At 28.3% G+C, this 126,036-nt stretch overlaps 14 protein-coding genes, 2 long non-coding RNA genes and 3 other non-coding genes across 23 annotated transcripts; 10 read left to right on the top strand and 9 right to left on the bottom strand.

Moving 5' to 3' along the window:
- Positions 1-1,285: 1,285 nt before the first annotated feature.
- On the bottom strand, positions 1,286-6,591 carry LOC130671794 (uncharacterized). Its single transcript, XM_057475872.1, has 5 exons — positions 5,993-6,591; positions 5,815-5,914; positions 5,080-5,277; positions 4,771-4,977; positions 1,286-2,053 (listed from the first exon to the last, which is right to left on the bottom strand). Exons 1-5 carry the CDS (start codon positions 6,142-6,144, stop codon positions 1,997-1,999), a joined length of 714 nt encoding a protein of 237 aa, XP_057331855.1. The 5' UTR covers positions 6,145-6,591; the 3' UTR covers positions 1,286-1,996.
- Positions 6,592-8,579: 1,988 nt separating this feature from the next.
- Positions 8,580-22,557, top strand: LOC130671452 (uncharacterized). The gene is made up of 9 exons (XM_057475348.1): positions 8,580-8,780; positions 12,133-12,381; positions 12,488-12,645; positions 17,557-17,704; positions 18,066-18,492; positions 19,915-20,069; positions 20,129-20,368; positions 20,661-20,893; positions 21,849-22,557. Exons 1-9 carry the CDS (start codon positions 8,726-8,728, stop codon positions 22,023-22,025), a joined length of 1,842 nt encoding a protein of 613 aa, XP_057331331.1. The 5' UTR covers positions 8,580-8,725; the 3' UTR covers positions 22,026-22,557.
- Positions 22,558-22,811: 254 nt separating this feature from the next.
- LOC130671453 (protein FAM32A-like) lies at positions 22,812-27,588 on the bottom strand. Of its 2 annotated transcripts, XM_057475351.1 has the most exons (3): positions 27,234-27,588; positions 23,167-23,296; positions 22,812-23,094 (listed from the first exon to the last, which is right to left on the bottom strand). In XM_057475351.1, exons 1-3 carry the CDS (start codon positions 27,314-27,316, stop codon positions 22,972-22,974), a joined length of 336 nt encoding a protein of 111 aa, XP_057331334.1. In that variant the 5' UTR covers positions 27,317-27,588; the 3' UTR covers positions 22,812-22,971. The 2 variants fall into 2 exon arrangements, with proteins under 2 accessions (XP_057331334.1, XP_057331332.1); XM_057475349.1 differs by lacking the exons at positions 22,812-23,094; positions 27,234-27,588 and adding an exon at positions 24,919-25,470.
- On the bottom strand, positions 23,945-24,065 carry LOC130672547 (5S ribosomal RNA). The gene has a single exon (XR_008990728.1). It is a non-coding gene; the product is annotated as a 5S ribosomal RNA (ribosomal RNA).
- A 4,059-nt stretch (positions 27,589-31,647) lies between the features above and the next one.
- Positions 31,648-32,310, top strand: LOC130672067 (uncharacterized). Its single transcript, XR_008990619.1, has 3 exons — positions 31,648-31,870; positions 31,985-32,122; positions 32,230-32,310. It is a non-coding gene; the product is annotated as an uncharacterized LOC130672067 (long non-coding RNA).
- Positions 32,311-33,721: 1,411 nt separating this feature from the next.
- On the top strand, positions 33,722-38,083 carry LOC130671193 (transmembrane protein 26). Of its 2 annotated transcripts, none has more exons than XM_057474926.1 (4): positions 33,722-33,966; positions 34,604-34,781; positions 35,723-36,498; positions 37,680-38,083. In XM_057474926.1, exons 1-4 carry the CDS (start codon positions 33,773-33,775, stop codon positions 38,050-38,052), a joined length of 1,521 nt encoding a protein of 506 aa, XP_057330909.1. In that variant the 5' UTR covers positions 33,722-33,772; the 3' UTR covers positions 38,053-38,083. The 2 variants fall into 2 exon arrangements, with proteins under 2 accessions (XP_057330909.1, XP_057330910.1); XM_057474927.1 differs by having other exon boundaries at positions 37,716-38,083.
- A 217-nt stretch (positions 38,084-38,300) lies between these two features.
- On the bottom strand, positions 38,301-43,029 carry LOC130671177 (uncharacterized). Its single transcript, XM_057474906.1, has 3 exons — positions 42,413-43,029; positions 42,056-42,344; positions 38,301-40,823 (listed from the first exon to the last, which is right to left on the bottom strand). Exons 1-3 carry the CDS (start codon positions 42,805-42,807, stop codon positions 39,939-39,941), a joined length of 1,569 nt encoding a protein of 522 aa, XP_057330889.1. The 5' UTR covers positions 42,808-43,029; the 3' UTR covers positions 38,301-39,938.
- A 660-nt stretch (positions 43,030-43,689) lies between these two features.
- Positions 43,690-48,572, bottom strand: LOC130671191 (myogenic factor 6). Of its 2 annotated transcripts, none has more exons than XM_057474924.1 (5): positions 48,273-48,572; positions 47,347-47,525; positions 46,068-46,179; positions 44,143-44,354; positions 43,690-44,063 (listed from the first exon to the last, which is right to left on the bottom strand). In XM_057474924.1, the coding sequence occupies exons 1-5, from the start codon at positions 48,377-48,379 to the stop codon at positions 43,957-43,959; spliced, it is 717 nt and encodes a 238-aa protein (XP_057330907.1). In that variant the 5' UTR covers positions 48,380-48,572; the 3' UTR covers positions 43,690-43,956. The 2 variants fall into 2 exon arrangements, with proteins under 2 accessions (XP_057330907.1, XP_057330906.1); XM_057474923.1 differs by having other exon boundaries at positions 44,143-44,357.
- A 15,072-nt stretch (positions 48,573-63,644) lies between these two features.
- Positions 63,645-63,765, top strand: LOC130672557 (5S ribosomal RNA). The gene has a single exon (XR_008990738.1). It is a non-coding gene; the product is annotated as a 5S ribosomal RNA (ribosomal RNA).
- Positions 63,766-64,837: 1,072 nt separating this feature from the next.
- LOC130670949 (TD and POZ domain-containing protein 3-like) lies at positions 64,838-69,178 on the bottom strand. Of its 2 annotated transcripts, none has more exons than XM_057474592.1 (2): positions 69,109-69,178; positions 64,838-67,898 (listed from the first exon to the last, which is right to left on the bottom strand). In XM_057474592.1, exon 2 carries the CDS (start codon positions 67,876-67,878, stop codon positions 66,892-66,894), a length of 987 nt encoding a protein of 328 aa, XP_057330575.1. In that variant the 5' UTR covers positions 67,879-67,898; positions 69,109-69,178; the 3' UTR covers positions 64,838-66,891. The 2 variants fall into 2 exon arrangements, with proteins under 2 accessions (XP_057330575.1, XP_057330574.1); XM_057474591.1 differs by lacking the exon at positions 69,109-69,178 and adding an exon at positions 68,868-69,026.
- A 3,031-nt stretch (positions 69,179-72,209) lies between these two features.
- On the bottom strand, positions 72,210-73,350 carry LOC130671560 (uncharacterized). The gene is made up of 4 exons (XR_008990535.1): positions 73,067-73,350; positions 72,929-72,992; positions 72,421-72,847; positions 72,210-72,337 (listed from the first exon to the last, which is right to left on the bottom strand). It is a non-coding gene; the product is annotated as an uncharacterized LOC130671560 (long non-coding RNA).
- Positions 72,848-74,844, top strand: LOC130671559 (uncharacterized). The gene is made up of 2 exons (XM_057475520.1): positions 72,848-73,274; positions 74,374-74,844. Exons 1-2 carry the CDS (start codon positions 73,200-73,202, stop codon positions 74,650-74,652), a joined length of 354 nt encoding a protein of 117 aa, XP_057331503.1. The 5' UTR covers positions 72,848-73,199; the 3' UTR covers positions 74,653-74,844.
- A 2,561-nt stretch (positions 74,845-77,405) lies between these two features.
- LOC130671075 (neprilysin-2-like) lies at positions 77,406-86,795 on the top strand. The gene is made up of 10 exons (XM_057474766.1): positions 77,406-77,422; positions 77,560-77,660; positions 77,739-77,783; positions 80,413-80,658; positions 80,757-80,968; positions 81,088-81,264; positions 83,112-83,600; positions 83,682-83,976; positions 84,605-84,855; positions 84,940-86,795. Exons 1-10 carry the CDS (start codon positions 77,406-77,408, stop codon positions 85,279-85,281), a joined length of 2,175 nt encoding a protein of 724 aa, XP_057330749.1. The 3' UTR covers positions 85,282-86,795.
- Positions 86,796-90,415: 3,620 nt separating this feature from the next.
- Positions 90,416-98,859, top strand: LOC130671270 (neprilysin-2-like). The gene is made up of 10 exons (XM_057475053.1): positions 90,416-90,584; positions 90,724-90,812; positions 90,912-90,947; positions 91,691-91,936; positions 92,009-92,220; positions 92,781-92,957; positions 93,720-94,214; positions 94,303-94,597; positions 98,149-98,399; positions 98,490-98,859. The coding sequence occupies exons 1-10, from the start codon at positions 90,565-90,567 to the stop codon at positions 98,829-98,831; spliced, it is 2,163 nt and encodes a 720-aa protein (XP_057331036.1). The 5' UTR covers positions 90,416-90,564; the 3' UTR covers positions 98,832-98,859.
- A 1,710-nt stretch (positions 98,860-100,569) lies between these two features.
- Positions 100,570-105,406, top strand: LOC130671055 (neprilysin-2-like). The gene is made up of 10 exons (XM_057474741.1): positions 100,570-100,759; positions 100,901-100,989; positions 101,088-101,123; positions 101,888-102,133; positions 102,207-102,418; positions 102,494-102,670; positions 103,382-103,876; positions 104,260-104,554; positions 104,644-104,894; positions 104,968-105,406. The coding sequence occupies exons 1-10, from the start codon at positions 100,740-100,742 to the stop codon at positions 105,307-105,309; spliced, it is 2,163 nt and encodes a 720-aa protein (XP_057330724.1). The 5' UTR covers positions 100,570-100,739; the 3' UTR covers positions 105,310-105,406.
- Positions 105,407-107,217: 1,811 nt separating this feature from the next.
- Positions 107,218-108,926, top strand: LOC130672375 (ribosomal RNA small subunit methyltransferase NEP1-like). Its single transcript, XM_057476924.1, has 3 exons — positions 107,218-107,515; positions 107,795-108,038; positions 108,530-108,926. Exons 1-3 carry the CDS (start codon positions 107,372-107,374, stop codon positions 108,844-108,846), a joined length of 705 nt encoding a protein of 234 aa, XP_057332907.1. The 5' UTR covers positions 107,218-107,371; the 3' UTR covers positions 108,847-108,926.
- Positions 108,927-109,002: 76 nt separating this feature from the next.
- On the bottom strand, positions 109,003-114,384 carry LOC130672372 (vanin-like protein 2). The gene is made up of 5 exons (XM_057476921.1): positions 113,740-114,384; positions 113,392-113,529; positions 112,414-112,572; positions 111,104-111,933; positions 109,003-111,033 (listed from the first exon to the last, which is right to left on the bottom strand). Exons 1-5 carry the CDS (start codon positions 113,803-113,805, stop codon positions 110,649-110,651), a joined length of 1,578 nt encoding a protein of 525 aa, XP_057332904.1. The 5' UTR covers positions 113,806-114,384; the 3' UTR covers positions 109,003-110,648.
- LOC130672540 (5S ribosomal RNA) lies at positions 112,071-112,191 on the top strand. Its single transcript, XR_008990721.1, has one exon. It is a non-coding gene; the product is annotated as a 5S ribosomal RNA (ribosomal RNA).
- Positions 114,385-115,534: 1,150 nt separating the features above from the next.
- Positions 115,535-118,347, bottom strand: LOC130672376 (defensin-like). Its single transcript, XM_057476925.1, has 3 exons — positions 118,231-118,347; positions 116,237-116,408; positions 115,535-116,159 (listed from the first exon to the last, which is right to left on the bottom strand). Exons 1-3 carry the CDS (start codon positions 118,301-118,303, stop codon positions 116,102-116,104), a joined length of 303 nt encoding a protein of 100 aa, XP_057332908.1. The 5' UTR covers positions 118,304-118,347; the 3' UTR covers positions 115,535-116,101.
- Positions 118,348-126,036: the final 7,689 nt, after the last annotated feature.

Consider the following 126,036-nt stretch of genomic DNA (forward strand, 5'->3'; position numbering starts at 1 on the left):
TAATATTATGGGAATGATTCCCATAATGCAATTGGAATGGTTCCCATATTATCATGAAAAAATTAATTTAAAGAAAAGTGTGGTAATCACTTCTACAATACACAGAAATATTATTAAACACAAAAACAAAAATTCAAACATTGAAAAAAAAATCGTATCTGGCAAAAAACATTAAAATTTTTAACAAGAATTTTTTGTCAGCACAAAACATTCAAGAAAATTCAAATTTTGGGAAATTTCTACACTATTGTGCAAAAAAAAAATTTAATGATATTATAGGGATGGTTCCCATAACATTATGGGAATAGTTCCCATAATATTATAGGAATAGTTCCTATACCAATATGGGAACCATTCCCATAATAGTATGGGAACCATTCCCATAATGGTATGGGAATCATTCCCATACTATTATGGGAATCATTCCCATACTATTATGGGAATCATTCCCATACTATTATGGGAATGGTTCCTATAATATATGGGAACCATCCCTATAGTAGTATAGGTACTGTTCCCATACCATTATGGGAACCATTCCCATAATGCATAGGAAAAGTTCCCATAATTTTCTTTCCGTGTACCGCACGATGAACGGTGTGGCTCAATGGATGTAGATAAATTAAACAGAATATGGTATCGGCTCGGATAGCTCATCTGGAAGAGAGCTCAACTCGGCGCGTAATAGACATGGTCTGGGTTCAAATCCCAGTTTGGACAATCCATATTTTTCCCAATTATTCTATAGACTTTTCTTGAGAAGGTTCCTTCCTTATCCTGCCCAATCCTTTCTTATCCTATAATAATCCTTCCTTACATTACGAAAGTGTGAAACGCTTGACGTATATATTCCGTATGCGTGTGTACATGAACACATACTTTCCTACTTAACATCATTATTTAATTTATTTAATAAATTAGTAAAATGACAAATAATGAAATTAATTTATTTTTATTCTTTGGAAAAAAATTTATCAGTATATTGTATTTGTAAAACTTAATAAACATATATACTAAGTATTCATTGATAATTTTTTCGAGATAATGAAATGTAACTCAACTCGATTAATTAAAAAAATACAATTTTTATAGATACTAAATAATAACTTATTGGTATTTTTAAATTTTACTGAGTTAACATACAAATGTTATAAAATTATCATTAAATTATTAAAGATTATTATCAAATCATCATAATTATTATTATTATCATCTTGTACTAATTCAGACGACACTAATAATTAAATATAAAAACATTAATTATAATTAGAATGTTAATTCGTTAATGATTACGTTTATATTTATAAAGTTTACTGTATATTATACAGCGTAGAGAAATGGATATTTTAAAAAAATATATTTTTAATACTTCTAATAAATTATATGATCTTCAATAATTCCAACATTTGATAAAATCTAAATTTGTAAAATCACATTTTAATTTTAATGAATTTTTCATAAAAATATTTTCAAATTTATACCCATTATTTTGTTTTGAAAGATTAATAATTATTTGTAACAATTTACTACACTCTGTATAACGATAAAAAAATAAACACAACGTCGTGTGATTAATCCTCTCAAGACGACGCTACACATAACTGACCAAAAAAATATTATATCGCTCGTAAATCAAATACCTCTATCTAATGAATAGTATCCATCATTGTTAAGAACACAAAAAATTTTTTGTTAGCTTCTTATACATTTGTAACACGCAAAATAAATCAATGAATTCGCGACAGTATGAAATATTATGGATATTGTTGATTTTTAAAAAGTTATTGTCACTCTGAATAAGTTATTTACATAATACAAAAAACTTAACTAACTTTTCTTGTAAAGATATTTTTTCAGAACTTGGAGAAAAATAAATAATAATGAAAAAAAAAAAACAATAAATACCTAAAGTTTTTGAATAGCTCTCAATTTTTAACTTATAATTCAATTTTTTAAAGTGTCACTGCGTAAACAAAAATTATATCCATCATAAAATTTATATTCTTTCGTAACTTACTGCTGAACAGCCACTAAGTGTAAATGTCACTCCATCCTAAACAGAAAACAAAGAAAAAACGATACATTTATCATAAAATTACAATTTTTTAAAAAACTTTTAACAGAAAAAAAAAATTTCATAAATATTCAAGTGACTAAATTTATTTTTTATTTTGCAAGTAAAAATTGACTATGATTATGATACTGAGGTTTAAAATTCAAAAAGTTTGATAACTTTTTACTTAAAATTTATTTTGAAACTTATTCATTTAATTATTTAAAAATGAAAAAATTTTTTATTGTTTAAAAAATTTAATTTAATCAAAAGAAGACAATCAATACCCGATGACTTTGACTTTTTCTTGGAGTTTAGTTTAAAAAAATAATAAATAAATTGCAAGTCAAATTTTTTGTTTTCATGCAACTTTCAAAAAAATCCATGGATTGCCTGGGAACCCATAGGAATCCATATAGGAAGTATGGAATTATGTAAGAATCCATAAGAATTGATGTAGGAGTGTATGGATTTATATAAGAATCTATGTAGAAAACCATAAGTATCTGGATTCTTATAGAAAATTGTGGGATTCCCCTATATAAACTTCACATAGGAAACTGAGTACCTGGATTCTCATATAGGAACTTGAATATATGGATTTCTTTATAGGAAATTCATATAGAAATCTGGGTTTCTATAGAATCCGAGATATTTGGAATTCTATGTCTGTCTATTGATACGCGTATACAAATAAAAGAACAGATTAATATTCCTACAGGAAACCATATAGGAATCAATCCGAAACCGTCATGTGAGAATCCACATAGAAATCTAGGCTGTATTTCCATATGAATTTTTTTGATAGGGAAGTATTTAAGGTAAGAAACCCAGAACCCGATCAGGAAACTAGTACCCGATCACTCATATATTTGTATATCTATATTTACTAAATTTTACTAAATATAAATGTACAAATACATGGAGTGATAAAATACTAGTTGCTCGATCGGGTACTAGGTCGACCTTATCGAGGTTTAAAGTAAATATTTAATTATTATTAATGTTTTGAATGAATAAATTCAATGTACTAGTGGTCGATCACGAAAAAATGCTTCATTTTATAGTAGTAATTTATCAACACGTACTGTAGTACTCGATCAAGGAAAATATATATTTGAATTATGATACGCATCATAATATAACAAATAAATAATGCACTTATTGATAATATTTTAAATTTTTTATTGTTCCATTTTTATTTACCTGTCAATTTTTATTATCGAACTTTGTATCAACTTCAAATATAATCAATTTTTATTATATTTATTATTTATGTAATAATGAAAACTAATAGTACAGATATTTAGTGTTTGAAAATAAATTTTTAGCAAAGATAAAAAATGTGTACAGATCATTACACTGTATGTTATGTGTATTGACACGATGATCGAGTACTAGATAAACACGCCCAACAAATTTGATGTACACTAAATTAAGTAATTTTTGTAAGTAAAAAGTATAGTAAGACATTGTATCTCTTAGATAAATCAACAGATAATATTATTATTTTATTTGCAGTTCACGAGAACTAAAATTCAACTGGGAAATGTTAAAATTCTTGAGGCTTGTACTGCCTCTAAAAAAATTACGTTACATAAAAAATGGAAAAAGATCCTCGGGGACCATTTTTACACCAGAAATTTTTTATAGTGCAGTTGCTTTGAGTATTATTCGTAAAATACATCTACATTTTACTCAACCTCTGAAAAATTAAGTCACTTTTTGCAGTAGTGCACTGTAAAAAATTTTGAGCCCGCGGTTTGGTGTGAATGATTCGGTGTAAAAATTTTCAACACTGCCGGTGTGAAAGTTACACGACGTACGGTGTTAAATTTTGGACGGTGTGAATTAGAACGTTCACACGACCAATGGTGTAAATTTATAAGTTATTTATTTTAAATTCTCGATCACTTCAACACTAGATATTTAATTTTTATTTAAAAATAAACTGCATCAATAATAATAACCGATTAATAGTTATCAGGTGGAGAAGCTAGAAAGGGTTCAAGAAAAGTTTGTCAGTCACATAAGGTTCAGAAATAACGTAAGGAATATTTTTATGAGTCGGCAGCAGGCCTATGAATATATAGGCTGTAGGCCTCTTGCTTTTGGAAGAAAATATCTGACACTATGTTGTGGTGCTGATATTATTAATAACCGATTGGATGTCCCTGAATTAGTTAGTCAGTTCAAGTTCGTGGTGTCTAACATTAGTGTGAGAACATCAAGAGTACTCGTTGTCCCGAAAGTTAAAACTCGCTACTCCACGCAAGCTCCGCTGTATAGAATATCGAAGTTAGTCAACGAATTTGCATCTGAGATTGACATTTTTGGTGTTTCAGCTAATAAATTTAAAAGTGTCGCTAGAAATTTAATAATGTAATTAATAAAACTGTCACTTCCTTGGTCGCTAAGCGGCTGGATATTATTTATATATAAGTGATACTTGTTATTTTTTTGCTGTTACTTTTATTTTATATTTTTCTCTTATGTAACTTACATGTTATTTATTAATTTTTAACTACTGATTATATTGTCGAACAATATTTGATCTAATAACACCACACGGTGTGAAAAAAAAAACCTATAAGGTGTCAAGAGCACACCACTTCATATTTCATACCGAGGCGACAGTGTAAAGTTCTCGGGGATCATTTTCACACCAAAAATATTCTAGTGTATTGATAAGAAATAAAAAATAAAACAATACTTACTCTAACTAATCCAGGAAGATCAGACCAAAACTCGTAATTAGGAATTAATTCCAAACCAACAGCTCCTCGGAAATATTTTAACGCAAGAGCTCCACTAGCAAAATAAATTCCAGTAAAAACAAGCAGCAAAATAACTAAAACAGATCCAGTTGAAAGTCCTTGTCTCATATATATCAGACAATTACTCTCTGATATGAATATCAAATTCTGAAACGAAAAATTATTACACATTAGAAAATAAATTACAAAAGTCATAATTCCCTATACATTATTAATTGCATTTATGAATATATTGAATAATTAACTTACATGTTCTGAGTTAGTAGAATTGTGATAAACTAATTCTGTTGGACAATTATGACAACACTCTAATTTAATATTTGTAACATACTTAGAATGATGAAATATCAATTGCACATCACTTTTATTTGTCACAGAATATTTCCACGCTGATTCTTCAACTTTACCTAAGTTTACTGATTTGTTAAATCCATCTAGCAAACAAACCTATAAGTCAAATGATACTTCGTAAGTAAAATAATACTTCTGCGAGATGAAACTCTTATTCTTATAATTAAAATTAAATTTATTCTGAGTATGAGTGTAACTGACAAGTGTCAATTTTTCAAATTTTTGAATGAATAAAAAAATATTAAAAAGTGCGTATTTAGATCAATGAAAATTCAGTACGCGCTTTTTTTTAAATTTCATTATTTTAATTGATTAATAAATTTAGTTGTTTAAAATTTATAAATTGTCTCATGTCTGCTATATTGACATTCATTTTATTTTTAATGATCCTGAAGTTAGCAGACATTTAGTAATTTTCGGATTTTTTTTTTCACCAAATCAATTGCAAAAAAAAACAAAAACTAAAAATTGCACACGTAGAAAATTTTAAAAACTACAGGTGAAATTTTTTCAAATATTTATTTTTTTATAATTTATCGTCTCAAAAAAAATCCAAAAATTATTAGACGTCCGCAAACTTCAGTATCATTTATTTTTAAAGTAAAAATAATAATAATGAAATAAAATAATCACCGATGATAGATGACAGTCGCTATCATTGGAGACTTTAAAAGTCAAATCAACGTTTTTGCATGGTTGGAAAGTTATGTTATTATATTTATTATGGAATGGCCTGTAAAAAATATGTAGATATAAATTATCATTAATCTAATAATAAAAATTAAATATTTACAAGTAATTAAATACGAACCCTTGATGCGCTAATGGCCTCAAATCATAACCTCTTTTGTCATAACGCAGACAAGTACACGCTGTCGTTTCAAGACATTGTGATTCAATATAATTAATCATTAATGTTATAATTATGCATATAATAAATAGATTTTTTTCGTGTAATGTCATTATCACATGTAAAATATTATTGTTTTGATGTATATAAATATAAACTAACGAAAGAAAATTTAAAACAAAATATTTTCTACTTTTATCACAACATGATCAATCAAGATCAAGACTATCAAATAAATCAGAGTCAACTGTTAAGTCGATGTATATTTTTATACTCGTAAATATATATATGACATATGTCACTACTCTTAATAAATCTTAGTTAATCTATTTTTAAAATACTTAACTAAATAAGTATCATTTCAAGTATAAAAAGTATTCCCACTTGAACAAAAAAAAAAAAAAACAAACAAACAAACTACAGTAGTGTGAGTGTATGAAAGATAAAGAAAAATGATTTTATCAACAGTTTTTGAATGTGTCATACATATAAATATGTATATATAGGGTAAAAATAACGGTTTTGGTCACTTTAGGGCCAGTTTTGGACACTGGAAAAATTAATCCGGAAGTTAGTAATGAGTGTGAATATAGCTGAGAGTTGTCAATTTAAAAAAATTTTGAATATGCGAAATAAATGTAAATCGAATAAAACTACAAAAATGCGCATTTATAGAATTTTAATTCAGTATGTGCATTTTTTTTATGTATATATTTTTAATTGGTTAATTCGTTTATTCGTAATTTCAAATTTCGCCTCATATCTGCTACATCCACACTCAAAAGTTATGATTCTGAAGTTAGCCGTCAAATAATTTTTGGATTTTTTTTCAAAACGATAAATTATAAAAAAAAAATCTCACTTATAGATTTTTTAATTTTCTACATGTGCATATTTTTAGTTTTTTTTTATCGCAATTGATTTGCTGAAAAAAAAAAATCGAAAATTTCAAATTGTCTGCTAACTTCAGGATCATCAAAAGTTAGTAGACGATTAACAATTTTTGAATTTTTATTTCGACTAATTGATTATTATAAAATAAAATCTAAAAATATGCACAGGTATAAAATTAAAAAAACTATAAGTGCAATTTTTTAAAATATTTTTTTTTTTAAATTTATCGGTCTGAAAATAAATCCAAAAATTATTAGACGGTTAACTTTAGTATCATGAAAAATTTAAATAAAATAATTTGTAAAAGACGCAATGACGTTATTAATTTTGAAAATGTGTAAAAAGATACTTTTATCCCACTGTTACAATAAAAATTTTATTTTATACTTTTTCATTAATTAAAATAAAGTATCAAATGTCAAAAAATGGAGTATGGCCACAAATGTTACTTCTACCCTAAATAATATAAAATTTTAACGACTGTTACATCACAATTTTGGTAAGTAACAGTCGAATATAAATACAATAGTAAAAAAAAAAAAATAAAGCTTAAATCAACAAATAATATAATAAAATTTTTGTTCACTGGAAAGGAAGAATGCAAATAAAAACAAAACCTGTAATATTTTCAGGGAAATCGAACTTCAATTTAACAGAGAATTCAATAAAACGAATTGTAGATTTCACTTTTTTTTTTAAATATTTACTATTTATTGGAAGTATTGGTGATATTTTATTGACATTATAAACTACGTTACAAATAACTTTATTTAATTTTTCATTTTATAATTCAAAATTTGAGCAACCAAATTAAATTAGTGTGACCTTTTTTCCTTATCAATCATAGCATTGACATTTTATTTTCAAGAATTTAATTTAAAAAAAAAAAATATGTACGTAGAAAATTGAAAAAACTATGTATAGGTACAATCATTTGAAATGCATCTGATGTTCATCATATAGGGTAGTGGTACCATTTATAGTCACTGCTCCATTTTCAGACATTTGATACTTTATCTGAATTAACGAAAAAGTGTAAAATAAAATTACTATTTTAATAGCGGGTTAAAAGAGTTTGTACACATTTTAAAAATTTATTTTGTCATTGCGTTTCTATAAATTGTTTTATTAAAATTTTTTATGAGTGTGAATGTAGCAGACATCAGAGAAATTTAAAATTATTAATAAATAAAGTAAACACTTAATAAAATACATTTTTTAAAAAATGCGCATTTAAATTATTTTCAAACTAATAAGTCCATTCTTTATAAATATTATTTTTTAAATTATTTACTCTATTTATTTATAATTTAAAATTTCTCTGATGTCTGCTACATTCACACTCATAAATTTTTCAAATATCCAAAACTGGTCCTAAAGTGGCCTAAAACGGTACCTCTACCATAATTATTTTCAAATTGTTTTTTACATTTCAAATCATAGATATGCGTATTAAATAAATAAAATAATAACAAATACGCAGCTTAGAATGAATGAATACAATTCAATATTTATATGAGTTTCCATCAAGCTAAAGACTTATTCTCACTCAATATGTGATGCTGATCCCTTCACAAATCATCCAGTAAAATTCTTTCGCTGATTTAACTGTAGCTGATTCATATATCTAAAGCATATACATAACATATAGCATTTATAGTTAGGGCGTGTGTACATATTCACATATATCAAATTATATATTTATATAAAAAAACCAGTCATGATAGAATTCCATTGTTGATGAGTATTTGTTATGTTTAATTTAGTAAAGGTGTAATATTGCAATTAAAATTTTAAAAAATGGATCATATCAGTATGCGTTTTTTGTTAGTTTCAATTTTATTATTAAATTGCGGTAAGTTTTATATTTTTATGTTATACTTTTTATAAGGTTATACATATATTTTATATTACAAGATATTAATTAGCTATCGAGCTTTTCAAATCCTAATTAAATATTAAAATTTAATTATTTTGTCATCCAATAACCAAATAATTATGAGTCTGAACGTAGCAGATGTCAAACAATTTATAAATTTAAAATTAATTAATTAAATTAATGAAATTTAAAAAAATGCGCGCACTGATTAATTAGAAATTATCTAAGTACGCATTTTTGAATTTTTAGTCTGTTTAAATTTTATTTATCAATTCAAAAATTTAAAAATTGCTAATTGTCGACTGTATTCACTCCATGAATAATTAATTAATTATTATAATTTTCATCTAGTATAATTTAATGAAATTACTTAAATTATATATTTATGATTTAATTAGTAGTTGTTTGTGTACTTAATTAAATTTGGCTCAATATTCTATTATATAATATTGCTAATTAAGTTCAATTTATTTATATTTAATTACTTATACGTCATCACGATTAATCAAATATATTTATATTCGTAAGAAAAAAAATGGATATAATTTAGATATAAATAGTAGAGGTACAGTAGAAAATTTAAATTACTGTAATTTATTGTTATTTAATATACACGGGTTCAGTTTATTGTAAAATACAAACATTTTTGCACAATAATTTTAGTAATATACAAAAAAGAAATGAACTTTTTCATTTAGAGTTTGAAAGGCCACACCCCAGAGCGTTACTTATTGCAATAAAAATTTTTGTTTAAATTTATGACATTACGTATGTATGTAAATGTGAATCATTCTGTGTGATGAGAAAATGGTAATAAAATAGTCAAAAAATAAATTCAAAAATTTAGAGAATTCATGATTTCTTACTGCGAAACAAAAATTAGATCATTTCTGTCGCATATTTGTTATGAAAAAATTTAAATAGCGAAATTCATAACTTTTTATATCAAATAAATATATATAATGCTAAATATCTCGGATTCATTTACGGTCCAAAAGAAATGATAAAAGATAAAATAATGATGCTAGGTTACATTATATTTATTATTGCAGAGAAAATAGAGCAAAACCTCTCCCGCTATCGCGTCCGAGGCGTGCAAAAATTAATTTTTTAAAAGCAGTATTTTCTATGACAGTAAAGTTGGCAGACACCTGACAATTTATAAAATTTTTAAATAATAAAGTAAAATTTTTTATCATAAAAATTTTTAAATGGACTTTAAAAAATTCTAAAATCAGTTGATGCATTTTTTTTATTTTATCAATTTAATTGTTTTGTTTTTTTATATGTAATTTAAAAATTTTCTTATGCCTGCTACATCTACACTCATATATTTTCTTGGGTGTACATCAGTAAAAATTATTATTTTATTAATCATAGGGTGAAGGTATCGTTTTTTGGCCACTTTAGGACCAGTTTTGGACACTTTAAAAATTTAAATAAAATAATTTGTAAAATACGTAATGACATAATCAATTATTTAAGTGGGTCTAAAGATACTTTTATATCTTATTTGAAGTATAGTCAACAAATACTGTTCGGATATTAACTTTTTCGATGATTCCTTATTATCTTTCATATCAAGGGTCAAACACACCGTACTAATTAACTAAAATAAAATATAATATCACCATTATCTATCTGTTATTTATTTTTACTTATTATTCATTACTTTTTACGGTGCAATTTTTAATTTTTTAGTCATTAATTATGAATTATATCTATACTCAAAATATATTATTATTCTAAATGAATATAGCCGATTTATTTACGTAATTAAAAAAAAAAATAGGGGTACTTTAAATTAAATCCAAATTTTTTCTTGGTAAAGAAAATTATTTTAAATTAAATTTTTAAACTCTTGAACCAAAAATATATTAAATTTAAAATTTTCAATAAAATAATTTTTTGTAGGAAGAAAATACAATGATTTTAAATGTTACTTCTTCTATCAGTGTATAGGCGTTTTAATTAAACTTTTGCTCAACCAAATTCTTGAGAGAATATAAATCTTCTAACCCATTAGATTTACTAATTAATTGGTACAATATTGTAATTAAAACTTATATTGCTTGTTATAATGGTTTATTGTGACTTCGAATTTTACTTCAAAGAGCTCAATTTAATGAATATACCCTAAAGCGTAAACGTGCTTGATTATGTTCTGTCTATTAACACGTACTAAGAATGTGACAGTAACTGATATATCAATTAATCAAGACCAATATACAAATAACTCGTATACGCTTGTTTGTATTAAGCATAATAAGATTTATTATTGTAATTTTTGGCAGTCTTTATACAAGAATTAGCTAATTTAAATACCGTTATTTAATTTGATAGTAATTAAAAGGCACATCCGATTTTATTCGATGTAAAATTATTTATTGGTAATATTTCGCTGGTTCCATGCACCAGCATCTTCAGACCAAATCTATAATGATTTATTTATTTATATTTTACACTGAAATTTTAAATTGTTGCCTCTGTTTAGAGGAAAAAAGCATTCTTCCCACAAACAGAAGCAAAAATTTAAGCTTTTAGATGTAGATTCAGTGAAAAAGAGTATACACACCACGGAGGAAGGTAAATGTGTCAATCCATGTGTTTGTTTAAATTGTAACACTCTAATAAAATTGTGTACACTGTTAAAAATAATTTGAAAATTACAATACAAAAGGAATTGAATTTTCATAACTAGATATTTGAATTGTATTTTCAATGAAAAAAGTTTAAATTTAATATACGTTATTTAATAATCAAGCTGGTACTCAAAATTAAGAAAAAAAATATGAATTTTAATAAACGTACTTAAAATTTATACTTGATTTTAAAATTTTCAAAGCAAGTATTGAAAATTCTAAAACATATATTGAATTTTAAAAATTCTATTTGAAATTTCATAATACTTATTTTTAAATTAAAAAAAAAAGTATTTGAAAATCCAAAGTGTTAATTTGAAAATTCAAAAACGTGTATTTTAAATTCTATATGAAATTAGTAATGAAATTTCAAGCACAAATGTATGTGTTTATTGCGTTATATACAATCTTTGAAAATTCACACAATTTTTTTTACAGTGTAATAAAGTTATCACATTTGCCATGTAATATTAAAACACACCGTAAAATATGTTTTGTGACTACAAAAAACTACCAGTTTTGATTATGGCCTTAAACATGTAACATATTTAATGTGTGTTAAAGTAATACACTTGTAACACATTTCGTTTCAGAGTGAACACGTGGGTTGGAATGTCTTACTTTTCTCCCTTGGTGTGTAATAGACTATTATTTTAAATATATTTAATTATCAATTGGAATTACAGTTTATCTATCTACCCAAAATGAAAATGCTTGTCGAATACCAGAAGTGGTCAGAGGCGCGTGGTTTTCTTGGGAAAATGGTAGAAATACTCGGACAGAAATAAATGCTGATAGTATGACAGAAAGAGGACAATGTATTTTTATGCATGAAAATCAAAGATTGAATTATACATTTATATTTCAAAAAGATACATGTTATCACTGTGTAAAACTTATTGTCAGGACAATTAATGTCTTAGAGAAATTAGAATGTGAGTACATCTTTTTTTTTTCTTTTCATGACAACTCGAAGATATTACTAATTTCGGTTGATTAATTAATTATTGTTACTAAATAAATATAAAATTTTTATTAAAGTGAACTGCGTTAATTTACCTGCTGGCGTAGAGCCGTCTGTAGAAAATGTATGCCGAGGATTAAGAGGCGACCAGCAACTAATTACATTATTTTCTGAAAACTACAAACCTGTTAATTGTAGATCATCGCTTGAAGGTGTATGGCAGTTTGCTTATCAGGTAATTATTTATATAATACTACACAGTTTGAAATTTTCTGTTAAATTCAACACAAATCGTGGGGCAAACGGTCTACACAAATTTGGTGTTAATTCAACACATGAAGTTTGTGTTGATCTTTAACACAAATTTTATGTTAAATATTTGACCACAAAATCTGTTATTTTGACAGATTTTTCGTGTTAAAATTAACTAATAATTATGAGCACATGACCTAACCAACTCATGTATACTGATCTACCCTTAGTTCAACTTATGTCAATTTAGCAAACAATTAGTTCGGTTTTCTGTGATTTTTCTAGAAAACGGAACTATGAATTATCCTCCCGTAAAACGAGAATAAAAAATCATTGAACCTGATCATAAAAATATGAAAGTTATCTATGATTAAGGTACCGACGGGTAATAAGGCCTTGCTAAGGGAGATTTTGAGTAAAATCGAAACTATTGCATTTAATTATCGAAGTGTATCATTAATCTTTATTTCAATACATTAGCCATAAAATATAATAAAGTAATGGTCATTTATACCACAAAAAAACAAAAAATTAAACTTTTACAAAAACCATACGAATAGGCCTTATTTTACTACGATAGAGTAATAAAGCCTATGGGTTAAACAAACTGTAATAATTAAACTATACTTGATAAAATTGGTATTAGAGATGAATCATCACTTAAATTTAGCAACAATACTTTTTTAAAAACAGAAGACTAGATTGCTTTGCTCAACAGCATTTAAAACTATCAGTATCCTTTTTAAGAGTCAAAAGACTAGATTGTTTTTTATAATTTCTTCTGCGCTACGACAGCATATGACGGATGATGAAATATAGAAGACAGGGAACGTGGTATCGAGACTTTATAAACTTGTCGTAACATCTCTATGCAAGACCCTTCTACTAGAGTAGCCTTTAGCGGAGGCGGTTATTTTAAATATCGTTTCTGTCACTTAGGCCTTATTGCCCGCGAGTACCTTATATTTAATTGTAAATCACTTATAATCCAAGTTCCCTTGCAAACAATGCTGCCAAAATGTTTTGCTTGGTTATAGTAATGAAAAAACGCGCGGGAGTGTTTAGCTAAACAACGAAAATTTTGTGTCAATTTTCGAATAAGACAAGAAATTTGTTACATTACAGATTTTCTAATCATTTAACATAAAAATCAGCTAAAGTAAAATAACAAAAACGGTTTGTGTTGAATTAACAAACTTCTGTGTGAAAACCAACACAAAAAATTTAACCAAATAATATTTTAACACTAATACACAAAGTTTTTAATTGTGTACTTATCGATCTAGTATTTTTAACAAATTATGCATTTCGCGCTAAAGCTTTCGTTAGTCGGCTTATAGTTATAAACAGCCCACACTTTGGTTTGGAAAGTTAAGCCGATAAAATTACGTGATAACTATGTATTACATATATGTGTTTGCTATTGATTTTTCTGGATTATTAACTTAAATAATTCTGGTAATCTACATGGTATTGTAAATTTTCAATTTTACATCCGTGCTGTGGAATATATAACGAGGAAAAATTAAATTTACATATCGCGTACTTATTAACAGGGGTTCGCACTTTTCTCTCTATTACACTTAAGTCCATGAACGGTACTATCTTTGTTGCACTTGCACAGTAAATGGAAACTTTGGCCGAGTTTTTCTCTTAAACAAACGAATTTTATCAATCAATCAAAGCGCACTTCGTTAGATTAGACAGTAATGCATCAAAGTGCGGTCAGTATTTTGTATTGAGAGATTTTGTTTCCGAAAAAAACCCAGTCGAAAATATCTGATAACCCCTGTTAAGTAAATTATATAAATATTACCGAATAACTTAGCAAAGTTATCAAAATAAACTATCGAAAAAATTTGAATACTATCTTTAAAAAAGTAACATCAAGATAAAATTATTTATTTATTTAACACGAATTTCTGCAATCACACACTTACTATTTAAGATTTAATTTTTTTTTTTTTGGGTATTCTACTTCACTTTAAAAATATAGTAACGTACAATAAACTACCACTGACGTGATAGAGATATCAGTCATAACTGACGTTAAGTGATAACTTGATAATTATTATATCTAATAGATAAGACAATAATACTACTTAAGTATAGTGTAATTAAATATGATTAGATTATTAACTTTATGTACATCTGTGTTACTCAAAGTGTGATAAATTTCGTTATCATTTTTTCTTTTTTCGGAGTTTACACAGCAAACTTTCCTTAATTCCATATTTGCTTTTTTCATGTACCTGAAGATCAGAACGTTTTTTGTATAACGAAAATGAAAAGTAAAAAATTTACTGGATTCAGATTTCTGAAATGTTTCGCATAGACGCTAGTATTTCAACCGAAAATTGCAGGCCACCTCCAGCTACCCCTCAAGCAATTGAATGACAAATTCTTTTCATTTTCACTGCGCGAAAAACGTTACGATTTTCTGGTACATCTTTTTTCATTGATAAAATCTAATCAAAGCCATAGTAGTATATTACGTTTATTGAAAGTAATGTTATTCTATATGTAGTTAAACGGCTTAATACGCAAAACATAAAACTATAATTTAATATAAAAATTTTTTTTAACGAAAAATGAGTGATGCTTATAATAACGAGTGTCAAGGCATGAAATTTGAATGTCCCAAAATGTGGGGGACCTCCAAAGTCGTGACGAAAAGCGTACACTAAAAAATTTTCGGAGTGAACGTAGATTAAATCCAGAGTGAATGCGGAGCGGACGACTGTTTATTTATTTAATCTTCTCCGGGTAAATTTCACTCCGAAAGGGAGTTTATTTTAATATTCAAACTCCGAATCGGAGTGAATGCGGATTTAAATGAAATCCATAATTACTCCGCATTCACTCCCGATTTTTTAGGGTGTAATAAGGGAAGTTGTTTATAACGGGAATATTTATCTAAGATTCACTGAAGATAAATAAAAATAAATACAACTTACTTGTTTAATCAGATGCTTTTTAAAAACTAATTATTCTTTTTTTTTTTTTTTATAATGAAATTCGTTAAGAACAAGAAGTACTTCGTTTTTATGTACATAGCTCTAGTGTAATATCGTACACGAAAGCAACCAAGTTTGGTTTTTCTGTACCTTATCTACAAGTCGACCTATAAGTGCAAGTAATATTCACTCACTTGCAAAAGTAGGTGGGAAGGGTAGTCTGCAAAGTTTAATCTAGTGGAAACGAGGACAAATACCCGGTTGATCACCTGTAGAATTATCTTACGAAATGTTATAAAAAACAGACAATTTGAATTTTTATATTAAACTGTAGATACTTTTTTATAGTTATATTTTTTTTGTTTTCAGAGTAGCTTTTTTCTTAAAATTCTTAAAATTTGTGACATTATTAAGCATCATTTCAAGAATATTCTGCTAAATTTTCATTAAAAAATATTTAAAAATAAGCCAGTGGTAGTGGGGAGAGACACCTTAAAAAAAAAGTCTTCATGCGGTAGTCAGGATAACTCATGACTGCTTCATCTGAAATCAAAAAACCAAAAAGATTTCTTTAATATGTAAGTTTATCTTGGATTTGAACAAAATAATGAACAAAATATTTTATCTTTGATTTTTTGGTAAAAGTGCAATCAAAACACTCTAATTTTTACGGAAAATTTCTCCTTTTCTTGTATTAAAAAATAAGTAGTAATTGAAAGAAAAAAAAATATTCTTCGTTCAAATCCAAGATAAACTTATGAAGCAGTCATGAGTTATCCTGACTCCCGCATGGAGACTTTTTTTTTATTAAAAAAAAATTTTTGATCAACAAATAAACTTTTTTTTCATTTGTACAAAAGTAATTACGAGTTTTAATTTTTTACAAAAATAAAACCAGTAAAATTTTTAGGAAAACTAAGTACCAATTTGATAAAAAATTCAATAAAACAGAATTTCGTCCTCATTCTTTTATTTCAAATATTTACTATTCATTAAAAAGTATTGATTGATTTTTGTTTACAATAAATATTAACTACATATTGTTTCGTATATAGCAAATTTTTTTTTTTATGTTAAATGCAAAACTACAATCTGTTCACCGACAATAAATAATCGCGACTGGTAAAATACTCTAGTGCGAACAAAATAATGTATTTACGTTATATATATAATATATAAATATTAATGTAATAATGAGCAACCTGCAGTCACTACGTGACTGCCCAAATATCACTACTCAATTTATAAAATACGCAGAAAAAAAGGATTTCTTGCCGCAACAAAATTTTAATTTGCACCAAGAAATTTTATGCATTATCAATTAAATACAAAAATTGTTTTGGGGCGAGAAAAAGATTTTTTTGGTCAAGAAATAATTCCTTGCACCAAGTAGTTTTTTCTAGTTCTAAATAAATTTTTGTTTTCAATTCACAATGCAAAAAATTTATTGGGGTAAGTAAAAATTTTCTTTAGGCGAGTAAAGATTTTTTGTGTCAATGAATCCTTTTTTTTTCTTTGCACACTTTTTTGGCTTTGAGAAGCTTCTTAAAACCAAAAGGGAGTAAAAAAATCTGTCATTTTGGAATAAGTAACGTGATATAAATAATATAGCTATATATTCAGTGACATTCAGTCATATTTAGTGACAGAATAATTAAAGTATTAATTTATTTATTTAAAGAAAATAAATACGATCTTCTTTTTTCTTGCGTAATTTAAATGTAATTCGAATGATATAGGTAAATCTATTTATCTCAATACTTGGCAATTAAAAAGAGTTTAATGAAAAGGCACAAATTCAAGTCAAGACCTATCTAATGATACCCATTTCTATAAAATTAACTAATTCTATCATATAGATATGGCGGGAATAAAATTTTCCTTATTCTCTTAATAATATAGATAACAAGTTATTTAAATTTCTTATTATTTTTTAGAACCGATTCAGATTTACTGGAGAATGTGATCATCCAGACGCCCAAATAAAATCATGTCAAACAGCTGGATCACAATTTTTAATAACAAATCAAAAATTTAATATTACATATAAAAAATGTAGCAACATGAAAGGAACCTTTGATGGAGGTAATACATTTATTTTTTGTCTAATTACTAACTTAATAAATAATTATAACTTTTAAAAACGACTTTTTAAAGTTGACATAAAAATAAAGTTAAAAAAATTATAATTAAAACTTCATTTAAATTAAAACAAAGTATAGAAAAATTCATAAGTTTTTTTTCCATCACCTCCAGCTATAAAGTAACTTGAAAAGAAAACAAAAAATAACAAGATAAAAGAAAAAACTAGACATATATTTGTATATAAATATATATACACATATATATTTGTTAATTTTTTATGCAAAGAAAATAAATAAATGGAATTGTTTTAATTAATAAAAAAAATATGATGGCGATTATTAAATTGATAATATTTTTTTAGTGGTCGAATACAGTTGTCTGGGTGATTGGTTTGTTGGAAAAAATCATTTTTTCGCAGTTGCTAATACAAAGGAGTCACGTAAAGATGAAAAGTATCGTTGTTTCTTGAAAAATCGTGAAGACGATTTGTATATAGGAGTATCAATTACCGCTGAGTGCAATACACTGAACACTGTCGAAAAAAGTCCTGAAAGATTACATATTACTCCGGTGAAAGCTGAAGTTGTGATGCCAGGCTGTCATTTACCACAGAATATGTCGGGAGATTGGATAAATACTGCCAATAATGACGCCGATGTATTCATTAATGAAACTCATATAATTGAAGAATGGCATCCTGATGAAGGACGTTACAGAAGAACGATTTACGTTTGTCAAGAACAACGTGATTCAAGAATAATGATGGCTCGTCTCACTGTTGACGGATGGTATTATTACTTATATTAATTATTTATATCTACAGTAATAATTTTAATCCTGTCTCTTCCAAAATTAGAATTATTTACATGAATATTACAGTCTACCCGTCATAAGCCTGGTCTAGGGGACGTGGGAAATTTTTCTTTGAATTTCATTCTTCCCACTACCGTGCGTTTAGTTTTGTTCTCGACTATTCGTTATAAGCCTGTTTTATTTTATATAATTTAAAACATCAAATTAACATTTTGTTACATACGCGACTGTCCCGATTTTCCTGGTGCTTTTGGCGCTAAAATAAATACTTATCTTTTTACACTAATAATAATTTAAATGCAAAAATTATAATGATAGCGGTATTGATTACATTAATAATAAAAATAATAATTTTATTGATCAATTTAATGCTCAATAAACTTTTTAAATTGTAACAGAAGCTTTGAATGTAATTCGTTATTACAATTATCAATAATTAATTATATTTTACTTAATCTATATTATTAAGAGAATAAGGAAAATTTTGTTCCTGCCATATCTATATGATAGAATTAGTTAATGTTATTGAAATTGGTATCATTAGATAGGTCTTGACTTGAATTTGTGCTTTTTCATACTTTAAACTCTTTGTAATTGCCAAGTATTGAGATAAATAGATTTATCTATATTATTCGAATTACATTTAAATTACGCGAGGAAAAAGACGATCGTATTTATTTTCTTTAAATAAATTAATACTTTAATTATTCTGTCACTAAATATGACTGAATGTCACTGAATTTATAGCTATATTATTTATATCACGTTACTTATTCCAAAATGACAGATTTTTATACTCCCTTTTGGTTTTAGGAAGCTTCTCAAAGCCAAAAAAGTGTGCATAGAAAAAAAAAGGATTCATTGACATAGAAAATCTTTACTCGCCTAAAGAAAATTTTTACTTACCCCAATAAATTTTTTGCATTGTGAATTGAAAACAAAAATTTATTTAGAACTAGAAAAAATTACTTGATGCAAGGAATTATTTCTTGACCAAAAAAATCTTTTCTCGCCCCAAGACAATTTTTGTATTTAATTGATAATGCATAAAATTTCTTGGTGCAAATTAAAATTTTGTCGCGGCAAGAAATCCTTTTTTTCTGCGTATTTTATAAACTTAGTAATGATATTTGGGCAGTCACGTAGTGATTAAATTATTATCCGCGAAACATAGATAGTAAATTTTCATTATTAATTTGTCTAGTATTTCCTATTGTTAGTTTATAATTTAGACAATTTTAACAGAGGCTTATAATGGGTTCTCTAGTACGAACTCTTGAGTGATTAAGTGGGGGAAGCTGTTAGGACTCACCAACTCCCGATTGAGGAGAAAAGGCTTATGACGGGTAGTCGACTGTATTTAAAATATAGTAAAACTCGAAATTTTTTTTTTACAGTCAAAAAGATTACGTATGCTTTGATTTCATACCACGACATCAAAATATTATAAGATTCAGAAAAGGATTAGCAGTTATTAAAAGTAACTTTCATACTGTTTGTTCATGGGTACAATTTCCAAACAGAGTAAAGTGGAAGTATGATTTACTCTTAGGTATGTATCAATAAAAAAATTTAAAGAATTTATTTATAGAAAAATTAAATTTATTTCAGCTAAAAATCCTACTGCTGTAAGATGTCCAGTAGCTGGAAAGTTTCAGTTCAATCAGTTCGGAGACATTCCATTTGAAACGCGAATTCTGGGCGGTGTCACGCTTGCACCTCGACCTAATACTTATTGTAAACAAAATATATCTGATTTTTCAGTGTGCGATACAGATCAAAAGGAAATCGCAATAGATGAAAATTATTGTCTATCTGTAGATCATTTAGGACGTCCGGTTGATATTTACAGTAAGTTATTTTGACAAAATAAAAAAATAGTATATTACACAGCTAGGGCAGTAAAGTAAGAAATGTCTCAGATCACATGTAATTAATCGGCTTCGCCTCGGCTAATAAACATGTGATCTGAGGCTTTCTTATTTACTTCCCGAGGTGTGTATACTATTTTTTTCTTTGACGGAGGCAGAAAGCGACAACTTCGTTTTGCACAGTGGGACGAAAGTTGACGCTTTCTGCCCGGAGGCTAGAAAAATAATCATTTTTAAATTTAATTATCAATTATAAACAATTTAATCAATAGGTGATCCCGATTATAAAATGAAATGTATTGGTTACTATAAAGAAAATTTAAAATCATATCTTATTACATTTGATGAATTGGATCCCTACAGCAAATATCGCTGCTGGGTTTATCAAAGAGCTGAACTTAATAGAATTTTGATGTCCCAAGCGGTCGGTCCGTATTGCTCAGTAAATCAAACTGTTAAAAGTTATAATTGGACTGAAGGAGCTGCTGTTGCGATAGACATGACGGTAATTATTAAATGTTAATTAATCATGATACTGAAGTTAGCCGACGTCTAATCATTTTTGGATTTTTCTCAAAACTATAATTTATAAAAAAAAAATATTTAAAAAAATTGCACTTAAGGCCCCTATACCCGCTCACTTTTCATTGGAGTGAGATTTAATCACTCAATATAAATTAATAAATAAAATGAAAAACCACATTTTTTTTTATAGTTATTTTTTGAAGTTTCGAGAATTAGAATAAAATTTAAGTTTAAAGAATAATCTTCATAATTAATTATTATTAATTTTTTAAATAAGGTCCTTGAGTGTACCCATAGTCGCTCACTAAAAGTTGTGATGTACCATTACTCGATCAACACATGGCCCTGTAGTCGCTCAAAGGCAATATCAATTAAATTACGATAAGTTTATTGATTTGCACAAATAATTTATAAATTATACTACTTTATTCTTTCATAATATAAAAGTTCATGAATTTTAAAAATGTATTGAATAAGATATAGTTATAACAATTCTTAAAAAATTTGACGTAGCCTAAATTTAATCTAACGAATGAACGTCTAAGAAAAAAATGCCCGGCTGAGCGCGATTTTGAAAACAGTCACTTAATTTAAATTTATAATCTATTATAAAATAATTTGATACATTATATTTTAATATATTTAGATTCACAAATGATTATTTATCAATAATAATGAAATTTTTCTTTATAAAAATTATAAAAAAAGCATTAAACAGTTAAAGTGAGCAACTAATGGTACTGAGCGGGTATAGGGGCTTTTACCTTATAGTTTTTTAAATTTTCTACACGTGCATATTTTTAGTTTTTTTTTTTTTGCAAGTAATTGATTGGTAGAAAAAAATCGGAAATTTTTTATTGTCTATTAGCTTCAGGATAATAATAAATTATACTATATATTTATGTAATAATTTTTGATGTCTGTATTTAATGCAGGAATATGAACGTGAACGTGATCAATGTCCGATGTTGTTTGATGATGGTACAAATCCTTGGTTGTTCAGTGAAAGTCATATAAGAATTTTCCGATTTGGAAGTTCCGCTGGTTCTAATAGTCCACCTATGCTGTCTTTTTTCACTTTACTACTCATAAGTTATATTTTTAAACAATAATTTAGTAGATATTAACTATCACTAAGTACTTAGTTAAAATTTACCAATAGTAAAAATTGTAATAGATATTAATTTATCTAATGATTTTTTTTAAATTCAAAAAGTGATTCGAGCAGCTGAACAACGGACATATTACTTTCATATAAATTTAAATTTTATGCACAGAAAAAAAAGTTGTCTTCAGTGGAGAAAATATTTTAGGAGACAAATGTTTTTGCGAATCAAGTTAAGGTTTTCTTGAGCTAACTCTGATTAAGAAAAATTACTTGAAAAGATTCAAAACAATTCGAATTGACTAATATACACATCGGCTGCCCAATTTCAAAACACAGTAACTGAAAAAAATAAAGTTTTTGAAACATGTATTGAATCATGTTCACAAGACTCCACTGGAACTAAAAATACTAAAATATTTATTTTTAAAAATTTGTCCCTTACTGTTTTTTGAAATTGGGCAGCTGAGATATACTCTTAGCATGGAGTAGATCATTTTGCTTAATGTTTTTTTTTCTCTTTTCTTTATCCAAGAAAATTGAGGTTTTCAAAAAAATTTTTTTGAATCAAGAATATTTACTTGAACTCGAGAATTTTTTTTTCTGTGTCCGAATTATTTTATTAACGAGTTATGAAAAACTTAACTGTGCCTTAGATTAAAATTTAAAAACCGTCCATTATTAAATATATACTTCATATAGATATATATCAAGATTGAAGACACTAAAATTATAATTAAAACCGTCCATTAATTAACATCTATTTTATATAAAAATTTATATTAAGATTTGAGAAACTAAAATTATAATTAGTTTTATTTTTTTACAAATGATTTTAAAATTAATACAATTATTAATGCAAAATTAAATTAAATTTATTTTAATATTTGTTTTTATACGTATTATATCTTAAAAAATAAATGATTAATTACAATGATAACAATAGAAATAATCTATTTAGTCCAACTGACTTTAGGTATATCGAAATGTTCTGTCAAACTATCTAAGTGTCTGTTGAATTCTTCCACTCGCTGTTTATGGGTCTTCGAAGCCTTCTGTTTTATTCTTTCAGTTTGCTGTAATGAAAAAATTAATTATTAGTACAATGAAAAAATGAGTATTTTTTTAATTTAAATTTAAAAACTTACCATTTTTTCTTGCATTTTCAAAAATGCCAATTCTGCTTTAGTCCTTTTTATTTCAACGGGTTTGGTTTGCCCTTCGTCTGTTATTTTAGCGACTTCGACTAATTTTTTGTTTTCTTGTTTTCGGGATTTTCTGTAATCAAAAATCAAACATGGATATTGAGGTAGTCCAAAAATACAAATCTTATTTTATCTCAAAAGTTTCTTTTAGAAAAAAAAAAAAATTTTCCTAAAAGCGCAGCTTGATATCTCGTCTACGAAACACTCAACGGTTTTCCGTTTTCCCATGTAAATTTTTCTTTTTTCGTTTTTTCCGCATAATTAATTTTTATTTTAATTTTGATAAAAAGTTATCAACCTTTAAAACCTTGCAATTAATTGAAATTTATGTACCCGAAGATCGTAACGTTTTTCGCGGGACGGAAATGAAGAAATTTATGTAATTTGATTGTAAAGGTGACTTAAGGAGTAGTTGAGGATGGCCTGCAATTTTCAGCTGACGTGCGAAACATTTCAGAATTCTTGATCCAGTAGATTTTTAATTTTTAATTTTCTTTATTTTCTTTTTATTTTTGAAAAATGTTCATTTGTTTAAGAGAAACACGTGACCAAGTTTCCATTTACTGCGCAAGTGCATAAAGATAGTACCGTTTGTCGACTTGAGTGTTAAAATTAGTCAAAAATTTAGTGGAATTTAAATTTTTATGACTCGAAATTTTCGAAGTATTTTGTTTGATTACAAAGATATAATTATTGAAAATAATAAAAAAAAAAAAAGAGAAGACAACAGCACATGGTGTTCCCAAGCGGTCACCCATCCAAGTACTGACCATGCTCAATGCTGCTTAACTTCAGTGATCGGACGAGAACTGGTGCCTGATCAGCATGATATGGCCGTTGTCGAAACTAGTCATTTTCAATAACGTATTTAGCCAAGAGTTGGATAAAAAAAAATGAACCATAACTTCTTTTTTACTACTTTTATGAATAGCAAAACAAATTGAAAATTTTAAGGAGGGTCTATAGTAATATTTGTCTGTTTTTTTCTCAAACGAAAGCTCTAAACGCAAAATTAAGAACGAAGCTCGATGCATTACTTTATACAATAACAATATTTTCGTCATCTCTTCCCAATCCGCAATTTTTTTTTATCATTTTTCTTTTCACTCACTCACTCACTCATGGGATTATCTGCCGAAAATAAAATTATCACATCCAACTGTCACTCGTAGACGTCGTCTAGTCGTCTCTGGGATTTCTACTGCCTTATAATCTAGCGATCTACGTTTTCATTTTTAAAAAATGTTTATTCTTAAACCCTATTATTTTTATTCTTAAATGGTTAGTCATTGTTCTCTTTCTTATCATTAGTATTCTACAGAGTTTATATCTATATTTTTTAATCATTTCTAATTATAATGTTTATTAAACTTGATACACGTGTACTTTATTATAAATACTTATGTATACTTTTGCCATTCGGCTTATTTTGCCTTGGCATTCAAATTAAATAAATAGATAAATAAATAAAATTTTTAGAAGAGAAAAGCGTGACAAAGTTTCCATTCACTGCGCAAGTGCAACAAGGATACTACCGTTAGTCAACGAATGTGCCCTGATTAAGAAAAATGATTTACTCCATGCTAAGTGTATGTTTATATATTAGTCGATTCAAATTGTTTTAAATCATTTCAAATACTTTTTCTTAATCTGGGTGATAGAGAAAAAAGAGCAGATCCTTTTTAAATCGAATACCTTCTTCGTTACTTGCTTGTGGATCTGAATGAACCAAAATAGAACTTAGACGATGTTCACTGCGTTGATTCAATAAAAACTCTTTCTGCGTTTCCGTGAGCTGGTCAAAGTTTTTTTTAAGAGCTATATCGAAAATTTTGTCTAGTTTTTGAGAATATAGTATTTCCCTTAATTTTTGGGTTTGTGTGTTACGAGATTTACTTTTTTTTATTGAAGCCAATTCATCATAAAGTTTTTTTATTTTCAAAACAGCATTTTGTCTTTTAACCGTTGGTATACCAGTAAGACTCCAAATTTCATACACATCATTCAATACATCGCGAGTACTTTCCCGAGCAGATTTTTTTAGAGAATGTAAATGATAGAAAAAAACACTCAATACTTGGCGTTGGGATGGTAATTTTCGTGTACTAAATGCACTACTTTGGAGGCCAACTAGATATATATGTCGATTTTTAGACACTTTGCTCATCTTAAAGATCTTTTTAAAACAACAATACGCATAAAAATGGAGAAGAGAATTCTACTGTTTTCGTGTCATATTAATTCGCTGTTAAAATTTCTTATAATTTCAGGATATTGCCACCAGATGGCGTAATAAGTCTTGACAAGTGACGTTATCGAGTGAAAGTATGAAAAGAATTTTTTTGAAATGGAAGTAAAATTAGATTTTACCTTTTATTTTTTAATTAAGGAAAATCCGACTAGAGTGTTATCTAATATTTACATATATACATATATGTATTTATTTTAACCCTCATGTCATTACTGGTAGTTCAACACAGTATAATTACATAATTAGATCGATTGTAATACAATTTGTGATCTAAAATCATACTTTGTTAGATTTTATTTGATTGCGAGCGTTCAAGGTCTGATAACTTTTTGTCTGTTAAGATTATGAGAAAAATATATTAGAGCTTTTTTGTAGAGAATTAAATTTCCTATGACAATGTGAGCATCAAAATTAAAATAAAAATTTTTTTCAGAGTTTGCGGATAAAACTTTTCGAATTTTTTTTATGATACTGAAATTAGCCGACGTCTAATAATTTTTGGATTTTTGAAAAACGATAAATTATGAAAAAAAAATATTTTAAAAAATTGCACTTGTAGTCTTTTAAATTTTCTACATGTGCATATTTTTAGTTTTTTTTTTTGTTCAAATTTAATTGTTCAAAATAAAATCCAAAAATTTTTAATTGTCTGCTAACTTCAGGATCGTATTTTTTTTTTTTTTATATCTAGAAGAAACTTGAAATGATAAAAAAAAAATTTTTTTTTTTTAACATTCTCATAAATATATATATTTATACAATGGAATGTGATAATTTAATAAATTTTTGATAAATTATATTTATTAATAAACTCGAATGTCTCATTATCGTTATCGTGCATCTGACATTTAACAATTCGTGATTTTATTTTATTTATATTCATTTCAACATTTTTAAATCAAATAAAAAAAACAAACAAACGTTAAAATAATAATATGTGAGCGTAAGAAACTGAAATAAATGTAATTACTTTTTAAATTTTAAATTAAATAAAAATGTCCATACATGAATATTTATTTCAGCTTATTCTAACTTTCATTGCCGAAATGTGGTATTTTCTTTTTTTAATTAAAATATTTCATTATCATTCGATTAATATCAGATTGTAAATTATTTATGTAAAAAATCTTACATAATCATATAAGTCTTGTTATTTTTGGTAGTTACAGTTTTGTTATTATTTATGTGTGTAAATGTAACAGATGTGAATTTATAAATTTTAAATAGATAAATAAATCAATTATAATAATTAAATATAAAAAAAAAATAAACGAGTACTGATTTTGTAATTATTTGAATTCGCACCTTCAATTTTTATTCTACTTACATTTTATTTATTTATTCAAAAATTCAAAAAATTGCTAATTGTCAGCTACATTTACACTCATTATAATTTTTTATATTTCAGATAAATTTATCAATGACAAAATTAAGGACAAATGATTAGATTTATAATTCTAAATATGTAGAGGAATAATCATCCTGAAGTTAGCAGACATTTAAAAATGTTTGAATTTTCGTATTTCAACAAATCAATTGCAAAAAATCAAATAAAAATATACACATGTAGAAAATTTAAAAAACTACAGGTGCAATTTTTCAAATATTTTTTTTTTTATGTTTTATCGTCTAAAAAAAATCCAAAAATTATTAGACGTCTGCTAACTTCAGTATCATAGAGGAATACAAACATGAACAAATATACGTAAAAAATTCTTTATTGTTAAAAACAAAACAATTTTGATTTTTTTTTACTTACTTTTTACTGATGGCTTCGGTATTTTTCAATTTTAATGCACCTTTAGCAACATGTGCGTAAGGATCATCTGCTGGTGATGACATATTTGATCAATAATAAAAATTCACAACAAACTACAATGCAATTACAAATTTTTTAGGTTAATTTTGAGTGAATAAACGTTGGACACACACGATTCACAAAGTAATTTAAATTTTCGGTTAACTTCTAGAAAGTTTCTTTTCATATACTTTTAATATTAATAAATATTTTACTGATAGATAATTAATTAAAATTATTTTTTTGTTGAAAAAAAACCAATACGTAACAGAACGTGATACCTCGATGTTTGTTTTGTGTTGGTTCATAAGTCGAAATAAGGAATGTAATTCGAGATCGATTATTCCTTGAATCGATTATTTAGTTTCTGGAATTCTGGAATCTGGAATTCGATTATTTCAGTCAATTCGATTTATTAAAGCAATTCGAGAGATCGATTACTTGAACCTAAATTCAAGTTACAACAGCGCACGCGCTCTGGTTCAAATATTAACGAACGATGGGTGCGTTTTATACCAAGTGTTCAACTGCTTGCTTTGAGCTACTCAGTGAAAGCCGGATAAATTTTTTAAATAAACGAGATTTTGAAGACTATTTATTTATTTTTTATTATCATACTTTATATATTAATATATTGTCTAATTTAAATAGTTGCTGCTAGAATAAAAAGCTGATTGACAATTTATTCATCAATATCACAAATTGTCAGGTAAAACAAAGGATATTTTTTTATGATACTGAAGTTAACTGACGTTTAGTAATTTTTTGAATTTTTTCAAAACGATAAATTATTTAAAAAATTGATCCTGAAGTTGTCAGATACTCAACAATTTTCCGATTTTTTTTTCTCATAAAAATATGCACGTATAGAAAAATAGAAAAACTGTGGGTGTAATTTTAAAACATATTTTTCAAAATTTCCCCAATAGTTTTATTTAATTTTCTACATGAGATGAAAATGAATGACCAGGATGGCTGAGAAAAATTTTCTGGCAAAAAAATCATGAGTTTGAATGTAGCAGACATCAGAAAAATTTGAAACTATACATAAATAGAGTAAATAATTTTAAAAAAATATTTATAAACAATGCACTTATTAATTTCAAAATTTTTTAATTACGCATTTTTTTAAAATTTAATTGTATTTATTATTTATTCTATTTATTAATTATTTTAAATTTTTCTGATGTCTGGTACATTCACACTCATAAAAAATCGCCGTTAAGAAAAAAAAAATTTCAAACTTTTAATTTTGGAACTTACACGCAGTGCCGTAGTTTCATCAGTTGACGTCAATGTGCGCCTGCGTGTGTTCAAACAGACTGGAACCCGCCAATGTTCCGTAACTGTCATGGCTGCCGCGTCGCAAACATCTCTCGGGTAAGCTCCGTTAGTTTATACATTTTATTTTATTTATTCATGATATCTAGTAATGATTAATAGTTTGATAGTTTTCTAAAGTAACAATGATCAATTTGAAATAATAGTTTTTATTGAATATCGCTGGTTTTTGAAAATTCAGCATAAATGATTACATTTTAATTTTTTTTTTCAAGAAAAAAAATTTAACTTATTAAAAAGAGACATCAATAAATGTTAATCTGGAGGTTTTTGAAATATTACTCTTATTGAATGAGTGCGAATGTAGCCAACAGTTGGCAATTTTTTAAATTTAGGAATAAATAAATAAAATGATGAGTTAAATACAGCAGACATGATACATTTTATGAATTTTAAATAATTAAAATAATTAAATTTAAAAAAATCCGCGTAAGAATTTTGAATTGATCTAAATACGCATTTTTTAATTTTTACTCTGCTTACATGTCATTTCTTTATTCTAAAATTTAAAAAATTCTCACTTGTCAGTTTCATTCACACTCATGTAAAATGTAATGATCCTGAAGTTAGCAGACAATTAACAATTTTCGAATTTTTTTTGAACTAATTAATTACAAAAGAAAAAATGCATTTGTAGAAAATTAAAACAACTATAGGTGCAATGACTTGGAATATTTTTTTCATAATTTATCGTTTTGAAAAAAATTCAAAAATTATCAGACGTTGGATAAATTCAGTGTCATTAAATGTAGTAGAATAAAAATTTAAAAAATAGATAATATTATTTAGATAACTGAAAAATCAGTACGCGCATTTACTTCAATTTTATTGTTTTAATTAATTATTTCATTTACTTAAAATTTAGAAAATGTCTCACATCTGCTTCGGTCAGACACATTCAATTGATCAGAAAATTTTAATCATTTTATAGGTTTTGAATTTATAAAATGATTTTGATGACGGTGTTACAAATGTTGGAAGCAAAAATTGTGGCGAAGAAAAAATTTCATACTTTTAAATTTTACGTTGTCTCAATTTATAAAAGTCGCCGTCATTGTGTGACTGCAAGCAGACGACAGCGAAGAAAGTGACGACAAATGTTTCAATCAACATGACCTGGTAAGCTTTCGTATTTAATTATTTCTAAATATTTTATTCTGGGGTACAAAATATTATTTATTATCTACTTGTAATTTTGTATGAAATGTTTCAGTTGGTTTCAAAATTTGGATGAGAACTCAGCAATTTCAAAATGACAAAGAAGGCAGTGACGTTATTACTGTGATCCTGATTGTCATGCATCTCTTTTTGCTGGTTTTGGCTGCTGACAGCAGAGAATTACGTCCGCCGAGGTAAATTTTATTTTCCAAACGAAATAATTTAGACAAAAACAATTTTTCATTTTTTACCAAGCTATTGATTGTATTTTCTTTTCTTTTTTTTTACAGAAATTGAAAGAATTGTCTGCTGGTCTGGATATTTCTCGGTGTGGTAAGTGACTTTCTGCATGATATATTTTTTAGTATATTAATAATTATTTTTATTGATTGTCTTTTGACTCGAGTCGAATTTATGGGCTGACATTTTTTCCAAAACAAATTTGATTGCGAATTACTTTTATCAAAACTTGACCTCCAAATATAATAATTCACTATGACACAATTTAATTACCTTCAGAACTTGGAAATATTTCATAGACAGGAGTAATTCGATACTTATTTATCCTAAAGAACTTATAACCAAACATTGATATGGAAACAAACGTTTGTAGCAAACAGCCAGATAATTTTCCCGGCTGTCTCAGCAATTTTTCCTTGTCAGATAATTTTCAAGTTCTCCAATTTTGTATCACAAATTCCAGTTTCAATTTAGGTACCTTTTGCTACGAATTCCTACACGGAAAAAAATTAATCGTGAATGCAACATGATGCAGTCTTGGTAAATGAACATGATGAAATCATGTTGCATTCACATGATTTGTCATGTTTCGGCTACATGATAATCATGTTGCGGTAACATGAGAAAATCATGTGGCATTCACATGATAATCATGTTTCGGCTACATGATAGTCATGTTGCGGTAACATGAGAAAATCATGTGGCATTCACATGATAATCATGTTTCGGCTACATGATAATCATGTTGCGGTAACATGAGAAAATCATGTGAATGCAACATGATTTGTCATGTTTCGGCTACATGACAATATGTGGCAGCAACATGATTATCATGTGAATGCCACATGATTTTCTCATGTTACCGCAACATGACTATCATGTAGCCGAAACATGATTATCATGTTACCGCAACATGACTATCATGTAGCTGAAACATGATTATCATGTGAATGCCACATGATTTTCTCATGTTACCGCAACATGATTATCATGTAGCCGAAACATGATTATCATGTGAATGCCACATGATTTTCTCATGTTACCGCAACATGACTATCATGTAGCCGAAACATGATTATCATGTTACCGCAACATGACTATCATGTAGCTGAAACATGATTATCATGTGAATGCCACATGATTATCATGTGAATGCCACATGATTTTCTCATGTTACCGCAACATGATTATCATGTAGCCGAAACATGACAAATCATCTGAATGCAACATGATTTTATCATGTTTATTTACCAAGACTGCATCATGTTGCATTCACGATTAATTTTTTTCCGTGTATTAATTCAAAGAGTAGATATTTATCTACAACACCAACAAGAGTTCAAAAAGATTAAAACCATCAGTTTCATCGCCTCCGTTTGTCCTCAGGTCATTGAAAAAATTTCTGGTGTGCATTTTTTTCTTCCTAAATTAAAAAAAAAATAATTTGCTGAATTAAGATCTGTGATGAATTTTTTAAATTTATATTTTGTAGGTTCTTATTGAATATAAATCGAAGGAAATTATCGAACACCATTCGTTGAATAAAAATATCATGGATTGTATCAATACCATGACATCCAGTATCAGAACATAACGATCCCATTGAGGTTTTTCTGAATGAAAGTGAGGTGAGTAATTAATATTTTATGTTTCTTAAAAAAAAAATGTTTTTTTAAACATAATAATTTTCATTGATTAAATATTTTTGCCGAAAAATATATATTTCCTTGATATATTAATATAAATAAATAAATGATTATATTACAGACCTTGACAGCCTTATTCACAAACATCAATAGAGAATGAAGACAGAAATCTGAATGAAAAGTCATTCATTGTCGGAGAAAAAGAATTTTTAGGTGAGATATGTTTAGTTTTTAAAATCCAAACGCAAAAACAGTATAAATTTTCTTCGCTACTCAAATATCCCAGAACTACTTTCTATTTTTGAATTTTTATGTTGACTTTTTTAGTTGTGCGAAAAAATTAAATCAAGTGGCTGTAAAACTACGAGTCGAGTATTGAATAATAAATAAAACCAGGGATTTTATTCAATGTACTTTTCATGCACCGAGTGTCGCTGGTTTGAGCAGAGAAATACGTCCGCTGAGGTAAGTTATTTTTATTATTAACTAAACTAAGTAATTTATAATAGATGTATTTTCTCATTGATTAAAAAATTTATTAATCGCGGGTTAATTTAATTGTTTGTTTATAGAAATTGAAAGAATTGTCTGCTGCTCTGGATATTTCTTGGCGTGGTGAGTGGCTTTTTGCATGCAATATATTTATTTCTTTATTTATCAAATATTATTATCATTGGCTGCTTTCGGACTCGAGTCAAAAGATTTTACTATCTTTATATATAGAAATCAATAAAAATCTGGTCTTTTGAGCTTCGATAATTTAAAAAAAATATTTGTAAAGAGTGACAATGTTATGATACAGAAGTTTTAAAAATGATTTTGAACAAAGTACCCTAGGACATTTTCTAAATTGAATGATGATTGATTTTGAATAAGAAAATTAAATATTGATTAGATTACTTCGCCAAAAAATCCAATAATTTACGTGGAGGTTCTAGTACAGCGCGCGGATAGTGCGGAGACGACGGTTGTGGGATCAAAGCATCTGGTTAATTTTTTTCAAACCCACCGCTATTTTTTCTCTATCGCCTATACTCTGTCATTTGTTATACAAAATCGAAACTTTTCTACTATTCTCTTGTAGTGGTAAAAAGTTCATTTGGTTTGAATTTTGTCCAGAAAATCAGAGATTTAGCTCAGAAATTGAAATGATACTTTTGACATCGCGATGACGTACAGTATATATAAAAAACTACAGTCCACCTCTTCAGCTCTCTTATGCGTAAAATAACAAATAAATTTGACGTCAAATTAAAGCCGCCATTTTACATCAGGTTTATATGCAATTTTACGTGTGGGAGAGCAAAAAGTTTAAATGAAATTTTTTATGTGTACTAGATTTCGAGATGTCAAATATTTCCTTCCAAATTTTGAGTTAAAATATTGATCATCTTGATAGTTTTCATCGAAGTCAATTTTTGATACATTAATTTTTGCTTTTACGAATGAGTGAAATATTTGCTTGTCTTCGGCAAATCCAAGCCCCCACTACTACCGCAATTCGAATGCAAGTCGGTACAAAAAGTTGCCATCACGTTGCTTGCAAAAAATATTTTCAAATTGATAGCAAAGTCGCGTTATCTTTACGTTAACTTATTGTAGATATTTTGACGTCAAATTGCGCCAGTAGATTGACGTCAACTTAAAGATCTAAGTAAAAGACGCCATTGCTGAATACTTTTTCAGACACTACACATTTTTTATAAATTTTCTAAACTCACCTACACAGGAGTTTAAAATACTGCGCTTTATATATTTGAAAATGGCGGTTGTTTCTTAGACTGCGATTGGTTTAAGAAGCGCGCGTTTTATTTGAATTATTTCGATGAGTGACCTCGATTTATTGATGCCCTCTTTGGTATTTTTTTACCTCGGCCACAGTACGTTACAACTCAGCAACACCCACAGTTATCCTCTAATTATTACCCTCTATATAATTTTCCAATAAATAAAAATTGTTTACATCAATTTACGTTTGAGTAAATTAATAAACAAATTTAAGTTCAGCGCTCGAAAAATAATTAATTAAAATAAACAAAAACACGTTTATAAAAATTTAAAAAACATATTTTTGTTAAATGTATTTACAATTTATTTTTATTGTGAAATATAAATATGGTTAAATTTATTTCGACAATAAAAGCAGTGATCACACGGCTGCTATTTGCATCCCATGGATTTATTGCTATTTGGCAAGTTACGACATTTAAAAAAAATCCTGTTTATTGGTACCTCAGTTCTCCTATTGTTTTATTGTTCTTCGAGGGAATATTTACTATTGCTATTAAAACTCATCAGGAATGGAAATGGTAAGTAAAATATATATCTATTTAAAAATTAATTATTTTATAAATTCAAAGCTAAAAATAAAATTTTTATTTTTTTAATTGAATTGATTAAATTTTTTTTTTAACTAACAAAAATAGGTCAAAAAAGACATTATTTTTTGTAAAGATAACTTTGATCGATGGACGGAAATTGAGTTTCGTTGAACAAACAAGTCAATTTGGACATTTTGTCATATCACTTCCGGATAAAGTATTAAGACTTTTATTAGTCCTTAGTAAAATATTTTTATAATAAACTTTTTTTAAATCCAATATTTTGACAGTTTCTCAAATATAGGGTAGAGGTGCCGTTTTTGGCCACAGGGCCAGTTTTGGACAATTCAAAAATTTAAATAAAATAATTTGTAGAAGGCGCAATGACAATTAAATTTTTAATTGTATACAAAAGATACTTTTGTCACACTGATACATTAGAATTTATTTTATACTTTTTCATTAATGAAAATAAAGTATTAAATGTCCAAAAATGGAGCAGTGGCCATAAATGATACTTCTACCCTATTCGGTTGATTTATATTATATATTTTTCATAATTAATGAAATTTAAATACATTAGATAAATATTTATAATTATTAAAGTTAATTTTTAATATTTTAGGTTTTGTCCATCAGTATTCCTTTATCTAGCAAGTGTTGTACCAGCAATTTGGCTTTTGGAGCTGGATAAATTAGAGTCTAGATTCAAACCACGCACCACAAATATAAATATTTCAGAGACAATAGATATAAGCAATTTAGCGGCTGAAGATTTAAAAAATTTAGAAAAAATATTTGGGGTTTGTTAAAAATATTGATTAGAACTCTCTAAAGCCAAAAGAGCTTATAGTTTTTTTTTCCATTGTTAATCTTTTTGTAGACTTATTTTATAGCTAAAAATTTTAAAAAAATTTTGAAAGACAAAAGGGTATAGTTTGAATTACTCGCTCTTTTGGTTTTCAAAATTTCTTTTCTAATATTCGGTTTTAGAATTAGTCTACAATATGATTAGCAATTAAAAAAAAAAATTATACGTCCTTTTGATTTTAAACTCAGTGACTAAAGCTAAAAGGACCTATAAAAATATTATTCCTTATGGAATTAGTGACGTGATGTTATTTTGGTAGATCGTGTGAAAAATTTTATATTACAAATTTAAAAATTATCAAGAAAAAAAGTGTAATTGATTTTTTGCAAATATTTCTTTAAATATTGAGTTGTTTAAAAAATTGAAAGAAACCTTTTTGGTAGCTATTTAAATTTGCTACAAAAAAGTTTTCTTGTATTTTTTGAAAAAACTTAATATCTATTGAGATATTTTGAGTTTAATATTTTGAGAGATAAGTGTATACATGGAGAAAAATATTGGCTAGAAACCTAGAAATTTTTATTATGCTGTCGACCAAACTTGAAACAGGAAGTGAAGCATCCAAAAAATCTTTATGCTCTTATGAAAAATTATTATGCCGCATCACAATTATTATAATGTATGAAAGTAATTGTTATTAAAGTTTATCGATAAGTCTCTCGTGCGTAGTAAGTATTGTGATACAGCATAATAATTTTTTTGATGCTTCACTTCCTGTTTCAAGTTTGGTCGACAGCATAATAAAAATTGCTAGGTCTTGAGCCAACATTTTTCTCCGTGTAGAAATTTTAATTTAAAAGTTGCTAAGACTCTTCTCGACCATGTGACCATTTAGTTAGACATAAATAAACAACTAAACTAAATTTTTTTCAGTCAATCAACTTCAAATTACCTGAAATTCAAATATCAACCGAAACATGGGTAACTCTTATAGAGCAATTTTTGATGCTCGTATTAATTGTTGGTCGTTGGATGCTGCCCAAAGGCGATTTAACCCGCGATCAATTGAGCCAACTTTTACTTGTTTATATCGGAACAGCCGCAGATATAATTGAATTTTTTGATTCATTCAAAGAAGATAAAATTGGCCAGGAATATGTTCTTGTTTATTTGACTCTGGGTATTTGGTCATGGTCATTAATGCAATTCACTGTCGTACTCACGGCAACAAAATCTCGTAAATCGAGATTGTCATCGGGTACAACAATAAAAAGAAAAGTTCCAACAAAAACAAGTTGTTGTAGTATCGATACTTGGGCCATTACTCTTAATATTATACTCCAAGATGCGCCATTTCTTGCTTTTCGTTTAATTATTATAATACATTACCACATTGTCAGTTACATGAATATTTTTTTTACATGTAAAAATACTCTTGTAATATTATTACAACTGTACAGACTTTGTGTCGTACAAAGTGAAAATAGAACTAAACGAAAACGTAAAAAAATAAGACAGAGACAGAGATATGAAGTACCAAATATTAGTATAATATCGCGTGATGATGCCTACAAATATGAAAATTCAAATTCAAAAAAACGACGGAGAAATTATGATTATGATGATTCATCCGAATCTGATGATTGTTCAATACAAGATAATGATATTCATGAATTATCAGTGAGAGATTTACCAACACGAAATAAACGGTATGTATTATATATATTTTTCAAATAATTTATTGCTAATATAATTAAGGTGGTTAATAAGTCGAAGTTTTTACGTTTGACCCCCCCCCCCCCCCTCCTCTTTTTAAAATAAAAAAATAATAATTTCATGACCAATTAAAAAAAAAACTGGACAATTTTTTTTTAAATTCTATAAGAATTACAGTTTTTAATAATAAGTTTATTAAATGTAAATATCAATATTTTATTTAAACTTTTAGTGAAATCCTAAAATTTGAAACTTTAATTTTACGTTTTTTTTTTTTTGTGTGCGAACAATTAAATTTTTTTTGAAATTTTCTATACTAAATGCTCTATAGTACATAAATAAAATTGACTATTATTGTTTCAACTACTGATAGTTTTCCTATCAAAAAAATTAATGGAGGATTGCATAGGGACCCATAGAAATCCATCTAGAAAAGTATAGATTTATGTAAGAATCCATAGAAATTAATATCGGAGGGTATGGAATTATACAAGAATCCATGTAGAAAACCATAAATATCTGGATTCCCATATGGGAAATCCATGTAGAAAACTTTGGGTACCTGGATTCCCATGTAGGAACTTCATATATAGGAAATCGTACCAGGATCCCCATGTTTCGGCCTTTTAAAATTCCTACTAAAAAAATCCATGTGGGATTACATGTAAACTCATACACTGAGAGAACAATTTATTTGAGCCAAATAAATAGATTTATTTGACTGAACAAAATCATTTATTTCATTCAAATATATATTTGTTTGTAGCTAACAAATGGCGCTACAATGCCACCATTCAAATACAGATTTGTTAACTATAAACAAATCATTATTGCATTCAAATGAACCATATCTTTGTTCCAAAAAAGTATTGATTGGGTCCATTCAAATATGGGATTTATTTGCCTGAAAAAAATCTTATTTAGCTCAAATAAATTGTTCTCTCAGTGTAGGAATCCATAGAAGAAAGTATGGATTTATGTACGAATCCATAGGAATTAATATAGGAGTGTATGAATTTATATAAGAATCTAGGCGGAATTCCCATGTGGATTTTTTTGATAGGGTTTGAATTTAAAAATTTTGACCTCGAATTGCGGCTTATGAACCACTTTAATTAATTAAATTTTTTATTAACTATTTAAAGTTAATTAATGTTATTAAACAATTAATCAGGAATATAAGACAAGATACTGGATATTCTACTTCTAGCTCGCGTACTTCGCCAAAAATAAATAAAACCCAGAAGAATGATAAAAGACGTGTTTTAACGCGTCATCGAGAGGTGATTGATAGCGATGAATTTAATGACATTGATGACAATGATGTTAATATTAAACGGAGCAAGAATAAGAGATTAAAAAAAGATGATTATAAAAGTACTGGGAATGATAAGGAAAGAGGTAAAACAGGAAAAAGTAAAAAAAAAATTATTAATTTAACTTCAGAAGAATGTGAGGAAAAAAATATCAGTGTCAGTAAAAGTAACAGTGAAACAGATACTGAATCAGACTATAGGTATATTAATTATATATTTTTTTATATTTAATTTAGTTTATTAATTCAATTTTATTTTTGTAGGTATCAACGTCGCAAACATCGAAACAAAGATTAATCTTTAAATATTTTAAATTTAAATTTTCATCTTAATTATTATAAAGTATTATCTTATAATTAATTTATAATTATTATTAAAAAATGAATTATACTTAATATAAATAAAATAATTAAAGAACTAAAGCTCAGTGATTACAATTAATTAATGAGGAATTGTTTTAATTATTTTGATGTTACTTCAAAATAATTAATCATCAAAAAATTATATTTTATTATTGTATACTTACTGATTCAAAAATTTAATCAAGTGAACGTACAATATATTATATATTTTATGACAAAAATATAATGACAATTACTATAAATTCTACTCGCTATATACTACAAAGAATTAATTAACATTTAAAATACGTATCCGTGAAAAAATGTATTAGATCTACAGAGATCTAATTTGTTCTATTTTGGAGATCTAAGCATTTTTATACAGACGCCAGTAGATTTATATAGGTCTATGTATATCGACGTAGATATTCACATGTCCACGTAGACATACTTTTTTTATGCATCATTGGATCTATGTAGATCTATGTAGATCTACATACATCTATATAGTTACGTAGATCTACCTCGACCTACACAGATGTATGTAGATCGACGCATACTTTCCTACAGCAGTTTCATTAAATCTACGTACGTCTACATAGATCTATGTAGATCTAATAATGCATAAAAAAGTGTGTCTACGTAGACCTGGATAGATCTACGTAGATCTCGGAAACAGAATAAATTAAATCTACGTAAATATATGTAGACCTACTCCATTTTTTTCACGGGTATAAAGAATTCTTAATTAAGAAAAAATTCAACTTTTAATTCCAAGTATAGTCAATCTGAGTAACTTCGACCCCCCTTAATAATATGTTTAGATTTTTTTTACTATTGAAGGCGACCTTAGACGTACCCTCCCCCTTCTCCCGTACTTTATAAATGTACCCAATAACTTTCAACTGTCATAACCGTATTTAAATTTTATAAATTAATTACAAGAGATATTAATCATTAGTTAAAAAAAAAACAACGAAGTTGTATTTTCACCAGGATCTATATCTATACTCGAAAAAAAGTATTTACGTGAAGATCGGAACGTTTTTCACGCAACGAAAATGAAAAAAATTTATGTTATTCGACTGCTTAAAGTGACTTGAAGGGTAGTTGGGGGTGGCTGCAATTCTATATATATACCGGCATACCAGCATCTGTATGCGAAATATTTCAGAAATCTAGTCATCCACTAGATTTTTTACTTTCTAGTTTTTTTTTTTTCGTTGTCCGAAAATCTTTCCGATCTTCAGGTACATAAAAAAATTACTTACAGTTGTTTTAAATCACCTGTTTAACAAAATTTCTTTAAAATATTTTAATCTTAAGAATTTAAAATTAAAAATTATCATCTTGACATAAAGATTTTTCTGAAATTTATTTTAAAAATTTTGTTAAACCGGTGATATAACAAGAACTGTAAGTAATTTTCTACATATCTTTATCCTGACAAAATTTGTTGTCACATAACGTTTCTTTTTTTCAACTTATACTTCATATTATTTTTAAACTAATCAATAAAACGTAAATACAGTTATGATAGTTAAGCCATTGGACATATTTAAAAAGTGTTGTGACGTTCGTTGAAGTACCCCCTGGATATATTTTGATTCTAATCCGCCTGTATAGTAATTATGTGTGTGAAAATAATTTGTCATCTATAAATTATTAGGTAACTTAAGAGATCAGTCACTCAGATGAACTGCATTGTTCGTCAACTGATGAGTATTTTAATAAACAAAATCATAATTAAAATAAATCCTAATTACTCTGATAAACTTATAATTGGGACATGAGCCAATTGATTGATTGATTGGCATCCAGAGTATTTATGTAATTTATTACATCATCTTGATGCACACCCGTAGCAAAACAGTAAATCATTGCAGTGTTTTGAATTAATTCATTAATCCAGTTTCCGTTTAGTAATTCATCGTTCACTAATTTGGCTTCTGTGGGATTCGGATCTCGGTATTTTTTATGTGATTGCAAAGCACAGCATTTAACTTGATTTAAATTTAAATAAGTGTCATATCCGTCATTTTTTGGGTAATGTTCAATTTTTGCTACTGCGTTAGTTAAAGTATCAGGCTTAACTACTCTGCAATTATTGATGTCTTTTTTTGATGAAGGAATTGTAGTTTTCAATAATATAAAAGTATTTTTAGACCCACTCTCTAAAGCTTGTTGAAGTTTTTCATGATTTTTAATATTTTTAAAATTAATCAACAATTTATTTGATGATACTTTTGAAGTTTCTCCAGAACTTGAATTTATTTCTTGTAAATAAAACGAATTTCCTTTTAAATTATCAAGTGATATTTTAACATTCGTTGGATTGTCAGTTTTGTTAATTATTTTTTCCATACTCTCAGATTTTTTAATTTCTACATGTTCAGTAATTAATTTTCTGTATTGTGGTGTCATAATTTGAGCGCAGTAAGCCAACACGTAATGCAAACTGTCATGCATATAGTCAGCAAATGTTTTATCTTCTTTAATTTTATTTTTTTTCTCATATGAATAAGTTCTTCGTTTATTGTGTCGAGTGTTCTCATTATTCATTACGTTCAACCCAATTTTCGATGAATGTAAAACTTGTTTATAGCATCTATTGTCTACGTTAACAAAACAACGGCCAATAAATTCTGTCCCCAGTCCTATCTAAAAAAAAAAAAAATAATAATAATAATAATAATAATAATAGTAGTAATAAATAAAAGTACTAGTAATATGCAGTCACCACTAGATTACCCAATTGTAGATATTAAATTTATTACATAATTCTATGAATACTTAATTTATCAAATACTCGGATAATTAAATCAATTACTCATTGATTATTAGATATAAGAGCTGTCAAAAAATAATCGATTACATTATGAGAAATTTCAAATATTTTTAAAGTATCGTTGATTTTAAAATATTTCTTTCTTCATTTTTTAAATATTTTGATAAAAGTGAAAAAATATAACAATTGGATAAAAATTTTGATGTTTATAAAACAAAAAAAAAAAAAAAATGATACGCGATTTATATAAATAACAACAGTCTTACATAAATTCAAATTTATTTAGAATTGTAAAAGAAAATTTATTTCTCCTATAATTTATGTTTGAAAATACAGTAGACTCTGGTTATAAGTTATATTGGAAGCTCTACTCACTCTTATGACAATTTCATTTTTTCCTGTAAGTAAAAATATAGACAGAAACATTGCTTATAAGTAGAGTGTACTGTATCTCAAAAATTTTGAAGTATAAAAAATTCAAGTGTTTTTGAAATGATACTAAATTTAAATAATTAAATTTAGTTTATCATAAGAATGTGACTAACAAATTTTTTTTTATGCTACTAATAATATAAATTATTTATTTATAATATATCGCGTTACTAATTTCAAAAAGACATATTTTTATAAGCGCTTTTAGCTACAAGGAGATTCCTAGAGCCAAACGGGCGTACAATTTTTTCTTTTTTTACTGCAAATCGTCTTGGAGACTTATTTTAAAACTCAAAATCGAAAAAAAAATTATGAGTGTGTGTAGCAGACATTAGATAAATTTTAAATTATTAATAGAGTAAATAATTAATGAAATAAAATTTTTAAAAAATGCGCATTTAAAAAATTTTCAAATTAATAAGTGAATTTTTTATGAATATGATTTTAAATTATTTACTCTATTTATCTATATTTTTAGATTTGTTTGTCTGCTACATTCTCACTCATAAAAAAATTTTTGAAAGCCAAAAGGGCACATACTTTAAGTCATGCGCTCTTTAGGCTTAAAAAAAATTTTTTTTTTTCAATTATTCTCTTTAAAATAAGCGATTGGCAATGAAAAAAAAAATCATACTCCCTTTTGGAATTGATAATGCGACATATTGATAATTACTTGAGGATGATAAATTGGTCTATCGTGCATTCCATGCACTGGCCATTCTTTCCACTCCATTTCATCATAAACCGTTGGCGCTTGAAAAGTCGCTCCAATATTATATAACTTTTTAGTTATTGATCTGGTATTCATGTAAGGTATATCAGTGCGTTTTAATTGTTTCTTATTGACTCCCCCATCATTATGGCGGCCACTACGTTTTGTCGATAAAAGTCTCAGCCGAGTAAAAGTATCGTCACTTTTTTTTTTCGCGCTCCGTAATGGAGTTCGCTGAATTTGCGCAGTCCTAAAAATATTTATTTCATTATTATGAAATTCAAAAAAATTATAATTATAAAAAAACATATATATTACTTAGTTTTATCATTTTTTTTCATTGATTTTATTTTTCCAATAATTGATTCAATTTTGCCAGTATTTCTTGATGGTATTTTATTTTTTGAAAATTTATTCTTATCGTCTTGTTTGATAATTATCGTACCAGCAGGTAATTTTGGTAAGATGACATTATTACTCATATTAAATATTGTTTTTGTAGGATTATTATTTATTTTGTTGTACGAAAATTCTAAAGGTCTATTTTCAATCTCATAACTGTCTAAATTAAACTCACGTCGAAGTTCTAATTTTGTTTTATAATCACTCAATTCAATTATTCGTGTTGGTACAGACTCATTAAAAATGTTATTGTAATTTAATTTAGCAGCAGGTGGTTCATTTAAAATTATTAATTCCACGTTAGGATCCATTTTTTTGTCACCCGCGTCGACCGCAGATATTACGTGATTGTTTTTTTTTGTACACTCCGTAGTCGTCTTTATTTTTTACTCCAAATAAATATGAAGCTTTTGGAGTTGACAAATTAAATATTAACGAACTTAAAAAACTTTGCGAATAACTTAACTTTTTAATATTTATTATTAAAAAAAAATTTATTAAAATTTTTTCGTTGTTAAAATATTTGCTGTCAAACTATGGTAGCTCCAAGCAACGCGAGCTCTAAGCTTTTGTTTATAATGTCACTCAAATGTTTTTTAGTAGAGCTCGAGACTCTACCGTATAATGGGAGAGGGAAATAAAATGAGTTTTAATTTTTGCATCTGAATTCTCTAAAACTTTAAATCGGGAATAAGAAAAAAAAACAAAATTTTTTTAATCGCAATCCGATTGGTTTTTTGTTTTTACTGACATATTATTTGTTGTTATGCAAAAGTAGTTTCATACATTTGTAGTTGCAATAAATCTAAAAATCTGTTTTTTTTAATTTGTTATTTTTTGCGGGTCAGTAGAAAAAATTGCGGACATCAATACAAATATTTCATCAGTTTAGAGGTTTTAGAAAATATTGTTTTTTTTTTTTTTTGGAAATGGTTGCGAAAAAATTTGTAAGACAAAATATTTTTATTAATAAAGTTCACAAAAAATAGAACTAATGGAATATCAATTTTTAATGAAATATTTTTTTTTTCATTTATTTGCCGCGAAATAAAATATTTAAAAAAAAAATTGATGATCTCAATTTTCCCTTTTTTGACGAAATTTGTACTTTTACTTATCGACGAATATCTTAAATAAAAAAAAGTAATCAAAGGGTTAATTTAAAATAAATTACTAATATTTAATATGGCGTGTAGAAAATTTTATTAATATTTCATCTATTAAAATGTTATTGAAAAAAAAAATCTACTTACACTAATTAATATTAAACGCCTTTTTATACAGGTACACAAATATGAAAGTTATTGTTTTTTAAATTTGCTTATATTGCACGTTAACTATTTTATATATATATTTATATAGTTCACAATTAATCTTTGGGCACCGAGATATTATTTACAATGCAAATCATAAACGAAAAAAATAATATGTTTAGCTTTTTTTTTTTTTTTCATTAATACTCAATTTAAATTATCGGCAGTGAAAGTAAGTGTGGTAAGAGAGGATCGTCGGTTGGGATTAACGCCGAGATTTTCCCAATTTATCCATGCCAGACGAGCCATAAGATCTGAAATAAATTATTTATTATTTTATTTTAAATCATTGAATTTAAAAAAAATGTTATAAAGATTTTCGAGCATATTTACCACTTGTATTCCATTCCGCGCGTTCGCTGCTCATCTCACCTCTGAGACACATCTCGATGTACGTCAGAGGATCGACATTTTTTACTTTAAGAACTTCCGTCAGTAACGCAATGTAAGCTATTGCCAATCGTAATGTATCAATTTTTGATAATCTCTTCTCGTATGGAAATGTCGGCACGTGGCCCCTTAACGCGTCGAAAGCCGAGTTTATGCTGCTAAAAATTTCAATTAAACTTAAAAATCAATCTTCAATTAACAATAATCAATTAGCTTAAATTAAATATAATTTATTTTTAATAAATTAATTAATAATATATCAAAAAATGCAATAAACTATTTAAAATTTATACACTGTAAAAATTGGGAGTGAATTCGGAGTGAGTATAGATTTTATTTAAATTCGAATTTACTCCGTCACGGAGTTCCGGAGTTTGAGAAAAAATTATTCTGCATACGGAGTAAATGGGGAAATTGTTTTTTCAGCAGAGTGATTTCGGAGTGATCTGGATTTTATTTCAACATGGTGGCCACAGATTTTTGAGGTTGAAATTCGCTGACTTTTCCAGGTATTCCCATGTAGGAAAAACATTATTTACAACGGGGTCAATCTTGGCACAATATTGGGCTGCCCAGTCTCGTCCTATCAACTTTGGCCCAAGATCTAGCCAGTATTCAACTACCAAGTCTTGGTTTGTGAGCCTTGGCCCAAGGTCTAGCTAATACTGGAATTTCAGTCAAATAATTCAAAAATTCCCTGGCTATGTGTAGCTATATTAAATCATTGGAAATATTTATTTAATTTAAAATACAATAGTATAAGTCAGTCAATCAATAATTAATCATTGTCGTTAAATGAAAGTTTATTTTATTATTTGTCAATGTTCATTGTTTTTTTTTTTTATTTATTAAATGAATAATTTTTTATTTTTGATTTGAAATCCATGTTATTATATAACTTACTCTATAATGAAATATAAATAAATTTTGCATTTTCACTAGAATAAACTTAATAAATAAGAATATTTCATATAATATTAATAAAGTATTAATGAAGTACGCGAATAATAAATATAATGAAACTTATTAATTCATTACTTATGTATACATGTAATGTTTTTAGTTTTTTAACTTTTCAATATGGATGTTAATAGCTTGAAGATCCTGGCGATTGGTTTCTACTAAGACTTTTTTTTTCTAACAGCCTTGATAATTCTAACTGCTTCATTTTTTCGCTATTGGAAACAATTTCTACTAATTTTTTTTCAAGATGGTTTTACAACCGCATTCGCGCTGCGTCACTTTTTGAATAGTTTTGATTGAAAAAAAATTTGTCGGATTTTTTGAGTCAAAAAAAAGAAAGTGAAAATTTTTCCAGCTTTGTGACGGAATTCCCTGACTTTTCCATTATATTTATAATTCCCTGACATTTCCAAGTTTTCCAGGTTTTCCAGAAATGTGGCCACCATGTTTAATCTGTATTAACTATTAACTTCGATTCGGAGTTTAAATATTAAAATAAATTCACCTTCGGAGTGAATTTCAAGGGGATTTAATAAATAAACAATTATCAGCTCCGCATTCACTCCGCATGCATTCCGGATTTACTCATTTTTTACAGTGTAGTAAATATATCAACATAAATTTTCATAGATATAATCAAGTACTTTTCAAATGGCTATAGATTTGAATAGATATATTTTTTTTCTACATTTTTAGTCTACAGAATACGGCATCAAAATTTGTGAGGATTTAAATAATTTTTTAAAAAGTACTGAAGATATTCACTGATTGAAGTACTTTTTGTTGATTTATTTCAAGAAAGTAAAATTTTATCTCATTTGTCACCACTATTTCAAAAGTAATAATATCGTACATAATAAAAAAACTCGAATTTCGAATGAAATTAAACAACTAGTGGTTCTTACCTTAGCATCCGCCGACGTTCGCGAATGTTTGCCGCATTCCTTTGGATTCTATAAGGGCTACCGTTTGGATAATATCCCTCTTCAAACCCATTTAACTCATTGTCATTATGATCTATAAATAAAAAAAAATGACGATTCATTTATTAATGACGTCTACAGAGATATTTTTATAAAATACACTTTTAAAAATTTTTTTGATGATTTTTCGAGTTTATTAAAATCTTGCTATGAAATTTATGGTTTTTCAAATAACTATCAGCTTTAAAATAAATACATTGTGATTTTAATTTTTATGACATTTATGACTTGGAAATGTAAAGTAATGTAAAAATAAAGTGTATAATTTATCATGAATATAATGAACATAAAGTCATGATTATGATTTTAACTGTTGAATAAATAATTTGCTTTAAATTCAAAGAAAAAATTTTTAATAGTGTACAAATAAAAATATAACATAGTTGGGTTTTTTTAAATATAAGTATTAGTATGAAATATAAATTTATCTTCAGCGACTTAAGATTCATTAATATTTAATTCATTAATATATTCATTATTTTATCCTAGGAAACAAATTCATTAATTCATTAATAAACATACACAGAAAAAAAAATTTCTCGGCGCAAAAAAATTTAATTGGCTCCAATAAAATTTTTACTTACCCCAAAAAATCATTTCATTATATATAATGAAAAATATTTATAAATTAAAAACAAAAATTCTCTTGGGGCAAGAAACAGTTTTTTAAGGCGAAAAAAAATTTCTTGCATCGAGAAATTTTTTCTAATCCTAAAAAAATTTTTTTTCTTCAATTCATAATGCGAAAAATTTCTTGCGCTATGAAATCATTTTTTTCTGTGTACTTTTGTGGCCAATTATTTAAATTAAATATATTCTAGACTAAATATATTGTATATAAATATACTGGTTTATTAAATATTAACAAAATTTAACGGAGCATAATCAAGGCAAGTGTTCATTGAGAGTTGAAATAAATTCTAAATAATTTAATATATTTCTCTTAGTAATATAAAATTAAAATACTAATTACAGTTAATAAGTTAGTAGCTAGTAGTTTTTTTTTATAATTTAACTATTTGCTTGAACTTGCACTGTAGTAAAATTGATAGTGAATTTTTAATCCGAATTCACTTCGTCACTGGAAGTTCTCGAGTTTAAAAAAAATTCACTCCGTGTACTTGAACGATTTGCGTCAATTTGTATATACAAAGTTTTTAAATGTATAAGAACATGAGAATTAGTATATGTGTCAATTTACCTTGTGTTGACAGCGGTATATTATATTGTAAGGGCAAGTGTGTATGGCTATGGGGTGAAGTATGAGCCGCCACGTGTTGCGTCGCTCGGCCTGCATAGGCACAAGATGGTAAATCTGTAAGATCTTCTTCACTAATATCACTACCTCCTCCACCTCCATTTCCTACGTAATATCTTGTGCTGAAAAAATATTTTTATAACTATTATCTATTTCATCTAGAAGTTAAATTTTACTTATTGTCCATGGAAATTTTTTTTTTAATTGTAAAATTCAATTTTTAATTTTCGATTCTCTGTAACCGAGAAATAGACTAATTTCGATACTGTAAGTAATCAGTAAAATGAATTATTAAAAAATTTTTTTAATTTACTTCATGACTCATGAAAAAAGTAATACGAGATAGAAAACTCGTTAAAAATAAATTAATATGTGATATTCAATATAATAAAGACTAATTTTGAACGTCTCTTTTTTCAAAATTAGGATTTCGAGGTCAATTAAATTCAAAAAAATATTTTTTTTTGAATCATTATAAAAAATCTTATGAAAATGAAAGTAGAAATTTTGAGTCCTCAAATTTTTATGAAAAAATCAAAAATCGTTCTTCTTTATTTTAGAATTGTATATATACGGAAAAAAAAAATTCTTGAGTGAAACTAAATATTCTTGATTCAAGAAAATTTTTTTGAAAACCTCAATTTTCTCGGATAAAGTAGAAATTTCCTCTGACTAATTCAAATTCTCTTGGCTCAAGAAAACCTTGACTTGGTTACCGAAAACGTTTTCCAAAATATGTTCTTGACTCAAGACTTTTTTTTCTATAATAATTTTTTTTATCTTAAAATTTTTATGTTCTGACAAATAATCCTCGAAAAAAATAATTCCGCATTAGTAAAAAAAAAATTTGTTTACTGAATTATAATTACTTTGCACAAATAGAATCAGCGGGTTTGTGTGAAGCCGGAATAACTCGATGCCTTGAGCTAATGCGATGTCCACGTTCTTCATAATTGTAAGCCAAATGAGACGCCATATTTAGATAAATCACAGCCTATTTATTCACAATTATTTATAATTCACGGTTTTCAAATACTCATAGTTCACTATTTAAAATATTTAAAAATAATCTATACACACAAAAAATTCAACTATTTAAATATTGTTATTTTTTTATACAAAAAATTTTTTTAAATAAACGAAAGATAGAGCACAGAATTACAACTCGTTTAAAAGTGCAACTACCGAATTTGTCCCAAAGGACTTTGCTTTATATACCTATCCCCGATTGCACATTAGAGGGGATTCTCAGGATCGATACCAACCCCTGGGCGGAGCAAGTCGACCAATGGGCTTACAATGATGATAAAATTATTATCAAGAGAGTTACGGATTGGTTGAAATTTAATAACGCAATTTACTTTAACTATAAAGTTGGGGTGGTAGAGCCACTGCGGTTTATCGTTACTGCCAAACTAAATTATTTTATACTCACTCGAGTGTATAATGTTCCATACTATGAACGAATAATATTAAAATGAACGGAAATAAAAAAAATAAAATATTTATAATAATAATAGTAAACCCAAAAAAATAAAAAATTAAAATGGCCGGGAGTCATTGCAGTTTTAACCACATTAAAGTGGATTCTTTTAATTACCAATTCACTCAATTCGACTCACTAATTTTACTTATGGTAAAAAAAACAAAATTCATAAATTATTAATTTAAAATTTTAGTTATTGATAATGATATTTGAAATATTTTATCTACTTACTGTCAAATTAACTTCATTTGAATGAGGAGTTATTTCAAATTATAGATAAAAAAAAATGTGAGGTTTATTATTAATATTTATTATTTTATAAAGAGGCATTAAATATAAAATTAGATATTTATCGATGTGACAGCCTGAGAAAAGGAAGATTCAATTGACAATTCAAATATTAGCCTTCCCATCGTTTTCAATTGAATGGCTTACAAATATTCAAATGAGCTATGTTTTCGCGGTATACAATACACCAGTAAGGCGCAATTATACGAGGTGTTAATACGACCACAATAGTATTTGTACGTAGGGTTGTAGGTACAATCTAAGGGGATAATTGTATTGTCGTAATATATATGAATCAAAATATGTACATACGCATGTATATATATATATATTGTGTAAGTTTCTCGAGTAAACTCAAACTTTAAATGTACTAGATATTTCCTCTGCTTCAAATTTAAATTAGTTTTAATGATTTCTGTACCTCATTGTATTAATTGGATCTAACTCAAGTTTGAAATGATACTGAAGTTAGCCGACGTCTAATAATTTTTGAATTTTTTTTCAAAACGATAAATTATAAAAAAAAAAATGTTTGAAAAAATTGCATTTATAGTTTCTTTAATTTTCTACAAGCGCATATTTTTTTTCTTTTTTTTTTTGTAATTGATTTGTTGAAAAAAAAATTTGAAAATTTATATCTGTCTGCTAACTTCAGGTTCATAGTTTTAATGCGCATACACAGAAAAAAAAAATTTTCTTGGCACGAAAAATTCTTAGTCGAACCATGAAAAAAATTATTCGAGTGAATGAAAATTGTTTGTTTTCATTTTATAACGAAAAAATTTTCTTTCGCCAAAAAATCCTTTTTTTCTATGTAATTAACATTTTTTATTTAAATTTATATGTCATATTGATTAAAACAGAATACACTCAAAATTGAAAGTAAATTCGGAGTGAGTATAGATTTTATTTAAAAATTCAAATTCACTCCGTGACTTAAAGTTCTGGAGTTTTTAAAAAAATCACCCCGCATATGGAATGAATAGAGAACTTTTTTTCAGCAGAATGATTTCGTAGTGACTTAGATTTTATTTCAATCCGCATTAACTCCGATCGGAGTTTAAATATTAAAATCAAATCCCCTCTGGAGTGAATTTCATTTCGAGGGAAGTGAATAAATAAAAAATCATCCACTCCGAATTTAATTTGCAGTCTTTTCGGAAATTTTTTACAGGGAAATAAGACATATTTAAAAAATTAATAAAATTGTAAGATATTTGTAGATGCATTAATTCAATTCTAAAGTGTGTCAACATTTTGAGTATATATGTACCTATATAAATCAACCGCAACTGCTCTCGAGAGCTCTAACACTGTTTCTGTCCCTGACATAAACGATTATTTATCTCAATTTGTTACGATAGGGTACTCAATCCCAAGGAACCGTGAATTTAATACTACAAATATTTTTATTTGTTTTATACGGCATATTAATATTATGAATTTTCATTAATTTAATTTTTATGATGAGAGAATTAATACATTTTTTATATTATGATAATTATTTTTTACTATAAATAAAATTGATCGTTTAGTTAAATTATAAAAAAGAGTGATTTGCTTGACTTTGATAAATTCTAATCGGCAGAAAAATAAATGAGAAATCTGAAAATTTTTAAAATACGAAAATTAGTGATGATGAACAAAAGATATTAAAATTTGGGCAAAAATTAAGAATTTAGTAGATGGAATTTTAGAAAATAATTTTCACATAAATATTAGTATAAATATTGTGCAGAAAAAAAAAATTTATAATGTCACTCCAGATTTTTTTTTCGATTTAAAAAAAATCTTGAGAATATTTTCCATTAAAATTAATAATAACAATAATTATGACTTTTGAATTCAAATTAATTTTTAATGATTGATTTTAATTACTTTGTAATTTATATGTGTATCATAGAATATTTAATGAGAATTTCGTGATAAAAAGTGTACGTTCATAATATTATGTAATAGTGATAATTTATAAAGAAATGATAATTGAAAGTGATTGGATACGGAATCGGTGGAGTGGTCGGATTTCCGTTCAAACATTTAATTCGCGATTACACACTAGCCACCCGTCTATTCCTTTCAGGGTAACACAGAGAACCCCCTGTCAGCACCAGCGACAAGAGGGTAGCCAGTGAGCTTTATAATAGAGATTTCACGCCGCGGGCCCTTCCTGAACTAGTTCTCACAGTAGGGGTCTTTATCGATGTAAATAAATTGTCCAAAGTATCATCCTCTATTATACTTTCAACTGCTGGACTAAAATTTTACAATCCTTCAAAAGAGCCTTTGGACGCGTGCCTCTAAGTATCTGTTTATAGTCCGTGGGGATCAATTTATTTGCTAAATTATTTATTGCTCAAATATGCTTACGAGGTTATACGAGTGGTTGAACATGGTTTACCAAAATCCGTTTGATTGTTGAATTTAGGATCGTTGGGAAAAACAAACTATTTGTGGTTTTTTAGATTCATTACATTCAATTAAAGGAAGGGTGGGCAAAACGGAATCACTGACAAAATAATAGATTTTTGTGGACTCAAATTCTCTGGATCTCCTTCTCTTGACTTCAATTTAGAGTAATTAAACCAAATTTACAGTTGCTATGAAATATTTTTTTACTTGGCAGACAAAATGGACCACCCCCTAAAAAAAGAAAAAAAAATTTTTCCTTAAAAAAAAATGAGTATGATAAAATTATTGTTCACTGATTATTACTATATTTAATTTTGTTTTTTAGTTTTAAAGCATAACATTCTTTGAAGTTTATTCTATCAAAAGTATAAGTTTCAATGATAAATCAAATTTTCTGAAAAAAAATGGGTTTCAATTTGAACCCTAATCCCATGTCGCTGTTTTTAACACTCGTAAAACTTGAACATAAGTCATTAGCGCCCGCTATTAATTTAAATATGTTATTCTGTAAGGAAAAATCTAAAAAAATTCGTAGATCTTCTTCGGACTTCTTACTATGCGATAGAGTTGATGCCAGTCCCGAAAATCCCTTTTTCAATAAACATTTTCATCAAAATTCGGAAGCATGTAAGCTGCTTATAAGCAAAATATTTGAAAATTCATGGACACAAACGAGCTATGTTCAAGGGATTAGGGTTAAACAAAATTTTGGAACAAATTTTTTACCAAATTTTTAGTGCCCCGCTGTTTTGACCACCAGTTGGTTATACACTTTCTCTTCCTCACTTCTCGGATTGTAATTTTTTTTTTCAAATTTAGTAAAAATTACTTAATTTTTTTCTCCGTGTATCAAATAATTATTATTATTAATTAAGATCTAATGAGATCTGACTAGATCAACTGGCATTTGATTTTAGATCTACATGAAAACGTAAATAAAATCGATTTGAATTCTCTCAAATTTATGTAGATCTCAAATCTAAATTTTTTCTACGATTTGATAATTAGCTTTGATCAATAAAAATCTATACAAATTTACAAGTCTAAGTATACTCCGGAATTTAAGTCCCAGTGTATATTTTTTTTCTTAGGCATTTATTTTTTTCGTCTGCTTGATATTTATATTAATTAGTAAACTTAAATAAAATATCAAATTTTTTTTCAACATGTATGGATAAATAAAAATATATATGTATCATAATTCTATATATAGAAACAATTTTTACACACAAAGAGTTAATAAATCACTTGTGTAATGAGGCGACATTGAATCGCAACCAATTCCAAACGAATATGTATCGATAATAATGTATAGAGAAACGTCAATAAAAGAATACAGAAAATGTGGAAACACTTAAATGATTTTGGATACATGCTTTCTGGCACTTACACTTAAACTTACAAATAGATCGGTTAGGTATAGATTTGCGTATGCCCCCGAAGAAGTCGGCTAGTGACGTGGTTCAGTTCACGTGTCTCGGCGTGTGTCCTTTTGTATTTAACTGGCTCATCGCGAGAAGGGCAGATTGAGACCAATTGAACGTGCTACGACACGTGTGCCAAATAGGCTTGGTGGTCTGCTCTGTGTTTGTATTCTACCATATATAGCTTTATACTTGATCGAATGCATTTTTTTTATTGTCAATTTTTAAATAGTATTACTTATTTAAAATGTTTATTTTTTTTTATTCTAAATAGGATTTGGAAACATATGTATACGATTTGCTCGCGTTATTTGAAATAATTTTAGTTTCAAAAAATTTGGACAGAAAATATTTTAAAGTGAAATTATTATGGTGGTAAAATATTTAATTGGTTGATAAATAAATTGAATTTTTAGTTAAAAATATAAAAAATTTACACTGAAAAATTTGGAGTGAATTCGGAGTAATTATGGATTTTACTTAAATCCGAATTCACGTCGTCATTCAGAGTTCCGGAGTTTTAAAAAAATTCACTCCCCATATGGAGTAAACTTGGAGTTTGTTTTTCAGCGGAATGATTTTGGAGTGATCTGGATTTTATTTAAATCCTTATTCACTCCGATTCAGAGTTTTGATATTAAAATTATCACCTTTTACACAGTTAGAAATTTTGTGTATTTGTGTTAAAAAATTCTTTGGTTAAATTTTTTTTGTTGATTTTTAACACAGAAATCTGTCAATTCAACACAAACCGTTTGTGTTATTTACTTTAACAGATTTTTTATGTTAAATGATTAGAAAATCTATAATGTAACACATTTCTTGTGTTATTCGAAAATTAACACAAAATTTGTGTTGTTTTGACTAAACGTTTCCGGGCGATTCTTCATTACTATAACCAAGCAAAGCATTGTCTGCAGGGAAATTTGGATTATAATTTATTTACATTTAAATATATACATTTTACAATTAAATTTAGATAACTTTCATACCTTTTTGACCTGGTTCAATTATTCGCTAAATTGACATAAGTTCTACTAAGGGTAGATCAGTATACTTGAGTTGATTAGGTTATGTGCTTATGTTTATTAGCTGATTTTAACACGAAAAATGTGTTAAATTTACACAAATGTTCTGTTAAAAGAACAGATTTTATGTGTTTAATTTTATTTAACATAAACTTTGTGTTAAAGATCAACACAAACGCAATGTCTTGAATTAACACAAAAATTTGTGTAGACCGTTTGCAACAGACGATTTGTGTTGAATTTAACACAAACTTTCTGCCTGTGTAGGAATAAATTTCACGCCGAAGGGATTAAATAAATAAACAGTCATCTGCTTCATGTTCACTCCGAATTTAATCCGCGATCACTCCGCAAATTTTTTACACCGTAATATATGTCAATGATAGTATGCGCAATAATTTAAATTGATTGATATTGATTGCCAATATTGTTATTGTTATTTTTTTTACTTGACAAAATTTTATCTTTTCAACTATTATCATAAATAATTATTTTAATCAATCAAATATTTATTAACTTGAAAAAATTGATTTCCTAAATTTTGACGAGAAGAAAAAAAATTGCGGCCCCTGTAATTTGTTACAGTAAAATAAATTCTGAATTCATTTTATTCATCTTTATTTTTTTTTTTTACCAAAAAAAAATTATTGTAGTTTACGTTTCCGAATATTTATTTGAACTGATAAGTGTGAGAAAACTAGAAAGATAAAAAATCAAAGCCCGACAATAATACATTTGAAATCAGTAATATCAATTTTATAAAATTGACCTTACCATGACTGCACAGTAAACCTAACACACGTTTTACTCTTATAACCATGACGATATAAACATACACGTTAGAATTAATGATACACTATTTAGTTACGCGTCAGTTAATTTTCCCAGGGTTAGTCTGAATGAAAGGGGGTATTTCGAGATGTGGTCTGCAGTGAAGGGCTCCGGGGGTGGTTTCTGTACTGCACTACTTTTCGACTCTTCAATATGTCATTGTAGCTTATTTTAGGGATGAATTACTTCGTTCATACTAAACGCACACGCTAAGTACTTAGCTCAAGTACACAAGTTTATTTATTGTTTCAATAAATTACACATCATTTTAAAAAAGCCTGTAACTTTTTTCCTGTTGGGAATAACTCCACACAATATAAACGTTATATTAATAAAAACCTCAAAAAGTCCTGAGAAAAATTGTATTTTTGACTCATGACCCACATGAGGATAAATGAGGATGCTGTTTTCTGTTCAATTTTGTGAATAGAAGCCCGTAACTTCTTTCCTGTTGAGAATAACTCCAAACAATATCAACGTTTTTTGTTTCTTATGGTGTTCTTCAGTAGAAAAAATGCGGAACCTCTAGAAAAAAATTTTAAAGTAGTTTTCAAATAATTCAAAAAATTAAAATTAAAAAAAAATATATTTTTGTGGTTTTTATTGCATAACTCAAAAATCGCGCGATCGATTTGTTTCTACGCGCTAAAAAAATGCTAACTATAACCATCTTATAATAGGGAATGATTACCATCTTTATGTGATAATCATGATCATGCTTTTACGTTAACTATTTGTTTCTCATACACTCAGAAAGTTAAGTAATTGTGTTTATTATCCTAAATTTTTAATTCCAATCATCTAGAATGATTCGAAAGTTTTTAAATGCAAAGATAGTTAGTGTTATCATTTTTTTTAATAGAGATGATAATATCAGAATGGTAACGGTTATTATCAGGATGGTAAAAATTACCATCAGAATGATAACAGTTACTATCAAGAATTGTAATTAATATTATTACGATCTAGATTATGCGATCTAGATTTATACAATCATCTAGACAATATTCACTACTATCGGATTGATAGTAAAATTTTTACCATCACGAGATGATAATTCCTATCATTTAATTTTCTGAGTGTAGAGAAATGTTCTTCCTTAACTTTTATGTGCTAGCGTTTTTCCTATAGAGACTTCTTTGAATCCTAGAGAAACCGGAAAGAATGCGGAGTGAATTCGGATTTAAATTAAATCCGGATTCACTCCCGATTTTTTACAGTGTAACTATTATACTTTCTGATGGTAACTGTTACCATCAGAAATTATAAATATAACTATTTAGAATGATAATAGTAATTAACTCTAGTTAACATACATGATCGTAACAATTATCATCCACATGGTAAACATTACGATCTAGATGTTTTTTACAATCATCTAGATAATATTCACTACTATCGGATTGATAGTAAAAATTTTACCATCACTAGATGATAATTCCTATCATTTGATTTTCTGAGTGTATAGTAAAAATTACTATTGCCGATAGTAATAGTTACCACCTCGATAGTAATATTTCTTATGTCTGAAAAATTTTTTAATTTTGCCTTCTAAGATAGTAATGATTATCATCACGGATAAGAATGGTTACCATCTAAATAAGAATGCTTACACAGAAAAAAAAGCAGTTGAAAAATTATAGTTTGTGGTAATAGTAACTACACGATTGTGGCCTATGCGCATACGTTTACTATGGGACACTTGTAAATTTTGTACCAGTTTCCTTATAGTCCAATGTTACTATGCACCCATAGTAAAATTTGTTGGGAATTTTTCACAATGTACGAAACTGTAATAAATACTCAGACATGAGCAATTTTTCAACTGCTCTTTTTCTGTGTACCATCTCCAATGGTACTAGTTAACATAAAAGCATGACAATGACTATCACATACAGATGGTAATCATTCCCTATTACAAGATGGTGATAGTTAGCATTCTTTTTTCAGCGTGTAAGTGATCAAATCTATATCTCAGGAAGCCTTATCGATAACCGCAACACGACGTGAAAATCGATTAATTCATTCAGAAGATATCGTCGGACAAAAATTACTTTTTTTCAGTGAAATGTACTTTCTTTCAGTCTAATCGTATTTTGAGCTCTTTGAGCTCTAAAACAGCGGGAAGTTTTGGGATTGGTCACTAAAGTCAACCACTTATCACATTTTTTTATTAGAAATCCTACGATAAAAATGTTTTTTCTGTGTTTTATACAATATTTGGTAAATAAAAATCGATTTCAAACTCGACGAATCTGCAGACTGTGGGAAGGCCAATAAAAAGGATCGTCCACAGGATAAATTCTTTTTCACATTTTTTTTATCTATATTCAATCCCTCGCAGATTTGAATCACGGTGGAAACACGGTGGGTTTGTTCCATTTTACCACTGTGATTACGCGGTGTATCCACCATAATTCCACGGTGGCTTTACCACCGTATATACACGGTGTTTTCACTGTGATTACGCGGTGGATACAGCGTGGAACCACGGTGGTGAAATAGCACGGTGGATCCACGGTGTTTACACTTCCACGGTGTTTCCACCGTGATTCAAATCTGCGAGGGATAGTATAGATGATAATAAATTTGTTATAGTTAACATTTAGATTAAGGGTATAAAAATGATTAACAATAAAATTACGTAAGAGAATAGATCGATAAACCTGTAAACTTTATCTACATATACATATATGAATAGATCGATCTCATATATTATACAATATAACATATATACCACTTGTATAAACGTTGCGAGAGAGGTAGATATTAGTGAAATACAGAATAGCCTCTGCCGTTGTCGACTCTTTATGGTGGAGTGTGCTCGTGACGTGAATTATTAGCCCTCAAGTACACACACAGCGAGGGTTACAGGGGGGTGCAGCGGGCGTGGTTTGCGGAGCTCCCAGTCTGTACAAGGGTGACAACAGGCGTGGCACTTCCGGTCCACAAAAGCCAGAGTCAGTCTTTACTTTGTACCGGGTTACGATACTAAGATAAAGTTATATTACAAAATTTTACTTTTTTATTTTCTTAATGCTCGATTTAATTCATCTCATATTTTTTACTCAATTACTTAACTCTTGAGATTAAATCAACTTCATTTTCATTCAGACTCTTTTGAATGCTTTATTTTGTTATTAAATAAAGTATTTGAATTATTTATCCAAAGCGACGTAAAATTCATTTATTTAATTTTGAGTTTAACTTCGAACGATAAATTTAAATTAATTATGAAATGACAGCCAATGGATTTAAATTATTAAGTTGATAAGGGCAATTAAACGATTTATATGAATCTATAATTTATATTTAATGAATATTAATTCTTCAAATGTATATGTTTACTTTTTGGATGAAAAATAAATTATTTCAGCCCGATTTTCGAAATTCAAATTTTTAAAAAATTTCGACGTTTCAAAGTTTGAGGAATAATTTTACTAAGTCGAAATTTCCCGACTTTAATTTTCTCCTGATTTGCCTGAAGTACCATAAGGACCTTGTTAGGTTAATATACACTGTGAAAAATTCCCAACAAATTTTACTATGGGTGCATAGTAACACCAGACTATAAGAAAACTGATTCAAAATTTACAAGTGTCCCATAGTAAGCGTATGCGCATAGGCCACAATTGTGTAGTCTGCGCATACGTTTACTATGGGACACTTGTAAATTTTGAATCAGTTTTTTATAGTCCGGTGTTACTATGCACCCATAGTAAAATTCATTGGGAATTTTTTACAGTGTAAAGTTTGCCTTATTAGGCAAACCTGACGAGTTCCTTATCAGGACCTAATCAGGCTATCCTTATTAATAAAAAAGTTATCCAATCCCTTTAAATATTTTATTTACATCAGGCTAAAAATTAAACAAAGTACAAAACAATATTACATAAAAATCACGTCAATCATTGCAGTACGGATTTTTTACTTCTTCATCAGTTATTTTTTGACATCATAATGAATATAATATTTACAGTTACCAGATCACATATGTGTGTCAGCGCAGTGGATAGCATCAAGAACTTTGAATCGGAAGAATGCAGGTTCGTAGGTGTATATGAGTGTGTGAGCAAAATTTATCTCGTCTCAAACAAATCAACTGATTAGAACTTGGCTAATTGAAATCGAACTCTACTAAGACTGATCTGATTAGTTCCTAAATACTTAGAGTTTTTTCAGCTCTAAAATAGTGGAAAATATTAAGATTGACCTGCAAGTTCCATCGTTAGATTTTTTTAATAATTATTATAATTTTTATTACTAAAAATTTGAAGGTCTCACACAAAAAATTTCTTTACTCAAATATTAAATATCAAAAAATATTTACTGCTCACAAAAAATATAACGAAAATAAAAAAAAAATTTGCAGAAAATTAATTTGAATTTTTTTATTTTACTTAAATAAAATTATTTAAATTTTATTATTTATAGTTGACAAAAATTTTCTATCTGAATTAATCGATAATTTTTTTCTTTAAAAAATTTTTTATCTAGTTATCAGTAAATAATGTTATATAATGCTTCCATTTATTCAAAAGTTCTTTATAAACTTGAAAATAGTTTTAAAACTATGGATCTGTTTTATATTTTTTATTTTTTACATTTTTAAATATTGACATTTAAAAAAACAATTTTTTTACGCTAAACCAAGTGCACGATGGCCCTCGAAACTTTTCGCTTTTTTCCTTCCTCTCCCGTGCTTGCGTTTGTACAGTGGTAATGGCCTGTCAGGAGCAGACGTTGGTTGTTGTACCTTATATACTGACACCATTACACTCACCATGGCCCTATCGGCTTCACCAAAGCTTTACCAACCTATACTAGCAACTCACAAGAGCTTTCTACATTTATACATTTATCTCTTCATCTCTCTCTCTCTCTTTCTCTTTCTCTCTTTTTCATTTATATTTGAGATGAGACAAACGAATACATATTATGAACCCTCGAGTACTATAAACCTGGTAGGTCGACCCAAACGTTCGTCTCTACTCCTACTACTACTACTATTACTACTACTACTAGCACCCACATCTTCCTTTCTGTTTCTCCATATTATCCTCCATTGCTAGAATGATCAATACCTCGAGATTTTCCAGTAAATGGGTGGGGCAATCGGTTTGTAGATCCATCTGTACACTTTGAACTCTCAGAAAGTCTCCAATTTACATATAAAAGAAATTATGAATGAGATAAAATTAATTAATTAATTAATTAATAATCGAAGCAAAGGGAAAAGGTCACGATAACTCATTGTCATTTCGTCAGAACCCCGTCACGATGGGTCCTCTAGAAGGATTTTATCATGTGTAACGTCCATCTTGTCTTTATCTGGAGGGTGGGCCGTCGAAACCCAGAGTAAAGCCTGACGTCAGAGACTTCGGGTCTCAAGATACCCAGCATGTAAAGGCCGGACAGCAAAATAGCTGTGCTTGTATAATTTATATTTCTTTAGAACAAAATGTGATTGATAGACGTTATTGTAAAATACAAAGTGATTAATAAAAAGTTTTTTTAAATAGAAAAGTTGATTGACCTCTCAGGTCAACTACACAGAAAAAAAGGATTTCTTGACGCAAGAAATATTTTGCATTATGAAATGAAAACAAAAATTTTCTTAGGACTAGAAGAATTTCTAGCGTCAAGAAATATTTTTTTTCTGTGTACACGGATAAAAATGTTGGCTTGAAACCTATAGGTATACAAATTTTTATTATGCTGTCGACCAAACTTGAAAAAGGAAGTGAAGCATCCAAAAAATTATTATCCACAGAAAAAAAAAGTTATCTTGAGTCAAGAAAATATTTTGGAAGATAAACGTTTTCGGGAACCAAGTCAAGATTTTCTTGAGCCAAGAGAATTTGTCTCGGTTAAAAAAAATTCGTCTTAGTTGGAGAGGATTTCTATTTTATCTGAGAAAATTTAGGTTTCCAAAAAAATTTTCTTGAATCAAGAATATTTACCTTTAGCCGAGGATTTTTTTTTTCTGTATGCTCTTATAAAAAATAATTATGTTACATTACAATTATTATAATATATGAAAGTAATTGTTCTTAAAGCTTATTATAGATAAATTTTTCCCGCGTAGTAAGTATTTTGATACAGCATAATAATTTTTCGTATGAGCATAATAATTTTTGGATGCTTTACTTCCCGTTTCAAGTTTGGTCGACACTCTCTAAACATCCCTGTTTAGAAAATCTCATAGAATCCAATAGATTCTCATAAATTCTCATAGAGATTTTATAAGAATGAATGAGTTCTATGGGAAGTGCTATCGTTAAGTATAGGGTCTTATACATACAGCTATAAGAATCTATCGGATTTTTTAAGCATCAGGCATGAATAAGTGAATACTCACTAATTCTAAGTGCCAACCAAACCACTTTTTGAAATTAGTGGTTCGATTTGCACTTGAAAGTGAATATTCGCTTATTCTCACTAATTCATGTTTAGAGAGCAGCATAATAAAAATTGGTAGGTTTCGAGCCAACATTTTTCTCCGTGTAGATGTCTCTCCACTGTCTCTGAGTTAATTAATATATGAATGTTACGTTAAGCTCTTTAAAATTGATAATATTAATTGTAAGTTTTTTTAACTTTTTAACTCATTAAAACTTTTACATGCAATTGATAAAATGAACTTGGAAAAATAAATATTTTTTTTCATAATTATATAGGTGACTAAATACACAATAAACTATCTGAAAAAATGATAAAAATTAAATAATTATAGGAAACGTTTCATCATCCATTGAAACATTAATTAGTTTTGATAATCAGTTTATTATTTTTATTGTGTTATTGAATTTTTACTTCGCTAGAGGACAAATAGATAATGATTCTACGACATTAGTTAGTTATTTTTATCGAGCTTGAGTTTGTAGCAAAAATTGATAAATTTGATAAAAAAATGTTCTCTTCCCAAAAATATTTTTTGTTATAACTTTGATCATACAATTTATCCCTACCACAAAATATTACTTCATATCAAAACGTTATTGCTTACTCTCTTAAAATGAATCAGTGAAATCCACTGATTCGCCAGTGAAATCCACTGATTCAGCAGTGGATTTCACCGGTTCATATATTTTAAGAGAGTACCTAAGTTTCTGGCTTGTCTTCTTCCTACTTGACACTTAACATTGATGTCTACGGAAATCTTGTGATTGTTAATAAATTAAAGTGTTTTTTTTTAAGTAATACTATGAATTATTATGTAGGTGACTAAATTCACAACAAACTATCCAAAAAAATGATAAAAATTCAATGATTATAGCAACCGTTTTATCATCCGTTGAAACATTAATTAGTTTTGATAATCAGTTTATTATTTTTATTGTGTTATTGAATTTTTACTTTACTAGAGGACAAATAGATAATGATTCTACGACATTAGTTATTTTTATCGAGCTTGAGTTTGTAGCAAAAATTGATAAATTTGATAAAAAAATGTTCTCTTTCCAAAAATATTTTTTGTTATAACTTTGATCATACAATTTATCCCTACCATAAAATATTACTTTATATCAAAACGTTATTGTTTACCTAAGTTTCTGGCTTGTCTTCTTCCTACTTGACACTTAACATTGATGTCTACGGAAGTCTTGTGATTGTTAATCAATTAAAGTGTTTTTTTAAAAGTAATACTATGAATTATTATAAATCATCTGTATTACGTATAATAATTTTTTTTTGTCATTTCATAATGACAAGGGCAGAAAACGACTTCGTATGTGACAAATTTTTTTTTTTTTTATATATATAATTTTTTCCGATTCCTACTTAATAAATTTTTTTTTCAGATTGATTATGGAGGAGTGTTTTCATATCAGTGTTCTCCAGATTCTGTAAGAATAAAGTCTTTCAATATAATATTCAATGATTTTGCAATATTCACTCATTTCTTCTCAACAAAATGTATGGGCTATTTTAAAATCGGCGAAACACCGTTCATTAATATTGATTTCATAATGTGTGCATCAGGGTCCAAGGACTTTTATATAAATATATCTGAACATATTGATGAAACTGATCAAGCTTTATTATATCGTGTTCGAATCGATTGCCGAAATCCGACAGATTATAAAATAGTTACTTTATCTAATTATAAAATAGTTTATCCAAGACATTACTGATTATCGCGCCTTATCACATCTGCTAAGCAAACCCTAAATGGTCTACCAATCGGTGGTTAATAATTTATTAAAAAGCAAATGACGTCCTGTATACGGAAAAAACAATATAGTAATGGCAACTCTCTGGGATAGTACTGAGTACTATCTGTAAAAAAAATTTCAGGCAGTACTGTATGCTATCTAGACTGTATCCACTACTATCTAGACTATCTTCACTACTGTCCGGGATAGTACTCAGTACTATCCCGAGAGTAGTGGAGATAGTCTAGATAGCATACAGTACTGTCTGAAATTTATTTTTTTAATGAAAGTGCTCAGTACTATCCTAGAGAGTTGCCACTACCAGGGTAGAAGTACCATTTGTGGCCACTGCTCCATTTTTTGACATTTAATACTTTATTTTGAATAATAAAAACGTATTAAAAAAAATTAATTATGTTGTTGGGTATTTTACAAATTATTTTATTCAAAATTTCTAAGTGGCCAAAACTGGCCAAAAATGGTACTTCTACCCTATATTGTTTTTTCCGTGAAATTTCAATTTTTTAATTTTTAGATTTCAAAGTAGTAAAAAATATTATGGTTAATTTTTCTATTCAAATGTTGGGTAAATACGTTATTGAAAACATCGAATTTCGATAACGGCCATATCATGCTGATCAGGCACCAGTTCTCGTCCGATCACTGAAGTTAAGCAGCATTGAGCATGGTCAGTACTTGGATGGGTGACCGCTTGGGAACACCATGTGCTGTTATCATTCTCTTTTTTTTTTTTTTGACAATTATATATTTGTATCCAAGTAAAATATTTTAAAAGACCAAAATTATAATAAATAAAGAAAAAATAATTTTGTTTAATTAAAATTTTCTAGCAAGTCCTGTCTCTACCATCATTTTAATATTAAATATCATTAGTCTCCAGTAATTATTTAATTATAAAATATATTTTTTACTCACATATTTTTCAACTGATTATAGTGATAATATTTTTAAAAAAATTTCAAATCAGAAATAATTGAACTTAAATTTCTATCTGAACTACTTTCCACTCGAGTTGCCACTACTATATTGTTTTTTCCGTGTATTAAAAAACAAACAAATAAGGATTGAAAAAAATTCATTAAAGGTGTAGTCCGATAATTAATTGAATCGATAAATTTTTCTGCCTCTTTCACGACTTCTCGAGACAATTAATTTATTCTAGTACATAAAGACATATTCAAACCACAAATATAATGAGCTACAGCTGAAGCTATGAATTTAAAAATTAGATTTTCCTTTCAAGTTAGAGCCTCAAAATTCTGAAAAAAAAACAAAATTATTTTTGAATTTAATTTTTAAAAATTTTTAATTATTTGGCTACTGGCTACATCGGCTGCTATCAGACAATTAATTTTTTTTTTTACCAATTAGAGCCCATAATTAAAAAGTGACGCAATGGCAAAAAAAACCCATAATAACAAAATTGCACCGTTACCACTATTATTATTGTAAAATTGCTTTTGTTAACGTAAAAACATTGTCTGTAGTATAAAGCGTTTATTTTTGAAGCTATCGGTCGATGTGATTGTAATAATAATAAATGTTATGATAACAATAAAGATTACTATTATAATGATTACTTTTTAGACTATTTATTGACTAATTTATTAAAACATTTAGTTATCAACTATTGCGGTAGTAAATAATTATTGAAACGAAAGAATATTCTTTTTCTATTGAACTTATTTTTATTCAATAATAATTACAAAGTACTAAATTACTTTCTTTTAATTCTAATTAGTTTTTTATTTCATTAATAATAAAATATTGAAAATAAATTTTTCATAATAATAATGTCTAAGTTTCTGAAACCACTGAATAGTTTTTCAAAAATATTTTATATGCAATAACATTTTTAACCTCGAGTAATTACAGTTCTATTGAGCAAACTAATAGACATATATTTTTTCAATTATTATTTTTAAACTCTAGTTTATGGTTTTCTCGTATCAAGTCATAAATTTATTTGTTATTTAATATACTTATACCCATATCAAATATTATTTAATAATTCTTTATGTATCAGACAACAGTAGTAATATTTTTAATATAGCAAAATATTATCTTTCTTTGATTTATTTGTTTTATGAAACATAAATCCCGTGTGAAAAAAGATCGAAAAAAGTGATGACTATTCTAAACTTCAAAACCTGACACCATGACAAACTTTTTTTAAATATCAGCCAGCGAAATCCAAAGAAAAAATCAATTGACTTGATACGATAAGTGAACGTTTTTAGATTCTTTTGTAAACTTTTTTTAGACTTTATTAAAAATGCTAAATTTAATCATTTTTTTTAGTGCAGAATACGGCCAGAAAAACGGATTTTAAATTAAATCTGAACTTTTTTTTTACCATATGTTAAGGGCATTCTCAGACAGTGCCCCCACTTTTTAAAAATATAAAATGACTTTCAACTGTCATAACCGTATTAAAATTTTATTAATTAATTAAAAAAAAATTAAAACCTTAATTGAAAAAAGGACAACGTAGTCGTAATTTCGTTGAGATATAGAATTTAAAAAAAATTACTTACAATTGATATCAATTGGGAGTTTAACGAAATTTGATGAATAAATTTTAGCAAACATAATTTAAAAATTCGAATTATAAAATTGATATGACGATTTTACGAAAATTTATTTAAAGAATTTTGTTTAACTCCTAATTGATATCAAGCGTAAATATGTTTTTTTTAAATCTATATATCGGCGAAATTACGACTACGTTGTCCTTTTTTAAATTAATGCTTTAATTTTTTTTTATTTAATTGATAAAAATTTGACAGTTGAAAGCTATTGAAAATTTTTAAAAAGTGAGAGGCACTGTCTGAGAATGGCCTTAATAGTTTTTAAGTTAATCATTGATTTTTTTCTTTGAATTTTCAGAAGTTTAAAAAACACTCAAAAACATGTCATCGTAAACTATGCCTGTGTTTTTTTTTTAGCATATCAAATACTATTAAGATATTTAGGGCCAGTGTTTCAAACAGGGTTTATTTTTAATCCAGGTTTAAATTATTATTGCTAGTATATCTATAGATTATTAGTATAAAAATATATTAGCAACATTAATTTGAATCCGGATAAAAATAAATACGGTTAAAAAAACTGGCCCTTATTGATTTTCCTTGAATTTTCAAAAATCCAAAAAAAGTTCGTCAGTGTGTCACGTTTTGAAGTTTAAAAAAACGCTTTTCCAAAATTTTTTTTTAACGAAATTAACATGAAAAACAGTTATAAAAAATATATAATCAATTACAAAAAACTAAAACTAAGGATAGGCAAATTATTACACGCAGATAATTTTACGGTATTTTTTGTATAAAAAATTTATAGAAAAATGACTATAGTCATAGTAACATGAGGACAGTATGGAATTATTGTACAAATTACCGATACTGTATAAATTTAAAAAATACATCGAACAGAATTTACAAGGTGCATTGTAATTTTGACAAAGCAACAGATTAAATTTATACCAACTGCATACTAAATGTTCTGATTTAATCTAATAAATTTTACTATGCAGTTGGTAAAAATTTTATCTGTTGCTTTGTCAAAATTACAATGCACCTTGTAAATTCTGTCCAATGTATTTTAAAAATTTCTAAAGTATCGGTAATTTGTACAATAATTCCAGACTGTCCTCATGTTACTATGGCTATAATAATTTTTCTATAAATTTTTGATGCAAAAAATACTGTAACATTATTTGAGTGTAAAAAAGCGCATTAAATATTTTTTAACGAGTAACATTATCAAGTTGCCGTTATTATTTTAATTCTTAATTTCTTAACTGAGTTTTAACAATTTATTATTTTACTAAATGAAAATTCATATTATTTCAATAAATTAATAATTTCAGACATTAATCCTGGATGAGTGGATCCTAGTTGCTTATAATCATTGAGTAAAACAATAGTGTCAATATTTTTTACGATAAATTTAATTGCCATCTCACGTAGTGTGTCAGCATTGTGTTTTTCGGCTTCAATAGCAATATAAATCGCATTGTTTAATGACAGATATCGAAATAGTGTTGATTCGCAAAAATTTTTCAATTTCATAATCTGATATCGGTCTGTAATATCCAGTAATTTCAATGCAAGCTCATAATTATCTTCAGCTGATATTTCTCCAGTGTACATAAATTTCAATACTTCTTTCATAACGTCAATGTCAATATTTTCAATAGTAATACTATTTTCGCGCGCCTCTTTCATATTTGATTGGAACATTGCCAAAAAAACAGGACTATGAGCCGCAAGAACAAATTTATGCGCTGGTATTTCTTCTTCATCGATTATCAATACGACGTCACTCAATGTACGGTCGAGATAGAAAATTTTCCAGTCATCCTCGTTATTTTTATTCAAATAATTTGAAACCAATGGACATGACGAACAATCATCGCTTGTACATCCCAGCCATATTATTTCGCATTTTATTCTTACGTAATTACTGTCATGGGAATCATCCAACATCGCTACTGAATCATCAGAGGAACTGTCGATACTATCAATTGAATTTCTACAGTTAGGAACAAATACATTCAAGCTGTTTTCAAACCAATGGTCAATTACTTCAGAGTATTTTATTTTGTTATTTGAATAAACTTCAACGGCAACTGTTCCCGGTACTATTTTGTATTCTCTGTTTACTTCTATAATTACATCTGAATTTGATGGTTCGTAGTCCATTGTTACTGTTATCAAACAATAATCTAAAGGTTTTATAAAGTATTTTTTTTCACTTCGATAATTATTATTAGAAGGTATTTCCCATCTACATTTTATTTTGTTTGTTTTCGAATAAATAAAATTCATGTTTATTGTCTTCTTGGAAACTAGAGCCAAAAAAATTACAATAATTTATGAGAAAATACAGTTAACAAAATTTTTTATCAATTACTGGCCGATTACTCTATCCAAAAGTTCCCATAGAATCCACTAGAATGGGTCGAAAGCCGCTTAAAAACCAATACGTCTGTAGGATTCTATGCGGCTTTTGACCCATTGGTGGATACTATGGGAACTTTTGGATAGAGTATTTATGATCCTGAAGTTAATAGACAATTAACAATTTTCGGGTTTTTTTTCATGATACTGAAGTTAGCAGACGTCTGACAGTTTTTTAATTTTTTTAAAAACGATTAATTATATCATAAAAATATTTTGAAAAATTGCACCTATAGTTTATTAAATTTTCTACATGTGTGTATTTTTGGTTTTTTTTTTTTTGTAATTTATTTGTTGAAAAGAAAAATCCGAAAATTTGTAACTGTCTGCTAACTTCAGGATCGTTTTTTTTTTACAACATATCAATCCCTGGTGGAAATTTTTTGACTTTTCTCTGCAAAACTCTGAAAAAGTCTTTAGAACTTTGAAAAAGTATTTAGAACTTTAGGACACAGTTTTGCAGAGAAAATTCCGAAAAATTTCCACCAGATTACAAAAAAATAAAAAATCAAAAAATGCACATGTAGGAAATTGAAAAATCTATAGGTGCATTTTTTCAAATATTTTATTTTTTTGTAATTTATCGTTTTAAAAAAAATCCAAAAATTATTTGACGTTAACTTCAGTGTCATGATAATTGTAATGAGTGTGAATGTGGCAGACATCAGACAAATAAAAAGTTATTAATAAACGGAGTAAATAATTAATAAAATTAAATTTAAAAAAAATGCGCATTCAAAAAATTTTAAAATTAACAAGCGCATTTTTTATAAATATTATTTTTTTAATTATTTATAATTTTAAATTCGTCTGATGTCTGCTACATTCACACTCATTAATTGTATTCTATTATTTACCTGAAGAAATTAATTTTTTTTAGGTTATGTTATTTATTAATACAAGTATCGATCAACTTGCGATTTTTTTTTTAATGGTAATTATCTCTATAGAATATATAATTATATAATTAAGTTGTATAACTGTTACATAAATAATTAATTATTTTGTAGGAATGATATTTAAATTTATATTTTATTTAAATATATTCTTTACACGTAATTTTTAGTTATGTATGTAAATATATATGTAACATATTACCTTTCTTCTATAAAACACAAAAAAAGTGGTAAATTAGGCAGGTTTTTATTGTCGACTTACGCAATAGTCATCGAAACTCTTACAAGAATTTTTAGTAGGAGTCGGTAAAATATCATACATTTATTTATCTTGCCCAGATAATTGGACTTTCTGCTTAGAAATTTTGTGTCGATAGTTGCGATCAAGTTGATGACAATTTTAGCCTTTATTACTATTGACTACAAGTTGTTGTCAACCTTTTGTAACCTCTCTCAGAAAGTTAGCATCCAGTTGTCGTCAACTTACGGAAATGTCAATTTTTGAAGTCAACTTAGCAACAAGTTGCAACAGTAAGGCCGTCAACTTGTCTGTCAGGGTTTAGAAAAACAATAATAATTATACTCAGATAGCCATTTTGTCCACAACGATGTAAACTTGCAGCTGAAAATTTACGCTAATTTCCGTGCAATAAGTTGACGTGGCAACAGTTGATGACAATTTTTCGCCAAGTTATGCAATATTTAGGCACGTAAAAAGCTGCCAACAACTTGATGGAAAGTTTCTGTGTCAAGTTGCCTTCATATTGCGGCCGCAATATGAATGAAATAAAGTACTCTCATTATATATAAATAATTAATTTACGTTTCCTTTACTTCAGTTTTAAAAGTTATAATTTTTAAATAAAAAATTTTTTTTTTACTTATTTTTTATGAACTTTATTTAAACCTGAACTCACTCCGTCACTCGGAGTTCCAGAATTTGATGAAAAATTACTCCGCATACAGAATAAATGGAGAATTCGTTTTTCCAGCAGAGTGATCTGGATTTTATTTAAATCCTTTTTCACTCCGATTCAAAGTTCTAATATTCAAATTATCACCTTTTAGGAGCGAATTTAACTCCAAAGGGATTAAATAAATAGACAGTCATCCACCCCGAATTCACTCCAGATTTAATTTGCGTTCACTCCGCAATTTTTTTGCAGTGTAAGTTAAATTTCATTTAATATTCATTTTTTTTATGATTAAAAATTTAATTTAAACTTTTTTAATAACATTTTTTAAAAACAGTGATAAATTTGTGTTCTTATTTTGGATGTTTACGTTTTTTTTAACTCAAAAGGTCATGCCTTTTGTTGACAATAGTCAAAATATTCTTGTTTACTCGCCTAATCATTAAAAATTATTATCTACATTCAACGAAATCATGATCGAATATCCAGTTTCTATATATAAAAATAAAAGATAAAATTTATATACTACAATTTTTTACTTTGGCTTTTTTTTTTTTTTTTTTTTTTCGTCAAATATTAATCAGTTCAACAAAATTTGATCACGTGTGAAAGAGATGTTTACAAAAACACTGATAAAAATGAGTTCTGTCATTTAAAAATATACTTTTTTATATATTTTTTAAGAACAACAGTAGACATTAATTACTTTGTAATATTGTATTTCAAACATTTTTCCTTAGTAATTTAATAAATAGTAATTATAATTTATTTATTTTTTTTGTAGAAATCACTCCAGAGGAATTTTCAAATATAAATAAATAAATTTTATTCAAAACATTACTACCCGATAGGAATTAATGTCCAATATATTGTACCGCAATTCGAATTTTTTAACTTCCCGCTAAGAAAATTGCAAATTTTCAAAAAAGGGAAGTTATTGGTTTCGGTCCGATTTTCGAAAATCGAGTTTTCATCAGATGTCGACGTTTTGAGGTCCTAGGAAACTATTCTGACTATTCCCGGGTGGACGTCCGTGTGTGTGTGTGTGTGTGTGTGTGTGTGTGTGTGTGTGTGTGTGTGTGTGTGTGTGTGTGTGTGTGTGTGTGTGTGTGTGTGTGTGTGTGTGTGTGTGTGTGTGAACTTGTTTTGTCCGACGATATCTTTGGAACGAATGAACCGATTTGAATGTACTTGGTGGCGATCGAAAGAGCTCACCAAAACTTAGTCTTGATTAGATTTTGGGGTAAATCGGTCATGCAGTTTACAAGTTATACAAAGAATAAGAATTAAAAATTTTTTTTTATTTTAGTTTTTTATTGATTTCTCAGAGACGACTTATACGATCAACTTCAAAATCTAATCAGCTCTAGAACTCAATAAAACACGTCGATTGCCGCCTCAATCATCAAAATCGGTTCATTCGTTCGAGAGTTATCGCGGGAGAAAGAAATGGTAAAAAACAGTTTTTTGCGAATATCTTCGAAACAACTGAACCAAACAATTTCAAAATTTTATCAGCTCTAGAACTCAATAAAATACGCCGATTGCCGCGGCAACCATAAAAATCGATCAATTCATTCCTGAGATATCGTGGGAGAAAGAAATGCTAAAATCGGTTTTTTTTTAAAACAATGGCACACTAAAGTATTTTTTTTAAAACAATGGCATACTAAAGTATTTTCGAGCTCGAAGAGCTCGAAAATGTATCCACAACAATGTTTTCGAGCTCGAGGAGCTCGAAAAAAGCGGGAAGTTTTGGGGCTGGCCCGCAGGGTCAACCGATAGACAGATTTTTTTATTTTTACAATACACTTTAAAAATTTGCTTAGTAAACGCGGATTAATTCCGTAGTGAATGCGAAGCGGAAGGGTTTATATTTATTTGAACCTCTCGGACTATACTTTACTCCAAGCGAGAATTTTATTAACATTGTTTATAAAAAAAAAAAAAAATTCGCTGGCGAAGAATATAAAGATAAAAAATTCGCTGATTATATAGGGGAAGGGGGGGGGGGCAAAGGGCGTAGGGTAGGCAAAACGGAGTACTCCCAAAATTTTATAAAATCAAAATTTAATTTTTCAACGTTTTTCAAACATTCCAAAATCACTTTTGTTCATATAATTGAGCATTATTTTGAATATGCCTTGTTAAACTTTTTCAAAAATCAAGTGTCAGTCGAAAAATGTTAATGGCTTTTGTCTTATATGGCAACTAAAATTTTTGTTTATTTACTTTGAATATCATTAAAAACAAAAAGATTTCGCGTATTTGAGTCCTCGAAACCTTAGTATTTCCTTAGGCACCCGCTTTGCCCCCCCCCCTTTCCACATGACTGATATACAGAAGCGTCTTGAATTAATTTTTTAATATTTTATAAATTTTAAAAAATTGTGGTTTGCATTGAAACTTCAAGAATCTATTACGTGTTATTTTTTATAGATACAACAAAAATTTATAATATTTTTTCATGTCAATTTTTTTTCTTTCCAAGTTTTGTTTGAAATATTTGCAAAAAATCTGTTTTTGGATAAAAAAATAGCTAATAAATAATGTGTAGTAAAATATAAAAAAAAAATAATATTTACACAAAATTTACTCACTTTAGGGATGAAACTTGGACTTTCGTCCCGGAATCATCGTGGCAGATGCGGGCAACTGCGAGCAACCGCGGGCAACCGCGGACAACTGCGGACAGATGCGGGCACATAAACAGACATATTGAACCTATGTCCGGTTATGTGTATGGGCATCTGGATGGGACTTACCGACTCCACCGTCCATCTTACGGCTTGAAATAAATTAATATTTACACAAAATTTACTCTCTTTTTTTTTTGTTTTCCTCATTAACCTCTAGCTGACGATTTTTTTATTTTAGGGTGTTTCTAGGTGACATAATAGACCTTCAACAAAATTCGCACCTCTTTTCGAGAAATGTTTCCTATTTTTGAGTTTTTTTTTTACTTTGCATAAATATTTTTTTGTATTAAACATAAAGTTGTTTTCTGTAATTTATGCCCGATGAATACTTAAAGCCGGAGGCATGAAATTCAATATTAAAATACAGTCTTTTCTGATTGATTAAAAATGTGATTTAATATATACTCACATTTACTTCCAAATCGTGATTTTCTACAGTGTGGATCCCTAACTCTATTTAGTTATGGTAATCGCTAAAGAGGCACAACAAATATAGATAACGTGAGTAACGGAAAAACCCTATGATAATTGAAAAAATAGGTCAAACCGTTTTATATAAAAGGAAGACAAAATCAATGACCGGTCATAAGCTTGTCAGTTTCTCAAACACAGTAACGACATAATTTCTGATCGCTTCTGTTTTTTTTTTCAAACTTGAATTGAAAATAAAGCTCCAAAAAATGGCTAAAAATATTATATTACTTTTAACGTTTTTCTCATTTTGTATTGCTATTACTCTTGCAAGACGCGATACGGTAAGTTATATAAAAGTAATTTCACTAATTAGAAATATAATTACAAATTATTTTAATAAAATGTAATTAAATCCTTTTAATAATAGATCTTATAGAAGTTCAACATATTGATCAATAGTTTTTAATTACATTTTCTAATTCCCTAACCTTTTTACGCAAGTGTTTTATTTTTTATTAAACCATTGAAGTTATTCTGTAAATGCTTCGAAGTATGCAATTTTTCTATACGTGGTTCTTCTAATCACAACATTGTAGTGAAATATTGTAGTAAGGGGTACTACATAAATAGTACTGACATTACTACACGTGTGGTTGCGGTTATTTTAAGTTGGAGTTGGCATTTCTTTACTCCAACTTGTAGTAACTTCAACTACAGCTTTTTTTTCGTGTAAAGATGACTACAATGCTGTGCAGGTAAAACTATTCCTAAAGAATGCAATGATTGCTAAAGCCTCAATTTATGAAAGACAATTAAAAATGATTTAATTTTAATAATAGTTAATACTACACTGTAAAAAATTACCGGGGTAAGTCCAATCGGTGTAGGTGTTAAAATTATCGGTGTTAAATTTACCCCCGAAAGCGGTGTGAAAATATTCTTACCGATGTTAAAATATTTTACTTTGTGAATATTTTTACTTATTCGATCACTGTACTTGTTAATAAATAATTTTCTTTATTAATTTTCATAGAGAACTGACATTTTTTGTGTTTTATAATCTTTAAAGTTAATACTCCAAGCGGACGGAATTTACCCCGCTTTTACACCGGTATTACTCCGCTTTTACACGGGTTACCTCGCTTTTACACCGATATTACTCCGTTTTTACACCGGTTACCCCGCTTTTACACGGATTTTACTCCGCTTTTACACCGGTTACCCTGATTTAACACCGGTATTTTTAACACCGGTGAATTACTCCTCCTACACCGGTGTAATTTTATTTTAACACCGGGCGGAGTTAAAATGAGTCCATTTTTAACACCGCTCTTTTTACAGTGTACTAGAATCCTTTAAGTAATTACTGGTATGAGTATTTACACGTAAATCAACAATTAATTTCTAATATTATTTTTATTTTTTTTTTTTTTTCAATAGACCGGTGGTAGATTCCATTACCGATGTCTGCAAAATTCTGCAATAGTGAGTTACGACGCTTCAGAATTTAATGAAGTGAAATTTTCGGTTTGGGGACGATACCCGAAGTGCGATAAGTATTTTCATGCAAATGAAAAGGCACAGTGGGAAATAAACTTTCACGAATGTGCTGAACCAGGAACAAGACGAATCTACATAGATATAAGTGTATATAGCCCTAGAGGTAGTGACGCTTCACGTTACTCTGTTGATGTCGATTGCGACAATCAAGGTCGTTAATTAACGATAAAAAATTATAATATTTATCAGATAGAGAAAGTTTGATAAAAAATATCGAAATTAATCAGTTTATCATTCATTTAAATTTGTACAACGATTATTATATATATATATGAATCAAATGAAAACATTTTTATAAAACTATGTATGTGTTTTTATTGAAATTATTTCTTACAACATATTTTATACTTCTTCAATGTAACGTAATTGTAATAAATGCTTAAAAAATTGCATAAATAATTTCTGGGTTCATTTCTTTTTAATAATAATATAGATGGCTAAGAACGAAATTTCATTGAATTAGTTGTTTAATAATCAACGAATAAAATTCAAATTAGAAATATCATCTATTATCGATTTTCCATTCGAAAAAAAAATATATGTCCGGATATATATTTTTTTCGTATGGGTCGAGAGCAAAAGTATTTGAAAACGAAACATTTCAATAACAATTCTGGAAATTTTTAATTAATTACAAAATATTACGATTTTTCGATGCTCTCTTCAACCCGCACCTTCTCATTAAATTTTAGCAGCAACATTGGCAATTATCATACCTTTTCTATTTCTATCAAATAGTTACTGTGATCTCAAAACTAATTAATTTAATCAGAAAAAAAAAAAGTTGAATGAATACTTTAAATCTATTTAATACATTGCTTTAATTCTATTTTTTTCAATTTGATTTAATTATCAATACAGTTTAATGTCAATAACAGGATGTAGCAGCGATTGGGTCTAACACCTATATTTCAATAATAGATTTGATTACATACCATACATATATTTATTATTTTATTTACTTTTTTCAACAAAAATAGTTTCTATCTCTTTGTAATAGTAAGCTCTTCATTTGTGATAAACAACTTTATTCCAAAGTAATTAAAAAAATTTTATAGACTTATTTACTCCTAATAAAAAACAATTTTTCCCCTTTCTTTTATTCAACGGCCAATTGAAATAGAGATTTTAACTTTTCAAGATCTCTTGCACTTCCACCAGCTTCATATTGCACTTATATAATAAAAAAAGTACACCAATAGCAAGAGATTTCAATTAATACTGCTAACGTAGTTATAAGATTATTTATTTTAATTATTATTAAAAAAAAAGTTAGTTGAAAAAAATTTAACTTGGACATCAGTTGGTCTGTATGGATGTAAACAAGATATCTTCCGAAAAACTCGACCTATCACTTTGATTTTTTTTTTTTTTAGTTTTAGATTTTAACCTTTCGGAAGCCTTTTGAATTTTACTATTGTAAACCGTTCCGTTCATTAATATTTAAAGAAAATCCAAATCTGATGGTCTCAATTCATAACAAATCCGCCATTTTTTCTCCACAAATATATATATATATACAGTTTATATTAGTAGCGACAAAATTTATGGGCAACATCTAGCAGAGCATTTGAATTGAATTAATAATTAAATGTAATTAAATTGGTTTTCTTCTTTTTTTTTGTTTTTGCTATTAGTTATTTATAACTATCTTTCTCAGTAGGTAAATAAGAATTGTCTGTATCGTTCTGTCAAAAATTATTTCATGTTGATTAAACAGATAAAACTTTTCTCTTTTTAAAAGAAATACGTGATTCAGTATATAATTAATAAAAGAAAATTCACTACTCAAAATATTGCATGAGCGTTTGAGGTGTGCACTTTTGGATTTTTCAAATATTATTTGTTTTTTAATAAGATTTAATACTTGAAAAATCCATTTTTATGAAAGCAGTAGCCCGTGAAAAAAAAAATTGTTAAAAAAGGTTGAAAAAGCGTTAACTATTCAAAACGTGACATAACGATGACCTTTTTTTGAATGTTTTTTAAATTTTTGAAAATTCAAAGGATCGATCGATTGGCTTAATACCATAAAAATATGATTAAAAAAAAAGTTCAGAAATAGTTGAAAATCAGATTTTTCTTGCCGTATTCACTGAAAAAAAAATGATAAAATTTATTATTTTTAATAGAGTTACAAAAAAAATTACATAAAAGTTTAAAAACGTTCATTTATAGTATTAGAAGTTTAAAAATTGTTTCACAAAAGTCAAGGTTCTTTTTTTTTTTTTACACGGAAGAAGCAAATGAAATTGATAAAAAGAATTTAAATTACAAACATATAGTATAATTCGAATCATCAATGACTATAAATAGAACAGATAGATGTATCCCCAATAATTTTAATCATAAGTCGATATATAAATAAAATAATTTAAATGATTAATGATACATGTTATAAGAACTAGAAGAAACCAGATTTTTCTAATCTCTTGAAAAATAATGTTTTTTTTAAAGTGAACTTTGATAACACAAGTGTACTTGCATCTTATTTAATTACTCTTATAATTAATAATTCAATTAAAAGCTATCTTTATTTTTACTTGTGAACATTTAAAAAACTAATCACCGTCTCTTTAATTATGTTTTTTAATTACTTAAAAAACAATTCTATAACCAGGAGAGCAATAAAATGTTTTAAATCAATCAACTGATTTTATAATAAAATTTTTGTGTTAAAGCTTTGTCTAATTAGTACTTTAAAATTTTATGTATATATAAACTTACACATATATAACCCGTCAGATTTAGTATATATATATATGTAAATGAACGTTTCATCGACTATTTAAGTAACATTAATATCTTAAACTGAATTGATTTGAGTAGTCGTGGCGACACTGTTCGGATCGATTATAAAAAAAAAATATTTTTATTTTTTATATACTTATAAAACACAAAAAATTATAATTATGTTGAATGTTAACCAGTAAGTTTAATATTTGACTTTAATTTATAACAATAACGAACATTTGTTATTATCCTATGGTGTACTATCGTAGTTGTTGGTAGAGTTACACATTACAGTATAATTAGCTAGTTAAAATTTTTTAAATTATTTATTAGAAATATGATTTGGGGAAAGAAAAAGTTGTTTTCAGAAAAAAGTTTTTTAATTATTTTTATTGCTATTATTCCATTAAGCAAAGGAAACCTTACAAAACCAGGTATTATTCGTTGATGTCTGTGGTGTAATGTTATCATGGTTATTTTTATTTTAAATATTAATTTTTTATGCAATACAGCTAAAGCTTCAAACACTTGCTTCACACAAGAATGTAATGATACCGGTAAGTATTATTCTCTTTTAAATTAATAAAAATAATATATTAAACAATAGATAGTAATTTATTAAAATTTACTATACATATATGTCGCTAAATGTATTCAGATTAGTTCTGAAGATACATAGTTGCGCAAAATTAAATAAAAAATGCGCTTTTAAGCTGCAATTTCAGTAATCAAAGGGGTGCATTGAGACAGTTTCAGTTAAATTTTGAGGTCAATTAATTTTATGATTTATAAGTTCTTCGGAAAAAAAATTTTTTAATTCAATTTTTTGAATAACTTGGTTGATCTGAAATCCAATCATAGTTAAAAAGCGACCTTATTTTTCAAAGAGATTGAGTAACATTTAGATATATTTTACGAATGATCCTCAAAGCAATTGAGGTTTTAAGTATACCCATGAATTTTTCTTACCAAAAGAAGACTGTTTTGTTACTTTTTACATATTGAAAAAAAATCAGGTTAAATGGTCTTTTAAATTTTTCATAATCAAGTTAAATAAGACATTTTGGATAAAATTTCCATATACTTGAAAATCCTAATATTAATATCTATTTCATAATCTTAACATCTTTCTTTACTTTTCTAAAACATCAGTTAAAAATTTTCATAGAGAAACCTATCAATTTTATCAGATAGAACTTAAAATCAATGTGGCGAAAGCAGGTTTCACTGTCTTATTTCATATTAACGAGATCGGAGTTTAAAATTTTCGGCCGATTTTTTTTTTCAATAAAAGGTACCGGTGGGTAATAAGGCCTAGTTAAGGGAGATTTTAAATAGAATCGAAAATATTGCATTTAATTATCGAAATGGATCATTAATCTTTATTTTAATACATTACACGGAGAAAAATGTTGGCTCGAAACTTACCAATTTTTACTATGCTGTCGACCAAAGTTGAAACAACCCAGAGAGGAAAGTACCACGGGCCCAAGCTTGGCCCAGACTTGGCCCAACTTTGTAGAACCTTGGGCCAGGCTTGTAAGCCAGTCTTGGCCCAGCTTTGGTAGAAGCCTGGAATGATAATCTCGGGCCAAGCCTGGTTGCCACACCTGGCCCATGCTTGGTTACCAGACCTGGCCCATGCTTGGTTGCCAGACCTGGCCCAGGCTTCCAGGAAACGAATAAATTTAATTAAAAAAAATTTATTATTATTAACCTCGTAGAATTCATGATCATTAACGTTTTAATTATTTAAGGGAGGTAAATGATGTGAAAAAAACTCGGTGGAAATTCTGCTGGACTCTGGGCGCGAACTGCCGTCCTTCTGATTACTGGGTCCGAACGGTAGCTACTGGACGAACCTACTAACGTTGAACTGGTACATTTATATGATCTACTTGTATAAACCATGGGTATATCCAAACTTGGGTAATCCTACTTTGGCCCAAGCCCGGGTAATCATTGTAACGGCCAAGGCTAGGTTACCCAGTCCTGGCCCAAGCCTGGCTTGCCATTGGATGGCCAAGGCTAGGTTACCCAGTCTTGGCGTAAGTCTGGGTTGCCATTGGACGGCCAAGACTAGGTTACCCAGTCTTTGCCCAAGTCTGGGTTGCCATTGGACGGCCAAGGCTAGGTTACCCAGTCTTGGCCCAAGCCCGGGTAATCATTGTAACGGCCAAGGCTAGGTTACCCAGTCTTGGCCCAAGTCTGGGTTGCCATTGGACGGCCAAGGCTAGGTTACCCAGTCCTGGCCCAAGCCTGGGCAAATATAGGTGTGCCAAAGCTAGGTTCCCCAGTGCTGGGCCAAGTAGGGGCCCGTTGTTCAACTCTGGCAGCTCCTGTATGGGAAGAAGGGAAGCATCAAAAAAATTATTATGCTGTATCATAATAATTATTACGCGGGAGACACTTATCAATTAGATTTAATAACAATTACTTTCCTGCATTATAATAATTGTGATTCAGCATAATAATTTTTCATAAGATCATAATAAATTTTTGGATGCTTCACTTTCTGTTTCAAGTTTGGTCGACAGCATAGTAAAAATTGGTAGGTTTTGAGTCAACATTTTTTTCCGTGTAGCCATAAAATATAATTAAGTAATGGTAGTTTTTACCATAAACAAACAAAAAATTAAACGTCTAAAAACCATACGAATAGGCCTTATTTTACTACGATAGGGTAATGGCCTACGGGTTAAACAAATTGTAATAGTTAAACTATGCTTAATAAAATTGGTATTAGAGACGAATCATCACTTAAATTTAGCAACAATACTTTTTTAAAGACAGAAGACTAGATCGTTTTTTATAATTTCTTCTGCGCTACGACAGCATATGACGGATGATGAAATATAGAAGACAGGGAACGTAGTATCGAGACTCTATAAACTTGTCGTAACATCTCTATGCAAGACCCTTCTACTAGAGTAGCCTTTAGCGGAGGCGATTATTTTAAATATCATTTCTGTCACTTAGGCCTTATTACCCGCGGGTACCTTAATTTGGGTATTGACTAAAATTAATCTATTCAGAAGTATACTAAAAATATCGTTTTTATTTGGGTATAATATGAATATATTTGAGATAGAATCCAGTTTTTTCAAAGAATTCAAAAATTTACCCGAATACTTTATAAGATTGACAATAATTATTAATATGTATGTCAAATAATTGTTGTTATAGCATCGAGAGTTATCAAATACATGGATCCCACAGTTAATCCGTGTGATAATTTTTATAAATTTACATGCGGGAATTTCATAACTACTACCAAGATTCCCGATGACAAGGATTCAGTGGACATTTTCAGTACTATCACTGACCAAGTTCACAAACAATTGAAATCAATCATTGAAGAGAATATTTCTCAAAATATGTCGAAGCCTTTTAGGCTTATTAATACTATGTACAACATCTGCATGAATCACTGTCAGTACATTTAATTGTTAATTACTTATTAGAATTTCATATACCGTATTGATGATTGCTTGTAAAATTAATGAAATTAATGTAATCAATACTTACAGTTGCTATTGAAAAGGACGGACTGTCTCCTTTACTAAGTAAATTAAATAAATTAGGAGGCTGGCCCGTTTTAGAAGGAAATAAATGGAACGAAGATACTTTCAACTGGACCAATTCTCTCTATTTATTACGAAATATGGGCTACTCTGTAGAATATCTTTTTGGCTTTGAAATCGAAAGTGATTACAAAAACAATACAAGAAAAGTTATTAACGTGAGTCTATAATAATAAGTATTAAATGTTTATCTTTATACCCTGATAAAAATAGTTATTTATACAGTCTACATTTGATACTGTAATTCAAGATGTAATGGTTTTTTTTATTATTACAGATAAATTCACCTGAGTTGGCATTTGATAGTGAATTATTATCAAGTGAACAAGAGAATAAACTAATCAGAGAATATAAAAAATATATGATAAATACTGCAGTTCTTCTTGGGGCTAAACGTCAGTTTGCTGAACATGAACTCAAGGAAGCACTTTTATTTGAAATTAAATTAGCTAATGTAAGATTGTTTTTAAAATATAATTTTTTACAAAGAGTATTGTCCGATAAATCAGTGAGATATTAAAGCTGATCTTTTCTGGTTTCTCAGATTTATTTTTACATTATTAAAATATATGAGACACTAACAGTCACTTGGGTGTCTTATCATAGATGTACTGCATTGTAAAAATCCGGGCCGATTGCGAAGTGGATACACGGAGAAAAATGGAGATAAAAAGTGTACGAATTTTTATTATGCTGTCAATCGAATTTGAAATAGGAAGTTGAGTCACCAAAATATTATCATGCTGTACTATAATTATTATTGTGAGCCTCTGAAAATTTTTTATTCTCGACTATGATTCCTATTTTAGACAGATATTTTTCATTACAATTTATCAATAAGTTTTAAATGTATAATTTCGTTTGTGGTGCAGCATAATAATTTTTTGGCAACCCAACTTCTTGTTTGAAGTTTGGTCGACAGCACACGGAGAAAAATGTTGGTTCAAAATCTACCAATTTTTATTATGCTGTCGACGAAACTTGAAACAGGAAGGGAAGCATCCAAAAAATTATTATGCTCTTATGAAAAATTATTATGCCGCATCACAACTATTATAATGTATGGAAGTAATTTTTATTAAATCTTATCGATAAGTGTCTCGCGCGTAGTAAGTATTATGGTACAGCATAATAATTTTTTGGATGCTTCCCTTCCTGTTTCAAGTTTCGTCGACAGCTAGGGAAGAGAATTTACCGGTAAAATAAATATTTTACTTATTTTACCAATTTTCAGCAGGTTATTTACCGGACAAATAACCAAAATAGTTACTTTTGTTCCGTGGGTGGCGTTGATGTGCGATTGAAAATGTGTACAATGTAGACTAAAAATTATTAGCAATTATCTATTATCTTTCAATATTATTGAGTTAATAAATAAATAGTTAACAATGATAAAAGTGAAACATTGATCAAGGTTATTCGCGGATCTTGTCAAATGCAGCTTTAGTATTGAAATACGACCTTCTGTTGAGTTCTGTTATAACAAAGTTGGTTGAACAGAAGAATTTGAGATTCATCGACCGAGGTTCGAATCTGCGGAATGCAATTTATTATTTTTTTTATTTTACTGAAGTTAGCCGAAGTTTTCAATTTTTTTTTATTTGTTTTCAATAATTAAATTAGAACCAAAAATATTTTTTTTAAATTGCACTTAAAGTTTATCAAGTTTTTTAAAAATAAAATTTATTTTTCATTTTTTTTAAATAATTTTTTCAATAAATAAAAATTCAATACGCCATATTGCTTTTAAAACTTAGTATAGTAAACTATATACACATTCAACGCAAGTAGATATTTATCATTTAAATTAATATTTTACCGGTTAAATAGCCAAATAACTTACCGGTTAATAACCGGATATTTGTCCACTCGAATCACTATCGACAGCATAATAAAAATTGGTAAATTTTGAACCAACATTTTTCTCCGTGCATAATAAAAATTCGTACATTTTTTATCTCCATTTTTCTCCATGTAATTTTTTATTTATTTAATTCCCTCGGAGTGAAATTTACTCTGGAGTTTATTTTTATATTAAAACTCCGGATTGGGGTGGATGCGGATCGAAACACAATCCACATCACTCTGAAATCACTTCATTGAAAAAAAAAATTCCCTGTTTACTCCGTATGCGAAGTGATTTTTTTTTAAACTTCGGAACTCCAAGTGACGGAGTAACTTCGGAGATAAAAATAAAGTCTATATTCACCTCAAACTTTTTACAGTGTAGGCGATTATTATGGGACACATCTTGACATTTCAAATCATAGACACACAGTAATAATGAAATTATAATTTCAGATTAGTTTGCAAAATGAAAAAGCAGCACCTAAACGTTTTGAACTGATGACTATAGCTGAATTAGAAAATAAATATCCCAGTATTCCTTGGTTAGAATACTTTAACAAAATTCTTGATCCTCATGTGATTTTAGATAAAAATGAAGAAATATGTGTACATTATCCAAATTTCATATCAGAATTTGAAAAACTTATTAATACAACTTCAAAACGAACTCAAGCTAATTACATAATATGGAGGGTTATTGTTGATTCGGTGCCGTATTTGAATAATGAGATCCGCGAAAAACAATTCGATTTTTTGGCAGCAACAACCGGTCTTACAAAAAGGGTGCCCAGATCAAATGAATGCTTAAGCATAATTTCGAGTGAAATGTCTCCAATTATTAACGCTCTGTATGTAAGAAAATATTTTCACAAAGACGCTAAAAATAATACCATCGAAATGGTTAATGATATAAAGAATCAGTTGAAAAAAACTTTGAAAACAGTAAATGACAATTTATATATTCATGTCTACTGTAATTTAAAAATCGTTGCAAGTAATTAACATGCAGTGTTACTATTATAGGTTGACTGGATGGATGAAAGCACAAGAAAACACGCTTTAGCTAAAGCAGATGCCATGATAAGTCATATTGGATACGCAGATGAGCTTTTATATGATGAAAAATTGGAAGAAATTTTCAAAAATTTTCAGCTCAATGATACTGATTCGTACTTACAAGCAATATTGAATTTAAAATTATACAACGTTGACACAATCCTTAGACAATTTCGAATACCAATTGATAAAAATTATTGGATGACTTACGTAGATCCAATAGATGTTGATGCATTTTATTTGGCCTTTCAAAATATCATTCGTAAGAACAGTTCATAATTAATAAATTAATTCAAATAATTATTACACTGTAAAAATCGGGAGTGAATTCGGAGTGGTCTGGATTTTATTTTAATTCGCATTCACTCCGATTTGGAGTTTTAATATTAAAATAAACTCCCCTTTGGAGTAACAAAATTAGGAATTGAATAAATTTCAACTGGTGTAGGCCTTTCCTGCGAGTATTTTTCCATTTTTTGAGCAAAAATAATTTGATTTGACAATTTTTTGGGTTTGAAAAACTTTAAAAAAAAAGGAATTAATTATAGAAAAAAAAAACGAAAATGATTTGAAAAAATATTTATGAACAGTTTTTGACTTTGATTAGAACTTTTTGGGAAGATCAGTTTTTTGCTTAAAAAATTTAAAAAAAATAGAAACCTGCAAGGAAAGTCCACACTAGTTGAAAATTTCTCACACTTCTAATTATTTTAAAGTTCAGAATTGTCTCAATTTTCGAAGTTCATTGTCAGGAACGTTTTTAGAACGTTTTCGCAACGAATTTTTCCACCCGAACACGGGTGGATTTAATCCACGTTCACTTCGCAAATTTTTTACAGTGTACTTTCCATAACTACTAGATAAAAATTGTTATGGTATTTTTTTTTTAGAAATTCCAGCAGCTATTCTTCAAGGTGCTTTTTACAATAAAAACCGCCCGCGATACATGAATTATGGTGCAATCGGTTGTTTAATTGGCCACGAAATAACACGTGGTTTTGATACTACAGGAAAGTTGTTTGACAAAGACGGCAACATGGTTAATTGGTGGGAACCATCGACGAATAAAAAATATATAAAAAAATCGCGTTGTTTCATTGATCAATATAACAATTATATAGTCAAAGAAGTTGAAAAAAACGTAACATTAAATAAGATGTTTTATAATTACAAAGTTTGATGTTTTGAATTATTTCTTATTGTGATTCTGTTATATTTTTTATAGATAAGTGGATTAAAGACTCTTAATGGAAATATTGCTGACAATGGAGGAATAAAAATAGCTTATTTAAGTTATAAAACTTGGGCAAAATCGCGGAAACCAGAACCACCACTTCCGGGACTTGAACGTTACACACCGAAACAAATGTTTTGGATCAGTGTTGGACAAATGTGGTGCTCTTTACAACGACCTGAAGCTTTGAATGCTTGGTTACTTATAGATGATCACAGTCCGGGAGAATTTCGGGTACTAGGATCGTTATCAAACTTGAAAGAATTTTCAGATGATTTTAAATGCCCACTGGGTTCTCCAATGAATCCAAAAAATAAATGCGCTGTATGGTAATCATTCGCGAAAGAAAAAAAATATTTATGACATAGGTTTATAGTGCAAATTTTAATAATACTAATTTTTTTTTTATAAATACATTCAAACTATTAAAATAAAAGACCCAATTATAAATATAGATTTACACTGTAAAAAGAGTGGTGTTAAAAATGGACTCATTTTAAATCCGCGCGGTGCTAAAATGAGTAGGAGGACAGGAGGAGTAATTCGGCGGTGTTAAAATACCGGTGTAAAAGCGGGGTAAACTGCGCCCACTCAGAGTATCAAGTTTGGAAAGCTTATAAAACGCAAAAAATGTCTTCACACACACACACACACACACACACACACACACACACACACACACTAGTGGGGCTAGTTGAACATAGTAAGGGGCTAGTTGTGCAATGGCTAAAATAAATGGAATGACTGTTTAAAATGATATGAATACAACATAAAATCGTGATTAACAAGCAAACATTTATTTATTATGATTGTTGCATACTTATATCATTGTTATAACTCTGATATTTAAAATAAAATCAAACAAAATTAAAACTTCCCAATCTTTGAATTATTATTACTCTTTTTGTATTTAGAATTATATATTTAAGAATAATTATTAAATAAATCAATATCAAACGAAAGAAGTGACTAATTATGAGACCAAAAATATTGCTAGATGATTAACAATCACAAATTATTAAATCATTTTTCTTTATCCCTTAGTCGAAAGTACGCACTTCCCTCCCTAATTTTAAGGCCTAAAGTCTCATTTCCCTCTCCTAGTGGAGTTACACGCGCCCCACTTACATCGCCGGGAGCAAAAAATTTTTTCGTGCCTACGGAAACAGCCGGCTGCTGCCATCTACTGAACGTCTACCACTTTATCAATAAAATTTTTGACGATAACATCATAGATCGTTGCTTTATTTATATGTACGTCAGTGTTTTCGTGTCTCGTTGTTTGTGATATTTTAAGTAAACAGTGTACTTGCAATAATAAAATGACTGAAAAAGTATCATCTGATGACTCTATGGACGAGGATGAGGTGATAAAAGATTTTGATGCAGAGGCGAGGTTAATTATTGAAAGATTATGTATTCATTTATATATTATTTATTGGCAGGAAAAAAATCTTGTTCATAGGCATAAATTTATTTCTTTCGAAAAAAAATAATTATTTTTTATTTTTATTTTTTATAAGTATAATTATGTCTTTTTTTTTGTTTTGTTTTTGATGCCTGCCCCCGCCGACCAGACGCACTCGCTTCGCTCGTGCTTTCAAATGTCGCGGGGCAGGCATCAAAAACGCAACAAAAAAAAAAAGGGAGACGGAAAAAAATTAAAGTTTTATGTATGTCCGAAAGAGGCGCGTCAATAGGGAGCAAATAAAAAAAACATGGCCGACCTGTCAGCTGAAGGCAGAACGTGGTTGTGTTGTTTATAGTATTCAAAAATGTAATTAATAAACGTACTTTCGACCAGGTATAAAGAAAAATCGTATACACCACACGGGAAGATAGTTAAAAGCCCTGCCCTGTGTGATATGATGCCCTCGGCTTCGCCTCGGGCATCATATCACACAGGGCAGGAATTTCAACTTTCTTCCCTTGTAGTGTAATATACTATTTGTCATTATCACAATTGCATGTATACAAACATATAGGTTAGACCAACGCTCGGCACGCATTTAATGCATTCAGCGCGCCTTGCTCAACTAGTCCCAAATGAGGCAACAAAGTAAAATTTGAGTTATTAAAAAATGATAAGAGTTATAAATAAATAACAATATATGATCGAAAGAGCAATGATTAAGTTATCTTTGAATACTCATGTGATCACGAAAAAGTATTTTCATACGAGTAAAGGAGAAAAATTCTGAAAAGCTATTGTTTTATTAACTTCCCGCTAAGAAAATTGAAAATTTTCAAAAATTCGGAAAGTTATTGGTTTCGGTCCGATTTTCGAAAACCGAACTTCTATCAGACCTTGACGTTTTGAGGTTCTAGGAAGTTATTCTGACTAATTTCACGATGATGTCCGAGTGTATATATGTATGTATGTTATACGTACGTACGTATGTAAATATTCTGTAACTTTTGAACGGATTAACCGATTTTGATCGTCAAGGTGTTATTCGACGCGGCTTAGTAATTCCTACAAACTGTGAAAAATTAAGCTTGATCGGTAAAGTGCGTTCGGAGATATTCCAAAAATAAAATTTTTTCAAAAATGTTTTTTTTGGATAACATGTAATGTGCTCGATGGATTGATTCCAAAATCAACTGGGCTCTTTAATTTTATAAGCCGCGTCTTAACGTTGTATAAGACATCGTTGATGAAAGAAATAATAAAAAACGTTTTTTTTCGAATAACTACAAAAAAATTGAATCGATCGATTTCAAAATCTAATCAGCTCTAGAACTATAAAACGCGTCACCTTATCCGTCTCAATTAGTCAATTCGTTTAAGAGTATCGTTGGTGAAAAAATGGTAAAAAAAGTTTTTTTTCGAAAACAGCTTACAAAAGTATTACCAAGCTCGAAGAGCGCGAAAATGTATTCACAATAATGTTTTCGAGCTCCAGGAGCTTAAAAATAGCGGGAAGTTTTAGGGCTGGCCCGCAGGGTCAACCGATAGACCGATTTTTTTTGTTTTTTGACGCGAAAAAAAACAAAGCGTTCTGTCAATTAGCCTGATCACCGGATAGCAATTGATAATCACGCAATGTGTTCTCCTCCCGTAACCCTTTCTTTTCATCATTTAAACTTTTGTTGTAAGTTGCTTAGTTTTCGAAATATTTCGATTGCACAACTTGCCCCTCCCTACCCTACTAACAAATCCTAAAAAATAAATGAGTCATTTAATGACTTATCGTTTGAAATAGTGTGTGTGTGTGTGTGTATGTTCAATAATAATTTTATCGCTCTTCAAATTGTGATTAGTTTTGAAATATTTCATTGCAATTACAATTAACGAAAAAATTATATAGATAAATATATATATTAGGGCTTTTTAAAAAAAACAAATATTTTTTTTTTTCTCGGAACCAGGCTCAAAAGTTTCCTTTAGATGCCAAAATAGGCCTCTGAAAGTATGAGCTCATAATATTAATATTGAGATTGTCCGCATCGCGATTTTCGATTTCCCATAAGAATAACACAGGAAAAAAATTTTTTTTTCTTCTGACTTTTGAAACTAATGAACCATAAATTGCATTGTAATATCCATCAAATATTTTTGTAGAGAATTGAACGCTCTACAAAAAAAGTCTCCTATCACTTTTTGATAAATCCATCTGTTCGAAAGTTATTGGAGCTAGAAATCAAATCTACAGTAAATTTCGAGATCTTTTTAATTTTCCAGCAAAACTATCAGTCTCATCACAAAATGTTGTTCAACCTTTTTTGTAGACAATTTTATTTCCTACAAATTATTTTCAATAAAGTTCATTCGAATTCCACATTGTTTACTAGTTATTTTCATTTTAACGTTAAGTTCTCAAAATCAATTAGAAGACTATTATTTTTATAATCTTGGCATTAAAATAAAAATAACTAGAAAACAATGCAGAATTTCAAAAAACTTCATTGGAAATAATTTGTAGGGAATAAAAATGTCTACAAAAAAGGTCCGATAACATTTTGTGATGAGACTGATAGTTTTGCTGGAAAAGTAAAAGTATCTCGAAATTTACTGTAGATTTGACTTCTAGCTCCAATAACTTTCGAACAGATAGATTTATCAAAAAGTGATAAGAGACTTTTTAACTTCCCGCTAAGAAAATCGACGATTTTCGAAAAATTCGGGAAGTTATTGTTTTCACCCCGATTTGCGAAAATCGAAATTTCATCAGATGTCGACGTTTTGAGGTCCTAGGAAGCTATTCTGACTATTTTCAGAATGATGTCCGAGTGTCTGTATGTATGTGTGTGTGTGTGTGTGTGTGTGTGTGTGTGTGTGTGTGTGTGTGTGTGTGTGTGTGTGTGTGTGTGTGTGTGTGTGTGTGTGTGTGTGTGTGTGTGTGTGTGTGTGTGTGTGTGTGTGTGTGTGTGTGTGTGTGTGTGACCGGTCTATAATTTTTTAACTAATGCACCAATTTGGATGGTTAAGGCGGCAATCGAAAGAGTTTGTTGGCCATCAACTTTTCTGAAAATTTCAGATCGTTTGATCAAGTAGACTCAAAAATATTGGCGAATTACGGAAAAAAAAAAAAATTTTTTTAGTTTTTTATTGATTTCTCAGAAACGACTTGAACGATCGACTTAAAAATCTATTCAGCTCTCGAACTTAATAAAACGCGTCGATTGCCGCCCTGACCATCTCAATCAGATAATTCGTTCGAAAGTTATCGTGGGAGAAAGAAATGATAAAAAATGGTTTTTTGCGAATATCTTTGAAACGACTCAATCGAACAATTTCAAAATTTGATCAGCTCTAGAACTCAATAAAACACGTCGATTGCCGCTTCAACCATCAAAATCAGTCAATTCGTTCCTGAAATATCGTGGGAGCAAGAAATGCTAAAAAACGGTTTTTTTCGAAAACAATGGGTTAGAAAAGTATTTTCGCGCTCGAAGAGCTCGAAAATATATTCACAACAATGTTTTCGAGCTTGAGGAGCTCGAAAACAGCGGGAAGTTTTAGGGCTGGCCCGTAGGGTCAACCGATAGACAGATTTTTTTGTAGAGCATTCAATTTTCTACAAAAACATTTGATGGACATTACAATGCAATTTATGGTTCATTAGTTTTTAAAATCATAAGAAAAAAAAAATTTTTTCCTGTGTTATTCTTATGGGAAATCGAAAAGTGTGATGCGGACAACCGTAATATTAATATTATGGGCCTATATATTCAGAGGCCTATTTTGGCGTCTAGACGAAACTTTTGAGCCTGGTTCCGAGAAAAAAAATTTTTTTTTGTTTTTTTTGAAACGCCCTAATATATATACATATATATAAAAGAAACTTTTGAGATGATAAGAGAAATTTTATTTTTTTTAGATCATCTAAATACATATTTATCTATATAAATTTTAAATTAATTGGAAATCCCAAAAAACGATTAAAAATTATATCCCAATTCCAAAATCAATAAAAATTGTCGATGCGCACATATATGATCCAAGTTTATTTTTAAATACGTGTTCTAGCAACACAGATATTACATGTAGACACTACTATATTAACTAGAAAGAAGTATGTTTTCCGTTAGTTCTTTTGCAATTTTTGTGCTTGAAACATTCTTAAAACTTAGTACATCTATAATACGGTAGTTCAAACAACAAAACATAGCATGACGATAAATCTTGTCAAGTAAGTTTAAATAAAAACTATTTGAATAAAAAAAATTGATTACATCATTATCATTATATCGAATTAATCTGTTCAATGAGTATGACAATGTAATTATTTATTAAAATAAAATAAACTTTTTTTTTGGTAACGTGATTAGACGAAGAAGTAGGTCGTATATGGAACTAAGGCTTTTAATATTTTTTATCACTATAATTTCGTCATGTTACGGATTACCTACAGAAACAGGTATTTTTTTTGTATTATGAAAAATACTTATTTTTATTCATTCAATTAAAAAAATTATATTTATCAATTTACAATTTAAATTTGTCGTTAAAATTTCAGTTGATATTTGTCGTACTCCAGAATGTGTTGATACTGGTAAGTTTTATTAACTTTAAGTAAAAAGCTTATCTATTTAATAGTAAAAATATGTATTAAAGAAGTTTATCCGCCAATTATCTCCTAATTAATTCTCCTTTTTTTCATTTTTATTAAACAAAAATCATAGTTTTTATTACATATTTTCAAGAAATGATAATTTTTAATCTTTCTATTTGAAAAAAAAAAAACGAAAATTCCTAAAGATATTCTCTTCAATTTTACGAGAAATGATAATTAATGAAATACTGGCGTTTTATCGTATCAATTAATAAGGATATGTAAGGTTATAAAAATTCAGCTGACGTTGCATTGATCCCATACCTGAATTTGCTGATTAATTGAATGCGCATGTGCAGTCTAGAAATTTTGGTCATGTTCATAAGGTAGCTAAATTCAAAATGACGTCATAAAAGCTACGGGTCTTAGATTCGTTATTGGCTTGAATCATTAAGTAGGGATATACTCTGCCCATTTCACTCAAATTTACTGGTACAATATAGAAATAAGTGTTTTATTATATATTAAACCACTTATTTGACCAATAAAAAGGATTGTATTTTCATATGAAATTTTAAGAGGCTGATTTTAGCCAGTTAGCACCATATTCTTCTGCATGAGTTTCATAAAATACCTTTTAGTATCATTGTAATAAAAAGTTTGATGAAAAAAATTGAATAATTTCTTACCTTGAATATGCAACTGGTAAAGTACCGTAAGCAATTAATATTTATGTATTATAGCATCAAGAATTCTCAAATACATGGATCCGAGTGTTAATCCATGTGATAACTTTTATAAGTTTGCGTGCGGTAATTTTGTTAACTTAACTAATATACCTGGCGACAAGGACAAAATAGATATTTTCACTATTCTGAACGATCAGGTTCAAGAACAGTTGAAAAAAATAGTAGAAGAAACTGTTTCGCCAAAGACGTCTAAGTTACAAAGACTTATTAAAACTTTTTATGATATTTGCATGAATGAAAGTTAGTATTTAATGAAATATACGTTGATTATGGAAAAAATTTTCTATATTTTAACGAAATAAATTCTTACAGCTGATATTGAAGAAAACGGGTTGAGTCCTTTGTTAAGTAAATTAAATAAATTAGGAGGCTGGCCAGTATTAGAAGGTCTTAAATGGAAAGAAGATGCTTTTCATTGGACAAACTCCATATACACGTTACGGGAGATGGGATACTCAGTTAATTATCTCTTTGGTTTTTTAATGGATACTGATATTAATAATAATACAAAACGAGTCTTAACTGTGAGCTTCACATATTTTAAATTTAAAAAAACCTTTTTTGTAACAGACACTTGAAATCTACGACATTTAGCGCCTATAGTCGGCAGCTAAAAATATTAGATAAGATACAGCTGGAAAAAAAGATACGTAATCGTTCTAATAGTGACGTCATCAACGGATCAAAAAATATTTTTTGGTAACATGTGAAATAGCAAACGACCAAAAAATATCGAAGTAACTCAACGAGCCATCTTGTGACAAATTTTATATATCATTATATTAATTAATACACTTATCGACTTCTCTCTCATTTTCAACAAATACTCAAAACAATCTTACCAAATGAATAAATGTGGGTTATAACCTGCCATTTATAGGCACTTAATGTAGTACATTTCAAATATCTCTCACAAAAACTAGTTATTTATCTAGTACAATCGAGTCTAAGACGCTCGTGTGTTGGTATCCTCGCCTTCGGCTCGGCCACCAATCTTCACACCTCACTTCTTAAACACGATCGCACTCGATCGATAAACTACTATTATAAATTTTAAAGATTATTTTTTTGTAATTTATTGTAGCTGAAATTGCCTTATTTCGGATTATTTCCTCCGATAATTACGAAAGGTCCAGAAAATAAATTAGTAAAAAGCTATAAAAAGTATATTATTGATCTTGCGGTTCTCCTTGGAGCTGATCGTCGCTCCGCTAAAAAAGAGCTAAACGAATCACTTTCGTTCGAAATGAAATTAGCTAATGTAATTGAAGCTCAAGTATTCTTATAAAATATAAGGGACAGTTAACGCTATAACACTGACCATTTTTCATTTTTCTAATTTTTATATGTTTTCGCAAATATATTTGAAATTGCTTCTACATCTATCATTTAGACTCAGTGGTTCAAGTAATTGACATGTTTAAAATTTATCGGCAAAGGTTTCGAAATTATAAAGTTTTGAATTTTAATGAAAAATAATAACTGGTGAAAATAAAAAAACTATCTTTTCAACTTCAAATGTGCTTTCAGAATAAAAGAAAACTCAAAATTATTTATATGGGTTTTTTTATAAAAGAAAGTATAAAAATCACTTTTTTATCGAAGTTTGAATCCTTTCTTTTCAAATTCTATGAAATTTTGTATTCAATTATGAAACGCACGACATAATCTAGATGTTTACAATCAAATCAAAAATTATTTGAAATTTTCCAAACAAATTAATGGTTTTAAACTTTTATAAAACAAATTATTTGTATGAATTTTGACATTCAGCAACTAAAAATGTATGAGAACAATTTTGAATATTTGAATACATTTTATATTTTTTTATCTTGAAAATCTCGGGAATTTTTTAAAGATTTTACAAATTTACGATTTAAAAATATCATTAAGAATTTACGCAAAAGCAACTTTTAATACTCAGTAAAATATATCACAAAAATAAAAAATGGTCCGTGTATGAATTTTCCTGATTTAGCGTGAAATTCTTCAAAATTAATATGACTATTTATATATATTTCAGATAAGTTTACATGAAATAAATAATTATAGCTTTGCTAACAATTATAATCCAATGTCCATAACTGAGTTGGAAAAAAAATATCCAAGTATTCCTTGGTTGGAATACATTAACAAACTCCTTAAGCCTTCTGCCATAGTAGACAAAAATGAAACAGTAATTGTATCTGCTCCTTACTTTATGTCAGAATTTGAAAAACTTATTAATACAACTTCAAAACGAACTCAAGCTAATTACATAGGAGTCAGACTTATCCAAGATTCAGTGTTTTTTTTGAATAAGGAAATTCGCAAGATTCAAGTAGATTTTTTGACAACCATTACTGGTCGTACAAGAAGAGAAGCCAGATCAAAAGAATGTTTTGAAGATATCTCTAACAACGTGCCTCTTGTTATTGGTTCTCTGTATGTTAAAAAATATTTTAATGAGGACGTTAAAAATAATACTGCCGAAATGGTTAATAATATTGAAAATCAATTGAAACTAACTTTGCAAACAGTAATTATTTCTATTAAGTTTTTCTGGATAAAATAAAATTTGATTTCAATTACTAATTAACTATTAATGACCTGTATAATTATTGTAGATTGACTGGATGGATAACAAAACTCGTAAACATGCATTGGATAAAGCCGAGGCCATTATAAATCATATTGCTTATAATGATGGGATTTTGGATGAAAATAAATTTGAGGAAATTTATAAAAATTTGGAACTACGTGCTAAAGATTCTTATTTAGATACAATATTAAATATGACATTGCATGCGTATAAAATGAATTTTGGGCGTCACGGAATCCCAATAGATAAAAATAGCTGGGAGATGTACATGAATCCGACTGTTGTTAATGCATTTTACTTACATCAGTATAATATAATTCGTATGTGATATGTATATATAATAGGGTGCTTCGTTTGAGATGACTATTTTTTTTTTCCAAGTCCAATGTCAAAATATCATTGTACACATTGAAAAAAAAATTCTCACCAAAGATGAGCTCTTAATTTTAATTTTAAGTACTCGCTAAATGAATTTGAAATTTTCCCATTTGATTAACACGTAAATTTTAATTTTATTTATTCAATTATCTATAAGCTTTACGGCATTTCAAGATATTTGATTGACCATAAGTGAAAATCACAGAGGAATCGTTCCTCTTTGAAAGTGCTTGTAGCTAATTTATGTTGTGTAACCGAACTCACCGGTAAAAAATCTTAAAGCCAATTTTTTCTCAAATTTCATGGTTTTTTACATTTTACTCACAAACCATCAACTTGACGACAAAATTGTACAGAACTTTTTTTGTAGGAAATTTGATTTCCTACAAAAAAAGTCAAGTAAGCCATTACCGTAGAGTTAGTAGTTTTTGAGATAAATCCAATTAAACATCTCAAAATTTGAAAAATCGCTGTTTTATCCAAGATTTCAGTACTTTTTGGTAAAATCATTGCTGAAAACACAAATAATGTATGAGAACAAAATATAAAAATACATATTACACATTCATATGTAAATAGAAAAAGTATGAAACAATTATCTTTGTACTGAGAGAGAAAGTAATTAAAAAAGTTTCCGATGGTCAAACAGAGGCGATTAGATTAAATGAAGAAAAGACGGAGGAAACGTAGTAGGAGACAGTTTTGTTTTACATGACATATTTTTGATGATATATTAACCATGATATGTCATATATTTCTTCGGCCACAATTTTATCAAAAAGTACTAAAATCTTGGATAAAACAGCGATTTTTCAAATTTTGAGATGTTTAATTGGATTTATCTCGAAAACTACTAGCTCTACGGTAATAGCTTACATAACTTGTTTTGTAGGAAATCAAATTTCCTACAAAAAAAGTCCTGTACAATTATGTCGTGAACTTGATGGTTTGTGAGTAAAATAAAAGAAACCATGAAATTTGAGAAAAAATTGGCTTTAAGATTTTTTACCGGTGAGTTCGGTTACACAACATAAATTAGCTACAAGCACTTTCAAAAAGGAAGGATTCCTCTGTGATTTCCACCTATGGTCAATCAAATATCTTGAAATGCCGTAAAGCTATAGATAATTGAATAAATAAAATTAAAATTTACGTGTTAATCAAATGGGAAAATTTCAAATTCATTTAGCGAGTACTTAAAATTAAAATTAAGAGCTCATCTTTGGTGAGAATTTTTTTTTCAATGTGTAAAATGATATTTTGACATGGGACTTGGAAAAAAAAATAGTCATCTCAAACGAAGCACCCTAATATATAATCTTTGATCAATATTCATTATTTTTTATTATAAAGAACTGTAAGTGGGGAGAGGCAGCCGATCGGTTCTCGAGTGGCTCGGGTGATCACCCAAGTTAAGCAGCATCGAGCATGATCGCTACTTGGTTAGGTGATCGCTTAGCCACGCGTTGAGCTCGATCGGAGGTCTCTGACCGGTAGGCGCGGGATGAGGATCTAGTGATCGGTAAAATGGGAATTTTATCGGCAATGGTTTTCTCTGTGGTTTCCCTTGCCCCTATACTCCCACAGTCAAGTTGGGGGGTAGGGTATCACCGTAATGGTACAGTACAGTACAAGCACAAGTCGGGCGACAGCCGCACAATGAAAAGCAGGAAAAAGCAGAGCAGTTGCGATATAAAGGCGAAAAGTGTAAAAGGCCGTAATTGCGGCTATACACTAGAAAACAATTACAAATTTAAAAAATTATAAAGAACTGTACTTCGAAATTGATTATTACTATACGAGAAACGAATAGTTAATATAAAAGAACGATAATGATTATCACATACAGATGGTAATCATTCCCTATTGCAAGATGATGATAGTTAGCATTTGTTTTTCAGCGTGCACTGAGAAAAAAAAACTTTTTTCAAGTATCTGTGTGTTTGGATCCCCCCAAGAAAACTATTTGTTTAATCTTAGTAAAAATATACTTCAACCAAGTATATTTTCTTATAATAAGTATAAAAATTCTCAAATCAAGAAAATATTACACGGTTGGAGTATATTTTTACTATAATGAAACAAATATTTACTCGGGGAGATACAAACACACAGATACTTAAAAAAAGTTTTTTTTTTTTTTTTCAGTGTTGTATCCAATAATTATGTGAAATGTAATTTTTCTTTATGTAAATTACTTACAAGAAAATTTAATTCTATCAAATTTATTTAATATCCAAAAATATTTTTTTTTCCTTTTTTGAGGGTACTCCATTTTGCCCTCAAAAATGAAAATTTTTTTTGAACAACAACAGAAAAATTTTTCTACTTACTTTAAATATTAATAAAAAAAAAAGATTTAACGTATTTAAGTCCCCGAAAACTTAGTATTCCCTTAAGTACTCCGCCCCTCCCACTCGATATAAATATATATATTTAAAAAAAAAACTTTTTTTCTTATGGTCTCAAAAGTTAGTCTTAGGTATAAAAAAAATCCTTCCAAAAGAGCAGCTCGAAATCTCAATTCTACTAAGAGCTCAACGAATATTCATTTTCCCATTCAAATTGCATGTAAAAAATTTTTTTTTTTGTTTTTTCAAAATAAAAATATTAAAACATACTTTTTTCGAAAATCGAAGTGCATAGTCTTGTAGGAAATTAGATTCTCTACAAACAGCTCCTGAGTGTTTTCTCCGGAGAACTTACAGAAAAAAAGTTATGAAGCTTTAAACTATATTAAATAGTATAACTTCATGCTTTCATTATGTTAAACAGTTTTTTGATAGAAATTTAGGTTTTTTAATCTGAACTAATGTTAACTGTCAATTTTTTTTTTAACACATGGGAAAAATTTTCCTTACTTTCAAAACAAAACTTTCTTTTTATTTTAAAAATACAGAAAGAAAAAATATTTTAATCCTTAGAAAAAATATTTTTTTTCCGAAATTTATACGAAAAATAAGTAAGATCTTAGAAATCTTTTTAAAACACCTTACTGATTATACATAGTATATAGATTCACCGTATGAACATGTGCACGTAATAAAATCCGGAAATTATCTTCACGTTAAGCTTTTCAATTCACTATTGTTTCAAGCTTCATAACTTTTTTTCTGTTAGTTGTACGAAGAAAACACTCAGGGGCTTTTTTGTAGAGAATTCAATTTCCTACAAGACTATGTACTTTGATTTTCAAAAAAAAATTTTTAAATACTTTTATATATAAACAACAAAAAAAAATTTTTTTACATGTAATTCAAATGAGAAAATTAATATTCGTTGAGCTCTTAGCAGGAATGAGCTTTCGAGCTGCTCTTTTGAGAGGATTTTTCTAATACCTAAGACTAACTTTTAAGACCATAAGACTTGAAAAAAAAAAAAAAAAATGTTAATTTTAAAACACCCTAATATATATATACATGTAATCTGTGATCAATAATCATTATTTTATATTATAAAGAACTATATTTCAAAATTGATCTGTTATTTTCAGGATTTCCCGGTGCTATTCTTCAAGGTGCTCTTTTTAATATCAATCGTCCGCGATGTATAAATTATGGATCAATTGGTTGGTTTACCGGCCACGAAATGACACATGGTTTTGATTCGACCGGAAAGGATTTTAATAAAGATGGTAATTTTGAAAATTGGTGGGAACCGGTAACGAATGCAGAATTTTGGAAAAGAGCCACGTGTTTGAAGGAACAATATGGAAATTATACTATTGAAGATGTTGGAATGAATGTAAGACTAAAGAATTTTTCCATTCACAAAAAAATGCTCAGTTTGTTATATAAAACTTTACATTTTATTAAATTTCTATTATTCCTTTAGGTTAATGGAAATAGAACTATTACTGAAAATATTGCTGACAACGGAGGTGTCAAATTGGCTTATTTGGCTTACAGAAATTTGACGGAATCAAGTAAACCAGAACCTCGGCTTCCTGGACTTGATCATTTTACACCGGAACAAATGTTCTGGATTAGTATAGGTCATACTTTGTGTTCTGTACAACGTCCTGAAGCTGCAACAATACAAGCAATAGGAGACAATCACAGTCCAGCTGAATTTCGAGTAGTAGGATCATTATCAAACATGAAAGAATTTTCAGATGACTTTAAATGCCCACTGGGTTCTCCAATGAATCCGAAAAATAAATGCGCTGTATGGTAATTTTTGCCGAAAAAAAAAAATATATATATTTATGACATACATTTATGGTGTAAATTTTATTAATACAAATTTTTTTTTTCAACTTCCCGCTAAGAAAATTGTAAATTTTCAATAATTCGGGAAGTTATTGGTTTCGGTCCAATTTACGAAAATCGAATTTCCATCAGATGTCGACGTTTTGAGGTCCTAGGAAGCTATTCTAACTAATTTCAAGATGATGTCCGAGTGTATGTATGTATGTATGTACGTACGTATGTAAATACCTGTATCTTTTGAACGGATGAACCGATTTTGAACTTTAAGGTGTCATTCGACGCGGCTTGTCAATATCTTGAAGCTGTAAGAAAATTGAGCTTGATCGGTAGGGCTCGTTCAGAGATATTCCAAAAATAAAATTTATTCAAAAATGTTTTTTTTGGATAACTTTTAATGTGCCCGATGGATTGATTCCAAAATGGACTGGGCTCTAGAGCTTTATAAGCCGCGTCGAATGCCACCTCAACCATCAAAATCGGTTCATTCGTTCCAGAGAAACCGTTGTCGAAAGAATAAAAAAAAAAAAAATTTTTTATTTTTTCTGAAATATCTCAAAAACGACTCGATAAATCGAATTTAAAATTTGATCAGCTTTAGAACTTGATAAAACACGTCGATTGCCACCTCAACCGTTTCAATCGGTTTATTCGTTTGAGAGATATCGTTGGAGAAAAAATGGTGAAAAACATTTTTTTTCGAAAACAACAGCATACAAACGTATTTTCGAGCTCGAAGAGCTCGAAAATGTATTCAAAATAATGTTTTCGAGGTTCTTGAGCTCGAAAACAGCGGAAAGTTTTGGGGCTGGCCCGCAGGGTCAACTAACAGACCGATTTTTTTTTGAGTTAATACATTCACACTTTTATAAAGAAAGGTTTTGTGATGTGTACATATTGATATTTTTTCTCAATAACTTGAAATATATTTAGGATTGCCTAAATCAAATCAAATTCTTTTCTGGATAATGTTATTAGTCCAGTGAATTAATATTCTTGAAGTTAAAATTTTTTATCATAATTATATGAGTAGAACATATAATTTATATTAGATCGACAACTTTTATAAATTGAATTGCCATTTTTTTCAATTTTTTAATTATATAAGAAAAAAAAAAATAAGTACTTGTCTATTTATTGGCTCTATCGCTACGTTTCCAACTATTGGGGGAAAATTATAATCAAAATTTCAAACAGTATTTCTTGTTTATCCTTAACAATTCATAAAACTTCTTTTGATTCATAGTTTTAAACTACAAATGTATTTTTAAGTACTACAGCATTTAATGAATTTCATAGTGTATTGTTAAATTATTAAAAAGTCTTATAACTACAATAGTTAAGCATTAGGTTTTTTCAGTATGAAATTTTTTTCAATTGATTATAAATTTTTTCTAAAAATACTAATAAATCCATAATAATAAATGAGTCATTTAATGATTTGTCAATTAAAATACTGTGTGTATGTGTGAGTTCAACGATGATATCATTGTTCTTCACATTGTGTAATTGGTTTCCGAATATTTTAGTGGATTTTCAATTAACCAAAAGTTTGTATAGATAACTGTACATATACATGTATACGTTTATCTATATAAACTTTTAAGTAATTATAAATCCAAAAAAAACATTAAAAACTAATTCCCCTATTCCAAGAACAATAAAATTATCGTTTCACACATACATAATCTAAGTTTATTTTAAAATACGTCTTCTAGTGACACAGATCTTATATATATGTTGTAAAAATACTTATTCGTAGTTCAACTGGAAGTTAGACGTATATTTTCCGTTAGTTCTTCCGCGACTTTGTGCTTGAAACATTCTTAAAACTTAGTATATCTGTAATACGGTAGTTTAAACAACAAAACATAGCATGACGCTAAATATTATCAAGTAAGTTTAAATAAAAATTATTTAAATAAAAAAAATTGTTTACATCATTATCATTAATAATAACATACTCATGTTCAATGAGTATGACAATAAAATTATTTATTAAAATAAAATAAACTTTTTTTTCGGTAACGTGATTAGACGAAGAAGTCGGTCGTATATGGAACAAAGGCTTTTAATATTTTTTATCACTATAATTTCGACATGTTACGGATTACCTACAGAAACAGGTATTTTTTTGTGGCATGAAAAATATTTATTTTTATTCATTCAATTAAAGAAATTATATTTATCAATTTACAATTTAAATTTGTCGTTAAAATTTCAGTTGATATTTGTCGTACTCCAGAATGTGTTGATACTGGTAAGTTTTATTAACTTTAAGTAAAAAACTTTTCTATTTAATAGTAAAAATATGTATTGAAGAAGTTTATCAGTCAATTATTTCTCAATTGATCCTCTTTTTTTCCATTTTTGTTGATCAAAAATCATGGTATTTGAAAAATTTTAATTGTTGCAATCTTAACTGTATAATTTCCGTTTTCTACAGTTTTTTTATACTTTACATATTTTATATTACATAGTCTTTGGGTTACGTTGCAAGCAATTTAAGGTCCCTATTTTCTTTGGGTAAATATTTTATATATATTTCTACCAATCTACTCTCAACTTTTTCGGACTATCTTTCCTGGCCATTTTTTTTTCTTTTTTCTATTCCATATCTCATAATTAGCTATCTGTTCTCATCTCTTTTTTTCATATTTTTTGCAATCACGGAGTGTTTTTAGTGGGCAGGATTGCAGACAGGTGACAATCTGGCAGCTATATGGAACGAATCCCACAGGTCAATGCATTATATCAACTTGTGAAAAATAATTCATTTGCTCTCTATGGGATTCGAACCTGAGCCTGGCCAGTACTTGAGCTCGAAGGCAAGAGTGTTATCTACTCGACCACAAGTACTGGTTACAAAAATCATAGTATTCTATATGTTTTTAAGAAATGGCACTTTTAAATTTCTTTATTTAAGAGAAATAATTAATTCATAAATAAAAAATTGAATAATTCTTTTACCTTGGATTTGCAACTGGTAAAGTACCGTAAGCAATTACTATTTATGTATTATAGCATCAAGAATTCTCAAATCCATGGATTCGAGTGTTAATCCATGTGACAACTTTTATAAGTTTACATGCGGAAATTTTGTTAACACAACCAATATCCCTGATGACAAAGACAAAGTGGATATTTTCGGTACTCTGAGCGATCAGGTTCAGGAACAGTTGAAGAAAATAGTAGAGGAAACTGTTTCGCCAAAGACGTCTAAGTTACAAAGACTTGCTAAAACTTTTTATGATATTTGCATGAATGAAAGTTAGTATTTAATGACATATACGTTGATTATATAAGAAATTTTCTATATTTTAACGAAAAAAAATTCTTACAGCTGCTATTAAAGAAAACGGGTTGAGTCCTTTGTTAAGTAAATTAAATAAATTAGGAGGCTGGCCGGTATTAGAAGGTCTTAAATGGAAAGAAGATGCTTTTCATTGGACAAACTCCATATACACGTTACGGGAGATGGGATACTCGTTTAATTATCTTTTTAGTTTTGCAATGGATTCTGATATTAGGAATAATACAAATAGAGTATTAATTGTGAGCTTCACATATTTTAAATTTAAAAGAACCTTTTGTGAATTTTAACGATCAATTTTTTATTATATATTGTAGCTGAAATTGCCTTATTTGGGATTAAATCCTCCGTTTTTATCAAAAGGGTTGGAAAATCAATTAGTAAAAGACTATAAAAAATACAGTGTTGATGTTGCGGTTCTCCTTGGAGCTGATCGCGGATCCGCTGAAAGAGAGATGAACGAATCACTTTTGTTCGAAATAAAATTAGCTAATGTAATTGAAGCTCAAGTATTCTTATAAAATATATGGGACACTTAACGCTATGACACTGACCATTTTTTATTTTTCTAATTTTTTGTTTCAACAAAAGTTCGAATAATTGACATGATTAAATTTGATCGGTAATCAAGGTATCGAAAATATGAAATTCAAATTTTAATAATAGATAATAATTCGTGAAAGTAAAAAAATTATCTTTTCTACTTCAAATCTGCTTTCAGAATAAACAAAAATTCAAAATTATTTATATGGATTTTTTTATAAAAGAAAGTATGAAAATCACTTTTTCGTCGAAGTTTAAATCCCTTTCTTTTCAAATTCCATGAAATTTTAAATTCAATTATGGAACGCAAGACATAATCTAGATTTTTACAATCAAATCAAAAATTATTTGAAATTTTCCAAACAAATTAATGGCTTTAAACCTTTATAAAAAAAATTATTTGTATGAATTTTGACTTTTAGCGACTAAAAATGTATGAGAACAATTTTGAATACATTTATTATTTTTTTGTCTTGAAAATCTCGGGGATTTTTAAAGTTTTTACAAATTTTCGACTTTGAAATATCGTTAAAAATTTACGCAACAGCAACTTTTAATACTCAGTAAAGTATACACAAAAATTAAAAATGGTCCGTGTATGAATTTCCCTGATTTAGCGTGAAATGCTTCAAAATTAATATGACTACTTATATATATTTCAGTTAAGCTTACATGAAACAAACAATTATAACTTTTCTAAAAATTATAATCCAATATCCATAGCTGAATTGGAAAAAAAACATCCAAGTATCCCTTGGTTGGAATACATTAACAAACTCCTTAAGCCTTCTGTCACTGTAGACAAAAATGAAACAGTAATTTTGTCCGCTCCTTACTTTATAACAGAATTTGAAAAACTTATTAACACAACTTCAAAACGAACTCAAGCTAATTTTATATTATGGAGACTTATCGTTGATTCGGTGTTTTATTTGAATGACGAAATTCGCAAGCCTCAAGTAGATTTTATGACAGCCATTACCGGTCGTCCAAAAAAAGAACTCAGATCAAAAGAATGTTTGGATAATATCTCAGCCTACCTGCCTCTGGTTATCGGTACTCTGTATGTTAAAAAGTATTTTAATGAAGACGTTAAAAATAATGCTGCCGAAATTGTCAATAATATTGAAGACCAACTGAAACTTACTTTACAAACAGTAATTATTTCGATAGACTTTTTTTTCGATAAAATAAAATTTTGTTCCATACCTAATGAACTTTGAAAATTGAACTTTGCCAATTTGAACTTTGCCGATTTAAACTTACCTTTTTTCTCAGATTTTGTGTGCGCGGAAATATAAATTATGTAAACCTATACGCTTGAAATAGTCCGGTGCCTTTTTTTCAGGGATTTGTGTGTACGTGGACATATAAAATATATAAACCTATACGCTTAAAAATTAATTCGTTAAATATAATATTGTTATTTCCATAAAAGTTCAAATTGGTAAAGTTCAATTTTCAAAGTTTATTAGGTCGGTTACCTAAAATTTGATTTCAATTACTAATTGATTATTAATGACCTGTGTAATTATTATAGGTTGACTGGATGGATAACAAAACTCGTAAGCATGCATTAGATAAAGCCAATGCTATGATAAATCATATTGCTTATATGGATGGAACGTTGGATGAAAATAAATTTGAAGAACTTTATAAAAATTTGGAACTACGTGCTAATGATTCTTATTTAGATACAATATTAAATTTAAGATCGCATGCGTATGAAATTAATTTGAAGCGTTACGGAATCCCAATAGATAAAAATAGCTGGGAAATATACATGAATCCGACTGTTGTTAATGCATTTTACTTACATCAGTATAATATAATTCGTATGTGATAAGTATATATAATCTTTGATCAATATTCATTATCTTTTATTATAATGAACTGTACTTCGAAATTGATATGTTATTTTCAGGATTTTCCGCTGCTGTTCTTCAAGGTGCTTTTTTTAACATCAATCGTCCGCGATACATAAACTATGGATCAATTGGTTTTTTAATCGGCCACGAAATCACACATGGTTTTGATTCGGTCGGAATGAATTTTAATAAAGACGGTAATTTAGAAAATTGGTGGGAACCGATAACGGCTGCAGAATATTGGATAAAAGCCACGTGTTTGAAGGATCAATATGACAATTATACTGTTGAAGATGTTGGAAAAAATGTGAGACTATAGAATTTTTTTAATTAACAAAAAAACTTTGAGTTTGGTACATAAAATTTTCATTATATTTTAGGTTGATGGATTGAACACTATTACTGAAAATATTGCTGACAATGGAGGTGTCAAATTGGCTTATTTGGCTTACAGAAATTTGACGGAATCAAGTAAACCAGAACCTCGGCTTCCTGGACTTGATCAGTTTACACCGAAACAAATGTTCTGGATTAGCACAGGTCATACTTGGTGTACTGTACAACGTCCTGGAGCTACGAAAATACAATTAATAGGAGACAGTCACAGTCCAGCTGAATTTCGAATAGTAGGATCGTTATCAAATATGAAAGAATTTTCAGATGATTTCAAATGCCCACTGGATTCTCCAATGAATCCGAAAAATAAATGCGCTGTCTGGTAGTTTTTAGTTATAAAGTATTTGTTTAATACAAATATGTTGTTACCACTTTTTTATATATAAAAATAACGTGTATCATATTTAAATAAATACCTATTGTATATCTTGAATAATAGAAATAAAATGTTTATATTCTTATATTTGGCATCACGTTGTAAAAAAAAAAATTGGTTTAAGTCCCTTGATTAAATAACTGAATTTGACCGAATTAAAAATTTTAATTCTGCTCAATTCTGTTAAATTCGGTAAGACAGAATTTAAAAGAATTCAAGGAATAATTTCGAATTAAACAGAATAGACTTATTTAAATTTGTTTCAATTTGGATAAATTCTGATTTTCCTGCCGAATTAGACAGAATTCTTTTTCAAGTTAGGTACGAATTAACTGAATTTATCTGAATTACATCGAATTAAAAATTCAATTCTGTTTAATTCGATCGAATTCAGTTGTTTAATCAGGGTCTCCACTACTCCGGTATTAAAGTTATCGGTGTTAAATTGAGCTCCGAACACGGTGTTAAAATAACATCGGTAGTGGTGTTAAAATAGAATCGTAGTTTTATCTTTGCCGTGGGTGCATTCGGAAATAATCTAGCTCTAACTCTAGCTAAGCGTTGCCATATAGCGAGAGCTGAGTAGAGCATTTCCGAATGTACCCTTATTAATATAATTATTGACACAAATAATTTTTAATAAAATGATTAAATTTCAATTTTGAAATTCCGCGCCAAGTTGGCGCAACTGCGCGTCGCTGTATTCAACGTTCAAATTTTCACTAAAGTGGGGGCGGTCGAATGAATCGCAAAATTGATTGCTTTGTATCAACTGGCGGTCCAATAGCGGCAGTCAGTATCATCGACAATGGCAGTAGTAGTCTAGATCCTTCTTTACGTTTAAATTGAAACACAGTATTGCAGTTAATTCGCGGAATTATCCATAAAATTTATTGCTCGTAGTCATTGTTTAATTAAAATGTGCAAAGTGTCTGTGGTGTCGTTAAGTGTTCAGTGTTCAGTGCTAGTGTAAAGTGTTTTGAATTGCTGATGCTGATAACTTCCAAGTTCCTAAGCAAAATCATCTGGCATCGTCTGGTGGGAAATAGCAGTTAAGTGACGTTTTTTAGCTGCAATACACTTGGAGCAATTTCAATTAAATCTCCAAGTGTATTAGGACACCCTTCTGCATATTATTTCCCCACCAAGGTTTGTTCAAATACTCAAGCGTTTTTATTTTTTTAATATTTCAAATATTTTGATGTCATATTCAACCGCCATTTTATTTTGATGTACGATTTTTAATTTTTCTCCAGTTTCTAATAATTTATTCTTCAAATATTCAAATATACCGCGCAAGTAATGAGAATAATTAATAAAAATAAAAGATTTCGAGTATATTTTTGAGTTTGGGTGCATTCGGAAATGCTCTAGCTCTCGCTCTAGCCAAGCATTGTCATATAGCGAGAGCTAGAGCTAGAATGAGTGTGAATGTAGCAGACATCAGACAAATTTAAAATTATAAATAAATAGAGTAAATAATTTAAAAAATAATATTTTTAAAAAATGCAATTATTAATTAAAAAATTTTTTAAATGTGCATTTTTTAAAAATTTAATCTTATTAATTATTTACTCGATTTATTAGTAGTTTTAAATTTGTCTGATGTCTGCTACATTCACACTCATAGAGCTAGAGCTATTCCGAATGCACCCCGTATCAAAAGTCGAATTGTATTTAAAATACAAAAAAAAAACATTTCATTATTTAATAAATTAATAACACGACAGATTTATTAATATATAGAAATTACCGATCTTGTGCTGATCAAGTTTTTGCAGTCAACTTGACATCTTATTTTGATTGTAAATTCTCTATTATCGACACCCGACATTAAAATCGCGGTACATTCCGGAAAAAAAAATAACAGTTCAATTCAAGTCAGCACAAGTCAGCACGTGGTGGCATAAACATAAGTGACATTTAAATAAATAACTTTTTAACTGTTTATTTTTTCATATTAATTATTAATATATTTAAAAAATACATATAATTATTTATAATTTATAATAATGGTTAAAAAACGTTCAAGAGAAAGTGAAAACGATGATAGTGAACATAACCTCGTGGATAAACGTTTAAAAGATGATACTCCAGTTAATTTTGATAAACGTTTAATAATTATTTTAGAAAATGCCCAATTAGAAACAGCAAAGGTAATTAATGCAATTATTTATTTTATAATTATTTATAAATATTAATTTTAAAATGATCTTGAAGTAACTAGACAATTAAAAATTATCAACAAATCAATTAGAAAAAAAAAAATGCACATGTAGAAAATTTATTGCATGTAGAAAATTTTAAAAACTATGAGTGCAATTTTCCAAATATTTTTTTTTTTTAATTATCGTTTTGAAAAATATCCGAAAATTATTAGACGTCAGCTAACTTCATTATTATATTATTAAACTAAAATATTTTATTTTTTTTAGGTTGCCAAAAAATTTGAATTGTTACATTCAAAACATGAAATTTCGCTTTTAAAAAAATATAACCGTGAACGTGAGACAACTAAACCGGAAATAGTGCATCAATGTCTACTGATGTTATTAGACAGCCCTTTAAATCGGCAAGGATATTTACAAGTGTACATTCATACTGATAAAAATGTTTTGATTGAAGTAAATCCCGGAACCAGGATACCGAGAACATTTAAACGATTCGCTGGAGTAATGGGTAAGAATATTTCTTATTTTTTTATACTAAATTAAATAAGAGTGAATGTAGACAATAATCAACTAAACATTTTGAAATCAATAAATTAAACGTAAATCGAATAAATTTAAAAAAATGCATATGTCCAAAATTTAAAAATCAGTATGTTCATTTTTTTAATTTTTATATTTTTAATTATTTCATTCATTCATTTGTAATATAAAATTTGTTTTATATCTTCTACATTCATCTTCAGCTTCATCTGAAATTAGCCGACGTGTTATAATTTTTGGATTTTTTTAAAAGCAATAAAATATAAAAAAAAAAAATATTCCAAAAAATTGCACCTATAGTTTTTTTAATTTTCTACATGTGCATTTTTTTATTTTATTTTTTTTCAATTAAATTGTAAAAATAAATCCAAAAATTGTCTGCTAATTTCAGGATTCTTTTTTTTTACGAAAAAATTATTAAATTAGATCTTAATAAATTTTTTTATTATCAATTTCCAGCGCAACTACTTCATAGTAATAAAGTAAGAGCAGCAGGACAGTCGGTAGATTTGCTGAAAGTCATAAAAAATCCCGTGACTGATTACTTGCCAGCTAACTGTAAAAAAATATTAATGTCTTGTCGCGCAAGTACATTTAAATATCCCGAGGAACTTGTACCTGATAATGAACCAGTAGCTATCGTCGTTGGTGCGATAGATCAAGGACAAGTGAAAACTGATTACACAGACTTTACAGTCGCTATCAATGATTATTCATCGTCTGGAGCGTATATTTGTGCTAGTTTATGTTCTGCGTTTGCGAAGAAGTGGATGTAAAATAAAAATTATTAATTAATTATTTAATAAATATATATGAATTTTTAATAATTATAAATATTATTTACACCGAGAAGTGGGTATGTCTATTATTTTTTCGAGATTACGCTTTAATGCATGTGAGCAGTGTGTTAATTAATGAAGATTTATAATAAGGCTGAGACTGATAGCTGATTTATTACTCAGTTCAAAATCATAGACAAAAAATCTGAAAAACGGTTGATCCTGCAAACCAACCCCAAAACTTCCCACTGTTTTCGAGCTCAAAAAATCGAGATCTGATGAAAACTCGATTTTTGAAAATCGGACCAAAACTATTAACTTCCCTTTTTTTTTAATTTTTCAAAATTCATAGCGGGAAGTCGAAAAAGTTTTTTATAAAATATATTTTATACTCTATCAAATTCACATTGTTTCCTATTTATATGTATTCTTAATTTTTTTTTTTTTATTATTAAATTTTCATGCCAAGACACAGGCCAAATGGCAAGGTGAAATTATACAGATGATCTTACAGTAGTAGAAAAAATTTGAAGTGATCAAACAACAATAGTACTATCAATTTAAATCAGTCATACGGACAAAAATACAAAAATAATGAGATATGTGAAGTTCAACGATACACCGTTACAAATTTCGTTAATTAAAATTTAGATTTAGTAGATAATCATACAACCTGTTCTTAAAGATCTCAATACTGCCTGATTGAATCAGATCTATGGGTAACTCTTGCCAAAGACGGATAATTGATATAACAAATGATTGCTCATATGCCACAGTAGAAAAGTATGGCATTTTTAAATTTAAATTGTTCTTTTTAATAGCTAGTCTTTCAGAACGTCTTGTATCATTATCATCACCCGTGTAAAAAAAATTTTATTCACAATGAATTTAGATTTAAATTTCATCATGAAACTCAGATTGTAACAAATATGACTTTCATAATGAATTTGTACCAACAACTATAAATACGACAAAATTATGATTCGGTCAAATTTTAATAAATTTTAATCCTCATGATCCGAAGTGCATTCACTAAATTAATTTTACAATCGAAACTGATTTATGTAAATCAAGTACTTGATAGAAGAAATTTATTGGTAATTTCTGAATCGATAAATTTCACAAAAGGTTTAAAATATAGTAACAATTCAGTCAAGTTTCTATCGAAGTCATCCTAAGTCCAATCCAAAGACGGAATAAATTAATTTTAGAATTGATACGAATTTACTAGAGGAAAAGTTGGAGCAAACTCATGATGAAAGTCATATTTGTGTCACGATCTGAGTTTCGCGATGAAATTCAGATCTAAATTAATTACCAAAAAAAAATTTTTTCACACGGGCAATTAATAGCTCACGTAGATAAAGAGGTTTTCTAAATTCTAATAATTTGTAGAAGTAACAAGCCTTCTAATAAACTCTTCTTGATGTAACTGATAGCCTTTTTGTCTTTATCACTTATTAAAAATATCTATAATCCGTGAAATCTTATTCATTTAAAATAAAACGTAAATATTTTTTATGAATAATCGTTTTAATTTTTTTCACAAAAATATAAAAATACATAAATGTAATATTACCCTCTAAAAAAGAATAAGTGAAATTCACTGGGAATCAGTGGAGAGTCACTATTTCTACAGCTATAAGTATACCATTAATTCAACCAGTGGTATACTTATAGCTGGTTCCCAGTGAATATTCACTAATTCGAAGTGAATTTCACTGATTCCCATTTAGAGAGTACATAAAATTATAGTAATTTTTATCAAATGACTTAAAAATTATTTTAAAACTTATGTTCTATAAGAAATAATCATTTATAAAATTTCTTCCATAAATAGCAAAAGTCATCAAATTATTATAAGGTTTTGTTAGCGTGTAATTTAAGTTCACATGAGTTTCGTTTATTTTTTTACGAGTAAAAGTAAAGTCATTAACATCCAATGGATTAATTTGATCGTCAATACTTAGTGGAAAATGAGGAATATTTATAGAATCTACTGATATACTTGAAATCACAATTGAATTAAATGTAACAGGATGAACAATATCAGCATTAATGTCAAATCGTTGATTGCAGCTTTTTGGATTGTCGTCAAGACATGAAATTATGCTGCAAATTTCTAAACCTGCTATACCAAGCTTCGGATATGATACGGTACCATTGAATACAGCGTAACGGTATCTAGAAAATTAGATCGTTAATTAAATGATGATAGTTATTTATAAATTAATTAAAATGATGTGATAAATACCTGTAATATTTAACATTTGTACCCTTGTTGACATCGTCGTGATATAGAGTATCGGTAGTAAAATTACAACAAAAGCCGTGATGGCAAACTATGGAACTGTGGGTGCCAGTAATAGGTCGGAAAAGTTTACTAGTAAAAAGTGACAAATCTTCAGAAAAAAGTTTCTGCTGTGACATAAATATTTGCCGTCTAACTGTAGGTATTTCTGTAGTCGAATAATAGATAACTTTGGTATCATTTTGGTTAATCGGTTGCATGCGTTGACCATTTAATACTTTAGGTATTTTAGCGACAATCAACGCATTTGCTGCCTTTTCATTCCAAATTCGCGCTAAGTGACCATATTTTCCAGCATAAATACCAGTGCCCGTATTACCAGTTGCTGGTGCATTGTAACCAGAACCGAGAAAATTAACATCATTAACATAAGACCATCCAGCTTGGATTTGATTCGCGGTCAAATAGGGAAGATGGGAAAACCAATGAGTGGAAAAAATAATATCCGTTATGTTTTTCTCGCGCACAAGTTCGAGAGCTGGTGCACCGAAGAATATATCGAAGCATATAAACTGACCGAATGTAACTCCAAAATCCGTGGGGAAGCTCGACAACTCGGGTTTGAGTGTTTTGTTAAATCCAACTTCGGCAAATAAATTCCATTTCCGGTACTTGGCTATTAGGGCACCATTTCGATCGAATACTATGTTAGTGTTGTATAGATTGTAACCGTCTTCGGCGCAATTTTCACCCAAACATTTTTCCTTTTCATGTACATTCAGCACAATATACATCGCGTACTGTTTTGCTGCACAAGATAGCGACTTTATAACCTGATGACGTGTGATAAATAAATAAATGAATATATTTGAAATTAATATGCCACTGTTGAAAATTTTTCTGATTTTTAGGTACGTTAATTTTTTTTATTGAATGTTTGTTAAATACGTTGTGGAAATCAGATGATTTCGACAACGGCCACATCATGCTGATCAGGCACCAGTTCTCGTCCGATCACTGAAGTTAAGCAGCATTGAGCATGGTCAGTACTTGGATGGGTGACCGCTTGGGAACACCATGTGCTGTTGTCTTCTCTTTTTTTTTTTTTTTTATTATTTTACTAATAATAATATCTTTGTAATCAAAGAAAATAATTCGAAAATTTAAAGTCATCAAAATTTAAATTCAACCAATTTTCTGACAAATTTTAACTCATTTATAATTTCAATTAATTTATTTAAAATCTAAAGAAAAATTTTTAACAGTCTAATCTAAACGGAATCGTTATCATGAATTCTAAAAATTTTTCTTACCTCCATAACATTAGATGATATGTCGCGGCACAAAACTTTAAATTCTTTATGGTCAGGCAAATATGTACTGTGAGGCAAATAAAAACTTCGATGAAAAATAGGAGGAAATGGTTCGCCGCTAAATAATCCGTTTTCCGGAAATACAATTATATCAACTTGCTATAAAAATATACAATTATATCAATAAAAATTATCATTTTCCTTATGTTGTAATGCAAACATATCACAACAACAAATACACATGCACTGCAAAAAATTTGCGGAGTGAACGCAGATTAAATCCGGAGTGAATGCGGAGCAGATGGCTGTTTATTTATTTAATCCACTCGGAGTGAAATTTACTCCGAAGGGGAGCTTATTTTAATATTGAAACTCCGAATCGGAGTAGATACGGATTTAAATAAAATCCAGACCACTCCGAAATCACTCTGCTAAAAAGACGAACTCCCCCCTGATTAAACAACTGAATTCGACCGAATTAAAAATTTTAATTCTTTTATATTCTGTCGAATTCTGCAAAACAGAATTCAATTGAATTGAAAATTTGAATTTGAATTAAACAGAATAAAACCGATTAAAAAATTTCAAATTCGTTTTAATTCAGTTTAATTCGGGTTCAGAACCAAAAATTGGAGAATTATTTTCGAATTAATCAGAATTAAACCGAATAGAATTATTTAAATTCGTTTTAATTTGGACAAATTCTGGTTTTCCTGCCGAATTAGACAAAATTCATTTTTAAGTTAGGTACCGAAGTAACAAAATTTATCTCATTTAAATAGAATTAAAAATTTAATTCTGTTTAATTCGATCGAATTCAGTTTTTTTATCAGGGTCTATTTACTCCGTATGCGGAGTGGTTTTTTTTTTAAACTCCGAAACTCCGAGTGACGGAGTGAATTCAAATTTAAATAAAATCCGTAATTACTCTAAATTCATTCCCGATTTTTTACAGTGTATATGTGATTAATAAATTACATTTTCATTTGCTGTTTTCAAAAATTTCATAAAGTTTTCGAAATTTTCTTCGGCAATAGCAGTGCTATTTGGACCTTCAGTAATAGGATGATATTCAACTACCGCTCCGATGTAGTAATTTGATGATGGCAGCGAAACCTGTCAATCATTTTCATAATATTTAAAACGATCAAATAAAAAACATTTAATTTTTTAACCCGTCAGCACTCCCGTGATTTTTAGTGTCTCACTAGTGACAGCGACATCCTATAAGTTGAATAGTGTCCTGTGAGCAAAATTCTCATAACGAGAGTGCTGACGGGTTAAAATCATGAGAAACTAAATATTATTTTCTACAATATTTCTTACTTGTAATGTCAATTTTGCCAAGCAAAAGATACTGACGAGATACAAATTAGTTGACCCAAAAAACATCTTTATTTCCTAAATCATTAATTACAACAAGCGATAATGATAAATCGATTTTTTATTACAACAAAAGAAGAATTGTAACTAGAAATTGTTGAGCTGTTTGATTATTTATTCTTTTATAATATTCTATTATTTTTCACTCCACAGAAAATTTTTACCCAGTAAATGCATTTACGAAAAATTAAATAATTTTTTTCACATCACTTTCAATATCACAACACTATTGTCAGTAAATATTGATAAATACCCGGCTTTAGATTCTTTTTTTATTTATTTATTGATGGACATACTTAATTTTTACCCGTCATTTACAAATTTATTAAACGAAAATTAATTAATGTTTGATAATGAGATTGAAAAGTGAAGCATTACACAACGAAACGATAAATGATTAGTCTAGTAACTGGCGAGTCATTTATTTATCATCTCCAGTCCCCACAAGAACTTTTTTATATCACTCCCAATGTATCAAATTAGCTTTTTATTTTTTTATTTAAATTAAATCGTAGTACAAACTTGTCATGCGCGAGCACAGAATTAAATGGGAATCCCCATTTTCCTTATCGTCATAACTCGTTTTTCTATGCTTATAATTTATACTACCTTGTGTTTCTCATAGATAACTTCTTTTAACATTTTATTTTCCTGTTCACTCTGAATCAGTTCTACGACCATTTACAAAGAATTTAAAGTAACGCGCTCTTGTAATTGATAATATTATTCAGTTATCTATATCATAGTTATTATTTCAAACACAAATTCAAAATGCAATACTCTATAACCTTGCAACCCACATTTTATTTTTTAGAAATTTTTATTTTTTAAAAAGAAAAACTGCGACGAAGTTTCCATTTGGTCCACAAGTGCAGCAAGGATAGTACGGTTTGTCCACTTGCGTTCGAAAGAAAAAATGTGACAGTTTTTTTAATCTGTTTTATGATGTAGGTTCATTAGGGTGAGCCAAAAAAACCAACCGATCGAATCTATGTATTAAAAAGGACCTATGTATCGAGAAAAAAGCTCTCCCATTGGGCAAAATTTTTAGATCAAATTTAAAAGGTGTCGGTAGCCATTTGGAATTTCCCATTTAAATAACTTGCAAAAAAATGTTTTTTTATTAAAAATATTATAACTTTTGAACCGTGTGAGATAAAAATTCGGCTCTAGAATATTCTTGTATGGCATTAGATTTCTTTAAAAAAAGTCCTGGGAGTCGAATTTGTAAACTTGATATTTCGTATACTAACAGGCCATCAAAGTCTAGAGTAAACAGAATCATACAAATTTAAGGCTTTATTTTTAAAAATATCAATACTACGAGAAAATTTGTTCTACATATAGTGCAATAAAATCACCAACAATATCCACGTTGTTACAAATAATATTTTGTTATCGATCACAATAAAAGAAAAGTATTTGGAAAATCTAAATAAAGCCTTAAATTTTATGATTCTGTTTACTCTATACTTTGATGGCCTGTTAGTATACGAAATATCAAGTTTACAAATTCGACACCCAGGACTTTTTTTAAAGAAATTTAATGCCCTACATAAATATTCTAGAGCCGAATTTTTGTCTCACATGGTTCAAAAGTTATAATATTTTTAATAAAAAAAAATTTTTTTGCATGTTATTTAAATGGGAAATTTGAAATGGCTACCGACACCTTTTAAAATTGAGCTAAAAATTTTGCCCAATGAGAAAATTTTTTTCTCGATACTTAGGTCCTTTTTAAGACGTAAATTCGATAGGTTGGTTTTTTTGGCTCACCCTAATGTTCATACAATAAAATTTTGAGTAATTTTATGATCGATGAAATTTTTCTCAACTCAGATTTCAATATTTTTTCAAATCAATTTTATTCATTTGTAAAACAATCTTATTATTTATCCATACAAAATAAAGGAATATTCAAAATCCACGTGAGTTTTATTAATTTTGCAACAAATAATGAATAAAAAATCTGTCTATCGGTTGACCCTGCGGGCCAGCCCCAAAACTTCCCGCTGTTTTCGAGCTCCTTGAGCATTTTGACTCCTTCCCTCTCCTTTTTCTCTCTTATTTGTTACACCATACTTAGTTTGTCGCTTTGTTACATTAATTTGAATATCTACTGTATATAGGTCAGGACAAAATCAGCATTTCAAAAAAAATTGATTTATGATTTTTAAAAATCATCTTTCCTGTTAATGTGTATGTACCTGTGTACATACATGCTACTGCTACATATAACAACAATAAAACCAAACACTTCTAAGACTTTTTAAAATTAATAAATTTTTGTAAAAATTTAATTAAATCATTGAAATTTATAAAATTGTCCAAATTGTTGATTCCACGTTTTCAGAATATTTTCTCTATAAAAAATAGTAAATGACAATGATAATAATAAAACTAATTAAATATATAAAATACATTAATAAAAATTAATTACTTTCGACAAACACACATGGCTTCTTGACAATCGCCTCCGTGTTTTCCTAGCATAAGGCAGTGAAACCCACACGCTGAACGAGTTACTCCTGGCCCAAATATGGCAAGAACGTCGCAGGTAAATCGACGAACACGCAAATGTTGTTCTGAATTCCGTTCTGCTAAATTTAATCCTAAATAAATAATTTTTTTCATTTATATGCTTTTTATTATGCCAGCATCGAAACTTACAATGCCTGTACAACCAATCAAAACAAACTAATTTCAGCTCAATCTACCACGAATAAATATAAGCGTATGCGTGAATTCCCGAGTCAAAAAACAAATTATAGTTTAATCCTCAAAAGCCACAATTCCTTTGATGTTTTATTTGTCGCCCAGAAAGTAACTCTATTTTAGTACTCAAAATCCTCAATGCTAACTATGAGGTCCAAATGCGAATAATTTATCGATTTTAAATTATTAGTAAGGCCTCAAAATTCTCAACGATTGAAAAGTTATATTTCGGAATTTGAAAAATTTTAGATAGAAAAAAGGAGGGGAGAGAATGCGTCGAATGAGACTTTTGAGGTTCAAATGCAGATAAAATTATTTTCATGATACCAGAATTGAAACTTAAAGTTTCAGTGTCTCTACACCCCGTCGAAACAAGCTAATTTCGAGCCGATGCTGCAAACAACTGCTAGCGAATTCGTAATTCAAAAATACCTTCATACAGCTTCTTCCCTTGGGAAGAAACACAATTGTTTCTGCCCGGTGTCAGTTATATTTAATGTTCATTTGCAGCTTTATGACTCTCATTTGTTTACTTGTCACTTCAGTTTACTCATTTCATTTTTCAAGTGACAGTTTTAATTAACCAAATAAAATTACTAAAAAATGAGTGAAAATAATATTTTTGATATATTTACTATTTAATAAGTGACTGTAAATCACATATTTCTCATTCTCTAACAGTTCTCTTTATCATCGGCTTGAAATTAACTTGTTTCTTACTGGCTGCTGACACTGAATCTTGAAGTTCTGATGCAGGCAATCATGAAAAATATAGTGTGACTCAAGATAAAACACGATTTCAGACTGCGGGTGATGTTAGCCCTCGCCCGCAGCTCGGACAGCCAACTTTACTCTAGTCTGAAATCGTCTTGTTTCATCCCTTGTCACACAATATACTATTCTTTATGTTTTGAGTATTCTGAGGCTCTAATCCAGATAATGTTATTCCAGTTTAGTCCTCAAAGTGGTAAAATTGGTCGTAGCTACTACTTTGAGGACTAAACTAGGATAACTTTCTGTACTGTTATCAATCTTAAGAGAGTGAAACAGGTGATTTTCAAATGAACCGTTTTCATAGTTAAAGGCCAAAATAATTAAATAAAATATTTCATTCGATGCGTCAAGCTATCATTTATCGAATGAAATGCTTCCGGTTCGGAAATTTCAGTTTATATCTGAGAACGGCTGATTTTAAATTTCCATTTGCTAATGTAAGTGCAACTAAGACCGTTTCGTTTGTTCACATGTGTGTGAGAAAGAGAATAAATGACAAATCCTCTTAAAATTCTAAATTGATCCTCAAAAACTTCATTAAGAACTTTGAGACTTAAATCTGAATTTTTTTTTTGACTCGGGTTGCGAATGCTTTCAGTCAGACGATTAATTTTATTTACGTAAATGACTGTTCCGACTTTGTGATTAAGTTTTATAAAAATAAGTGTAAATAATAAATATTATTCATAGTTTTCTCATAATTATAAATTGCAAATCACAATTTACACTTACGCTAATAGTTGATCACGCGATTGTTTGACTGACAAGCCGCTGATATTAAAACTTAAAGTTCCGATACAGGTAATCATGAAAAAAAAAGTCTGTGACACACAGGATGAATACACAATTTCAGACTGCGGATAGTGTCTTGTAATACACTTTTCTTTTATCCACCATTTCTAGAGATAGACATTAATTGTGAAACTTGAAAAAAAAAGTACCCACCTTCTTTTACTGGCATTGAGATCATTACATAAATTTGTACCATCAACAATAGAACGAAAGTTATAAACTTCATTTTGTTAAAACTAATGGTACAACTACTTATTTCGAAAATCAACTGTAAACTGATGTATAACTTTAACTCTGTAGAGTATTTATATAAAAACTATCCATTCAGCACCACGACATTACTTGTGATAGTATTTGTAAAACTGTTATCACAGTTGTTTTTTTTTATTTAATTATAATTTTAAATGAATGAGATATTATTATTTCAATTTAATACGATCATAAATTAATTATAATAAATTTTTTTAAAACACGTCGATAAAATTTGCTTATCCATAGACACCAAAAATATTTACTATAACACTTGTGATAACATTAGGCTATCTTAAAAATTTTTTTCAATTGAAAGAATAATTTAAAAGTGTTTTTTATTTTAAATTTCTTATCAATAGTTCTTCCCAAGAATATAACGATAAAAATAATAATAATAAAATTATTACATACACTGAGAGATAATAGTATATTGTGTGACAAGGGATGAAACAAGACGATTTCAGACTAGGGTGAGGTTGGCTGTCCGAGCCGCAGGCGAGGGCTGACATCACTCGCAGTCTGAAATCGTGTTTTATCCTGAGTCACACACTATATTTTTCATTATTACTTGCATCGGAACTTCAAGATTCAGTGTCAGTAGCCAGTAAGAAACAAGTTAATTTTAAGCCGATGATGCGGAGAACTGTTAGAGAATGAGAAATATGTGATTTACAGTCACTTATTAAATAGTAAATATATCAAAAATATTATTTTCAATCATTTTTTAGTAATTTTATTTGGTTAATTAAAACTGTCACTTGAAAAATGAAATGAGTAAACTGAAGTGACAAGTGAATCGTGTATTTAAGAAACTCTATAAGTCATGTTTTTTACGCAATTGGGTTTTTTCCGTTTTTAGGTTCTTTGGATATCCCTCCATAGAAATCAATCAAAATATGCATCAAATCAGCGTTTAAAAAAAAATTAACGGGGTGACAGCAATTTCATTTAATTGAGAAACCCCATAAGTCAATGACTCAAATAAACATGTGAAGTTTTAGTTGTACAGCAATAATTTTTTTTTTTTTATTTAAAATTCGTGCTTTTTTGGGAAATTAATTTCAAACGTTGTTTTATGTTTGACTGTTATATGACTAATTAAAATGTTTAAATTAATTATAATTTTTTGTAATTTCTGAGTCTCAGAGTTCAAATACATATTTAATACTTCATTTTATCAGTGTAGTAAATGATTTGAGTAGAAACATTTAAAAAAACAATGATTTTATAACTTTTTTTTCCGTTTGGTTGAGAAACCCCATAAGTCAATCAACTTTAAATAATTTTTTTAAGTAGTTTCAGTTAAAAAATTAAATTTTTATTGTTGGAATCTTTTTCAGAGACCCAAACATTATTGTCTTCAATTATTTATTTATTATTTTGATGTCAAGTTTTTCCAAAAAAATGTTTTTTGTGTTTCCTGAAAAATTTTGTTTTCTTGACTTATGGAGTTTCTCAAATAAACGATTCAAGTAAACAAATGAGAGTAATAAGGCTGCAAATGAACATTAAATATAACTGACACCGGGCAGAAACAATTGTGTTTCTTGCCAAGGGAAGCTCGCTGTATAAAGGTATTTTGAATTACGAATTTGCTAGCAGTTGTTTGCAGCATCGGCTTGAAATTAGCCTGTTTCGACGGGCTGTAGAGACACTGAAACTTTAAGTTTCGATGCTGGTATCATGAAAAATAACTTTTAGAAATATTTGATTTTCTTCTTACAAGAAATTGTGCTATTGGAAATTTTCAATCTAATATAGGGTAGAAGTAAAAATCCGTATGAAAATTCGGCCTAGATTCCTATGTGTGTTCCCACATGTCGTTTTTGGATGGATTTCCATATGGATTTCCATATGGTTTTCTATAGGAATCCAGTATAGATTCTCACCTGGGTTCCTATGGAAATCCACACCATGCCAAATTCATATGGGAATCTAATATGGATTCCCGTGTAGACTTTTACCTCGACTTCCCATGGGAATCTGCACCATGTCAAAGTCCATATGGGAATTTTGTATGGACTAGGAATTAGAAAAATTAATAAAAAGCGTCACGTTATTGATACAAATACCATAAAATGTATCAAGTTTCTGTATGGGAATCCAAGTACCGACAATTTCCTGTGGATTTTCCATATGGGATCCAGATACCCATGGTTTCCTACATGGATTCTTATATAAATCCATACACTCCTATATTAATTCCTATAGATTTTTACATAAGTCCATATTTTCCTACATGGGTTCCCATGCAATCCTTCATGGCTTTTTTTTTTTTATAGGAAATTTAGTTATTACCCTCATAGTCATAATAAATAATAATTTCTAATTTTTCTTATTAAAACATTTTATAAAGATAAATATATTATTATAATTAATTACAACTAATTAAATGAAACTAGCATAGTATCAGGTGAATGATTTATTTGTATTTAAATTTTTTTATACATATTTTATTTTAGTCATTTGCTTTTAGTAAACCGGTAATAATTATTTAAACTTTAACTAGTATTAAGTGTTTTAGTTTAACAGAATTTTATTTTTATTTCTATGTATTTTAATGAATGTTTCATTGGAGGGAACGGCAATTTTTATTATTGTTTAAAATTATGATCATGTTATTAAATACATTGAGCGATGATTTTTTATTACTTAACATGAAGTTTTAAAATAAAAATTAATAATTAATTTAAATGTAATATTTCCGACGAGTTTCATTTTTTAAAAACAGATTTACAAATTTTAGTCAATTTTTAGGTGTAAAAATATTGTCCATACGGATAGTTTTTATTTTAAATAACAAACTAAATACCCGTGAACTTTTAATTAAACATGATTATGTTTCATAATTTATGTTAAATATAAATTGGGTGTAGTGCATCCCTACACTTAATTTTCTGACATTTCAAGAAACTAGAAGACCATTAATTAGACTACCCGGTACAAAATCATCATGTACGATCATGCTTGACCCTGCATGGATCATTCATAATCGCGCATGATCCAGGCATGACTTTGCACGATTCATGCAAAGGCACGCATGATCATGCAAAACCATGTTCAATCGTGCATGACGAGGAAAGATTAAAGATCAGCCAGTAAACATTAATTATCCGTCATTCCTAGCAAAATAAATTAATTTACAATTGAATTATCGTTATTTTTCTTTTTTTTTTTTTCAATAATTCTAGGGATTGTGCTTGATCAGGCCTGATCATGCTTGATCAAACATGATTATGCTTGAGCATGATCATGTCTTAATATTCGCTAACCATGAGCATGCGTGATCATGCATGAGAAAGCACAATAATACCCGACTAAGCATGATCACGCATGCTCATAGCTGGCGAATATTCAGGCATGATCATGCATGAAATTAACGCATGATCAGGTCTGATGATTTTTTCCCGGGTAATCATTAAATTTTTACACGATAATTATTTTCTATACAAAAATAATTATTAATTAAATTATTTTTTGCAGAGAATTTGATTATGATAATTCGACGAAAAATACTCAGATATGATCATATATGAAGACTGATACCTGATAAGATAAGGAAAATGATACTATCTGATGATACATAATCATATCTGAGTATTTTATCCCGGGTTAACTAATTTGTTATAATTATGTATGATCATATATGAATATATATGATATGATCATGCATGATCGTATATGACAACACAAGATTCTAAATAATCATAGTCATATGTGATCATATTTATAGATATGGTCCTGGTTGACCACATATGACCACGCATTATATTGTACATGATTATGTATATCATCATATCTGATTAACTTAAAATTTATCATAATCATATATAAACTCTCATACATAACGACCATAAACGATAATATATGATCAGATATGAGTATATATGATCTACATGATCTTTATGATCGTGATCTTATCAAGTTTATATTCATATTTCACCATATAGAAACTTATATCTGATCGTACTTGAATATATCTGATCATATCTGAGTATTTTTTCTCAGGTTCATTAATCTGTTATAATTATGTATAATCATGTGATCATATATGAGCATGTATGATAACAGAGTTCTTAATATTTATAGTCATATGTGATCACTGATTACATATGAGTATATATGAATATATATGATCTACTTGATAACATACGATATCATTGATGATCATGATCTGATCAAGTTTATATTTTATATTCATACTTGACTATATAGAGACTTATATCTGATCGTAATTGAATATATATGATCATATCTGAATATTTCTTCCAGTAGATGTTTTTATGAAGAAATATAAAAAATTTTAATTTGTTCAGATATTTCCCGATAAAATATATCTTATACAGGGTGATCCAGAATTACTTTCACAGCGAGAAAATTTAGATAGAGGAGGTGATTCTAAGCATGAAGTTCCTTTGCCACTTTTGAAAATTTTGAGTAGTTTTTGAGTTATTCAACATTTTAATTGACCAATCATATGTGACGACTGGAATTTAAAAAAAAGTACAAAAGAATAAATATTAAGTTTGGCAACGACGCAATTTTTAACTTCAATTCATACATAAATTTTTTATTTAAAAAAATTCGAATTCTGCAAAAGTTTGAAGAACGAAAACAAAACACGCAATCGCAACCTCAAATATACTTTGGGGCATTCCACGCTAAATCGATCATTTTTTAAACAAACCCCTTCTGATTTCACAGATAATTTTTTTTATTTTTTATCTCACTAAAGGCGTTTCTCATAATTTTTTAAAATTATCTTATCCAATCAAAAAAAAATAGTTACGAATTTTTGAAAAAATTTTTCTTTTATTTTCAAAATTGAAGCCTTCTAAGAAATCAAAATTCAAGACTGAGAATAAGATGAAACTCAAGACCAGAAATAAGACAAAATTTAAGACTTATAAGAAGTCAAAATCAAAGACAAAATTCGAGGTTGAGAATAAGACAAATTTCAAGACCAGAAATAAGATAAATATCAGAACTTAAAATAAGACCAAATTCAAGACAAAAAGTAAGACAACAGTCAAGACAAAAAGTAAAACGAAATTCAAGACAAAAAGTAAGACGAAATTCAAGACAAAAAGTAAGACAACATTCAAGACAAAAAGTAAGACAACATTCAAGACCAAAAGTAAAACGAAATTCAAGACAAAAAGTAAGATAAAATTTAATACAAGAACTAAGAAAAAATTCAAGACAAAAAGTAAGACAACAATCAAGACAAAAAGTAAGACGAAATTCAAGACAAAAAGTAAGACAAGATTCAAGACTAAAAGTAAGACGGAATTCAAGACAAAAAGTAAGACAACATTCAAGACAAAAAGTAAGACGAAATTCAAGACAAAAAGTAAGAACATTCAAGACCAAAAGTAAAACGAAATTCAAGACAAAAAGTAAGACAACATTCAAGACCAAAAGTAAAACGAAACTCAAGACAAAAAGTAAGACAAGATTCAAGACAAAAAGTGAGACAAAATTCAAGCCAAAATTCACGACAGAAAGTAAGACGAAATTCAAGACAAAAAGTAAGACAAATAGTAAGATACAATTTAAGACGAAACTTCAAACAAAACGTAAGTCAACATTTAAGAAAAATAGTAAAACACAATTCAAGACAAAAAGTAAGACAAAATTCAAGACAAGAAAGTGAAGAAAATTCACCACTGAAATTCAAGACAAAATTCAAGACCAAAAGTATTACAAAATTCAAGATATACAGTAAAAAAAAAATTACCACTGCAGATAAGACGATATACAAAACTGACAGTAATTTAAATTCCAAGACTGAAAATAAGACAAAATGTAAAAAAAAAAAAAAAAACGTCCCGATAAGTCTATTTTTGCCGAAGTAATAGAATTTTGAAAATAAAAGAAAAATTTTTTTCAAAAATTCGTAACTTTTTTTTTGATTGGGTAAGATAATTTTAAAAAATTATGAGAAACGCGTTTAGTGGGATAAAAAATAAAAAAAATTATCTGTGAAATCAGAAGGGGTTTGTTTTAAAAGTGATCGATTTAGCGCGGAATGCCCCAAAAACATAATTGTGCTTTGATTGTCCGTGGTCCAGACTCTAATGATGAAAGCGTAATTATTATTCACAATTCTCAGTAATTAAATTTAAAAAATGTATGATAAGAGTATATTTGAGGTTGCGATTGCGTGTTTTGTTTTCGTTCGTCAAACTTTTGCAGAATTCGAACTTTTTGAAATAAAAAATTTATGTATGACTTGAAGTTAATAATTGCGTCGTTGCCAAACTTAATGTTTATTCTTTTTTACTTTTTTTAAATTCCAGTCGTCACATATGATTGGTCAATTAAAATGTTGAATAACTCAAAAACTACTCAAAATTTTCAAAAGTGGCAAAGAAACTTCATGCTTAGAATCACCTCCTCTATCTAAATTTTCTCGCTGTGAAAGTAATTCTGGATCACCCTGTATAAATAAAAATCAGTAGAGATCATCATATAAATTTTTAATTTGTTTGAAAAATATTATTGCAAGTTCAAATATTCAAAAAATTGTCAACGTGGAAGAACCGTCAGTAAAGCACCCTTAGCGCTTTCGCGCTTGAGGTGTGAAAAATTACATGTAGGGATGCAGCTGCTTGTTCTTTTCTGATGCTGTGATAAAAGGATTGATTGAATTATTTATTTCTCTATTGATGATGCATTTTATTTTAATTATTAATTATTAATTTTTTTTTATAAATGGACATGTTTATTGTCTATATGTTGTGTATTTATTGAACGAGATTTATTCTTCAACTCTATTTAGTTTAGTTAATTATTAATCTAGCGACTCTTCACAAGAGTTAACCTTTTTTTTTTATCTACATATTGCAAAATTTTTTATATTTTTTGTCTAAGCTTAAGACACCATAGTTTAGGACATTTTAAACATCATTTTTTTTAACGTCCACTAATGATCATCAGAGACTGATTGCTTTTTTGGTATAAAAATTTTTTTGTCAAATAAATTAAACTCAATAATTATACATTTTTTTAAAACTTATAATCACATTTTTTTTTATTTATCATTAAAAATTTTTTTTAAATCACTAGTAAAAATTTCAAACATAAATATAATTACTAATAAAAAAATGTTAACTTTTTCTTAATTGAACATAGTAATTAAAAATTTTAATTAATTATTATAAATGCTAGTACGTGTAGAAAAGTTATTGATGCAGTTGTTGGCATCAAACAGAAATTTATCTTAATATTAAATTTTTATCAACTGCTAATATAATTGCAATAAATAATTAAAATATTTTATGGATATTTATTCAAATAACGCAAAAATTTTTATCGAATTTTTTCTTGATAAATTTTGTGTAGAATTCATTGATAAAAATTTTCACAATTAGAAGATTAATTAATGAATCCACAATTTATTCATATAATCATTAATACAGACGTCAGTATAAAATTTTTCAGAAGCCCAAAAATTTGAATAAATTTATTTCCATACATATTTTGAAACTGTGAACATTCTTTTTTTAAAAATACAAAACATTCGTGATTTTTTTTCAACCCTCTTCTAATTATTAAATATTTCTTTCAATTAACATCAAATGTTTTACAAAAAAAAATCCATAGAATACAGTAGGACCTCGTTATAAGACTATTAGTTTCTCTCTCCAACTCGCGATACCTGGTTTATAAAAAAGGCAGAATAGACTTATAATGAGGTCCGAC

This window comes from Microplitis mediator, chromosome 7 (genome assembly GCF_029852145.1).
Source record: "Microplitis mediator isolate UGA2020A chromosome 7, iyMicMedi2.1, whole genome shotgun sequence".
Taxonomy (NCBI): domain Eukaryota; kingdom Metazoa; phylum Arthropoda; class Insecta; order Hymenoptera; family Braconidae; genus Microplitis; species Microplitis mediator.

What these genes read in the sequence shown, in the direction of transcription:
- LOC130671794 (XM_057475872.1), bottom strand. Translation starts at nt 6,144, where the DNA reads ATGACATTACACGAAAAAAATCTATTTATTATATGCATAATTATAACA. An exon ending in AGGCCATTAGCGCATCAAGG is followed by an intron (nt 5,915 to 5,992) that starts GTTCGTATTTAA and finishes TATTTTTTACAG; the next exon opens with GCCATTCCATAATAAATATA. An exon ending in ATTCTACTAACTCAGAACAT is followed by an intron (nt 4,978 to 5,079) that starts GTAAGTTAATTA and finishes TTTTCGTTTCAG; the next exon opens with AATTTGATATTCATATCAGA.
- LOC130672372 (XM_057476921.1), bottom strand. Translation starts at nt 113,805, where the DNA reads ATGTTTTTTGGGTCAACTAATTTGTATCTCGTCAGTATCTTTTGCTTG. An exon ending in TGAAAACAGCAAATGAAAAT is followed by an intron (nt 112,573 to 113,391) that starts GTAATTTATTAA and finishes ATATTTTTATAG; the next exon opens with CAAGTTGATATAATTGTATT. An exon ending in TATCATCTAATGTTATGGAG is followed by an intron (nt 111,934 to 112,413) that starts GTAAGAAAAATT and finishes ACACGTCATCAG; the next exon opens with GTTATAAAGTCGCTATCTTG.
- LOC130672375 (XM_057476924.1), top strand. Translation starts at nt 107,372, where the DNA reads ATGGTTAAAAAACGTTCAAGAGAAAGTGAAAACGATGATAGTGAACAT. An exon ending in CCCAATTAGAAACAGCAAAG is followed by an intron (nt 107,516 to 107,794) that starts GTAATTAATGCA and finishes TATTTTTTTTAG; the next exon opens with GTTGCCAAAAAATTTGAATT. An exon ending in ACGATTCGCTGGAGTAATGG is followed by an intron (nt 108,039 to 108,529) that starts GTAAGAATATTT and finishes ATCAATTTCCAG; the next exon opens with CGCAACTACTTCATAGTAAT.
- LOC130671075 (XM_057474766.1), top strand. An exon ending in CAACATCTGCATGAATCACT is followed by an intron (nt 80,659 to 80,756) that starts GTCAGTACATTT and finishes CAATACTTACAG; the next exon opens with TTGCTATTGAAAAGGACGGA. An exon ending in ATACAAGAAAAGTTATTAAC is followed by an intron (nt 80,969 to 81,087) that starts GTGAGTCTATAA and finishes TTATTATTACAG; the next exon opens with ATAAATTCACCTGAGTTGGC.
- LOC130671193 (XM_057474926.1), top strand. Translation starts at nt 33,773, where the DNA reads ATGGTTAAATTTATTTCGACAATAAAAGCAGTGATCACACGGCTGCTA. An exon ending in ACTCATCAGGAATGGAAATG is followed by an intron (nt 33,967 to 34,603) that starts GTAAGTAAAATA and finishes TTAATATTTTAG; the next exon opens with GTTTTGTCCATCAGTATTCC. An exon ending in TTACCAACACGAAATAAACG is followed by an intron (nt 36,499 to 37,679) that starts GTATGTATTATA and finishes ACAATTAATCAG; the next exon opens with GAATATAAGACAAGATACTG.
- LOC130671055 (XM_057474741.1), top strand. Translation starts at nt 100,740, where the DNA reads ATGACGCTAAATATTATCAA. An exon ending in CGGATTACCTACAGAAACAG is followed by an intron (nt 100,990 to 101,087) that starts GTATTTTTTTGT and finishes TTAAAATTTCAG; the next exon opens with TTGATATTTGTCGTACTCCA. An exon ending in ACATCAGTATAATATAATTC is followed by an intron (nt 104,555 to 104,643) that starts GTATGTGATAAG and finishes TGTTATTTTCAG; the next exon opens with GATTTTCCGCTGCTGTTCTT.
- LOC130671453 (XM_057475349.1), bottom strand. Translation starts at nt 25,390, where the DNA reads ATGAGCAAAGTGTCTAAAAATCGACATATATATCTAGTTGGCCTCCAA. An exon ending in ACAAGCAAGTAACGAAGAAG is followed by an intron (nt 23,297 to 24,918) that starts GTATTCGATTTA and finishes TTTTGATTACAG; the next exon opens with AAAATCCCGAAAACAAGAAA.
- LOC130670949 (XM_057474592.1), bottom strand. Translation starts at nt 67,878, where the DNA reads ATGAATTTTATTTATTCGAAAACAAACAAAATAAAATGTAGATGGGAA.
- LOC130671270 (XM_057475053.1), top strand. Translation starts at nt 90,565, where the DNA reads ATGACGATAAATCTTGTCAA. An exon ending in TGATATTTGCATGAATGAAA is followed by an intron (nt 91,937 to 92,008) that starts GTTAGTATTTAA and finishes AAATTCTTACAG; the next exon opens with CTGATATTGAAGAAAACGGG. An exon ending in ACATCAGTATAATATAATTC is followed by an intron (nt 94,598 to 98,148) that starts GTATGTGATATG and finishes TGTTATTTTCAG; the next exon opens with GATTTCCCGGTGCTATTCTT.
- LOC130671191 (XM_057474923.1), bottom strand. Translation starts at nt 48,379, where the DNA reads ATGGCGTCTCATTTGGCTTACAATTATGAAGAACGTGGACATCGCATT. An exon ending in GCTGATTCTATTTGTGCAAA is followed by an intron (nt 47,526 to 48,272) that starts GTAATTATAATT and finishes ATATTTTTTCAG; the next exon opens with CACAAGATATTACGTAGGAA. An exon ending in CGCGGAATGGAATACAAGTG is followed by an intron (nt 44,064 to 44,142) that starts GTAAATATGCTC and finishes AATTTATTTCAG; the next exon opens with ATCTTATGGCTCGTCTGGCA.
- LOC130672376 (XM_057476925.1), bottom strand. Translation starts at nt 118,303, where the DNA reads ATGAAGTTTATAACTTTCGTTCTATTGTTGATGGTACAAATTTATGTA. An exon ending in CTCAATGCCAGTAAAAGAAG is followed by an intron (nt 116,409 to 118,230) that starts GTGGGTACTTTT and finishes TTATTTATTTAG; the next exon opens with GATTAAATTTAGCAGAACGG. An exon ending in GCCATGTGTGTTTGTCGAAA is followed by an intron (nt 116,160 to 116,236) that starts GTAATTAATTTT and finishes TATTTTTTATAG; the next exon opens with AGAAAATATTCTGAAAACGT.
- LOC130671452 (XM_057475348.1), top strand. Translation starts at nt 8,726, where the DNA reads ATGGATCATATCAGTATGCGTTTTTTGTTAGTTTCAATTTTATTATTA. An exon ending in TATGGCAGTTTGCTTATCAG is followed by an intron (nt 12,646 to 17,556) that starts GTAATTATTTAT and finishes ATTATTTTTTAG; the next exon opens with AACCGATTCAGATTTACTGG. An exon ending in GAAAGGAACCTTTGATGGAG is followed by an intron (nt 17,705 to 18,065) that starts GTAATACATTTA and finishes ATATTTTTTTAG; the next exon opens with TGGTCGAATACAGTTGTCTG.
- LOC130671559 (XM_057475520.1), top strand. Translation starts at nt 73,200, where the DNA reads ATGGCTAAAAATATTATATTACTTTTAACGTTTTTCTCATTTTGTATT. An exon ending in CTCTTGCAAGACGCGATACG is followed by an intron (nt 73,275 to 74,373) that starts GTAAGTTATATA and finishes TTTTTTCAATAG; the next exon opens with ACCGGTGGTAGATTCCATTA.
- LOC130671177 (XM_057474906.1), bottom strand. Translation starts at nt 42,807, where the DNA reads ATGGATCCTAACGTGGAATTAATAATTTTAAATGAACCACCTGCTGCT. An exon ending in AAAAAAAATGATAAAACTAA is followed by an intron (nt 42,345 to 42,412) that starts GTAATATATATG and finishes AAATATTTTTAG; the next exon opens with GACTGCGCAAATTCAGCGAA. An exon ending in GACCAATTTATCATCCTCAA is followed by an intron (nt 40,824 to 42,055) that starts GTAATTATCAAT and finishes TTTTTTTTTTAG; the next exon opens with ATAGGACTGGGGACAGAATT.